Below are 121,896 nucleotides of genomic sequence, written 5' to 3' on the forward strand. Positions count from 1 at the left end.
AAGATAGACAGATGCAACAACTCGTGCAGGTTTTACTATGGGGTCATGACTTCTATCCGATCCAGGGCCTCTCTGCACAATAATAGATCACCCGTCCTCCACAGTTAGGTTGCCTAACTTGTGATAACCAGACTTTGAATACTTACCTGCAAATCAAATGTATTGTTCAGAGATTTCGGTCTCTTTTCAGCTCTACTTTGATAATGACAAGCTTGAAGACCAATCCGTGTTCTGTCATTACTGTCCCTTGGTGATAGAATGCAGTACTGTATGTTCACAATATAAGGTCATCAAACCCTCCTCTGACGCAGTTGTAATCATTACAGTCTGAGTTGTACTCTCTGTACATAGTACACCTCTGATGGTAGAGGTACTAACGTTTGGATGTCAAATGGAAATTACAGAACATAGAACATTACAGCACAGTACAGGCCCTTCAGCCCTCGATGTTGTGCCGACCTGTCATAGTGATCTCAAGCCCATCTAACCTACAATATTCCATGTATGTCCATATGCTTATCCAATGACGACTTAAATGTACCTAAAGTTGGCGAATCTACTACCGTTGGAGGCAAAGCGTTCCATTCCCTTACTACTCTCTGAGTAAAGAAACTACCTCTGACATCTGTCCTATATCTTTCACCCCTCAATTTAAAGCTGTGCCCCCTCGTGCTCACCATCCTAGGAAAAAGGCTCTCCCTATCCACCCTATCTAACCCTCTGATTATTTTATATGTTTCAATTAAGTCGTATAATTAAATTATGTTCATATGTGTCTATCTTTAAGATAGTAAGCAAATATTCATTCATGAAACAGCCAATAATTTGTGCACATCTGATCACTACTTACATCAGATTCCATTAGAAATGTCATAATAACTATTTGGATTATTTTAATGTAAGTTTAATTAAATATAAATGAACACAGTCCAGCATTTACTCTCCAACAAAACAAGCAATGTTACTACAAGCAGGCCCAAGTAAATCTCTCCCAGAGAATTGCCTGATCTGATGCTTCAGATAGTCAAGGACGAATTTGACTGCTGTTTCGAAGATGTTAAGCTGGAAAAGTTTGAAGACTGCCATTCCATGAGAAGATTCAATGATTCTGACTCAAATAGTCATAAAACGCACAGTTGTTCCCCACTGAAGCAGATCTGCCGTTCCAACTTGTCCATGCCGACCAGATATCTGAAACCAATCAAGTCTCATTGTTCAGCATTTGGCCTGGATCCCTCTAAACCCTTCCTATTCATATGCCCATACACATGCGTTTTATACGTTGTAATTTTATCCTCCGCCACCACTTCCTATGGAAGCTGGTTCCGTACATGCACCATCCTTTGAGTGAAAAAGTTGCTCCTTGGGTCACTCGAACAGTGAGCAGGTGCTAAGTAATCACAGACTTCCAGATTCAAACCTTGTTCTTTCCGTTTCAACTGATCTGATCACAGCTGAGAGCCACCACACAATTGGTAGATTTTTGTGTCTACAGTATTCCTGACCACAGCTTCCATTTGTTGGTCTCACTCTGACACAGACAGGATACATTTCTGTCGTCATTGCACTGTAGTCATTAGTTGGACGAGCAATGCAACGGAGCTAAGAATCCGACAGAGACTCTACTGTCTTTTTTGTATCGATATAGTAATGATTTCGAATAGACGTGAAATTAAAGGGCTTCAAAGCAGAGACATTGGAATTGGAAGTCAAATAAGCAAACCATAATGATATGGAGGGGAAGAAAGGGACAGAAAATAAGGCAACTAGGGAAATGCAGATGAGTAACATTGGAACAAAAAAATGTGAAGCACAGAGATAACAAGAACTGCAGGTACGGGAGTTAGAGATAATAAAATATGTAAGTGTAGGAACACAGCAGGCCAGGTAGCATCCGAGGAACAGGAACGCTGACTTTTCCACTCGGGGCCCATCTTCAGAAATGGGGAGGGAGAGAGGAGTTCATAAATAATGAGAGAGAGGAGGGAAGGGGCTGGAAGAGGTAAGTGGGATGGTGATAGGTGAGTGCATATAGGTAGTGGTCAGGATAGGTCAGTGAGGTGGGTGTGGCGGATGAGAAGATGGGCGGGTTATATCAGGTCAAGGAGGCAGAAATGAGAGGGAGAGTTGGTCATGGGATGAGACCTGGCATGGGTTACCCTAAACATCAGCTTTCCTTTTCCTCTGACGCAGCTTGTGCCTGCTGTGTTCCTCTAGCAGCACACTTTGTTGTCCGACATCAAGAATTAATATAGCAGATTAGAGGGGAGAAATACTGCAGGAAGTAACTTAATTCCTTACTTCCTCGTTTAAACATGAGATCCCGGTGTATGAATGTGAAACACAACAGTTAAAGAGCAATTTAAGCCAGCGAACAAAGCTTTTAGGGTCAGTGGGCGTAATTTCATAACTAGCACTACATGATAGCAAAGTAAAGGGGCTGCGTTTGGTCACTTATCTGGAGTCCATCCATTCTCACGTGATTTTCTTCTTTGTTTTCATTTTGCTTCTGCTGTTTTATTTCACTTTATTTTCATTTTCCTTTCTTCCTTCTTTTCTGTGACAGGTTTGTCTGCAATACCTATGTGGCAGCGAGAGAGGGCTGCATGTGGATTGGCAGTGATGGATCTTTGATGTGAACTTCTTCTGTTACTACGTGTTATGCTCTAAATGAAGCTGCACAAACTAACCCGAGTAGTTTGTGTTTATCCCTTGGAGGAACTGAACTGCAGGTTAATCTGCTCAGGCTCAGATCCAGCTGATTACCACTCAAGTTGAGGTTTCAATTTGGATGGACGGGAAAGTTTTCTCCTGTGCGAGGGCCAATGATCTTTCTGGTTAGAGCAGGAGGTTTAGAGGGAATGTGAGGGTAAATATCTCACAAAGGTAGTGGCATGAATCTGGAAATGGCTGTCTGTATACGTTGCAGAAACTGAATCCTAAATATCTGGGTGCTTAAATGTGCATTTGTAATGTCGAGACATACAATACTATATGTTAAACGATGGAAAATGGGATTTGCTTAGTCAGGTGATTGCTTTTGACCAGCTCAAATCCAATGCCTGAAGGTCCTTTCAATTTGCTATGAACCTCTCTGATGCCATAAGCAGCTATGGTTAAGTCAGTTTGATAAGTGATGAGACAATGTTTGCAAAATGCACCCAAACGAGGCCGAAGTCAAAACTACAATCGCTGGACCCATGGTAAGACTCTTAAGCCATTATGGCAATTGTACCATTGATGGTATGGCATCTATCTGAGATCCGACAGAATTGTTGCCAACATGGATATGAACTTGAATGGCAATGCTCGTCATAAGAGCAATCCAAAACAAAATCACTGCCACTGTCTCGGACAAATGGTCCCCATTTCGTAAAGCTGTGAATTTCACTCTTTAAAGTAAACACCCTTCTCCTCGGTTGTTTTCTTCATTACCTCTTCTTTCTTACAGGAATTTTCCATCATTTTATTTACATTAATTCCGTTATTTTATGACTTACTCCGGTGAAATGCACTTCCACGTTTTGAATCATAACCATTTCAAACCTAGACCCTGAACAAATTCAGTGAGAAGTTTTCAGTCATTTCTTGCCAGAGGTCTGGAATTAGACGAGTTGCCTGCATCTTACACACTCTAGCCTGCTTCCCAGAGTTACGGGCGGCACAGTGTCTCAATGACTTGGTGGATGGCACTGCTGCCTCACTGCACTCACGACCTGAGTTTGATTCTCGCCTGGGGCGACTGCCTGTGTGGAATTTGCACATTCGCCCACAGTCCAAAGATGTGCAGGCGAGGTGGATTGGTCTTGCTAAATTGCCCATAGTGCTCAGGGATGTGTAGATTAGGTGGGTTATTGGGGTATGGGTCTGGGTGGAATGCTTGAAGGTCCGTGTGGACTTGTTGGACCGAAGGGCCTGTTTCCACACTGTAGGGATTCTATTATTCCATGAAATAAACGTTAATTGGTGCACTCCTTCGCTGCAGCTCAGATTTAAAAGCAGGCTTCTTTTAGCATCAGCCTGGTGCATATCTATTTGCAGGACATCCGCCGGAAAAAAAAATCAGAATATCACAACTTTGCTTTCTTCACATTGAAATTCAGGGTGACAATATGAACAATTTCAAACAAAATGCAAAGGGCTATGAAGGAGAATGTTACTGATACTATATCTCTGACCGTCCAGGTCCCAGGCCAAAGACATGCTTGATAGAAACACAAGTGGATCGTGAACCCAGTTGTCATCTGGAAAGCAAGCCAGGATGTGTAAGATGCAGGCAAATAGATGGGTTTGTGCACATCTGCTGAAAGAGACACCGGGATCTCATGTTTAAACGAGGAAGTAAGGAATTAAGTTACTTCCTGCAGTATTTCTCCCCTCTAATCTGCTATATTAATTCTTGATGTAGCTGGTGAGTTGTGTTTCTGTTCAATGGCAGATCTTCACATCCACTCTCCTTACACCCCACACCATATATTCATAGAGGAGATTCAGTGATGGTAACACTGGTGATGAGCCTTGGTGGAACCAGACTGATCATTTGTTCCTGTGTTGCTAATCGCAATGTCAGTAAAAGCTTTCATCATTTCCGAACAATCAGATTTAGCCCAATGGGCGGTTGGAGTGTCCCGAGTGTTGTGCACAGACCGATCTTTGCACTAATTGGCATTATCACAGTTAGGCTGAAATGGACTGGCTTGAAGCACGCACACAATGGAGCACAGCTATTCAGTATTCATGCTGAGATGTTGTTTGGGCGCATAGCGTTTGTAGGTTACTCTACTTTCAGCTGTTCCTTCATTCCAAGTGGAGATAACATAATTCGACAAAATGCCTATAAAATCGGAATTGTGGAGAAACTCATCGTTCCTCCCAGCATCTGTAGACACAGAAATAGAGCTTATATTTCAAGTTGAATGTGACTTTTCTTCAGAACTGTAAGGAATTGGAAAATGATTACTTTTAAATGTTGGCAGAAGAAAGGTGGAAGTGGATATGAATTACTTCGGCATTTTACAAAGATCAGGAGTCAACAGTGAGTTCAATCACTTCACACTATGACCTCTCTGCTACTATTTGATTCTGACATAGAGACCACAAATAATCAGGCCTTTTTTTATGTCCAGGTGTAAAATCAAAATAGTAAGGGTGTCCTTCTGAAGAAGAATCATTACGGCCTCGCAACATCCATTCAGTTTTTTTCTCTCCCCAGATGTTACACAACATGCTAAATTTCTCCATAATTCTCTTTTAAAAAAGCTTCAAGAAGTTTCTTCACTTTTTTAAAAAAAGAATGTATTCAATTTATTGCGTCTTTTTGCCTTTACTGTCAGATGAGCTGAAACATTAGGTCCACTTTAAAGCGATCATTGCCATTAAACTTTCATCAAAATTTCCTTTTTCATAACTGTCAGGACTTGATTTCTTTGTTCCCTCTGCGCCCCTTCACAAAGTGTTCCATTGACTTTTCTTTCTCTTGCATTAGCAAAATAGAAAACAACAAGAAAGGAAGGAAGAAATAAAAGATGAAAAAAAGGAAGGGAGAAATGAAAGAAGAAAGAAAGGAATGTAGAAAGGAAGGTAGAAAGATAGAAAAGAAGGAAAGAAGAAAGGAAGAATGACATGAAAGAAGAAATAAAGGAAAAAAGGAAGAAAGAAAGAAGGAAAGAAAGGAAGAAAGAAAGAAGGAAAGAAAGAAAGAAAGAAAGAAAGAAAGAAAGAAAGAAAGAAAGAAAGAAAGAAGAAAATTAATCAAAGCAGCACTTTTCACATCCTCGGGATATCCCAAAAATTTTATGTCCTTTTTCTTTCACTTGTAATGTTGGAAATACAAAATCAAATAAAAAAAACAAGATTCCACTAAAATGGAATTTTGGGAGAACCTAGCAACAAACTGGTTTCAGTCCCAATCTATGACGGACAGATTTTGGTCAAGGACGGCGGAGTTAAAATTCCATGTCCTTTCTGGGATATCAGCAGTGGGATATCAAAATCTCCAACTGACAGGGTAGACACAGACTGCGGTTTAGAATTTCATCCAGGAAAACAGTGCGCCTGCTAACTCAGTGTTCTTTCAGCATCCACAACAGGGAAGTGTCATTGCTGGTCTAGGGGACTAAAGCATCTAAAGTTTGGCTTGATGAATGCATGATGTCTGACTCCAGGGAGTGAGAGGAAGACAGTGCCAATCACTGAGTCACAAAAATACATGAGACTTCTTTTTTCAATTTAATACAACCAATGACCCTGGTGAAGGGAGAACTCAGTACTTTCTGTAGCTGCTTTCTGAACTTGATCTGGGACTCTGTGTATACGAAGCCATTGTTGCAAGAAAAGAGTAACTAGAGCATGCAGGCTTTGTCTTGAAAGATATATTGGAATCATTGATGTCCACGCCAGGGAAGTGACCTTCATCTGTCACCAAGATGTAGAGAAAATGTCCAACATGCATGACTCACAGCCAGATGAATCTTGGAGAGATTTGAAGAGAAGAACAATGGATTTCTTTTCTGTTGGCCATTACAAAGCAGTCTCAAACCACCAACTATTGTCTGAATCAAGCTGTCGGTTAAACTATTCCTATGTGTCCAGTTTCCAAAGTAGTGTTAATTGATTCAAATCCAATGCCGAATAGAACATTTCCCAATACATATATCATTGCAAACATTGATCACCACAACGTCCGCTTCATGATCACTTGGTCAATCCCCAAGGAGTGCTGCAAAAATTCAGTTTTGATGCGGTGTCTCATGGCTGAATATGACAAAATGGACTTTTTTAACCTGACACAGACAATCGAAGGAAAATTAACCTAATAAGCATTTCATATAATTCAAACAATGGCCTTCACTGTAGATCACAAAATGCCTCTGAGTATTAGTAAGATGGGGCCTGAAAACAGACTGTCAAATTCTGATGAGGTATCTCAGATGAAAACCATCTGATTTGAAATGTCCAATTTTATATGAATTGGAACGGGAAAGCTTGACCACCTGAGATGAGCTTTCTTTTTTAAATAAGTATACTTACAAATCAGAGTAGACATATATTTGTACAAAATTAGACGTTTAATCGTATTAGATATTCGGTAAATTTATTAGATTTCTGTAGGCAGTTCACCTCGGTCACAAAGACTGGTTTTGAGAAATATCTTTGCAAATACGTTTTCTTGGTCAGCGGAACAGCTGAAAAGTATAAACAAGATTACCTCTTAACAATTCAAAGAGACAAATAACGCAGCAACGTGGGTGGAGGAGCCATACACAATTGTGAAGCAGAGTCACTCTAGACAGGAAACATAAAACACTACTTCGAACCTAACAGACAGCCTAAAGATCTCAAAAATGACTTGATGGAACTACATTGATGTGATGTGAAAGGTGTGACATGTAATGTATTTTTAAATCATGGCAATAAAATCAATCCTGTTACCACATTTCTGTTTTAAACCATCTCACAACATGCAAAGTAAAAAGTTGTAAAAGACAGCTGCCAGACAGGGAGGCTAGACTTGTTTAATTTCTCCAAATAGGGCATGAGGGAAATGCTGAAAGGCGTTTTGCTGCATTAGAATCCAACATAATGCTAAATAGTAAAAGTGATTATATTCGTGCAATGTCACCCATTATGCTTCATTGTCTAGCAATCGATTTGATTTTATTTATTTCAAATTATATAGCAAAGAGTAAATAATATCTTCTAATGCTCGATTATGCAGGAGCATGTGATGCAACACAATTCACCAGGAAACAGTAAAACAACTTCAAAAAAAAGAAAACTTTCATATGGTTTGAGCGTTGCTAAAAGGTCAGTATTTCTTGCCCATCTCTGAACTGCCCTTGAACTTTCTCGGATGTTTCACATTTATTCCTGTTCTATTGAATGCAGCTACCAACGGCAGATGTTCCGATATCTAAAATCATCTACTTTATATTTTCACTTGTCTGTTGGATTTTAGGTGCCAGATTAGTTCATGTGAAACAAAACGAGAAAATTTGCAGTGGACCTGGACTCTGAAGTAGACAAGACCAGGGAAGGGTAGCGGAGGCATCCTCCCTAAAGATGAACAGAGACCCAGATAGGGTTTTACAGTAAACGATGGCATTTTCATTGTCACTGTTACTGAGACTAGCTTTCAACTTCAGGTCCATTATTAACTGCAAAGGAAGAGAGACTTTTTCCGGATACCTACAAAAACAAAAACTTATTTGGGATGGACTACTCACCAGAGTTACGACTAACAGCGGGAATGGGATAGCAAATGGGAAAATTCGCAGACTCATGCATCTCCCTTCAGAAATGGGAGAAATGACTATAACTGTAGACCTTACCTGCATGGAACGCTGAGATTGTTCCTCTTTTATTCTGTGTCAGACTGTCTGGAGGGATAATTAACTTACAGCAAGTACTTTAGTTACACTTCAGTGAACAAAAAGAAACATGTAGTTTCATGCCTTCAGTTTTTATCAGTGACAAAGCAAACTGTTACTGTATATCTATGATAGAACTGTTGTTGAGGATTCTGAGCTTCCCTCCTTTTCACAACATTTATTCCTGTTCTATTGAATGCAGCTACCAACGGCAGATGTTCCGATATCTAAAAACATCTACTTTATATTTTCACTTATCTGTTGGATTTTAGGTGCCAGATTAGTTCATGTATTCGGTTTATTTCTAAGAATGTTTACGTTAGTTGCATCAAAATTAGCTCAATATTTTAATAGAGTTTTAGCTGATGTACGTGAAATTATTGTTAGCGAAAGTGGGATGGCATCCTGGGCTGTGGCCATCTAAATTTCTGGATGAAGCAGAATATGCAATATGCTTCTTTTCTTGAGTTCAACCATAAATGCAGAAAGTGCCAGAAAATGGTCTATTCTGCTATAATTAAAGGCATTGTCAACTGAAGTAATAGTTGAAATATGATTAAGAAATAAGACGCTAACGGCGACACAGTTAGTGCCACTTGCAAAAATACCTGCTTTGGTGTGCTAAGAACTGAGAAAGTGCTAAGGGTAATGTGAACAGCGACAACGCTATTGTAATATTGACATAATAAAACAATCATTTATTTTGGCAACAATGCAAGATATACTCAGTCACGGACGATTGTTGCATTGAACACTTTGTTTCAAAGACATGGCTTTGTGTGATTTCGAATACTTTTCCTAGTGTGTATTAGTAGCTCAGCAATTAACACTGTTGCCTTATAGCTCCAGCAACTAGATTCGATACTACCCTTGCATGACTGCCCACGTGGAGTTTGCACATCTTCTTCGTCCATCCCTGGGTTTTCTCACAGTCCAAGGATGAAAAACTTGGGTGAATTGGTCATGGGATATGCAAATAGATTGGGTGATAGCATTTGGTGGGTGATGTGACCTCGATGGGCCGAATGGCCTGCTCTCTCATTTCAAGAATTCTATGACTCTCGTGTAAGTCAGAGAAGTAAATGGCCATGGAGACGAATTACTAAATATTTCTTACAACAGTACAGATAAGGAAATGGCCATGGAGCCTAAATATTGCTTTCAGCAGTGCAACTGAGACAGGGCCAAGGTAGTATGGAAAGGCGCATCACGTGTGTGCTAGCACCTGAAGATGACATCATCAGTTGGGGAGCCATTCAAGTGGACGGAGCAACAGGAAATGCATGATGGTAAGGATCAATATATTTCTGATTCTCTTTGAGAGTTACGAAATCCATGACTAATACCTTATTAGTAATCAGCAAGGCCATCATCTCTCGCATTGCAGTACAGAGAGTTCTGACCTGGTGATTGTTATCCAGATGGAGAAATGCACTTCCGAGTTTTCCACAGGAACAACTGAACGCACCCTGATTCCAATAACACAAAGCTTAGAGTATGGGTTTTTATCGCTCCTCAGTAGCACCATCCCTGACCCGGCTGCAGGCAGCTGGCACTCTGGGGAGGTGATGGCCTAGTGATATCATCAATGGAGTATCAACGCAGCGACCCAGGTAACGCTCTGGGGACCTGGGTTCGAATTCCACCATGGCAGATGGTGGAATTTGAATTCAGTAAAATATCTGGCATCAACAATCTAATGATGACCATTGTCAGTTGTTGGGGGGAAACCCACTTAGTTCCCTCACGTCCTTTCAGGAAGGAAACAGCCATCCTTACATGGTCTGGCATTCATTTGACTCCATATCCACAGCAATGTGGTCGACTCTTAACTGCGCTTTTGGTAATTTGGAATGTGCAATAAATGCTGCCTGGCCAGTGACACCCTCATCTCAAGAATGAATAAAAGAAAAAAAAGCCTCACCAATATAAGGGTGTATGATGAAGTCTCATAAAATTTGCTTCGAAAATGCCTACAATGACTGTAGCCACCAATGACCAGTGCCAGTGATCGGGAACAAAGTGTGGGCCTGTTCCTTTCAGAAGAGAAATAGTTTCAAAGCCGATACAGTCAATGATAAAGCTTCGTCAATTGCACAAGTATCCTGGAACCAGTGCATCAAAGAGACTTCGCAATTTTTAAACAAACTGCTGTTTTGGCTGTTTGTAGCTTGTACGAATTCCTTAAAATTGGTAATATTCTCAAATGGACTAATTAAGTAATTGACTATCAGCTAATGATCAGCTCTCAATCTTTGATGAGAGGGAATGCGATGTCTTAGTGTTGGACTGTTAATCCAGAGATTTAGGCAATGTTCTGGGTGCCAGGATTCATAGCCCAACATGGCAGAAAGTGGAATTTGAATTCAATAAAAATTTGGTAATTAGGACTATACCGCTGACTGAGAATCCTTTGTTGATTTCAAAAAAAAAGAACATCCGCCTGCTTGACTATTATCATTTAGTGAAGGAAACTGCTGTTCTCACCTGGTATGACATACACGTGACTCCACCAACCTGGTTGATTCTCAACTGCCCTCTGGACAATTAGAGATTGGCAATCAATGATAGCCGAGCCAGCAATGCTCACACGCCATGAATGAATAAAAAGAATAACGAAGCAGAATGCGTGTTTGCTGGTTGGGATGAGGGCGATTAAGGCAGGAGGCTCGGGTGAAAGTTTTGACGTGAGTACTAACTCTGGGCAGGTTGATTTAAAAAAAAGTAATGATAACATTTCTAACAGTGTGGTGGCAATGCCTGGATCTCTAAGCAAGGAAATCACATCTGCTCTAAAGATGTTAATCCACGCATCTGAACATGGTGTTTCAGAATTACTTTAAAGCAGCATTGCAGCCGACATGAAGGACTTGAATCTGAGAACGGAAAAGAAATTGGCATTACATTCTTTTTGTCAAAAATGGTCCGAGTGAGTCTGCGTGTGTGTTCAAAGCTCTGACCTTCTGTCAGCCGTTTTGCTTGATTATTTCCAACCAAAGCAACAATATTTTAGACAGGGAACATTGCACTGAAAGGTTAAGTTTTAAGTAGGATGATGTGATATTTTAAGTAACTGAATCAGCGTGTATAAAATTCGACGAAATAAGATTCCGTGGCAAATCCCCAATGGAAACTGTAATCGGTTGCAAACTAAATGGCATATTGAAAATGTGGGGGTGAGAAAAGGTGGGAACAGGCGTTTAAAATAGGAGAATTCAGAATAATCTGAAGAAGGGTCCAGACCTAAAACTTCTGTTTCCTTGTTCCTCTGATGCTACTTGGCCTGCTGAGTCCATCCGGCTCTGCACTTCGTTATCTCAGATTGTTCATGATCGGCGGTTTCCACTATCTCAGAATAATCTGAATGACTATTGAGCTCGCTGATGTTTTGTTACTGTCGTCAACTTATGACCCCTTCTGCCTGTACTTTTGCTTCAATTATTCTTTTTGCAGTTAACAGTGAACAGGTGCAGGATATAGGCAGGCTTCTCGAGATTTAGGCATCACTATTTCCGCTCTATCTTTGCAGCTGCAATTGATAGCCATCGCATGCATTCTTCTCCTTGCTGACACTGCAGCTGCCCCGTACGCAATTTGTATTTTCTGCGCACAATCTGTTTTGAAATTATGAACAGAGAGATTGTTGCTGAAGGTATTTTCCTGTCATTGGGAAGATCATCACCGAAATGCCCTTAATGTACCCCGACTGAATTTTTCCTGCGCTAAAAGCTGATAGGCTTAAGAAGTATCACACAGAACCATCGAGTACATTCTTCTCCGCATTAACTCACGACATGAATGGTTGGTATTTCTTCTCTGCAAAACTCCAGTCTCACCATATCTGTGCCAATAGTAATGCTACTTATTGCTGATGGAAAAGATGGTTATAATGATCTAAATTTAGCTAGTTCTGATTGTTGGTGTCATTATTACATCTGGTTACTGGATCTATAGGAAATGGTGAAACATCCATTTTGTTGATATGACCTTTGAAGTAGAAATTGATGACGCAATAAAATAAACTTGAACACAACTGTTCACCCCAGTTCTGATATTGTCTTCATCCTTGGCATACTCCATGATTCTCTCTTTGTCTCATTGGTGAGAATGAGAATTGGAATTTCAGAATTATTAACTGGTTGTTCACCCACGATTAACAGATCAGCAAAACTTATCAAAGTAACTGTCGACACTAGCGTGAACATTGATACTGTTGTCACGAGAAGCATAGAATTCTGCAAAGATCCTGATCAGAACTCCAAAACTAGATTTTCATGCAGTTCACCAGAGAGGCAATTTTACGGTGAAGCAGGTGAAATAGATTGAAGTCCACGCTTTAACTCACGGGGATGTCTTTCTCAAATTAAATATAATGCTCAACTTTGTTTGGTGACTGGTCCCTATGAATATCTTCATTATGAGATCATTATTTAATCCTATATGGTCGCGCAGTGCCGTATCTACTAAGACCTCCTCTTCAGGTGACTCCACAACGGACAATTGTAAGAAATTATCGTGAACATTTTCCATGAACTCCCCATTGAGGCTGCCTTTAACCTTTGAACATTTATAGTATAAATGTAGGTTACACCATCCCATGATTACATGGAACTACTGACAGTGACCATTGCTTCATATTTTATGCTGTACTTACTTTCTGATATGGGGGTGTGGCCACACACCATCCGCATTTCCTGCCTTTATGGTTTCACTCTCTCACCGAAACGGATTTTAATTCCTAGTTTCTCTAAGTTTGTGTTCCACTCTATTATATTTAATGTATATTACACTAACATAGCTAACCTCCACAATTTTCTACTTTCCTATCCTTCTTCAAACCTATATCCTTCCAATATTCAGATACCATTTCGTGTAGTTTTTTTCAGATGCCTCTAAGATATCCGCTAGATTATGCTTATTCACTTTGATTTACACTTTTGGTTTATTTATTTTGTTGAGAGTGTAACGCACATTCAGATACAGAGGCACTTAACACTTTATAGTTTTTTTGTATCCTCTCGTCATTTCTCTGATGTCTCCCTTAGATTTGTACTCTCTGTAACCTTATGTGATGGCCAGTTTTTTGTCACATTTAAACTATATCTTTCTTGGTACGTTTTCCATAATTTCATTTTTTATCCTATACCATTTAGTTTCAAATCTTCCCTACTTTCCTAATTATTCCATTGACATTAACAAAAAGTCCCAGCATCATTCAGCTTAATGTTGTCTCATCAGTGCAATTCCCGATATTCTCCCATTTTAGTGCTAGTACTTGACTTCTTCCACACCAATCTTTCAACGAATCATTTAATCTCTCTAACTCGATTTTTTCTTATTCCACGCGTTTCAGAAATATCCGAAGTTTCAAAATGACCTTTGACATTCTACTTCATATTCTCGTGCCTCATTCCTTGTACAAATTGTACAAAACTTCTTTTGTCTATCCACCTGTGTCATTCGTACATCTGTGACTTACGAATTTGGGATCCTGTCCCCATCGACCCTCTCCATCCCACTTTAAGTTCCTCTCCCGTAGAAGATGTGCCTAAAGCCTAGCACCAGTCGGCGGTTTATATGATTCTGAATGGGATCAATAGTGCAGATACTAAACGGAAGTCTATTCTTGCTCAAGAATCTAGAATGAAGAGGGAAACATTAATGAAAAGTGTAGCTCCATTCAAGGGGAATTTGTGGAGGAAGTTATTTTCCTTCTGGGCCATCATTCTTTGGGATTCTGTTTCCCTGAGGATAAAGCCTTCAAAGTCATAATTGCTAGCTAAAGCAAGAATGAGGCTGAATGTGTTTAAATATGCAATGGAGCAAGATGATGAGCAGGATTGGCAAACAAACGGGGAATAGATTGGAGAGAGTCAATTGCATTTATTGCTCAGCTAACAGTGACTGGGCCACAGTTAATGACAGATCTGAGAAATCAGCCAGTTACAAACACTGCAGTACAGTGCTGAGAGTCTTATTAAGTAAAACCTGCTTTTGGTCTGCGTTCAGTCACTGATATGGAGTTGAAAGAGCAACATTTAAGCTATTGAATTATTTGCTACCGAGCTCAGCATCATGGTATTGTCTACGTGATTAACTGGTACTTATGTCCATGCTGTACCGTTATTCTGATTTAAAGTTGTCATTGTATTCTTTTTAATGCATTCATACATTTCTTACGTTTTAAGTGCTTGTTACAGGACAGACTGGCCAAGATTCAGTTTTCCAAGATCCGCTACAGTTTAACGTTTATAAAGGACAGCCCCCAAACCTGAACTGTAGCTTCACCACACAATTCAGTAACCAACTCTCATCCAGTACATTCAGTGTCCCCCGGAATCGAATCTCTGAGATATCTGCTGAGGAGAGTCAACAAGGGAAAGACAGATAAGTTTCCACGGTTTTTTGACCAGCTTTCTCTAATTTGGACGAAGACAAGCAAACAGTTTCATTAGATATTGCTATGGTTCATGTCTCTGACTCTGCCACGTATTACTGTGCAGTACCAGCAATACTGTTATAGAGCTGTAGCCAACCTACAGGAGACTCTTAGCAGCGTCTTCTTCAAGATTAGGGTCGCTGATCGCCATTGTGAATTGTTAATATAGTCAAAACATAGAAAGACCAGTTTTCCAAAGATATTTTTCTGCATTGCATTCTGTAGAAAAACCTTCTTTACAGCAGTTGCTTGTAATTTTCATGGTACCACTCTTTTAGAACATAGAACATAGAACATTCCAGCACAGTACAGGCCCTTCGGCCCTCTATGTTGTGCCGACCTGTCGTACCGATCTCAAGCCCATCTAACCTACACTATTCCATGCAAGTCCATATGCTTATCCAATGACGACTTGAATGTACCCAAAGTTGGCAAATCTACTACCGTTGCAGGCAAAGCGTTCCATTCCCTTACTACTCCCTGAGTAAAGCAACTACCTGTGACCTCTGTCCTATATCCTTCACCCCTCGTGCTTGCCATTACCATCCTAGGAAAAAGGCTCTCCTTATCCACCCTATCTACCCCTCTGAATATTTTATATGTTTTAATTAAGTCACCTCTCAACCTTCTTCTCTTTAATGAAAACAGCCTCAAGTCCCTCAGCCTTTCCTCGTAAGACCTTCCCTCCATACCAGGCAACATCCTAGTAAATCTCCTCTGCACCCTTTCCAAAGCTTCCACATCCTTCTTATAATGCGGTGACCAGAACTGTACACAATACTCCAAGTGGGGCCGCACCAGAGTTTTGTACAGCTTCACCATAACCTCTTGGTGCTGGAACTTGATCCCTCTATTAATAAAAGCTAAAACACTGTATGCCTTCTTAACAGCTCTGTCAACCTGGGTGGCAACTTTCAAGGATCTGTGTACATGGACACCGAGATCTCTCTGCTCATCTACACTACCAAGAATCTTACCATTAGCCCTCTACTTTGCCTTCTGGTTACTCTTACCAAAGTGCATCACCTCACACTTGTCTGCATTAAACTCCATTTGCCACCTCTCAGCCCAGCTCTGCAGCGTATCTATGAAAGCTATTTGAATGGAAAGAATTCATATGCATGAAAGTCCACATATTGTCCCAAATGTCCTTGATCCATTGGATAGTTGTTGGGATGGGATTGTGTTGTCCATCAGCAGTTAATTTTTTTGGCAATTAATTTTAATGTGAAGCAGTTTAGGTTATAATGTAATTGTATTGTGAACTGCAGTGAGCAGCCCGGGGCCCAGAATATTGCAATGCAAAAGGGACGCAACTTCTGCAAAAAGATCCTTTCGGGCACTAGAGAGCAGCATTGGAGAAAGTGCATTGATTTGTTTGACTTTTGTATTTTCTCCACTGGGTAATGTTCCAACTTCATCAGATATGACCCTTGCCAAAGCCATCAGCAGCTACAGGACACAGTATCACCGAAGCACCATATCACAGCATTTATAGTCATAGAGTTATAGAGTTATAGAGACATACAGCATGGAAACAGACACTTTGGTCCAACTTATTCATGCCGACCAGGTATCCTAGATAAATCTAATCCCACTTGCCAGCATTTGGCCTACATCCCTGAAAACCCTTCCTATATATGTACCCATCCACCTTCCTTTTAGATGTTGTAATTGTACCAGCCTCCACTACTTCTTCTGGCAGTTCATTTCCTACATGCACTTGCCTGTGCGTGAAAAAGTTGCCCCTTTAAAATCTTTCTTCTCTCACCTTAAACCGATGCTGTCTAGTTTTTGACTGCCCCCACCCCAGAGAAAAGAGATTGTACATCTACCCTATCCATATATCTCATGATTTATGAATCTCTATAATGTCAATCCCCAGCCTTCGATGCTCCAGGGAAAAGTAGTGCCAGCCTATTCAGCCTCTTCATAACTTAACCCTCTAATCTTGGCAACATCCTTGTAAATCTTTTCTGAACCCTTTCAAGTTTCACAACATTGTTCCTATTGCAAGGTGACCAGACTTGCACGTAGGTTTCCGAAAGTGGCCTAAACAATGTCCTGTACAGCCACATCATGACCTCCCAATCCCTAAACTCAATGCGCTGACCAATAAAAGCAAGCATACAAAATGTCTTCTTCACTATCCTATCCACCTGCAACTCCACTTTCAAGGAACTATGAACCTGCACTCCAAGGTCTCTTTGTTCAGCAACACTTCCCCAGATCTTACCACTAAGTGTAGAAGTCCTGCCCTGATTTGCCTTTTCAAAAGGCAGCACTTCACATTTATCTAAATTAAACAAAAAGGGTTTGAATTTTAGGTAGATCTGCAAATCTCTTAGTTAGGTGGAGCACTGACTCCTGGTAATAATGCATTGATACCATGTAGCATCTTTAATTGATGTAGTAACAAAGTTTTGATGCGGTACCAAAAATCTGCAAGCAGACTTTGAGGATTTTGAAAGCTTTTGAACTTCTAATTTCAGCTTGAATTAGCTAGTTGAAAAGCATATGGCAGATGAAATTTAGTGCAGTGAAATGTGCAGTCATACGTTTTCATCAAATCAAGTGAAGACATACAAAGATGACCAAAAATAATTAAGGGGGTGGAATAGTACCGGAGACCTGGTAGGTGAGGAATGATGTGGAGATCAGTGTCTTGAATGATTATGATGTTTTGTACAGATCGAACTTCCCAGACTGCAGTTGTGTGGCTAAGCAGGTAATGAGCATTGCTTTGCAAATGACCCACGGTGGTAAGAATGGGTGAACTGACGTTTTAGCTCACACGGTTAGTTTCTGATCTCATACTGATGTCATCCCGAAGAGTGTCTTTCTCCACCTCTGTAACATCTCTTCACTTTGGTCTGTCACTGTTCATCTCCTGCTGAAATCTTTTCACGACAGACAATGATAATCGAAACAATAACACCATTCGCTATTAACCATCACTGCCTGAAAGCAAAGATTGACCCTTCCAATAATCACGGATGGGGTTGATGCTGTCTCGTTGTTTTGTGGTGTCCCAGAGAGCAGCATTTTTTGGGGCGGGGAGTGGTTTGGCTTATTTCAGAAACACGTTGGTAGAGTTTTGATGTTAACTAGAAAGAACTTCAGAGACCATGAAGGACGATGGATATACTGTAGTTCAAAAGTTGTAGTTTGGAAGGGTAGAGCAGAATTAAATAGTTTAATGGCCTCCTGCACCTCCCATTCTGCGCCCATACGACCAGCTCTGTCGTCATTGACTGTGGAACAAAGGGCTTTTCAGCTGATTGGGTTTCTCCTCGTGTTTGTGTCAGATCTGAAACAATCGTCAGCAAGCCCGGATATGACATGTTCCCAACTTTGTGTTGAGACTGTTCAGCTGCTGTTTCTTCTATTCAAACCCACAATTCGTTCTGAGTTGATACAATTCAACTTCAGCTCCCTCTGACTAAACACACCATTGGTACTATTAATATGTCGGTGCTCATTGTTTTCTCATTCTTAACGGCAGCAGTTGTCTTAAGTGGTAAGTTGCTGAGTTGTAAAATATTTTCTTGTGTGCAATATGCGATTAAGCAGACTTCTCTTTGGCCGTGTTTCCCCGCGTTATACTACGTGCCCTTACTTTGGAAACAGCGATGATAACCGTCCTTTAAACGTCGTTTTGTGTTTGAAATTTCTGCAGGTGTTAATTGCGCAGATTCTGTCTCACAGAAGCCAGTTACAGCGATGAAAATCGAAGGAGAATCGTTGACTATTCATTTCCAATATTCGACAGCAACTAGTTCGTATTCGTTACAATTGTATCGTCAAGATCAGGGTAAATCATTGACATTCCTGATCTACATCCCTAGATACGGAAAGATCGTCAGAGCAAATGACGTTGGCGTTCGATTTTCTGCATCTCTGGACGTTTCGAACACAGAGGGGAATTTCACCATTAGTGATCTCCAACTGTCTGACAGCGGGGTATATTACTGTGGACTGAGAGACACAGTGACTGGAAGTAGAGGAAGGTTCGTACATAAACGCTGCTACAAGACAACAAAATGCAAACAGCAGTCGGGAATAACAGTTACTTTCTAAATTTAAACGAAAGCAAGTAACAAGTCGACAGCCATGATGCAGCTTGGGAACGTTTTCCTCTTCTCAGTTTATGTTGAACAACTTTCGCTTAAAACGCGAATATGAGATTAGAGTGTTTAACCCATGTGAAAATTAAAGACTTTGCAGTCGAATGACTATCAAAAATTGTGTTCCAGGCGATAAAGAAGGCGCACACAACAGAATATGAAACAAAAGCTACTGAATGCTGCGGAATGCAGAGTAAACTTACATCAGCTCCTACTACCTTACCTGGTATGTCTAGATTTGCAAAAGCAATTTCATCGAACTTTCAGTTACTTTTTCAACTCTGCATTTGTCCTCGGGCTAATTTCTAATTATTCAGGAACCATTGCTTGAACCTGGAGCTCACTATTCTTATGTTTCAGATTATTTCTGTAGTTAACTTGAATCATTAACTTCGAACTTTACATTGATAACAATCTCGTTGCTCCTGCTAATATTGTAGAGGCTTAGTATTAATACGTGTTAACATCTTTAACATTGAGACACCTGTAATCTAGTTATTGCAATTATTACGACTTTAACCTGGCAGGCTTCAAGCGTCCGCTGAAAAAGTGATATTTTAAATCAAAACTGCCGGTTCTTTTCAGTGAGGTATTTCTCGAACTGCCAGACGAAGACATATCTTCTCCAAACCCACCCGAAGGATATATTTTCTTCATTGCATTTTCGAGTTCACAGAGATCGCAAAGTAAACAGCAGTGATTTCCTCCCTAGCACAGTTAGTGTTTGAATCAGTTTTGATGTGAACAACGTTTAATAATGTTTATGTAGATTATGATACAAATTTGCCAGTCCAGGAATCTCATGAAGTAACGGTGTGCGAGAACCTGCTGTAGCCAGCCCTCACAGGCAGCAGCTGTGACCCAGAAACCTGAAGCAGACATTGGATGAGGCTTCCGCTGTGAAGCTCACTGCACAGTAATAAACAGCAGAGTCAAATAGCAGCATCTCCGAGATTGTCAATCGGTATCACTTCTCGAATTGCTGAACTGTGTCAGAAAATCGTTTCTGAGCAAAATCCGCCTTAAGTTCAGAATCACCGCTCTTATGTCTCCGGGCTGCGAACTCGGGCTCTCTGCCTGGTTGCTGACGGCACCAGAACACGTCATATGCATCACCGGTGTAGTTGCAGTTTAAAGTGACATTTCTCCCCTTTGTAGCTGTGAGCGAATGCTCCCCCTTAGCAGCAGAAACTCCCTCGCTCAGATCTGGAAACCAAGGTTAAAGAAAACGGAAATCATTGATTATAAGTTCCGTTGAAATGTCAAACTGACAGTGAAACAAATTCGCATTCGGTTTGACTTGACATTAAACAAGCATTTTAACGTAAAATAAAAATATTCAAGAAATACTCCTGAGGCTGGAAAGTTCAGTTCTGAAGAAGGTTTGTTGATTCTAAAATTGTTTTATTATTGCTTTCTTTCCAAGATGCTCCCAGACTTACGGATTTTTCCCAGAAATTCCACATTTTGTTTTGAACATAAAGCCTACTTCGGCGTGTTGACAATCTGCACGACAATCCACCTTACCCCTTGCTCTAATTTCATGGTTATGCCATTTTTTAAAAAAATCTCTGCATCATCTGTTTAGCTGACTTCCAGTTCATGACTTCATTGCGCAACTCAACCAATCCTTGGTCCGATGAGTTCCATATTCTGAATCCAAAACAGGAGTCCCTTAAATTTCCTATTGGATCATTTTTTCTTTTCTGACTCTCATAAGTTGGACTCGTTATTTTCGAAACCTTCCCAGCCGAAAAGGTTTCTTCTATGCTGACACCACCAAATACTTCCATAAGTGTAAATATTCTTTTAGACTTATCTTTATGAGCCAAAATAATTATCTCGTGTTGGATTGTAAGTTTCCGAAGCTATTATCCCTTATGGCTAGGATCATCACTGCAATGACACGTTTGTTTTGCGTTTTCTGCCCTTTTCCTCTACTTGCAAGGTACAGAGTAAATTGGCTCACAATAGCTCACGTGTAATACAGTCAGAATTCGATACTTGCTGAAAAGAATACTGATTTGGTTCGCACTTAAAAATACAGGAATTGAACCCTCTTCCTAAGTGTAAAACTTCTTACCTACAATAAATATTACTGAGATCACCAGGAAAACTGATAACTCCATCACGGCTCCTCTGCTTCCTGGAGATTTGTTTATGTTTCTTATATATGCAGAATATCGACGAACAGAAAGAACAAAAAACCCTGAAATCATTGGCTGGCATTCGTGTGATGTCACTTTATTGACAACAAGAAGTTATAATCACTGAATCTAATTGATTATGCGTCTTTTCAGCCCCAAAATTTGGTGTTTCTGACTTTAACCTCACATTCTGCTGATCAGAGAATAAACAGATAAATGTAGAGAACCTGATGCCCAATCAACCTGACAGTCTTCTCTTTAATCTGAACTATTTATCTCAAAGAAGATCCTCGGTGTATTTTATTCACAGTGAATAATCAGACTGAACTTCTTGATGGGTTTGGTTTTGATTAATTTTGCACCAGAGACACACAAGGTGTTTTTATATGTCAGTGACTTGCGCCTGTGGAATGAATAGCAATTGGGACTTTAAGCCTAAATGCAGGCCGAAATCCTGAGGAGAGCAGAGCTAGTAGAAATTCTCCACTGCAATGCATCTGGATTTTTTTTTTCTTGGGAGATGGAAATGATTGTCTTGGATTGTTCCTTCAAGCAGAACAGTTGCCAGAATTGAAGGATTATCCTGAAGTGCAATTGGCATTTAGGGATTTATGACTGCGACATTTTTTTGCAAGATTATAGTCAATCCTTCGAGAAATATGTTCATTATGCATTAACTTCGTATGACGCTGTAGTACACTCCCATCAAAGAAACCTGATGAACAGATTGCAATGCAAGGTTCCAGGAAAATGACATTAGAATGTGGAAATGTTGATCAGTGTCACATACAGATGCAGACATTGCTTCAAAGTATGAAGGAAACTAAATTATTATGATTCAATAAGTGTGGAGTTTGCGCATTCTCCTTGCGTCTGAGTGGCTTTCCTCAAGTTGCTCTGGTTTCCTCCCACAATCGAAACATATGCAGATTAGGTGGACTGGTCATGCTAAATTGCTCAGTAATGTCCAGGCTTGTGCGGGCTAGTTGGATGAGCCATGAAAAATGCAGCATTATAGGAATGGGCGAGTCTTTTCGGATACTCTTTGGGGGAGCAGTCTGGACATGATGGTCCGAATGGTTTTCTTCCCGGTTGTAGCAGTCTATGATTTCTATTAGTAAATCAACTTATAAATGCTGGTTTAAATGCATATAGCCGAGCTGGAATACAATAACATTATCTCAAACGTCACCATTTTTGGTGCATATTGTGGTTTGTTATGCTCTTTAGGGCGACTCAATAACTCAATGATTATCACTGTCGCCTCACAGCCCAAGAAGCTGTGCATGATTCCAGCTTGCGGCGATGGTCTGTGTGGAGTTTATGCATTCACACAGTGAGTTTCCTGTGGGTGCCCCAGTTTCCTTCTACATTGCAACCATGTGCAGGTGAGGTGATTTAGCTATGCTGAATTGCCCATAATGCCCAAATATTCACAACTCCTATTGTTTAGCCTAGGGAAACGCAAGGATAGAGAAAGAGACTGGGTGTGGATGGGATGTTGTTTAGAGGGCTGGTGTAGACTCAATGGACAGAATGTCCTGCTTCCACACTGTTGTGATTCTGTGATTGATTCCTGATGGTTAAAGTGAAGGTTAAATTCTTGCTTCAGTGATAGTGGGAACTGCGGATGCTGGAGAATCCAAGATATTAAAATGTGAGTCTGGATGAACACAGCAGGCCCAGCAGCATCTCAGGAGCACAAAAGCTGACGTTTCGGGCCTGGACCCTTCCTGAGATGCTGCTGGGCCTGCTGTGTTCATCCAGCCTCACATTTTATTACGTTAAATTCTGGCTTCTGTATATTGGTGCGATTGCACCCTCTCCTGGGCAAGACTGGGACTCTCAAGGCATGACTGAACAAATCTCTGCATCAATATCAGCTTCTCAGCACGGAAATACGAGGCGTTGTCGGATGGAGGGCCCCGAGGATACTTAAAGGAACCACTTTGTTATCTTTGTGTAAGTCAACAGAGAACCAGATTGCTAAGTCTAAAGGCTTATCTTCAGCCCTATCCTATACACCATCAGGAAGTATCTCGGAGTTTACTCGGTGTACCACAGCAGAATCCGAGAAAGGACAGCTGTTGAGTCACGACATTCGAGTATTGCACTGTGTACTTCCAGATCCGTTAATTCAGTTAAATCCTGAGATATCGAAACCTGGCCACCAACCCTGTAATACAAACGCAGAGTGATTGAAAACGCAGGGAGGATGTACAATCTTGGGTGAAAAAGTAATTATTTTACCACTATATACTGACCGTTAATATGAGGAAAAGACACGGTGAGCACGTGGCTTCAGGTTTTGTAATTCGCAGAAAAACAAACAAGAAGATTCCGTAAATGATTTTTTAAGAAAATAATTTATACAGAGAGATGGTTTATATGCACCAAAGATGGTTACTGTTGAAATAATATTGCTGTATTCCAGCTCGGCTATATTCATTTAAACTAGCATTTGTAAGTTTATTCACAAATATAAACCATAGAATCCTACAATAGGGAAGAAAGCACTGTATATTGAGATGGTAGTTCTGTATATGTTGACTCTCAAATCGAATATTAAAGTCTAGCTCAGATCAGGGCCTGGCTTCATTATTTGAGAAACTGAGCGGCATATTTCAGAAACAGGATTAATTGCTTTGTCAGAATCAATGACAGTTACACTCCCATCAACGACAGCTGCATAAAATCACTTTCTCCTATTCTTTCTTTTTCTCAATTACTCTTTCAGTCCACTTGATTTTTTATTAGGGTCTGAAATTGCTTGTACGTCTCTCTATCACTCCTTCCACATTGATACCATTGGGCTGCAGGGTTCCCAGGCGGGATATGAGTTGCTGTCCCTGCAACCTTCGGCTGGCATCATTATGGCACTGCAGGAGGCCCAGGATGGACATGTCGACTTCACAAGCTTCAAAATCTCCCCTTTCCCCCACTGCATCCCAAAACCAGCCTAGCTCGTCCCCTCCCTCCACCTCATCCCAAAACCAGCCCAGCTCGTCCCCGCCTCCCCAACCTGTTCTTCCTCTCACCTATCCCCTCCACCCACCTCAAGCCGCACCTCCATTTCCTACCTACTAACCTCATCCTGCCTCCTTGACCTGTCCGTCCTCCCCGGACTGACCTATCCCCTCCCTACCTCCCCACCTATACTCTCCTCTCCACCTATCTTCTCCTCTATCCATCTTCAGTCCGCCTCCCCCTCTCTCCCTATTTATTCCAGAACCCTCTCCCCATCCCCCTCTCTGATGAAGGGTCTAGGCCCGAAACGTTAGCTTTTGTGCTCCTGAGATGCTGCTTGGCCTGTTGTGTTCATCCAGCTTCACACTTTGTTATCTCGGTATCTGGAATTCACTGCCTGTACGTGTGGTAAAAGCAGAATATCTTTGTAACGGTTAGGAAGTATTTAGATGTACACTTATAATGCCAAGATACATGGCTAAGTAATAGGATTAGAATAATTAGTTTTGTTTTTAGGTTTACAATCTTTCTCGGGCCTTCATTCTCTCTTTCACTTTCCTATTCAATTTCTGTGTTTGTTCCTGACTCGTTCCCGAGGTGACACGTCCACCTCGAAAGTGAAGCGAAAAGTCTCGCTGATTCGGGCCGTTCTACATTTTCGATGAGTTAACGTTAAAAAAAAAACGAGGTTACATTTCATGGCAATAAATGCGCAGGAAATGATCATTCCCCGAGCCGGGGCTATTAACGTGCGCTGTGGGGACGAGCACTAGGAAATGGGGAAACTTGTCTGCGGTGGCAGTGAATAAGTGGGGAAAGTGACAGGGTACAGAGCATGCGCGGAGCTGTTACTGGCGGTTGACGGAAGTGCTTTTTGTTGTCGGTCCGAAAACGGTCAGAATGTGGCAGGATGCAGGGAATGATGGATCCAGCGAGAACACGAGGAGGTTGTCTGAAACTCTCGTATAAGCTGCGGTGCTGGAAAAAGTTGTTATCCTTGCCTTGTTTAAACGAAGTGAAGGCGAGTGGTTAACTGGAGGCTTTCGTCTAAAGCTAGGCCCGGCTTAACGTCCGCCATAATTTATTTGGGCAGTGGGTTTCACGGCGCATGCGCGATGTCCATCTTTGTAGGGGGCAATATTTGGAAGGACTGAAAGGCATTTGCTGTCCATTGTTCAGAATGGAGAGAAATTGCGCATCAAGCTGCATTCGCCCTTCACACCCAAAGTCTTATTGATGACCCAGAGCGGCGGCGGAGAAGGTAAGAAGCTCTGTTTGATGTTTTCCGCTACCTCATGGGATGCGCTGGCTAATGTGTGTAAAGACCTAGCGCCTCCATTCAGTCAAATGAAGATATAGGGCGGAAACTCAGGACCCTGAGTAAATGTTATTGTTAAATCAAGTGACTGCCAGAAATAACGAGGAACAGTATGTAGCAGCAAGTATGCACATCCTTTGCTTTGATAGGGAGTTAGGAAAGGGTGTTAATAATAGAAAATTTAAACCAACGTATTGTTTTGTGTTCTTTTTGAAATTGTTATACTGAACTGACAGTGATGGATGCTGTAAACTTCTTTTGCAGATATCATTTGGGGATTTGCTGACAGGAAACCAAAATCCAAATCTCACAAGAAACTCTGACAGAATCACTTGGTTTGCATCACTCGCCTTTGTAAGTAAGTTCTGAATTCCAGATCTTTATCGTATGCTGCACAAAATGTTTCTTCGCATGCTCTCTGTGGCACCTCGCCAAAATCTTCAATCAGTGTTTCTTTTAAAGCCAGCTAAGAATTTTTTTTTCCTTTTCTGCCATCTGTTAATCTTTTACAAACACCTTTATCTCATCCTTACTTGTTCTGCTTCACTCCAAACAGACAATTTCATTTCTCTAGCATAGCAGTGCAACTCAAATACTTGATCCCTTGAACTATTTTGGTAAATCTCCTCTGGCCCCTTCCACCCTTCACAATGTGTGGTGATCTCTGGATTGCACAGACCCAAATGCTCTATGTTGCTGTGTGTGATATCACCACACAGCAATAACTACACAGTGATGTTACCCACCCCTCTTGGATTTTCTCAAATGTGAGATTTTTCTCTGACTCCAGTGTTTCTGATTTCTTTCCAACTGCAGCTTCCAACAGGAGATTTCAAAATGGTGACATTGTTTGAGAATTTACCTCATATAGATCTCTCCCCCAGTTACTTATGCCCTATTATCTAAGAGAGTTTCCATGGCTCTGGGACTGGAGTTGTCCCCTCTACAGCTCTGTTTAATTTCTTCTCTCCCTGATGACTTTTCTGCTGTTGAATGACTTTCTCGGTCTCTAGTATTGGATGCGTTTTATCTGTGTTTAGTATTACTTCTGCCAACAGCATCTCAGTGAGGTTTTCATTGCTGCCCATTCCCCTGACTAGGTATGCAATGATCTAACCAGTTTCATCGTCCCATAGGATCTTTCACAATTGGGAGTTGCTTTTCCTATAACCATTTACTATAACCCATTTCTGTTCCACTTCTGAGCTTGCATTGATCATCAAATTTGCTCCAAGTTAGTTCACTGTGATTCATACTGTACATCCTGAGTTAATTATACAATTAACTCTTTTTATCACTCCATTGATGCTGCCTTTTTTTTGCTGTTTTCGGCTCAATGGGTCTGAGGGCCTTTTTCTATGCTACAGACCATATGAATCTAAGACTATGTCTGTCTTCCAGAGTACCTCCAGCATTTTCTCTCTTTATTTCAGATTTTCAGCAGCTGCAATATTTTGCTACTATTTTATTGCATGCCTTGTTCATGGGTCGGAGTCCAGAAACACAGATGGACTAAGTAAGAGACGATTTGCGTTAGGTTGGCTGGCTTTGTGTTTAGCCCATGGTCTCCATTTCCACTAAGATACTGAATCATTCAGTGACTAAAATACATTGCAACTGGGTTTAATCTCAGCAAGAGAACATCACCTCACCACACTTCCCTATCCTTTCACTAACAAGATTACTATACATTGCCTAATCCCCACTTATGTGGAGGAGTGGATGTTTGAGCATCTCAAATTGCATTCCATGTGATGTAGGTACAGAATGACAGAAGTCTTATTGTACAAATTAAGCCCATGGTCCCTGCACCAGCTCTCCAATGAACATTATGACTGAGTGCTAGCTGCCTGCTTTTTCCCTGTACCTCTGCACATTCTTTATCTTTGAATAATCTCCAGTGCCTTGTTAAATCCCTCAGTTGAACCTGCCTTTACTACATGTGCAGGCAGTAAATTCCAAGCACAAATCACTCATTACATAACGCAGTATTTTCTTGGATAGTAGGAACTGCAGATGCTGGAGAATCTGAGATAACAAGGTGTAGAGCTAGATTAACTCAGCAGGCCAAGCAGCATCAGAGCAGCAGGAAGACTAATGTTTTGGGCCTAGACCCTTCTTCATTTTCTGACGAAGGGTCTAGTCCCGAAACGTCAGCCTTCCTGCTCCTGTGATGCTGCTTGGCCTGCTGTGTTCATCCAGCTCTACACCTTGTTATCGCAGTATTTTCTTGGATCAAATTTGTTCATTTTAAAGTCAATTTAAAACTCTGCCTTCTTGTCGTTGGTCCATTTATTGACTGTTTCTACTTTTTGACTATCCAAACCATTCACAGTTTTGACATTTTTTCTCGAATGTGGTCTGATTTGCTACAACACTGATAAGTAATAGGTTCCAAGTAATTCGCCTAGTGATGATGAAGAAATAGTGAAAAATGTACAAATCAGCAACATTGATTTGAAAATAATACAATGTTTCAAAGCATTTTGCACAAAATGTCAGAAAGCAGTTTTTGACAATGGGCCAAAAACACAGATAATAGAGCAGGCGACTGAATATTTGGCCATGTAATGAGGTATAAAGGAGTCTTAAAAGGAGGAAAGTGAGTTAAAAAGGCAGGGAGGTTTTGAGAGAAAATCCAGAGTTTGTGGCCTTGGCAACTGAGGGGACGACCTACCAATTCATCTTGGGCTGAAATAATGCTTCATAGTTGTGAATAGTCTGGTTCACCCTCAAACATTTGCTGGGGAGAGGGATGGAGTTGGTGGTGATGGAGTGAAGTTTGAAAGAAGAAATAAAAATAATGCCTTCAGTCTTCACAATGTCTAAATGGAGGAGGTATCTGCCTGTCCAGTCCTGGATGCCAGGCAAGTAAGGATGGCGTGTGATTTGGAGTTGAAGTTGTTCACATACAGTACAGCTGCTACCCTGGGCCTTTTGCATGGTCAATATTGACAGATTGGGAATTCCTGTTGAAATTCGAAATGATACCATGTCCCTCTCCTTCACCACCAGCTGGCCTTTCTGTTAATCCCCCATATAGGCTACAGTCTTATGTAGATCTGGACTGGGTGTAGGTGTTCTGCTCAAGTCATAGACCGTATAAAATCCTTCATTCTCAGTCTCTCCCAAATCATTTTCTCTGTCCTTGCCTCCCCCAACCCTGTCACCCCAATAAAATTGAAGTTTTGTGCGCGACCAGAGCAAATGGCAGGCTTCCTTCCTGAAGGATGGTTGTGAATCCGTTGGGTTTTTGTTACAATCCAGCCACTTTCATGATAACTATCTCCCAGTGCCAGCCCCACACAAATTCCCAGCTTCGATCAGCTCCATTTTCTAACTTGCCTTTGTGTTTTAGTGCCTTCTCCCACACTCTCTTTTTTCATGCTTTTAAACAAATTCCACAGGATATCGGAAGGACAGGATTTACATTCGGGCATTTCAAACCACATGTCCCATCAGGATCGGACCAAGCCACCCATATCATTGGATTTTGACCATGGAAGGAAACAGCACCGTTCTCAGTGGGGAGAAACCGTACATGTGTCCTGTGTGTGGAAAAAGCTTTGCTGATTCATCCGACCTGCTGGCACACCAGCGAGTTCACACTGGAGAGAAACCGTTCCACTGCTCCCAGTGTGGGAAGAGATTCAGTCAGTCATCCGACCTGCTGAAACACCAGCGAGTTCACACTGGAGAAAAACCATTCTACTGCTCCATGTGTAGGAAAGGATTTGCTTGGTCATCCAGCCTGCTGAGACATCAACGTAGTCACGCTAAGGGGAAATCATTCACTTGCTGCGATCGTGGCAAAACATTCATTCACTCATCTAAACTTTTGGAACACCAGCAAATTCACATTGGGGAAAAACTATTCACCTGTTCAGAGTGTGGGAAAGGATTCACTAAGTCATCTAACCTGCTGAGACACCAACAAGTTCATACAGGGGAGAGACCGTTCAGTTGCTCCCTCTGTGGGAAGGGATTCACTCAGTCGTCCCACCTGCAGGTACACCAGCGAGTTCACACTGGGGAAAGGCCATTCACCTGCTCTGTGTGTGGGAAAGGATTCACTCAGTCAACACATCTGCTGCAGCATCAGCGAGTTCACACTGGCGAGAGACCATTCGCTTGCTCTGTGTGTGGGAAGAGATTCATTCGATCGACCAAACTGTTAACACACCAGCGTGTTCACACTGGGTAGAAACTGTTCACTTGCTCCACGTGTGGGAAGGGATTCTCATCACATCCATCCTGTTAACACACCAACAAGATCACAATGAACCATAGTTGTGAAAGATTTTGCTTTTACTTAACCAAGGAATGAACCAAGGTCATTGGGTTGTTTGTACTGATGTTATTAAACCCTGCTGTACTGAAGGTGCTGATATTGTGGATGAAACAGCAATGTAATTTTTTAAAATCTGTTGGGTACATTTTGGATATGATCCCAACTTTCTATGCATCATCGTTTTCACAATCATTAGAGACTGTCCATCTGCCCAGTGTCTGAATGGGGATTTTCTGATTCATCAGGGCTGGATGAACACCAGTAGTTCCCAAGTAACTGTAGAGGTTGGATTTTGATGCTATTGGCATTCACTTCCAAACCATATTTGCTGGTGTCTGCTCCTGATGTTTGTAAACACCACAAGTCTGGTTGACTATTTGAGATAAAAATGGTATAGTTTGGCTTTCTGTTAGAACTATAGTGCAGCAAGGCTTTATCATATCTATAAGACAGATTAGTTGAGGGGAAGCCATCTGAACAACTTGATTCAAATTTATTTGAAGAGATGTCAAGGTGTGTCAATTATGCTTTTAATGTAGTCTACTTGGACCCAAGTAAGACTTTTGATAAGGTTCCATATGGAAGACTGATAGCAAAGGTAAGACCCCAGAGGATCCACTGAAATTTGGCAAATTGGATCCACGATTGACTGAATTGCAGAAAAGAGAAAACGATGGTTGAGAGATGATTTTTCCCGGTGTAAATCTATGTCCAGTGGGTTCTCAAAGTAGTTACTGTGGGGGACCTTGCTGGTTTATATCGATGATTTAATCATTATAGGAACATTGATCAGTTACTTTTCAGATAATAAAAAAGGGTCCATGATAAGTCATGAGGATGATAGCCATCGATGACCAGGCGATGATTAGTAGCAATTAGAATTCTGTCTGAATAAATACAACATAGAACTGTCCCCGACAGTAACTACTTTGAGACCCCGTTGGGCATAGATTTTATACTCTTCCCCCCCCCCCCCCCCCCCCCCCACCCCTGCCAATGTATCCAAAACGGTATACCTGTTAGAGAAGGGAATAACCACAGGAGACCCCTGCACTATTAGACTGCTTCCCCTGTCGGTCACCCATCTACCTGACTGAAACTCTAATGTAACCACCTCACTGTAACTAGTGCCTGTCTCTGCCCTCTGAACGTGCCTCAGTATGTCCAACTGTTGCACCAACCAAATAACATTGTCTGTGAGGAGCTGAAGCTGGTCACACCTCCTTCAGACATAGTCATCAGGGACATTAGACTGCTCCCTGATCTCCACATCTGGCAGGGGGAGCACACCACTGCACCAGCTGCCATTTCTGCCCCTTTACACTAAGAAAGATAAAAGACTCTTATCTTGGCTGCCTTTCTCAGTGAAACTCAGTATTTGCCTAACCTTGCACTTATGGGTTCCTTAAATTACAGTGCAATCTTTACAAGCAGACCAAATCTCTCTTGATATGTCTCCTTTTATTTTGGTAGGGGAGGAAAGAAGGTTGGAAATGCTATAATGTAATGTTTGGTGCTTACTATTCCTTGACACTGAGTTCTTCCTCACTCCACTGATTAGTCATGTTGACTGCGCCAACTCCTGCAAGAATGCTCAGCAAAGTCTCTCAGCATCCTGTACTGGATGCCCTTCCTGCTGCTTATCACTGAGGGTGTTCTTCCTCAAAAATGTGAGCTTGGACAGGACAATTAGTCAGCAAGGTCAGTGGTTAACTGCAAGGTTAGTGATTCATAGACCAGACAATGATGGACACCTTGTTGGTTTTTTCATACATCAACGTTCTCCATGACATTATCAATGGAAACTTTGTCTACACGTTAATTCCCCCAGATCTTGCTTGCTGTGTCATCCCATGAGTTGCCAAACAGACAGATTTTTAATGTGTGATGCTGTGATTTATGAAGAAACAAATTGGAATTTTTGCCTTAATTTCTAAGTGTTGGGTGTTAAAAATAGGGAGATCTTGTCATCACTGTACAAGATGTTTGTGATACTGGTGGACTACTTACAGTTCTGGTCCCATAATTTGAGAAGTAGTATTTTGGTATTGAATGCAGTCAGAAAGAGCTTCACTGTGGTGGTTCATACAATAAAGGATTTGACTGATTCAAGAAACAGGTTAGGCCTTCATTCATTAGAGTTTGGAAGAATATGGGGAGCTTTTATTGAAACATGCAAGATTCTGAGGGGCCTTTGCAGGGTAGATGATGGCAAGAATGTTCCACTAATCAGTGAATCTTGTACTGGGGACATAGTTACAGAACAAGGGACAGTAAATTAAAACTGAGATGGAAAGCAATCCCTCTTCTCTCAATAGAAATTAATTTCTGGAATTGTCCACCCCAAGTCATGGAGATTAGATCGCTGAGAGCATTTATACAGGAGGCAGATAAATTTTGAAATGGTGAGTTGTGAGCTTTTGACGGTGTGACATTACAGAGAAGTTGAGGTTTCGGGCACATTCAATCCTGATATTCAAGAATGACAGGCTAGACCTGAAGCAGAAATAGCCCATTTGAACACAATTGTGCTGCTTAACGAATGGGACTTAATGAGGGAAATATGGAAATCGGAATCCATTATACAGACTACATCCAACATAGGGCTTGAACCCACAAGTATGTGTTAGTCAGGCCACCCAAAACAAGCATTCAGATCCTATTTTATAAGGAGACAAATGTGGTATCAACCTGGTACTTCTGTGGGTTCTGAATTCCCAGGATTATGAAGGTAATTGTTTCACAAATTCCCAATGTTTTAGTTCATTCCTCTCAATCTCCAGTAATGTCATTGACATATTCCACTTCTCAGATATAACTTCTTCAGAACATTGTTATCCAATTTCAGTAACTGTTCCAGGATTTAATATTTAATACACATATTTAATGTTGCCATCCTCATCTTTTAAGGACCCTGTATCACCCCCAGTCACTCTTTGAGACAGTGAATAAATGTAACAGTCTGCCGCAATAACCCATTCATCTCTGTTACAGAAAGAACTGCTCCTCTGCTGAGTCACACTCAATGCTTTCATCAGTTTCTTTGTTCTGCGTGTCACCAACTTCTGCCACTCCTCATTTTGTGGAATGGATTCTGAGATTTTGGTTACAAAGAAGCTGATGACAGGAAGGATCTGCTGCAGCCATTGCCAAGTTTACGAAACCCCTTTCATTTGCAAAGAAACATTCATGTGGAAAATCTATCCTCAACTATCAGCTCAGGTTTCCAAATCGAAGCTCAGAGAAAGTGTCGCTCCCTCTATGTAACTTGTAACTTGTACTCGCAGGTTTAATGAGCGTTCCCATTTGCTTGTTTCACTGGTGCATTGTTCTCTTTGCCTGGCATTTTTTTCACATTGCCTGAATCCTGTCTCTGTCAGTTTGACCCCTCATATTTGTTTAATGCCATTCCACTGTTTGCCCCCCCCCACTACATTCCAGAATGATGGGTGAATGGAGTCCTGTTTGGTAACAAGGTATTCTAAAAAGGGAACTGAGTGTCATATCTCGCTTCATACTGTGGCTTTGATGGATGTCAGTATAACTTATTTCTTACCAGTATTATTTGACTATCCCACTTCATTTTGCATTCCATGTCTGTTGGCAGCTGTGCTACCCAGCATTCTGGGAGCTTTGGGAAGTTCCATATTCATGGAACGTGCAATCAGTGCACAGGTGTAGAGTTGATGCAGAAGCGAGCATGCGCAGAATCAGTGATGACAACGCTGGCAGAGATTTCCTTCTCAGCTCTGGAAAAATTACAGGTGAGGCGTGAGGGGAGAGGTGATGTATTGGGCGAGTAGCCAGATAGATCTCGTGATCTTTTTAAGTAAGACGCAAAATTCAGAAAGCAACATTTGGATGGGCCGTTTTGCGAGAAGCGAGGTCGAATTAGAGACTGGAGGCTTTCATGCAAAGACAATGCCTCAGTATAATGGGCACCATCTTTTGTTGGGCACTGGGCAGCAGACTGCAGGGGTTGCTCCCATCTTTGGGGGCAATATTTGAAATGACTGGGAGGAGCTTGCTGCCCATTGTTCAGAATGGAGACAACTTGACCATCAAGCTGCCTTAACCGTTCACACCCAATGTCTTATTAGGCAGAGCGGTGACACAGAAGAAGAGGAAAGGAAGCAAATGCTGTCCAGACTCCTGTACTTCAGGGGACATCCTGCCCCATTGGTCAAAGATCTGTGGCTCTTGTTAAGTCCCATGAAGACCCAAAGCAGGAACTCATGACCCTGTGTAGACTCTCCCTCACATCAAGGCATTTTCCAAGGAGAGACAATGAGCAGCAGGGAATATGTGAGGTCATCCTGGAATAGGAGGGGATAATATTGTGAATTTCTATTCTGAATTGGCAAGGATGGAGTTTTTGTGGTTAGAAAGGGAGGATCTACTCACAGTAAGTCAAACCAAGCAAAATCTTTGTCTCTTCTGAGTGTTTATCCCCGACTGATAGTGATGGATTTTGTAAATGTCCTCGATAGGATTTTCAGTGAGGATGCTGTGACATTACCCATAGTCTTAATATTTTCTCAACAGTGAGACTTTTCTCTGACTCCACTTTTTTGCTGATATCTTTCTAGCTGCTCGATCCAGCATGAGATTTTAAAACTGGAATCTGTCATTGCAGAGGTGAGTATTTTCGATCATTCACCTACAGTTTTGAGCTGTTTCTGCTGTGCAGTGTTATCTTTGAGAGTTTTGATGTGTCTGGTGCTGGTGTGGTTCCTTTAGAAGCTTTTCAGGGCATTTTGTGTGTATGTAATATCAGCAGATATTTAGTTTGTTCAGCTTCAAGAACAGACAAGTTTTTGGTTTGAAATCTGCAAGTTATCACAAACTGAGAGTTTAAACTGTCTATGGTGTGAGCATTCCTTGATGTGCGGAATTTTCTCACTCGAAAGGAACAGGAGAGAATCAATGAGGTAAAACTGAAGGATTTGATATGGTCGTGTAACTTCTGTAAATTAATGGTATTGGAGAGTAGGTTGCAAAAATTGTTTTGCTTTGAGTTTTAAGATTTTCGTCACTTCTTCCAGATGTTCAGATGGCTTGTTTTCTTCCATCTTCAATGAGATAAATTCTGTTCTGTTGTTGTGGGGGGAGGGTGGTAAGAACTGCTGTCTCATGTGAATATGTCTCCATGATAGAACAGTATGTTCTCCAACAAAAGAAAATATCAAACATTTATCAAGTCAGGTTTCATTCAAAATCTGAGTTGTCCAAATATCCCATCAGTTGGAGTCACAGCAGTTAGAATAATTAATTCTACAGTTAACAAAAGAACGGACGAGGGTTTCAGCAACAGGTGAACTGAGATTGGAGTCGAGTGAAGTTGCTGAGGTGGAAAGAGGCAGTCTTAGTGATGATAGGGATACGTGATTAGAAAGTCATCTTGGGGTGAAATACTTTCTGAACAGCCCAGGCTCAGCCTCAGGTAGTTCATAGGCTGTGATGTGGAGTTGGTGACAAGTGGAATTTGTCATTGAGGTATAAAGACAATGGCTTCAGTCTTCCCAATATTTAAATTGATAAAATGACAGCTCATTCAGGATGACACCTTGTGTGATTTGGAGGTGATAGTGTTCACATTACCCTGCTATCCTTGTCCTTCCCGAAGGTGGGGAGTGAAGGTTTGGAAGTCTCTGTCAAAGTTCTGATCAAGTTCTAGAGAATTGAATGAAGTCTCCCATGCTCTTGCTCACAACAAATTGGGTGGCAAATTTTAGAAAGGTGCAGAAATAATAGGGATGTTTTCATGGCTGAGTTCAACTTTTTATATAGACTAGGAAGGATCTCTGACTCATTATGTAGATAGGCTGACCGGAGGGGAGGCCATTTTGGATTTGGTGCTTGATAACGAACCAGGCCAGGTGTCAGATCTCTTGGGAGTGCATTTTGGTGATAGTGATCACAACTGTCTGACCTTTACCATCATCATGGAGAGGGATAGGAGCAGACGGAATGGGGAAGTACTTAATTTGGGGAGGGGGAATTGCAATGCTCTTAGGTAAGAACTGCAGAGCTTAAATTGGGATCAGATGTTCTCAGAAATGCATGACAGAAATGTGGAGGTTTTTTTTACGGAACAGTTGCTACAAGTACTGGATAGGTTTGTCCCGCTGAGGCAAGGAAGGGTTGGTAAGGTGAAGGAACCTTGAATGACAAGACATTTGGAACAGGTATTCAAGAGGAAGAAGGAATCTTACTTAAGTTTGAGGAAACAAGAATCAGACAGGGCTGTAAAGGTCTACAAGGTAGCCAGCAAGGAAGTGAAAAATGGACTTAGGAGAGCTAAAACCAGATATGAGCAAACCTTGGCGGGTAGGATCAAGGAAAACCCAAAGGCCTTCTATGCTTATTTGAGCAACAAGAGAATGGCCAGAGTGAGGGTAGGGCCAGTCAGGGATAGCGGAGGGAACTTGGGTGTGGAGTCAGAGGAGGTCCTTAATGAATACTTTGCTTCAGTATTCATCAGTGAGAGGGACCTTGCCATTTGTGAGGACGGTATGAAACAGATAGATATTATCAAACGGGTTATGTTAGGAAGGAGGATCTGCTAGAAATTTTGAAAGACATGAGGGTAGATAAGTCCCCTTGGCCAGATGGGATATACCCAAGGTTGTTGCGCGAAGCAAGGAAAGAGATTGCTACCCCTTTGGCAATGATCTTTGCATCCTCACTGTCTACTGGAGTAGTACCAGATGATTGGATGGTGACAACTGTCATTTCCGTTTCAAGAAAGAGAATAGAGATAATCCTGGGAATTACAGACCTGTCAGTCTTACATCTGTGGTGGACAAATCATTGGAGAGGATTCTGAGAGATAGTGTTTATGATTATTTGGAAAAGCACAGTTTGATTAGAAATAATCACCGTGGCTTTGTGAAGGGCAGGTCATGCCTCGCAAGCCATATTGAAATCTTTGAGAATGTGACAAAACACATTGATGAAGACAGAGCAGTGATGGCATGTATATGGATTTTAGCAAGGCATTTGATAAGGTTCCCCATGATAGGCTCATTCAGAAAGTAAGGAGGCATCGGATTCAGGGAAATTTGGCTGTCTGGATACCAAACTGGCTGCCCAGTAGAAGACTGAGGGTGGTAGTAGGTGGAAAGCATTCAGCCTCGAGATTGGTGACCAGTGGTGTTCCGCAGGGATCTGTTCTAGGACCTCTGCTGTTTGTGATCTTTATAGGAAGTGGAAAGGTAGGTTTGTAAGTTTGCCAAAGACATATGGTCAGTGGAGTTGTGGACAGTGTGGAGGGCTGCTGTTGCTTGCAACGGGGCATTGACAGGATGCAGAGCTGGACAAAGAAGTGGCAGAAGGAATTTAACCCAGTAAAGTATGAAGTGTGAAGGTTAAATCTGAATGCAGAATACAGGGTTAATGGCAGGATTTTTGGCAGTGTGGAGGAACAGAGGGATCTTTGGGTCCCCGTCCATATATCCCTCAAAGGTGCTACCCAAGTTGATAGGGTTGTAAATAAGGCATCTAGTATGTTGGCTTTCATTGGCAGGGAAGTTGAGTTTAAGAGCTGCGAGGTTATGCTGCAGCTCTGTAAAACACTGGTTATACCACACTTGGAATATTGTGTTCAGTTTGTTCACCTCATTACAGGAAAGATGTGTAAGTTTTGGAGAGGGTGCAGAGAAGATTTACCAGGATGCTACCTGGACTGGCGGGCCTTGTGAAGAAAGGTTGAGGGAGCTAGGGCCTTTTTTCATTGGAGTGAAGAAGGATAGGAGGTGATTTGTTAGAGGTGTACAGGATGATGAGAGGCAGAGATAGAGTGGATAGTCAGAGACTTTTTCCCGGGGGGAAATGACTATTATGAGGGGGCATAATTTTAAGGTGATTCAGGGAAGGTGTAGGGGAGATGTCTGAGGTAGGTTCTTTACACAGAGAGTGGTGGGTGTGTGGAATGCGCTGCCAGCAGTGGTCGTGGAGTCAGACACTTTAGAGACTTTGAAGTGACTCTTGGATAGGAATATGGAGGATAGTAAAATATAGGGTATGTGGGGTAGTTTGATGTTAAAAGGATAATAGGTTGGCACAACATCGTGGGCCAAAGGGCTTGTACTGTTTACTGTTCTATGTTCTATGCTCTCCTTTGACTCCTGCATTTCTTTCCCTTTCTCTCTGCCTTCTTTCACCTCTCCATCCTCCCATAGAGGCCAGAGTTTTGTATAGGTCCGGCTCGACTTGTGGGTCTCCTTTCCCTCATGGTGATACTGAGCCAGTTGGGTTTTTAACCATAATCCAGCAGCATTCGTGATCACTTTCTCCTGGGGCCAGCCCCACAAATTACCAGATTCATTCCCATCTATTTCACAACCTGCCGTGGTGTTTTTGCAGGTTCTCTCTCGTTCCCTTCTTTCTGTTTCACTGCATTTTCACAGGGGGTTGAAAGTGTAGATCTGCTGCTGAGAGCATCACACCAGGATCTGTCAGACTAACCTGGTTTATTGTAACCTGAACATCATTTGATTCTGAAAATGAGAGGAAGAGGAACAATTAGGAGAAATCATGGGAATGTGAAGGTTGTGACAAGAGTTTCAGGTCTTGTACTGCACTGGCAGTGCATCAGCAAATTCACACCAGGGAAGGGCCTCAGTCAGTTATGCCACCTGCTGTTACAATCAGCAAATATACACAGGGGCGAAAATATTCACCTGCTCTGAGTGTGGGAAGGGATTCATTCAATCCTATTGACACACTAGCAAGTCTACACTGGGGAGAAACTGTTTATCTGCTTAGTGTGTGAGAACGGTTTGCTGGTTCAACCAGTTTACTGATGCACAAGTGGATTCACACCGGTGAGGGAACTTTTACTGCCCAAGACTGTGGGAAGAGCTTTCAGGGGGAGACACCATTTTCCTCCTCCAAGTGTGGGAAGGCATTCACAATGTCATCTGCGCTTGTGAAACACCAGTGGGTTCACACTGGGGGGAGGCCTTCACCTGCTCAGAGTGTGGAAAGCAATTCACTCAGTTAACCAACCTGCTGAGATACCAGTGAGTTCACACTAGAGAGAGACATTCACCTGCTCTGACTGTGGAAAGGCATTCACTAATTCCTCCAGTCTGCTGACACACCAGCGAGTTCACACTACAGAGAGACATTCACCTGCAGTGACTGTGGGAGGGAATTCATTCAGTTATTCAACCTGAATAGATACCAGCATCTCCACAAATAACTCCAGTGACTGAATTTTGCTTTTAATTAAATCAATTCTAAATGCCTTCAATAAAGTGTGAGCACCAGATAAATAAATGATGTTTGCTGCTAAATATGAACTAGATTCATTTAACCCTGGGAAATTCTCTCCCCTTGAAGTCTTGAAACAGGCTTTTTTTTAAATAAACTTGTGCTGTTGACATTTCATGATACAAACAGCAGAAAAGAATATGGTGAAGGATGTGAGAACCATTACGGTTTCCCTATGCAGGTTGAAATCCAGCTGCCCACATTTCTGAAAACCAATGAATAAGAAAAGGTTGGTTAAAGGAGGAACAGGACCAATTTGGGAGCTCAGAAGTGAGGAACATTATGTGCTGAATAAATACTTAATATGTGTCTGACAAGGAAGCACACGTTCTGGTCATGGTAACACAGGAGGAAGTCAGTCAGGAGAAGAATTGGGAATTGATGTGAGGGAGGTTCTGGAGAAGGTGTCGGTATTTCAAATTGATGAAGCCCCAGGATCAGATGAGATATATCGAAGGTACCGAAAGAAGTGAGAGTGGACATCGAGGGGACACTGGCCAGAATTGTTCAGTATTCCTTAGACTCTGCACTGGTGTCAGACTATGGGAGAATTACAAATAATAATGCCCTTTTTTTTTAAAATGGATGCGCCAAAAAGTACAGACCAGCCAGTTTAACTGCAGGAAACTTCTCATAACAGGTGTTCAAGATAGAATTAACAGTCACGTTGTCAAACGTTTTCATTTAAGAAAAGCCATTCTTCAATAAAAATCACTTCTAACTGAGTTGCCAGAATTTTTTGATGAGGAGTGCAAGACAGTGGGTGAGGGTAGTGCTGTTGATGTGATGTACATTGACGTCCAAAAGGCATTTGATATGTTGCCTCACAAGAAAAGAGGGAGTGTTAATGTCTTTCAGTTCTGTTGGTGCAAGTAGATCACCCTGGCTATTTCTCTCATGGTTCTTTATTCCATTAAAAATGACTAAATTCCTGTTTGAATCAGCAGTTTAACAAGAATACAATGGCTGTAGACATGATAGTGAGGCATGATGCCTAATGATCTTTCGTTTTCATGCTGGGATACATGTAAGGAAATTTAGAGCCCATAGAATAAATTTAAATACAATATTGGCTGAATAAGTGAAAGCAGAATAATGGTTAATGGGGATCTTGTGGGCTGGAGTAAAGTTTGTCTCAAGAGTTTCCTAGCAATCAATATTGTGAGCCTTCCTTATTCTGCTTTCTATGAATGTTCAAGATCCTGGTGTAGAGTGGGCAGTTTCAAAGTATGGGGACAGAATAAGGCTGAAAAACGTTAGATACTGAGCTGAATAAAGTTAGAATTCAAGTGACACAGACAATGTGGTGGGACTGGGCCAATAGCTGGCAGATGATGTTCAATGGCATGAAATGTGAGGTGACTGCTTCTGGTCGGAAGATCAGCATTCTCTTATCTCCTACAGTACAAATATTGTTCTCCCTTTGCATTGGTATTTCTTGTGAATTGTTTTGATGAGTGCAAGGATGAAAGCTTCAACAAAGTGGAATGGGCAAATTGGTAGCAGACAAACTTAAATATGGAGAATGTGAGGTGATAGACTTTGTTGTAAGGAACATGGAGAGACAGTGTCCAGTAATGAATCCTATTCTAAAGGCTGTGCAGGCCCAGAGACCTGTGTGTTTGTGTATGCGCAATAAGCAATAAAGGTGTTTGGACAGGTGGAGAGAGCTGTTCATAAAGCAGGCTGCATCCCAGGCTTTGTCAATAGGTTCACAAAGGATAAGATTGATAGCATTATGGTAAACTTTTAGACCACAATAGTTAGACCTTGTTACACCTGATCTGGTGCCACACCTCAAGAAGCATGTAAATGAATTGAGAGTGTGCAGAAGAGATTGATGCGAGTTCTCCAGGATGAGAAACTTCAGGTATGAAGTTAGATTACAAAAGTTGGAATGAATTTTCTTGGAGATTTGATGCAATATTTCAAAATCCTGCAAGGTTCTGACAGTCGATGAGAAGACGCTGTTCCTGCTAGGAAAAAGATCAAGAATGAGGTTGAACAGATTAAAAGTGTTTGGTAAAAGAAGCAAATCTGAAGTGAGAAAGTTGTTCTTATTCACACAGCATGTAGTTAGGATCTGGAACAAACTGCCTGGATCAATGGCTGCATTTGTCGGGGTATCGGATCACTGTTTCCATTTCAGTAATACGCAGTGGATTGTCATGCCTTTTCCACAATACGGGATGGTGTGAAAGGAGAAATTTAAGAATCTGTATTCAGTCACAACTTGTGACGGTTTGGTTAAACTTTGCTGTTGAAGTATAAATACTATTGGACTGCTGTCAGTGAATTGCAATGTAGTCCTCTAGTAGGGAGTTCAATTGACACTTACTGTGTATTGATCGGAGTGTAGGAGGTTGGGGGATTGATAATAGAGAAGCTGATAATATCATGGGGGCATATCATGTGGTGAATCACAAAGTCTTTCCCTTAGGGTAGGGGAGTTCAAAACTAGATTTTTAAACTTTAATGGGGACCTGAGGGGCAACTTTCTCATAGGATGGTTTGTATGTGGAATGAACTGTCAGAGGAACTGGTAGATGCAGGCACAGTTGCAACATTTAAAGACTTTTGTTTGCTCGGGTATGTAAATAAAAAAGTTTTAGAGGAATGTGGGCCAATTGCAGACAAATAGGCCTAGTTCAGTTAGGGAAACTTGGTCAGCATGGATATGTTGGATCAAAGGGCCTATTTCTATGCTGTATGACTCATATGTTACTCAGTCATTGTGCTCATACGCGGAGCCAGTGTTGACATGTTGGGCCCGATAGCCTCCTGCTGGATAACAATTATTTCTTAATTTTGTGACTGAACCATCAGTGTTTGGTTCTGCTGATGTTGGTAAACTCCATCCCTGGTCAGCTGAAGAGCACAATTCAGGAGTGTAATGGAATACTGCCAAGCTGCCTAGATTATTGCAGCTCAAAATCACTCACCACAACATGGTCTGCGTTACTGACAAAGTTCCTAATAGCTTCAGTATCCACTTCCTACTCCGCTGAAGTGCAGTATGCACCACCTACAAGGTGCATTACAGTAAGTCATCAAGGTTCTTTCAACAGCACATAATTCTATCACCCTTCCTTCTCAGTAGAAATTATCAGAATACTGCAACTTAGAATTCCCTTCCAATCCGTGCACCATCCCGAGTTGGAAAGTCGTTGCCATTACTGTGGCTTGATCAAAATCCTGGAACTCCCCTCTATACAGGACTGCAGGTGTCCCTACATTACATTGACTGCAGCACTTCAGAAGCTAGCTCACAACCACCTCCAGTTCAAAATGGGCAATAAATCTATGTGGTGAAGACCAAATCCCATGAATGAACAGAAAATGTTAGATTTCTGGTATGTGGAGCGAGACGTTCCGACAATTACCCTTTGGGCAGAGAAGGTGAAGTAGTGATTTAGTTGAGGTACAGATTTGTTTCTAGGAGTTTTTATCTGAATTGAGAGAATTATTTACATTGACAAAATGTTTAGTAATTACAGAATGCAGTTTTCAGATAATTAGAAAATAATGCAAGGTGAAAATGTGGAGATTATTTGATTCAAGTTGTGAGGATCTGGAACAAATTAGTTGCTAGATAGAAACAGATTCTGCAAGCATTTTCAAAAGTAATTTGGAATTTAACGTAATGAGGAAAGAATTAGTGAGCTCTGACCACAAGGCAGTGAAGTTGGGATGTAATTGCAGAATTTTTCAAGAGAGTATGGCCCCAATGAAGGTGAATGGCCACCAGCCCCTGTGCTGTGTGACACTGCACCATTCACTGTCAATGATGAAGCTCATCCCAGGTGAGGGAATCTCTTGAATTGAGGGAAGGGTCACAGATGGAGCTTTTTAAAAGCCACATTTCCAGAATATAGTACAGGCAGTCCCTGGTTTGCAAATGGGTTCCATTCTGCAGACTATTTGCAAGTTGACTTGTACACAAGTCCGAACACGATGCAGGACCATATACAGGAACCATTTGTTAAGAAAGAAAATGTTTGTATGTTGAATCTTTAAAATTACACCCTTGTGTGATTGCATTTGTATGTGCCAGCTTTCATAAGTCGTAAATCAGGGAACCCCTGTCTTCCAACCGGTTAATTGGATTGGCAACATCAGTAAAAACAGAGATTATTATCAGATTATAAATCTGGTATGTGATTAACAGTAGAATCTAACACCCACAGTTACTCCACGATCTTGTTGGTGCTGTCACTGAATGAATCCTTCCCATTACACAGTGCAGTTGAGTGGCCTCTCCCCTGTGAGAGTGTGTTTGTGTAAATGCTGGCTGTCAGACTGAGGGAATCTGCCCCCACACATGGAACAGATGAATGGCCTCTTCTCCAATGTGAATTTTCTGGTGTGCATTCAAGTTGGATGACTACTTAAACCTCTTTCCACAGTCAGTGCATTTGAATGGGCTTTCTTCAGTGTGAACGTGTTAGCGTAAAATGACTCAGGATCGTTTAGTAAACCCCTACCCATGTACGAAGCAGACAAATGGTGTCTCCCCAGTGTGACTGTGTCTCTGAATTTTAAGCTGGGATGGATACAAGAATCCTTTACCTCTCCTCACATTTCAACAATTTTTGCAGAGCACCATATGTGACTGAGCCAATGCATTTCGAGCAATGATAGATAATTAATTACTTTACCACAGGCCTTACATCTCCATGGTTTTACCATTGCGTCAGTGATGACATGCCCCTCCAGTTTGCATAATTTGTTGAAGCCTTATCCACAACTGTACGGTATCCCTCCACTGTGAATGGGATGATTTTTTTCGGGCTGTGTGACTGGATATAGTTATTTCCACAGATTTTTTTCTAGAATACTCTTGGTTTAGACTCAAACACACAACCAATGACGTTTAAAGTCTTTTCCCACTGGCAGAACAAGCAGCTCTTCAGGTTCTAATGAAGCAAGTGATGGTTAGGTCTTAACCAGACATTTGATTTAAGTTTCCTCTGCCCAACATCTTCACTGAATCCAAACATTTACAAAAGTCATCTTTGTTGGTCCAGGATACAAATTCAGAATAAAGTCCAGTCTCTATGGAGGATTTATTCCTTTCTTGTGTCCCTAAAGATGTGGAGATCAGTCCCACACACCTCCCTTTTCCCATCTTCTGGAACACCACAGACTTCCCTGCTAAAGTTGGAGCAGGTGAATTGCCTGGCCCCAGTATGACTTGCACCACTGAGTTTCTAGTTCAGGAGGAACCTGAATCCCTTCCCGCCATCCCTTCATTTCCATGGTTTCTCCTTTCTGTCACTATATTTGTGCTTTGACAGACTGATTGATTGGCTGAAGCCTCATCCACACACAGAACACACATTCTGTTTCTCCCCGCTGTGAATGGTGCTTTTTCCTTCCATGGTCACAACCTGATGATATTTCAAATTGTGATAACTTGCTTAATTCTGTTAAACCCTGCTGTGGTATTTGATTATAGTTTTCCAAATGCAAATCTACTTTATGCCTTGTGAAATTGACTGAAAGCAGAAGAAAGGGAGTCATAGCAAACCCAAGGAACCACAAAGGCAGGTTAAGAAACCAGCTGAATGAAGCTGATAATTTTTAAGGTCAGCACGAGCAAAAAGGACAGTGAAAGATTGTCACAAAAACCCAACTGATTGACTAATATCCTTAGAGGAAAGGAACCTGCCATCCAGTCCAGGCAGTCACAAGATTCTGGGCTACATACAAAGTAAGCGGAAAGACAGATGTGACTGCCTGATTTTACTAACCTGCAACACAAGCAGATTTTGACAAAATTTCAGTGAAAAATGCAACTTCATAGAACATTCCATTTGTTTATGAAATTGTTATGATTTGCAAGGTGCTGTAGCTGTGTGTTTTCCCTATACTTTTGTATGCTGTTTTACAGAGACAGGGAGGTTTGTGAGACTGGAGGAGATTGTAAAGCGAGGAATGATTGTAAAGCGAGGAATGATTGTATGGACTGGAGGCCATTTTAGAGATGGTGAGAGGATTGAGAGATAAGGAGAATTGAGAGGCTGTAGGAGATAACAGAGAAAGGGAGCTTTGTCGGGGCTGAAGAAGTTTAGGGATAAGGACATTTGTGAGGCAGGAGGAAATTACAGTGATAGGGAGGGCTGGAGGGGATTATAGAGACTGAACACTCTGAGACTGGAGGAGATTGCAGAGATAAGGAGGATTGAGAGTTTGGAGGAAATTCTAGAGACGGGGAGAATTTTAAGGCTGAAAAGGATTACAGAGAAAGATGGAGGAATGTAACACTAGGAGATTACAGAGATAGGGAGGATTGTGAGAATGCACAGCATTATTGTCTAAACAGCATTCTGGTGTGCTTACAGCACATGGATTGCAGCAGCTCAAGAAGAAAGGTCCCCTTCACTTTCTCCAGGTCAAATAAAGATGGACAATAGATACTGGTCTGGGCAGCAAAGACAACACCCTATGAATAAATTAAAATTAAGATCAGTTTCTGTTTTGTGGAGAGGTAGAAGATGGTCCGATAATTCCCTTTGGAGCTGAGAACATTTAGCAGTGAATTAGTCGAGGTGTGGATTTGTTCTCAGGATATTTCATTTGCAGAGAGAGAGAGAGAGAGAAATTATTAACATTGTCACAATGTTTAGTAACCTCAGCACAGCCTTCACATAATCGGCAAACAATGCAAGATGAAAATGTGAAAATTATTTTACTTGGCAAGTGTTCTAAGGATATGGAAAAGTCTGAACAGCAGCTGGATGTGGATTCAGCCGTTATCCTCCAAAGACGTTTGGAATTTAACTTTTTAAAAGAAGAATTGGAGGGCTATGAGCAAACAGCGGGGGCGTTAGAATAGATTTGCACCATTTCTGGAGTGCGAGAATACAGTCACAATGGGCTGTTTGGCCACCAACCCCTTTGGTCTGTGATACTGCACCATTCACTGGGAATGATGAAGCTCCCTCCAGGTTGGAGGGAGGGAGGATCCCAGCACTCGTCTCGAAATGGAGCCCAGCTGATTGACGGCTCCTGATGGACCAGTTACAGGACAGTGTGCAGAGCTGACAGCCCACATGGATGTGGCTAGTCTCCATCCAATGGAAGTGAATGTAGGTATGGGGCAAGAAAGCCTCAATGCTGTTGTAACTGGCACCTGAGTGAATGCGGTAGGTGGTGATGGGGAAGCAAGTGATTTTATGAACATCTAGTTTAGGTCTCTAGATCTGAAGATGGCTGCGGGCCTGAGGCAGTCGTAGGCCCCAGGTAACTGCTGCCGTCTTTATTGGGGGTGATGTGCAGCAGTGCCCAAGCGCATATTTCTTGCGGTTGTGGAGTGATTTGAAGAAGAGCATTTACATAGAAAACTGAAACCAAGAGAAATGTTTGTCTTTTCTAGATTTCTATCCTGGACTGCCAGTGATCTTTGTGAATTCATTTTACAGGGTATTAAATTGATAAAATTTTGCAGACCAGGATCTCAAAACAAGTACTGACAGTCAGCAGAGGCACCAGGATCTGAATATGGGAATTTAACTGTGGAAGGAAAAAGGTTTGTCTGTTCTGTCTGTGGGGGAAAAAAATCCCAATCTGTTTTTAAATTAAAAAGAAGCATCATGTTCAAACTCGTGGTCAGATCACCCGGGGTATGTGTTTAGTTCTGGGCCCTGCAGCTGAGAAGGAGATACTAGCCTGAGAGGCACAGCTTTCTCCAAATAATAACTCAACTCTTTGAAAGAACTGTTTCAATCACCCATTTCATGATTTTAGCTTTTATACTCTTCATTCTCAAATTCCTGTAAACTTGCCTTTAAAATTCCTATGGACTCAAATTCCAGTACCCTTTCAGGTGAAACCTTCCAGATCCTGACAACTGTTGGTCCTTAATGTGTTGAAGTCCACTGAGAGTCTAGAGAGTTATAAAGTGCTGAATTGAAAGATGAGCTGATTTGGAACAGTACAAGATGCTGAGGTCAGACATTTGAAATGACAAGCCTGCACTGTCAGTGCTGTTTGGCTCAATGAGAGTGTTTTGGAATTGAGTGCATTGAAGTAAAAAATTAGGTGAAACATGGAGAAGGCAAAGCTGAAAGTTTGAGTGTGATGCTCATACTTAGTTCAGGCTTTTCGGAAAGTGGCATGGTCCCAATGGAAATAGCCAATTAGTAAGCGAACACCTGCAGGGAGTTTTCTGACAGTTTTAAAAATATAATATTCAGCTTAAGTACACGTAGGAGCTTTTGATTATGATAGAAGTGTTTGAAATGAAAGAAAATCACTGACTCAATATCTTAAAGGGAGTAACTGGCTTAACGTAGGGAGAAGTCCTGACAGGAGACCTTGGACGCGTGCTATGATACTCTTGCACGGTGTAGAAAATAAGAGATGCTTCCAGGTGTGTCCATCTGTAGCTATTGATGAACTACTTTTTTGAGCTGGAGTTGTGGGTGACTAACTATGGAGCATGATGTGTGATTCTGTAAATATCATGGACGGCAATTTTAAAATTAAAATAGAATCCCTTCAGTGTGGAAACAGGCTATTCAGCCCAACAAGTCTACATTGATCCTCCAAAGAGCACCCCACCCAGACTCAGCCACTGACACTATCCCTGTAACGCTGTATTTCCCATGGCTAACTCACCCAACCTTCAAATCCCCGAACACTGTGGATAATTTAGCACAGCCAATCCACTTAACCTGCATATCTTTGTAACGAGAGAAGAAATTGGAGCACTCCTTGGAAGCTCATGCAGAAACGGGAAAGTGTGCAAGCTCCACACAAACTCCTCAAGGATGGAATTGTACCAAGATTCCCAGTGCTATGAGGTAACAGTGATAACCACTGAGCCGCAGTGATCACAGCCTTTGTCAAAGTGCTCACATTGCAGGTGAGAGTTACATGTAGTAAGCTGCATAAAAGGGGAGAAAAACAAATGGCAGAGCTACAGTGACATGGGGTTCAGAATAGTAAGGGCTACTGACAGGCATGACTACAGGATGGTACGTTGCCTTCCTGATGCCAGGATGAAGGATGTTATGCAGTGGCTGCATTCTGGAGCTAGAGGGCGAACAGCCAGTGATTGTGGTTCACAGAGGGACTGATTACACAGTTAAACACAGGGATACGTATCTGAAAGTTGAATATAGGAAGAGAAGAGATAGATTAAAATGCAGAACCAAATGTAATAATGTCACGTATACTCCCAGTGCCACATGCTAGCAAGAGCAAGAATAAGAGAATAGATTAAATGAATGTGTGACTGAGCAATTGTATTCCAGATAAGAGTTTAGCTTCTTTAGGCATTGGGACTATTTCTGGGTAAGGTGCTAGCTGTACAAGCCTGACCAGTTGCCCCTGGTCAGAGCTGGGATAAGTCTCCTCATGGGCTCTTTTTGCTAGTTCATTGGGTGAGGTTTTCAACTAGAATGGCAACCGGAGTGTCGGCTTACATAGGTCAGGTTCAGATCAGGAAATATGAGGTACAATATTAGTTATCTAGTCCATGATTCAGAAAGACAAAGAAAGGAGAATTAAATGAGGATCAAGTGGGTCTTCAGACATCAGCCCTGACATCCCAAAAACCAGTCTGATGAGCCTTCTTTACCCTCTTTCAATGGCCAGGGTATCCTTCCTTGGGAAAAGAGAGCAAAGGTGCATACAGTATCTCCTCAAAGTTGCAATGTTCCTGCATCTTTGCCACTTCAGATGCCTCCAGGCCTGTTGGATGTCTCTGAAGTTGTCTGATTTTATGATAACAAAGTGTGAAGCTGGATGAACACAGCAGGCCAAGCAGCATCTCAGGAGCACAAAAGCTGACGTTTCAGGCCTAGACCCTTCATCAGAGAGGGGGATGGGGAGAGGGTTCTGGAATAAATAGGGGGAGGCGGACCGAAGATGGAGAGAAAAGAAGATAGGTGGAGAGGAGAGTATAGGTGGGGAGGTAGGGAGGGGATAGGTCAGTCCAGGGAAGACAGACAGGTCAAGGAGGCAGGATGAGGTTATTAGGTAGGAAATGGAGGTGCAGCTTGAGGTGGGAGGAAGGGACAGGTGAGAGGAAGAACAGGTTAGGGAGGTGGGGACAGGCTGGGCTGGTTTTGGGATGCGGTGGGGGGGAGGGGAGATTTTGAAGCTTGAAAAGTCTACACTGATACCGTTGGGCTGCAGGGTTCCCAAGTGGAATATGAGTTGCTGTTCCTGCAACCTTCGTGGCACTGCAGGAGGCCCATGATGGACATGTCGTCTGAGGAATGGGAGGGGACTTAAACTGGTTTGCGACTGGGAGGTGCAGTTGTTTATTGCGAACCGAGCGGAGGTGTTCTGCAAAGCGGTCCCCAAGCCTCCGCTTGGTTTCCCCAATGTACAGGAAGCCACACTGGGTACAGTGGATACAGTATACCACATTGACAGAGGTGCAGGTGAACATCTGCTTAATATGGAAAGTCATCTTGGGGCCTGGGATGGGGGTGAGGGAGGAGGCATGGGGGCAAGTGTGGCACTTCCTGCGGTTGCAGGGGAAGGTGCTGGATGTGGTGGGGTTGGAGGGGAGTGTGGAGCAGACAAGGGAATCACGGAGAGAGTGGTCTCTCCGGAAGGCAGACAAGGGTGGAGATGGAAAAATGTCTTGGATGGTGGGGTCAGATTGTGGAGCCTCCAATGCTCTGCAGAAAATAGCCCCAGTCGATTCAGCCTCTCCTACAACTCAACTCCACAATCCCAGCAACTTTGTAAATCTTTTCTGAAACCTTTCACATTCCATAACATCTTTGCTACTGCGGTAGTCCAATATTGGCCGAACCAATATTTATACAGCCACATGACCTCCCAACTCATATACACAATCATATAAATGTAAGCGTACCGAATGCCTTCTTCACCACCCTGTCTACCTGCAACTCTACTTTGAATGAGCCCTGCGCTGTTCTTAGCTATTCAGAGGGTATGAAGGTATGGGGAGAAGACAGGAACAGGATTGAGTTGTAGATCTATAAATGTGTCTCCCACTTCTTTCTGTAGTTTTATGCAAACACCAACTGGTTCCCTTCCCTGAAGGAGATTTATGAGCCAGTTCAGTTTTAATTATACATCCAGCAGTTTCCCTCTGTGTCATCTCCAGAAGTCACCAGATTAATTGCTGTCAATTTCACAACCTGTGTGTTCTACTTGTTTCTCCTAATGCGTACTTTCTGTTTGAAAGGTTGGTTTGCAATTAGAGACTTCAAACGAGAGCACGTCCAGATCCTGCGGTTTCTCTGTTTGTCATAACCTAATTATCTCAGGATTTTGAACATTGAAGGAAAGCACCATCTACCCTGGAGAGAAACACATATCGTCTGTTAGTGGAAGAGTCAGTGAAGAGTCATCTGCAATGTCCAAACGCCAACGTAGTCACACTGGAGAGAGACTGTGGAAATGTGGGGATTGTGGGAAGGGATTTCATTACCCATCCCAGCTGGAAAATCACCAACGCAGTCACACTGGGGAGAAGCCATTCATCTGCTCTGATTGTGGGATAGCATTTGCTCTGTCATCCAGCCTGCGGATTCACCAGCGGGTTCACACTGGAGAGAGACCGTTTACCTGCTCTGTGTGTGGGAAAGGATTCATTCGCTCATCTCAACTACTGGAACATCAGCAAGTTCACACTGGGGAGAAACCATTCACCTGCTCCCAATGTGGGAAGGGATTCACTCAGTCATCCAACCTGCGGAGACATCAGCGAGTTCACACTGCGGAGAAACCATTCACCTGCTCTGATTGTGGGAAGCGATTTAACCAATCATCCCACTTGCGGAGACACCAGCAAGTTCACACTGGAGAGAGACCATTCACCTGTTCTGAATGTGGAAAAGGATTCATTCGCTCATCTCAACTACTGGAGCACCAGCGAGTTCACACTGGAGAGAAACCATTCACTTGCTCTGATTGTGGGAAGGGATTTACTCAATCGTTCAACCTGCTGAGACACCAGCGAGCTCATACTGAGAGACGTTCATTCAGTTAATTCACCAGCTGATACAGCAACCTGTTCACTCTCTGGTGTAAATTCAAACTGTTAGCACACCAATGAGATGACACTGCTGTGTTTGTGTAAAAAGCTGTTTGCTAATGCACTAGCAAATTCACAAGAACCACAGGTGAAGGATTTTGCTTTTATTCACAACAAGGAATGAACCTTGGTCATTAGGCCATTTGATGTTATTAAACCCTGCTGTATTAAAGGGGCTGATGTTGCAGATAAAATGTTGATACAATTGTGTATCTGTAGGATAGGTTTTGAAAATGATCACTATGCCAACACATTTACACTAGGTGAAGACTGTCCAGCTGCATATTGTTTGTAAACTGATTTTTGTGGTTCATCAGGATTTGTTAAACTGCATTGAATTTCCTAGCAAGTGTCAGTGTTGCATTTTGATGCTGTTATTATCTATGTTCAAAACCATGCTTTCTGAATCGATTTCTGATGTTTGTAACCATCACAGGTTCAGTTACCTGCTGGAGATAAAAATAATATAAGCCGGCTTTTTGTTAAAACTAAGTTGTCTCAAGTCTTTTTCTAATTCTGAGTGCCTTAGAGGTAAGATAATCAGGACCCTTCACATGAGTAGTTGGGAGAAGGTACATCCAGAGTGAGATATAGCCTGTAATACTAGAAATTCAGTTTCATGTGCTGTTGGGGCTCACATAACTGGGCAAAGAAATGGGGTCCACAGAGAATGTCCAAAAGGCTAAGAAGAAACCAGTTAATCAGGAAGGCATTAACATTACAGGCCAGTTATGACGCAGGGAGTTTGACATAGTTGAATGGCATTAATTTTCGAGGGAGACAGCGATGGAGGCAAAAGAGTAGCAGGTGTCACAGTTGTGCTCAAGGAATTTATTATAACTAGACAGAGGGCTGACATTTTAGAAAACTCCTTCAGTGAACCTATTTAGTTAGAACAAGTCGAGCTGGTAAGGATACAAATTTCAGGGAAGTATGAAAGTAATAGGGGCCTGATAGTGGGGAATTTCAACTTCATCAACATTAATTGTGGTCATCATAGTGTGAAAGGTTTAGAGGAATGTTTAAAATAGATCCAGTATGTCTTTTCAAGCCATTATGTAGAAGTCCCAACAAAGAAGGGGGAGATTCGAGACTGAAAGTTAGGTAAGAAGGGCAGACAAGTGATCGAAGTATCAGTGGGAGAATTTGATTCTTTTTAAAAAATTCAGGATTACTTCAGAAAACAACAAGGATCAACTTCCAATCCAAGGTCTAAATTGATTGATTTTAATAATACCAGATACGATTTGGCCAGAGGGCGCAGGGAGCAGATAACTTCAGATAAATGTGCAAGAGGGAATTTAAATGGAGAGATAGGGAGAGCTGACGGGAACATGAATTGATACAGCCAAGAAAAATGAAGGAAGATGCTCAGTTGTTTTACAGGTACATTAATGGGGAACTAGTAAGGCCCATTAAGTACCACAGTGGTAGTCTGTGTGTGGGATTAGAGGATACAGGCCTGGTTACAAATGAATGCTTTGTGTCAGTGTTCACGAGTGAGGGAGATGAATCGGGGGAGGTCTGTGATAGAATGTAAAGGATTTGGCACACAGAGAGATAGAGGAGATTTTAAGTAATCTTGCAGGCTTAAATGTAGGTAAACCTCCAGAGTCAGGTGTAGCAAATATGTGTGAAGCTGAGAGAGCAAACAATAGCAATACATTTAAGAGAGTCATACCTGAACCAACATTTCCAGAGTATGTTTCTTCCTTGGGTACACTTCCACTCCCTTCAGTTGCTGCAGGTAAGCAGTATTCTTCCACTGTCCCAAGCTGAGAAAAGAAATCGAAAGGAGGAGATATTGCTTTGCTGCCAGATGTGGCACAGACGGGAAAGTTTCACTCTGAAGGTTGAAAGACAACATCTGCATTGTAAGGTCCACAAAGGAGGGGTGAGGCTTGCCTGAAACAGCGAATAGGACTCACTGAGCTCGTCGGTGAAATGCCCAGTACGTAGAAGTCCCAACAAGGAAAGGGAGGTCCTGGAGTTAACTTTGGGCAATAAAGGTGGACAAGTGGTTGAAGTGTCAGTGTGGGATCTTAAATGCTGAATTTGTCTTTTTCTTGGAATATCTTGGGGTTTGTAATGTTAAAATTGTAGTTTAATTGGTTGCCAATGCTGTTTTTATATTCTCTCTTAATATTCTGTTCTGGCTGTCTTTTGCAAAATCCTATACTCCTCTTCCTCGTCCTTTATTTTTGTTTTGCCATTACTTCTTTTCATTTTGTTAATTCGGTTCTTCTGAATACTTTATAACTAATACTGCTGCACAGTCTGCATTCTTAAACATTTTCTTACATAATGCATTGCACCTTAAATATTGAAATGGCAGTGATTCCAATCCTGGTGGGCTGTGGAACAACTAGACAAATATTAAATCCTGAAACCTTTGTAAAAATTCTACTCCATCTACATCTTTATTTCCCTTGTTTGTTAGTTGATTTAGAGGTACATTTAATTTTGAATGATTATTAATTTTTGTGTTGTGCTGTCATTGTTCTGTGTGATTTTTCCCTGTATCTTAGTTGTGCAAATTCCTAACATGGCCATTTGCAAGATGCTTTTATTTTCTCATAATCTGTGTTTTCAATAACCAACAGTATTATGCTATCCCGTGAGCCCAGTTAACGAGATAAGTCTCACAGAAATGAATATTTCCCTCCTGTTCTTGTATCTTTTAGATATATCCCCCTATATCATCAGTATTTATTAGACATTTCAGCTCTTTACTACCTTGACATTTTTGAAATATTACAAGTCTATCATTTCATCCTCAATGCTTTTTTATTGTTTCGGCATATTTAAGCTTTATAATAAAGACTAAATTTGGTTCCTCACACTAAGGGATTGGGGAGGGGAGAACAATTTAGAAAACCACTTCTCTTCATTTTCCTCCAGGTGATGCAGCAGCATAAGGTTTGTAAATTCTCTTTGGAAAGAGGAACCAGACCATGTGTTGAAAGAGTTGATGAAACAGAAGGTGAATACTATCAGTCCTTGACTTGGAAGGATTGAGATTTGTTCTATCTGTGGGCCAAGACCAGCAGCATGTAGAAATAAGGAGGAAAGAGCATGGAGGAGTTTGAAAACAAGGATGAGAATTTTAAAATTGAGGCATTGCTGAATACAGGGCCATAGATTTTTCCATATGCTTATTTATGAAAAGTGGACAGTGCTGCCTTGGTCAGCATTGATTGGCCTGTCTGATGGTTTGGAGAAGGCAGTGCCATGGACCACATCTGTGATGTTTGACAGCTCAATGTGAAGGGGACTGGCCAAGTCAGACGATCTTCTCTTGGAGCTGCGTAGTGACAATTTAGAATGGATGAGTCTCAAGGAAGTGAGGTTACTCTTGCTGCCAACCTCTTTTCTTTGGTCTTGTCTGTACTTGTGTAGCTTGGGAGAGGGAGCATGTTGTGTCCACTAGCACAATTGATATCTTCCATAAAAGTGGGCACTGCAGAGCACAGGCACTGGTGATAACTTTCTTGTTTAATTCAACATGTTCCTGTTACTTTTATCAGGTATTTATTGCAGATTTTGTCTTCTTTGAACTTGATTGAACTACATTTGGAAAATTGGACAGGGAAGAACTTTTCATAGAAACTAGTATGTTCTTTAATATCTATGCTGGACTGATAGTGAGACTGACTCTGGCAGATCCTTCCCCTAGGTTTAGAATGAGATTTTGTTTGGAGGGCGAATATTGTAGATGGGCATCTGAAACCAAACATTAAATCAAGATCTGACAGGGTCAGTAGATTCATTAGAACCTGAATACAATCAGCTTTTGAATATGGAAGGAGAAATGCTTCTCTGTTGTGTCTGTGGCAAAAGATTTCAAACACCAATGTGTGGAAAACTGAGATATGCTTTCCTGAGAAAGAGAATTTTAGTGATATGACTGTGGAAAATGCTTTAATCAGTCACAAAATCACACCGATGACATGTTTTGTCTGGTGAGACTTCAACCAGTCATCAAACCTGGAGAGACACAGGACACATACAGCATGGAGAAATGTAGAAATATGGGAGTTACACAAACCGCTGAGTCTGGAAACACAGTTGGACCAGTGCTGTGAGATGAGGAGTTACAGCTTATTCACCTAGCGATGACAAGGGAACAGCGATACTTGTTCACATCAACAGTGGTATTTATCATAGGCATATCAAATATTGGACTATTACAAGGCAGTTCAGAGGAAAAGCAGCATTTGACACTGGGCCGCATAATGAGATATTAGGTCAGAAACCAAGTGTTAGGTCAAAGGTAGATTTTAACATGCCTCCTAAAGGATGAAAGTGAGGTTGATGGCAGAAAAGTTTAGAGAGCAAATTCCAGAGCTTTTGGCTGTGTCAGCTGAAAGCATGGCCAGCAATGGTGCAGCGACTTTAAGATCTGGACTGTCTGCGAGCCAAAATTAGAGGGGAGCAGAGATGTTTTGAGGTGGAATGGAGTAGGATAGTTGGAAGTTCATCTTCAGGTGAAATATGATGTCCTGGTCATCCAGTCCTGATGCCTGACAATTGAGGGTAGTGTGTCAGGATGGAGGGACCCTGGAGGTGATTATATTCACAATTACCTGCTGCTCCAGTCCTTCCAGGAGATGGAAGGTGAAGATTTTGGAGATTCTCTCAAAGCTCTGGTTGTGTTTTGGAGACATAAAGTCCTTCTCCATTGCTCCCTGCTGCTCCTACCTTCATCCCTCTCTTGTTCTCCCAGAAAAGACAGAGACTTGTGTAGGTTCCTCCCGGAAGGAAATTAGTGAACCTGTTGGGCTTTTACAGTAGTCTAGCAGCTTTCATGGTCACCTTCTCCTCCTGCTGGCCCCACAAATGATTAATTCAGCTCAATTTCATGACTTTCCTTTTGTGTGTTTTCTCTCCTTCTCATTTCTGTTCTTCTCTTTGAAATCAGTTTCTCATGGAACAAAACAGGGAGGCTTTGCAATCAGAAACTCAAACCAAATGCTACATCAGAATCTGAAGGATTCACCCAATTTCTTGCAACCAGAATAACTTTGGATTTTGAACATGGAAGGAGAAATGACCTTTCACAACAAAGAGAAACTGTGCATGCGTTACGTGCATGGACAGGGTTTCAGCTGATCATCTGACCTGTCAGAACATAAATGCAGTCTGAACAGGGAGAAGCTGTGGAACTGTGGTGACTGGGAAGGGTTTCATTGTTCCAGCAAAGCAAGAATATTATTGGTGCCAGGTGTGGGAAGGAATTCAGTCAATATCCCACTGGCTGGGACACTAGCTAGTCCACACTGGTGAGAGACCTTATCAATGCTCTGAGTGTGGGAAGTGCTGTAAATATTTTGGGCAGCTGATGTCCCATCAATGTGTTTGCACCATCTAGAAACCATTACAGTGCTCTCTCTGTGAGACGATTGTCAGATGATCATCAGACCCCTCTGTCCACCAGCAAATTCACAGTGGTCGCAGGGTATTCTAAATGTGGGAAGGGCTTTAATCAGAAACACACCGATCTTAGACACTGGCACACTCACACTGGGGAGAGTTCTCTGAGCATGGGGATACATTGGCATAACTATCCCACATGCTGAGGCACCAGAGTGCTCACCAGCAACGGTAGTGGTGGAAATTTTGCTGTTAGAAATATCTAGGACTTGACTCTGCTCATTGGGTTCTGTGAGTACTGATGTTTATAAACTTCTGTCCAGGCTTGTTTTGCAGCAACAGTGGGGCCTCAAAGGGTAGCCCGTTAGGCCACACAGGGATTTATAGGGATCTTACAGCTGTCAGATGTTAGTCCGAGTTTCACAGCAGCCATTGTTGACTGGGGAGTCACAAACCCAAGAGGCAGAGCCTCATGAGCAGCTTTAATCAGGAGTGAGGGGTGGGGTGGGGCTGGAGATGTTCAGCGAAGGACTTGGGCAGCATGAAATTGGACTGAATGAGAGAGGCTGGTCAGGAACGCATTGGGATTGTCAAGTCAGAAGGCAACACACACATGGGCGAGGATTTCAGCAGCCAATGAGCTGTGGTGAGGTGGCAATGGGCGATGTTCTGGAGAGCGATAGTTTGTACTTATGACCAGAAACTCATCTTGGGGTTCATAGGGAGAGGGAGGGTAATGAGGCAGAGCTGGGAGTTGTCAATGTTTGTTTGAAAGTTTAACACTGTACATCTGGTATGATATCACCTTGGGGCAGTGTGGAGATGAAAAATAAGAGGGGCCAAGGATCAATCTTCAGGCAACGTCTAGTCCAAGAAAATTAGAGATGATAGAGAGGTTGGAGATAAGGTCGGTCATTTGCAAGGATAATAAGTTCAAGGGTATTTTTCTGCTGATGGGTGATGATGATGGAATTAAAGGTTAGAGTGACAAAACCAGAAGACAGGAGTGTTCATTAATAATATCAGTGAACTCAGGGAAGCTGTAGTTCACAGTTCAGTGAGAAAAGGGTTGAAGCAGCAAGAGGGAGGTCTCATGGACAAGATAATCTCTGACAGGGCATGATAGAAAATAGAGAAACTAGAGCAGACCTCAGACAAAAGGAAATTTTGAGTGAGTGTGTCCACTGTGCTGGTGGCAGGGGAGGAAGAAGTAGAAGTAGCTGATTGGATTGTCTCAATCTCAGTGACAATTCATTGAAGCAACAAAGAAAAGGAGCCGTTCAAAGTGAAGTATCAAGAATGTCAAACGTTTAGGCGTACTATATGTTGACCACAAAGCTGATTTATTTTGGCACATCTTAGCACCTGTGGCTGTGTTAAACATCAGCAGAAATTGACCCTGATGAATATAGATGTGGAGATTATATGTTCAGTTGAACCCAGTCCCACCATGAGAGCACTTGAACTGTCTCTCCTCAGTTTAATACTTTGGTGATGTATCAGTTGCCCAGAACTTTTAAAATCCTTCCTACAAAATGAACATTTAAAGGGTCTCTTGTTAGTGTGAACACACAGATGGCAAATCAGTTTGATGAAATGTTTATGGCAGTCCCCACAATGTTGGCATTTGTAAGGGTCAGCATGAATTCGCTGTTGCATCAGCAGCGTGGACAAATGAATGAATCCCTTCCACATATGGATCAGATAAATGGCCATTTTCAGTGTGACCACATTGGTGAATTTCCAGATCAGAAATGTGACTGAATGCGTCCTTGTAGCCCACTTTTCCACAGTTTCTCTCCAACATGAGTCCACTCATGTTTTGATAGGCCAGATGATTATCTGATCCCTTGTCAATACACAGAACACATGCAGTTTCTCACCTCTGTGAATGGCATCTTTTTCTTCCATGTTTAAAATCCAAGGATTTTCCACTTGTGATAAATTGGGCAATTCTATCAAATCCAACTGTGATCCTCTTATGAAGAACAGTCATAATGAACTGAAAATGTTAACTTCTTCTGTATCTGCTGATGCAACCAGACCTGTTCAGTTTCCCCAGTATTTTCCATTTCGATGACAGTTTTGCAAATGTGTCGTATTTAGCTTTTATCCTAATCGACTGTTTGAATTGGTTGGCTAATTTCGTATCATCTCTTTCTGTGAAATGGATTTAAAACAGAAAAAGGGATTAGGAGAGAAGCCACAAAACTATGAAGGCAGACTGTATGAAATTGAGCTGAATGACTTTGAAAATTCTTCGATTCTTTTGTAAGTGTTGAATTTAGCTAACCTCAGGCACTCCAAGCCAGTCTTCCACATTCCAGTTTGCCATACCTTGAGATTTTCAAACATTCTACTGGCTGTGCACTGACAACAAGTCTTAAGTAGCTGCAGCTACTATCAAGAGTGTTAGGATGTCAGCACTCTCAACCTCATAGAATACAAGTTCCTACATTGGAGTTGTTAATCTGATCCAATGAGGGATCTCTGACTGACATATAAAAGGTGAGTAAAAACCAAAAGAACTATGGATGCTGTAAATCAAGAACAAAAATCGGGTTGCTGGAAAAGCTTGGCAGGTAGGGCAGTGTCTGTGAAGAAAAAAAAATCAGAATTAACATTTCAGGTCCGGTGACCCTTCCTCAGAACTTCATATAAAGGTGAGTTTCAGAGATGCTAATACTCTGATGTTTGACCCTGTATGAGTCTATATTCAAGAACTGTTCATGAGTAAATACAGGCTGTCTTGTTGTTGAGAAACCAGCCTCTGTAGAGGCCGTGCTCACTGACCTATAGAGGGTATTTAAATTATTTCCAGAAATTTCCCCATCAATCAAGTAAAACTGACTGACCTGTTGTTGCCGGACTTCTCTTCACAAGCTTTTTTGAACCAGGTTGAATGATTGTAGCTTCTGGCATCTTCCCGAGATCTGAACAAGCTTAAATCCTTACAGCAATGTCTCGACAAATTCCACTCTCACTTCCCTTATTGTCCTTGGATATATCTCATTCAAACCAGATGCTATATCCATGTTTAGTTTAAAATCTTATGAATTTTAAATCCTTTAAGTACCTGAACTATCTCATGTTTAACATGACTTCAGCAAAATCTTCTTTGGGAATGTAGAATTCAAAGTACTTATTAAATAATTCAGCAGTGACTCTGCTTGCATGTGTAAATTGCATTTTTTTCGGTCCCTAATGAGCCTTGTTCTATATTTTACCTTCCTATTACAATTTGAATGCCTAAATAAGACTTTTAGGATTTTCTAACATATTGACTGCCAGTTTCTTGTCACAATCCCTTTTTACTTATTTGAATTCCACCTTCCCTCCGAACCTTCTTCATTGTACCTCGTTCTAAATTTTATTTTGACCTAACATCTGTCATAAACACAATGTCTCTTTTACTTTAATTTATAAGACCATGAGATAAACAAGCAGAATTTGGCCATTCAGCCCTTCAAGTCTGCTCCAGCTTTCAATGAGATCATGACCGATCTGATGCATGCCTTATCTCTTGCATGCCTTTTCCCAGAAACCTTATTCCCTTTACTAATTGAATGTCTGATTACTGTACCCTAAATATCCTCCACTGACACTTGACTCACTTCATTGCCCAAGAACTTGGTTTAGAGAATCTTTCTCTTTGAGATTGGGTATGCATTGCTCATGACAACTTTCCTGAAAACACTCTAGGAACCCTTGCCCTGCATTATGCTTTACACAACCACTATTCCGGTAGAAGAGCAAAATGCTAGAAACGTGGGGCAAACAGTGCTGGGGAGAAAAAGAACTCAGCGGGTCTGAAGCATCTGTGGAAATATACCTATGTTCTGAGTACATATAGTCCAGTATGGTTTGCTTTCTAATTGTATTGATTGCCATCTGCATCACTCCTATCACACCCAAAGAACCAACCTTGGTATCATTACCCAACATCCCTCGCATTGGTAAATGTGCCCTAAGTAGGACGGGCGAGCGGTGCGCAAGCGCAGCCCCGCCTAATCTCTGAAGCATACGCATCAAGTGTGATGACAATGGGCAGAGACACTGTTTCCATTCTGAACTGCAAGTGGTGAGGCTATGGGAGGACTGTGGTTTTAAAACCTTTACTAAATACTTCATGCCTTGATTAACAATCTGCAATTACACGGTTTCTGTTGCCGGGTTCTCCGGATCACTGCCTGCTGAATCACCACATGGATCTACTGTGATGTTGTTGATGCAATGACTTGGAATCAGAAAGGTCTGCAAGTACAGGAAGTTAGAGTCAATAAATGTGGAGCTGGAACAGCACAGCAGGCCAGACATCATCTGAGGAGCAGGGAAGTCAACAATTCGGGCAGAAGCCCTTCATCAGGACTGGGGAGTGGGAAGGAAACCTAGAAACAAATAGAGGGAGGGGTGAGGATAGGTGAGACGGGCATAGGTGGATGCAGTTAGGGGCTTATTGTGATTGGTCAGTAGGACGGGTGGAGTGGATGTGTAAGTAGGAAGATGGAGAGATTTTGTAACTGGTGAAGTCAATATTCAGGTCATTGGGCTGCAAACTCCCACGGTGAAATGTGAGATGTTGTTCCTCCAGTTTATGCTTGGCCTCACTGTGACAGTGAAGGAGGCCTAGGATGGACATATCATCATGGGAGTGGGAGGGGTAGTTAGTGTGGATGGCAACCGGTGTTTGTTGGTGTGTGCAGAGCACGGATGCTCCACGCACCGGTCCCTGAGTCTGTGTTTGGACTGCCTGACCTAGAAGCGACATCAGGTGCAACGGACGCAGTAGATGTGGTGAGATGAAGTGCAGGTGAATCTCTGCTGGATTTGGAAGGATTGTTTGGGCCGTTGGACACAGGTGAGAGAGGAGATGTACAGGCAGGTGTTTCACCTCCTTCATTTGCAGGGAAAGGCACTGGGTGTGGTGGAGGGGTTGGTGGAGAGTATGAAGCTGACAAGGGAGTCATGGAATGAACAGTCCCTATGAAAAGCGGACAGAGTGGGTGGGAATTCTCGTTTTGCAGCTGGGTCTGATACTATGTGGCAGAAATGACAGAGGATGATGCATTGAATTTGGAGGTTGGTGAAGTTGTATGTGAGTATTAAGTGGACTCTAAGGAAGTGGGCATAGTTTCATGGCGAATTTTTTCCAAATCAAGCACTAATGCCTGGGTTGTGAGAGTTCCTGGCCAACAGGTTTATCAGCAGCTTCTCAGAATGCAGATGATGTTTGCATTGGAGAAGAGGCCCTGGGGCATGTACATCCACACTGTGACAGGTTAAAGCCTCTATACAGTTACCTGAAGGAGCAGCTGTTTAAAGTGTGATGACACTTCTTCCCGATGCTGCTGACATTCATCTCTACAGTATGGAGGGCATGTGTACATTTGAGGGCCATCTCACCAGTTAAAACAGTAAATTGTAGGATGTAAATGGACAGTGTTCACGGGGAGGATCACTCTGGCTAAACAGTCGATAAAGGAATTTGGAGTAGATCTGTAGCCCGGGTTCTGGATGTTGAGGTTGGTTGGCTCGCCGAACTGGTTTGTTGTTATGTGGACATTTCGTTACCATGCTTGGTAACATCCTCAGTGCACTCTCATATGAAGCATTGGTGTGTTTTCCCATCTGGCTTTTAAACTCTGGGGTCCTTTGAGATGGATTGCCTCACTTCCAGTTTTCCTTCATAGTGTAATGTTTATGGGGTCGAGTTCAACTTGTATATTAATAGCATGCTTCATGGAGTGCCATGCTTCCAGGAATTCTCATGCTTATCTCTCCCTAGCCTGTCCCAAGATAATGATGTTGACCCATTCGAAGTCATGATTCTTGTCCATGTGGATTGAGATGAGTGAGTATAGGTCGTGTCTTTTTGCAGCCGGTTGGTGTTCATGCCCTCTTGTTGTTAGTTTCCTTCCTGTTGTCCAACGTATTGTTTCTCACAGTTTCTGCAGGGAATTTGGGAGATGACATTGGTCCTGTCCATGGCGGGGAGCGTGTCTTTAATTCAGGAGAGCAGTTGTCGTAGGGTTGACGTGGGCTTGTGTGCCACTCTGATGCCCAGCGGTCATAGGAGTCTTGTGGTGAGTTCTGACGTGTTCCTGATGTAGGGTAGTGTGATGAGTGTGTTGGAGCATGTAGAATCTTTCTGATGCTGTTCATGTAAGCATCTTCTGCCCCAGTTTTTTTGGATATTCATTAGCCTTGAACACTTGGAAGATACATTTGTCTTCTTCTCGGTGTAGTTCAATGTTGCTGCAGTGTGTTGTTGCCCTTTGAAATAGATGCCTCATCGGAGGCTGCACTGAGGATGTTACCAAGCACGGTAACGAAACATCTGCAATACAACAAACCAGCTCGGCAAGCCAACCAATCTCAATGGTTGACAAAGGAGCACGAGTAAGCTATTTGGCCCATCGAGCCTGCTCTGCCTTTCAATAAGATCATGGCTTATCTGATTGTGCCTTAATTTTATTTTCCTACAGAAACCAGCTTCTCTTCCATCATTGTGTCTGTGCCTGGTTGTCTGTGGAGAAAAAGTATGCAGTGTCCAGCACGCAGTTGAAAACCTTCCACAACCAGTGGACACCTCAAGGTACAGAATGTTTCATGGGCGCTGGGGAACTAGCCGCTTTTAGTTTGGAATGTTCCCATGATTTTCTCAAACTATGTTGCTGATTTGCAGTTTTATTAGTTTGATTAGATTACACATGAGCAAGCGAGCAAAGAAGTAGCCCCTCCAGGTAATTTTCCAGAGGCTATAACCTTTCACACTGAATGCATATAAAAAGGCTGTGGATTACTCTTAGCTGCAAGTGTTCCCTTCCCAGAGTGTTATGTCTTCCCATTGAGGTCAGATTCTTGCGGATATCTAGTCGGGGTGTCAAAATTTCTTCTCCGATGGACACAGTGAACCAGTTGTGTTTTCATTTTAATGCCGACCCCACAAACAGCCAGATTCATTCAGCTCAGTTTCACAGCATGCTCTCAAATTTTCTGTTGCTTCTCTTACTCCATTTTCTATTTCAAATCAACTTCAGAGGAGATTAGAAGCAGGTGGCTTGCTGTCAAAAATCTCAAACTAAACATCACATCAGGATCTGATGAAGTCACCCAATTTTTTGTAACTCGATAATTACTGGATTTTGAACATGGAAGGAGACAGCACCATCCACAGTGGAGAGGAACCACTCACATGTTCTTTGTGTGGACGAGGCGTCAGCCAATCATCTGGCCTGTCCAGACACAAATATATTCACAACAGAGAGAAATTGTGGTGACTGTGGGAAATGATTCAATTACCCATCTGACCTCAAAAGGCATCAGCGCAGACACACCGGGGAGAAGCCATTCACCTGCCTCAAGTGTGGGAAAGGATGCACTCAGTTATCAAACCTTCTGACACACCAACGCGTTCACACTGACAAGAGACCTTTTAAATGTGCAGAATGTGCCTTAAAAGCTCGCAGGAACTGATGTACCATGAACGTGTTCACACTGGTGAGAAACTGCCCAGGTGCTCTCGCTGCAGGACTGGGTTCAAACATCATCTGAACTTACTGTACACCTGAGGACTCACACTGGGGAAAGACCGTTCATCTGCACCGAGTGTGGAAGGGGATTCACTCAGTCATCCACTCTGCTGACACACCAGCAAGTTCACTCAGGGGAGAGGCCATTCACCTGCTCAGAGTGTGGGAAGGGATTCACTCAGTCATCCTACCTCCTGGCACACCAGCGAATTCACAAGTAGCCACTGTGATTGGATTTTGCTGTTTGCCAAATCTTGTACTGAATTATGTTCATTCTGGCCTGTTTCTGCTGATGTTAGTAAGATCCAGCCGAGCTGAAGTGTCAACATTCTGCGAAACGTCAAACAACTCCGTTTTGTGTGCAATATGTTGCTATAGTTTTTATCTTGCCCACTAAAAATTGCTGGAGAAATACAACAGATCTGGCAGCATCCGTAATGAGAGAAACAGCTTTAATATTTTAATTTTCATGACCTTTTTTAAGAATTAGATTAGTTAGCTCTTTATTCAAATGTGAGGGGAAAATATCAGGTTTATCAGTCAAATTGGCAAATGCACCAAACTATCTCTCTCTCTCTCTCTCTCTCTCTCTCTCCCTCTCCCCCCTCTCACTCATTTGGTTGGCACATGATGTAGTAAAGGGGTGATGCTAACAGTGCGCCAGGCCCAGCCCAGCTACTAGGTGAGAGCCTAGTCCTGGGCACGGGCTCGAGGTGAGTGTTTGAATGACAAACGCTGTCACTCCACCTGTCTGAGAAACTCATCAGTGAGAATTGACAGTTAACCTGGAGTGACAGCAGTGTGCGTAGCTCAACTAGATGTGAATGGGAAGAAGGGAGACATGGGGTTCGAGAGCCCAAGGCCCTATAATTTATAAATATCTTCCGGCTCTTCTTACTTAGTGTATTGCATTTTACTTTTATCCCAGTGCTCCAACCCACCCGTCACCTCCATTTCTCACTAACACTTTGGCAGAAATTGCAGTTCAAAAATGAAAGATGCACATAGTGATTTAAGTCAACTACCAGCTCAAAAAATTCATGGCAGCTCAAGATTTGGGCAGAAGAGCTCTTGAATGAAAGAGAGATGGGGGACAAACGGAGCCAAAGAGATAATCTGATCTTTAGAACATTGCGCAGAGAGCCCTTGGAGGAAATTAAGGAATAACAGCAGTTGGCCTGAATGCATATTGTGCCTTTAACATAATAACGTGTCCCAAAGGGTTTTATTGAATAAAAATAGGCACTGACTGACATGAGGTATTAAGGAAAGCAATGCTGATTTTTAAGAGTGCCTTGAAGGAAGATGGGGTTGGAGGGAGGTAGAGGTGGGTGATGGTGTTGAGGGAAGTGGGGTTTCGGAAGGGAGACCTTTCAGCATGTTCAAATTTACAGGAGGCTTCAGGCTTTAAGGCCAGTTATTATGTTTGGAAATGTTTAAAGCAAGGATGAGGGTAAGAACTCAAGACATTGAGGTGGGCGTCAGTTCTCAACCTTAACCTTGCATAAAGTACATGAGTATAGATCCTGATTCAGTGGAGAATCTGGAGTTTGGTTCAGGCTTACATGATATATTACCCTGTGCTGAGAAATTCATTAATACAATAGGTAATAAAGGTGTTAATGAAGATATTCATCCATGGAGGGTCAAAGGGAGACAGCCTTGTTTGGAAGAGAGCTGGTTCCCAATGACATGAATGTGGCTGCAATGGGTGGAGTCAGACACTTTCTAGTTTAATAATACCCTTTCTATCGTAGGACAACCAGAACTGCATGCAGTAATGCAAATGTGGCCTCAGCAATGTCATGTACAGCTGCAATGACATGTCCCAATTCCTACACACAATGCTCTGACCGATGAAAAAAGCTAGCATGCCAAAAGCTTTTAGGAATCATGCAAGCATTTGGGTCACCAGGCTGTGTGGTGCAATTGGTCAGAGTGTTTAGCTGTTAACCAAAAGATTGGTGGTTTGAAACCACCTGGAGTGGAGATGTCACTGTTTTCACTCCATTGTAGGAAGGCGTCCGTGTTGGACTGGGGTGGATAAATTGGTTGACTTCACCCAAAGAGGGTTCAGCACTCCGAAAGCTTGTGATTTCAAATAAACCTATTGGACTATAACCTGGTGTCGTGTGACTTCAGACTTTGTTCACTCCATCAGCTTTATTTGCTGCACAGTTATGGGTTCTTAATCGGACCAGGAAAATGTTCCCCAAACAGTAATCGTTATCCAGTGTGTGACCACAAAGGTGTTTCCATATTGTTTAAATGACTACCTTAAAGAACTGTGGATCCTGAAAACCTGAAACAAAAATAGAAATTTCTGCAGAAACTCAGCAGGTCTGGCAGCATCTGTAGAGAGAGAGAACACAGAGTTTTGATCAAGGCACGAACCATCAACTCTGTTACTCTCTCCACAGATGTGGCAAGACCCATTGAATTTCTCCAGCAATTTATGGTTATTTTTTAAATGACTGATCATGTCAAATATCGGAATGAAACAACCAGACCCCATGGACCAACATTTTAATCCATTAGAAATCTATGAAGTGATTGGATTCAAAAAAATCATCAATAATTCACTCTTAAATAAAAACCTGAAAGAACTATAGATGCTGTAAATCAGAAACAAAAATTCAAACTGGCTGGAAAACTTCAGCAGCTTTGACAGCATCTTCTGGAAATAATCAGAGTTAAGGTTTTGGGTGGAGTGACCCATCCTCAGAACTGGATTCAATCATTCTTCACTCCACATGGAAAAAACCCAAGGAAAGCAGGCCAGTGGCATGCTTTTTTTGGCATGCTTTCCTACTTGGGAGTGTGGTTAGGGCGGTAGATTTGAAATCCATTGACGTTTCCCTGCGGAGGTTCAAATCCTGCACACTATGACAAGGGAGCTCCTTCTTTCTCACAGATAGTAACTCTGTTGCAGACAGTTCAGAGGCAATACAAAGAAAAATGCTTTTACCCACAATCAGAAGATGGTAGGAATCTGAAGCTTGCTGCCTGTCAGTGTGGTAGAAACCCTTATTACAATTAAGACATGCTCTTACAATTCCAACTTCTATAAGGCTATGGACCAAGACCAGGAAAATGGGATTAGAATAAGTCAAGAATAAAAACCAAAAGAACTGCTGATGCTGTAAATCAGGAACAAAAACAAAGTTGCTGGAAAAGCTCAGCAGGTCTGGCAGCATCTGTGGAGGAGAAAATAGATTTAACGTTTCAGGCCCGGTGACCCTTCCTCAGAGTTCTGAGGAAATAAACTCCAGGATCAATGAATTCTTGCAGTTCACAAAGTAACAAGAAACAACATTTCCTGACGTGGGCCAAACCTAGGTGACAGGAGTGGGTGCAATGAATAGTGCTAGGTTTTAGTTCAAACACAATAACTGCTTCAAGTGTGTCAGACATAGACATGTAGTGAACAGTGAGGGGGAATAGTGCCACAGGCTGTGGATGGACACCTTCCAATTTTTAACACCTGCCAACATCATAAGAGGAAATAAATAGCAACAGAAGTAGCCATTTGTCCCCAAGAGCCTGCTCTGCTGTTCAATAGGATCTTCACTGATCTGAAATTCCTCACATCCACTTTCCTGTTCTTTCCCCAAGACCTTTGATTCCCTTACTGACCAAGAATTTAACTGTCACAGGCTTAAATATACACAAGGACTCTGCCCCCATAACTGTCTGTGGTAAGAAGTTGCAAAGACTCACAACCCTCTCAGAAAGGAAATCCGTCCTTACCTCAGTCTTAAATTGGCCCCTTTGTTCTGCGACAATGCCATCCCTCAACTTTCCCATGAAGGGAAATATCCTATCAGTATTTTGCCTTAAGAATGCTGCATATTTTAATGAGCCCACCCATTCTGCTGAACTCCAGTGAGCAAAGTCTCAATCTGGGTAGCCTTTACTCATAAGATTGCCGGATGCCAAAAATCATCCTAGTGCTTCTCTGAACCGTCTAAAATGATATTGCTTCCGTAATAAGGGGACCAAAGTGTTCACTGTACTCCAGATGTAATCTCACCGGCACCTTGTATAGTTGCAGTAACACTCCCCTACTCTAAAACTCCAACCCCCTGTCTCTGTTTGATTAAATTACAATGTTTCAAATTGGTGATAATTACTTCCTTAATTGATTCCAATACATTTCCAACTGTAGATGCTAGGATAATCACCCTGTATTAACAAGCTTTTTGCCTCTCTCCCCTTTTGAATATGAGAGTCATGTTGGCCGTTTTCCAATCTTCTAGTAGTTTTTCAAGGATCGTGGCTTTTGGGAAAATAATTCCAGCCAAACTGGAGGTGTCGTATTGGTGATTCTGCCTCGTTACACATCACCAGATCTATGGTTGGATCAACAACATAGCATTTGAAAGGAGTTTAAATAACTGTTTTTAAACAAAGGTGCGTACACTGCGGTGATTTGAACCAACTTACAAGGCAGACACTTTAACCAACTAAGCCGTGGCTCCACCAAATGGATGGCTTCCTGCCCATCCAATGTCTGTTTTCCTAACCACACAATCATAGTAACTTCTTGTTTTTCTGTTTCAATATTGCTCAGTGAGAATTTCGATTACCTTTTGCTTTTGCAAAAAGCAGAGTTCACAGCTGCTCAACATGAAAACACACAGTCAGAGACAATGTCCTTTCACATTGTTTTAAACTAATATTTTCACCTGCTAAACTCATGGGATAAAGGGAATGCCTTCATCCTCTCAGGGCCCATTAACTGCATTACACACGGAGGGAATCTCACAAGAGGACAAATATGTTATCTTTTGCCAGTGAAATTGACTGCTTCTCAAAGTGGGGTCTATTGAAGTGAGGAAGTGATGATGATTTTTTTTGCTGATTGTTCACCTTATGAACGATCCCTTTCCTGTTCATGTCCATGTTTACACCACAACTCTACAGCATGCATGCATTAGACATGGACAGGGCCATTGGCGCAATGAAGATTGTAGGTTTGACCCCTATCTGGCTCCAGCAAAATGCATAAATTCCATACATTTCGTAGCTAGTGTTTCGCATAGTCCTAATACCTCAGTGAGGTTTGATTTATTATTGTCACATGTTCTGAAATACAATGTAAAGTATATTTTTGCATGCTACACTGGCAAATCAAACCACACAAAGTGCATTAGGGTAAGATTTCTTCCAAGTCTCAGATCAGCAAATGTCACCATGAACATCAGAGTAAATGCCCCAGCCACTTAAAGAAGGGGAATGTGCCTTTACTATTCAGTGAATTTCCAATGATAAAGAAAACACATTTGTCCTCAGGTGACTACCTCCAACAATGGTGCATGGTTGTGAATTTGGAAATTGGAAGCCAACGCTACAATCACCAACACATGGAGCAAGCGCGCACACACCTAAGACAGAACTTTGAGCAGGAATTGGGCAGCAGAGTTTTGGGGCATCTCACATTACTGGGTAGTGCTGGGATGAATGTGAGAGACTGGCCAGGAATACATTGGAATCATCAAGTGTAAAGATAATATTGGCATAAATAAGGGCTTCAGCAGCGAATGATCTGTGCTGGGGTGGAGATGGCTGACATTATGGAGATCGAAATATCTGGTATCAGTGACAGTATGGTTTTGTGGTCAGAAATTCAGCTTGAGGTTAAATCTGTCACTGAGATTATGAACAGTCTGGTTCAGTCTAACTATCAGGAAAGAGGGTTGGACTTGGGAGTTCGGGAATGGAATGTGCAATGGGAACTGAATACGATGGATTGGTCTTCCAAATATTTATTTGTAGGCCATTTCTGTGCGTCCAGTTTTTGGTCTGGGATAATTTAATAACGCTGGAGGATTGGAGAGATAAAGCTGATAGTTGTTAGTGTACATGTGAAAACCAACACAGTGCTTCTGAGCAGTGTCATCCAGGGACAGTGTCTAGACGAGAAATAGGAGAGACCAAGGATAACACTTTGGGAAACACCATGTACAAGTCTTTGCAAACAATGTGGAGTCAAGTCAGTTTCGTTTCAAGGATTGTTTCAAGAACTATGAAGGTTTGAAGGACAGTACCAGGAGAGTGAACAGTTAACAATATCAATGTGTATGTTTAGTAACAACAGGGTTCATGGAACAAAGGTAGGTCTCATAGACAGGAAGAGCTTTGTCTTTTGAGAGACTGGAGAAAGCTGTGGGGTCAAGCAAGGAGGAGCTTGACAGGCAATTTGACCCAATAAGCTAGTGTAAGGGAGGGGAGCTGCAGCGGCAACTGATCAGATTTTCTAATCTTCGTGATGACAAAACTGTCTCAACTCCTCATACTTGTTGAAGGATAGAAGGGAGAGGGAGACCCTTCAAAAGGGACTCGCTTGTATTAGAGATATCAAAAAGAATCAACTCACTGCTTTTAACACAAGGCCTATTAATGTGAATTCTATTCAGAATATTTACATGTAAAACTGTTCTGGAATTTATTGACATCAGTAGAAAAAGTGCCAAATCAGAAATGGATGGCTCCAGCATTTGATTAACAGCAAATCTGACTGCTGTAGTCACCAATGAACACGCTGGTGCCTCAGAAGGTGTTATGCCTGAGTGTATCTTCCCACACTCAGAGCAATTGAGCAGCCTCCCCACCGTGTGAGCTCATTGGTGTTTATAGTGAGGGCAGATGATTGCCTGAAGCCAGTCCTGCAGTGAGAGAGCCGGATTGGTTTCAGCTGTGCATGTGAATACATTGTTGGGAAATCAGATCACTGAGATCTCTAGAGCGCTTCTCCCAGCCTGGGCAGAGGCAGCTGATCAGATTGTCTTCATCCTAATGACAATGAAGTTCCTCACACTTCTTGTTAAAGGTGAGGATGGAGGGGAGGGGGGGCAGAATACAAAAGGGAATCCCTTGTGTTAGAGACAATAAGATGATGACAAGCACTGTGTTTTACACAAAGCTGCTCTATTTGGCGTTTATCTACATTAGTATGGGACCAGTAGGTGGTTGCTAACATCAGCAAAAACAGATGGCAATGAACATGGTTCACTCCTAGGTGTGATGAACACTAAAATCCAATGACTAGTTAGTTGTGAACTCTCTGGTGACTCCGCAGATGTGATACATTTGTGAAGCCATTCTCATAACTGGGACAGGTGAATGGCTTCTTCCCAACATGAATGTACTGGTGCTTCAGCAGGTGGGCTGATTGACTGAACCTCTTCACCCAGTCAGAGCAGGAAAATGGCTTCTCCCCAGTGTGAACACGCTGCTGTATCAACAGGTGGGATGACTGAGAGAAGCCCTTCCCACAGTCAGAGCAGGTGAATGACTTCTGCCTAGTGTTAACACAATGATGTACAGTGAGGTAAGATGATCATTTAAACATAGCCCCACAGTCAGAGCGCCTAAACAGTCTGGCATCAGTGTGAACACGATGCAGCATCAGCTCTCAAGAACTTTTACAGCACTTTAGACAAACTGGGCTTCTCCTCAATGTGTCACGAGGTTTGATGAATTGATAAATCTTTTCACAGGGGGACAAGTTTAAAAGAGATGTGCAAGGCAGGTTTTTCACACAAAGGTTTGTGACTACCGGGAGCATACTGCCAGGGGATGTGGTGGAAGCAAACACAATAGTAGTATTCAAAAAGTGCCTGAATGAATACACGAATAAGAAGGGAATAGAGGGAAATGGCTCCTGTAAGTGAAGGACAGTTTTAGAATGGAAGGGAAAAATGTGTCGGCACAGGCATGGAGGGCCTTTGTTGTAGAGCCTGGAGGAAATGAAAGGAAGAGGTTTTCTAAGCAGTTCTCCCCTTCCCAATCCTACAGCTAGAGGGCAGCACAACCACAGCATGGCCCCACTGTGTAGAGCAGGGACAGGGCAGGCCTGCTGTCCGGAGCAGGCAAAGTACTGCTACTGCCAGAGGTCAGGCTCGATTTGTCTTTTTTTGAGGCAACAACTACCAGAGAGAAGGGGAGGGCAGATCCCTGAGTGGCTTCTTGCTTTGGCATGAGCTGGCAGCTGGTTGCCCTAGTGAGGCTGGGGGCGGGGAGGGGTCAGGCTCCCCTTTCCACATGCCTGGCCAATGAGTTTCCCAATTCTTATTGGCTGCTTCAGGTAAGCCCCGTTCCCCCATTGTGAATGTCACAATGAAAAAGTCATCTATTTTGCTTCAGAGTGAAACTCCCTCCTCTGTGCAACATCTGGGAGCAAAGCAATGTCTCTCCCTTTTCATTTGTCATCCTGGGAGGCGGGGAGGGAGGAGAAGAAATGCTGTTCATGTGGAGCAACTGAAAGGATTGAAAGTAAATCCAGGGAAGGAAAATACTCTAGAAATGTTGGAACAAGAACAGAAGTTGCTGGAAAAGCTCAGCAGGTCTGGCAGCATCCATGAAGTAAAATCAGTTTTTTTTTCTCCAGTTGGATATCTGTGTCTAATGGGTGCCCATAGTGGTCAGTGTTGAGCCCTTTTTTTTTCAAAATCGGTTATAATAAATACTTTCTACTTGAATGTAGAATGGTTGATCAGTTAGTTTGAAAATGACATAAAATTCAACCTAGATCAGTGAGAAGCAACATATTTGTACAGGATAACTGGTCATTGCATTTGGCTGTTAACCAAAAGATTAGCAGTTGATAGACCAGCCAGGGAAGGAAGTCTACTTCTTTTTCCCATCAGCATACTCTGTGACATTAGTCCTGGATTGTCAGTGGGGATTTTGGCTGTAAAACAATTTCACCTAAAAGTTGCTAACTACAGTTATACCCTAAGTTCCCAAACAGACAGCTTCTAAATTCAGATAATAAAGTGTGAAGCTGAATGAACACAGCAGGCCAAGCAGCATCTCAGGAGCACAAAAGCTGACGTTTCGGGCCTAGGCCCTTCATCAGAGAGCAAGGGTCTAGGCCCGAAACGTCAGCTTTTGTGCTCCTGAGATGCTGCTTGGCCTGCTGTGTTCATCCAGCTTCACACTTTATTATCTTGGATTCTCCAGCATCTGCAGTTCCCATTATCACAGCTTCTAAATTAATTCTGTTCCTCAGAACTAATTTCAATTGATTCCCCACCACAATGGTGAGACTGACTAGCTTGCAGTTTCTTGATTTATCCCTTGCTCCCTTCTTGAATAAAAGTTCTACTTCAAGCATCCTTCAATCTCTAGCACCTTTCCTGTGGTCAGACAGGAATTGAAAATGTTTGCAAGTTTCCCCCGATATTGTTACATCCCAACACTGCAGGATACATTTCACCTGACTCTGGAGGTCTGTTCACATTTAAGCCAGCCAGATGATCCAAAACCTTCTCTCTCTCTCTGTATGATAATTTTTTTAAGGACCACAGCAGTAGTCTATGTGGAATCAGTGGATGCAGGCCTGGTTCTAAATGAATATTTTGAGTCAGTGTTCAGTGGTGAGAGAGACAAATTAGGGAGAAGTATCTGAATGAATTTGATAAACCTTACTCTTTCCCCTGTTATCCTTTAACCAACTGAACATTTTCCCCTATTTTACCCGGCCGTATCATTTCATGTCGCCCTTACAGCTCTCCTTATCTCCTCATTTAATTTCCCTCTTGCACATTTACCATGAAATATCTGTTCCCTGCACCCTCAGCCCGAACCATATCTGGTCTTATTAAAATCAACCAATTTAGAACTTTGATTTTGAGGCTCATCCTTGTCCTTTTCCGTAACAATCCTGAATCTGGTTAAGAGTCATGATAACTGTCTGCAAAATCCTCCCCCAACAGATACTTCAACCACTTGTCTGCCTTAATTATCTAAGGTTAAGTCCAAGACTTCCCATTTCCTTGTTAGATTAATGCAAACTGGTTTCAAAAGCTGTCCTGGATCTATTTTAAACATTCCTCTAAACCTTTCACACTTTAACAACCAGTTAATGCTGAAGAAATTTAAATCCCAATTAGCACAACCCTATTACTTTTACACTTCCCTGAACTTTGCCTCCTCACCAGCTCTACTTATTCTACCCATTCCAGTTTGTTGAAGGAGTTCTCCAAGATGTCATCTCTCCGTACTGCTGTAATAAATTTCCAAAACATTGAGACATCTCTCTTTTTTGCTACCTTCACCATATCGCATAGAGACCATGTATCCTGGAATATATAGCTTCCAATCCTGCCTCTCTCTCAACCATGTCTCAGTGACAGCAATGTCATCAACCCCCATGTTCTAATTTGTATCCTCAACTCATCTGCCTTGTTTATCAAACTCACAGCATTAGATCAATGCCATTCAACCATGTTAAACTCCCTTGCACTTGAACTGGCCTCTAATGTTGATGTCTTCCTGACTCACTTGTTGATTCTTCTCTTTTCATCTTACTCTTCTGCACATTTTCTCTGGATTCCATCCCCTTGCCAACAGGATGGGATCCAGAGCATCCTGTTGGCAAGGGGATGCCAACAGCATTTCCAGCATTTCAAGATTTTCCTCTCTGGATGTTCCAACTCCCAGCTGCTCGTAATGGGTTCTGATTGTCTCATTCTGAGTGCTTTAGAGATAAGAAATAGACTTGATGCAATTTAGTTTTAACAAAAAGCTGATTTGCATTAATTTTATTCCAAGTAGGTGACTAACCTGTTGACAAACATCAGAAATAGGGCTAGAAAGCCTGATTTGGATATAGATTACAATAGTGTCAAAATCCAACACTGACAGTTACTAGGAAAATTATTGTTTCACCAATCCTGATGCACCACAAAATCACTTTACAAAAAAAAAGCAGGTGGACAATCTTTACCCAGCGTAAATGTGTCGATGCACAACCACATTGTGATTATTTTCAAAACCTATCCTACAGATACACAACTGTATCAACTTTTATCCTCAACAGCAGCACCTTTCATAAGATGATTTAATAACATCAACACAAACAGCCCAATGACCAAGATTTCTTCCTTGGTGAGAGTAAAAGCAAAACCCTTCACCTGTGTTTTTTTGTGAATTTGCTGGTGTGTTAACAAACAGCAAAGCTTTTTAGACAAACAGCAGGTTACTGGGGTCCACCAGTGTCATTTCACTGGCATGTTAAGAGTTTCATATCCCTTCCCACATACAGAACAAGTGAACAGCCTCTCCATAGAGTAAACAGGCTTGCCGATCAGCCAGTGAGTTGACCGAGAGAATTTTTCTCCCCAGCGTGAACTCGCTGGTGTCTCCTCAGGTTGGATGATTGAGTAAATCCCTTCCCACAATCAGAGCAGGTGAATGGTTTCTCTCGCATGTGAATTCGCTGATGTATTAGGAGGATTGTTGACTGAGCAAAAGCTTTTCCACACTCGGAGCAGGTGAATGGTTTCTCCCCAGTGTGAACTCGCTGGTGTCTGAGCAGGTTGGATGATTGGATAAATCCCTTCCCACAATCAGGGCAGGTGAATGGTTTCTCTCCGGTATGCACTCGCTGGTGTATCAGCAGTTTAGACGAGCAATTGAATGCTTTTCCACATTCAGAGCAGGCGAATGGTCTCTCCCCAGTGTGAATTCGCTGGTGTTTCAGCAGATTAGATGACCGATTAAATCCTTTTCCACATTCAGAACAGGTGAATGGTCTTTCCCCAGTGTGAATTCGCTGGTGTATATGCAGGCTGGATGAATGAGTGAATCCCTTCCCACAATCAAAGCAGGTGAATGGTCTCTCCCCAGTGTGAATTCGCTGGTGTATCAGCAGATTAGATGAGCATTTGAATCCTTTCCCACAATCAGAACAGGTGAATGGTCTCTCTCCAGTGTGAACTCGCTGGTGTTCCAGCAATCTACATGAGTGAGTGAATCCTTTGCCGCATTCAGAACAGGTGAATGGTTTCTTCCCTGTGTGAACTCCTTGGTGTTCCAGTAGTTTAGATGAGCGAAGAAATGCTTGTCCACATTCAGAACAGGTGAATGCTCTCTCTTCAGTGTGGACTCGCTGGTGGATCCGCAGGCTGGATGACTGAGTGAATGCTTTCCCACACACTGGGCAGGCAAATGGTCTCTCCCCAGTGTGAACTCGCTGGTGTTCCAACAGTTTGGATGACCGAGTGAATCCCTTCCCACACATGGAGCAGCTAAACGGTTTCTCCCCAGTGTGAACTCGCTGGTGTATCTGCAGGTTGGATGATCGAGTGAATCCTTTCCCACACACTGAGCAGGTGAATGGTCTCTCTCCAGTGTGAACCACCCGGTGTTCCAGCAGTTTAGATGAGTGAGTGAATCCCTTCCCACAATCAGAGCAGGTGAATGGCCTCTCTCCATTGTGAACACGCTGGTGTTCCAGTAGTTTCGAACAGCGAGTGAATCCTTTCCCACATTGAGAACAGGTAAATGGTCTCTCCCCAGTGTGAACTCGCTGGTGTATCAGCAGGCTGGCTGACTGTGCGAATGCTCTCCCACAAACTGAGCAGGTGAAAGGTCTCTCCCCAGTGTGAACCCGCTGGTGTATCCGCAGATTGGATGATCGACTGAATGCCATCCCACAATCAGCACAGGTGAATGGCTTCTCCCCAGTGTGGCTGCGTTGGTGAGTTTTCAGCTCGCATGGGTAAAGAAATCCCTTCCCGCAATCTCCGCATTTCCATAGTCTCTCCCCAGGGTGACTGCGCTGGTGTTTGGACATTTCAGATGAATCTTCACAAACACGTCCACGCACAGACGATGTATGTATCTCCCTGGTGTGAACGGTGCTTCGTCCTTCAATTCTGAGATTATTAGATTATGATAAACAGTGTGACCATCAGATCTGGACGTGTTTCGTTTGAAATCTCTAATTGCAAATCAACCTTTTAAACAGAAAACAAATGTATTAGGAAAAACGAGAAGACTACACAATCTGCGAAACAGACAGCAACTAATCTGGTCAGTTTTGGAGGGAAACTGCTTGATTATCATAAAACTGAAAGGGTTCATAAATCTCTTTCAGAGAAGGGAACCAGTCAGTGCTTGCACAAAACTTTGGAAAGAGAAAGAGGTGGGAGAGGCAGGCACAAAGCAGAGACATTTTATAGATCTACAGCTCAATCTTGTTCCTTTTTTCTCTCCTTACCCTTCAAAGGGTTAAGAACAAGTGCACATTTCCTTGAAATTGCGAACTGCAGATAGACAAGTTGGTGACAAAGGCATTTGGAATGTTTGCGCATATTGGCCTGTGCACTGAGCACAGGAGCTGGGAGATCATGTTGTGGCTGTATTAGACATTGATTTGGCCAATTCTGAAAGACTGTGTTCAGTTCTGGTCTTCCTGTTGTAGGAAAGATGTATTTGAAACAGTTTAGAAAAGATTTAAAGTTGTTGCTGGGATTGGAGAGTAAAACGAAAAGGGAGAGGCTGAGTGGGCTGGGTTTTTTTTTTCTCTGGAGTGTGGGAAGCTGAGGAGTGACGTTATAGAGGTTCATAAAGGGTGAACAGCCAATGTCTTTTTTTCCCCCCCGCCAGGATTGGAGAGTTCAAAACTAGTGCGCATAGGTCTAAGGTAAGAGGCAAAAACTTTAAAATGGACCCAAGTCACAGTCTTTTCACACAGATGGTGTGTGTGTATGAAATCAGCCACCTGAGGAGATAGTGGAGACAGGGAAAATTACAGCATTTTAAATGCATCTGCATACATAAATAGGAAGTGTTTAGAGGGATATGAGGCAAATGGGACTAACTTTATTTAGGGTATCTTGTCAGTATTGACAAATTGGGCCAAAGGGTCTGTTTCCATGCTGTATAACTCTGACACTTAAGCAAAATGGTGATAGTCCGAAATAAAAATCAGAAAATGCTTTAGACATTCAGGTCTGGCAGCATATGAAATAGTGACAGATGCAGAGACCCTTGCAACTTTGAACAAATGTTTAGTTGATCATAGAATATAGTTTACACACTGAGTGCAAGAGAAAGGGATGAGTAAATAGGTGCTTGACGACCAACATGGATTAGATGGGGACATTGTATTCAACATTTTTATGAGAGACTCTGGTCCCATTTTGTTCTGTGGGACTCTTTTAGTCAGCAGACAGGAGTGGCAGGCAGTGAAGAAAGCTAATGACACATTGGCCTTTATTGACAGAGGATTCAAGTACAGGAGCAGGGATATCTTTCTGTCACAATTTTGGTGAACTGACACCTGGTGTATTCTGTGCACCTTTGTTCTCCTTCCTCAAGGAAGGATGCTCTGGCTTTGAAGGTAAAGAAGGTTCAGTAGACTGATTCCTGGGATGTCAGGGCTGATGTATGAAGCTGACGGCATCACTAACTAATATCCTACCTCCCATTTCCTGATCTGAATCTGACCCATGTAAGCCTACACTTTGGTTTCCATTCTCCTGCCATACTAACTTAAAAACTCACTAACAAAACTAGTGCAAGGCCTACAAGGAGATTTGTTCCAGCTCTGCTCAGGGGCAATCAGTCAGGCATGGACAACTCCCACAGAAACAGTCCCAATACCTCAACAATCTAAACTGTTCTCTGGTACACCATTCCTCCAGCCACACATTCATCTAATCTATCCTTTTATTCCTGCTCTCACCTCTAGATGAGTAAGTCTGACATCTGTACATTAAAATATGGGACTTCAAATGTATCTCGTATATACCTACATTCAGCTTTCAGGCTCTCATTCCTTTATTTAGCTATGTCATTGGTACCCATGTGAACCAAGACTACTGGCTGTTCACTCTCCAGCTCCAGAATGTCCTGCAGATACTCCATGACATCCTTCATCCTGGAAACATGGAGGGAATGTACCATCCTGAATTCACATCTGTCTGCAGCCCTCACTGTTTTGAATTCTCTGTCAATATATCCCTGCCATTTGCTTTTGTTGCCTTCTATGCAGCAGGCCATCCATGGTGCCATGAGCTTGGCTCTTGCAGATTTCCTGAGAGGCCACCTTGACCAGCCCCAACAATATCCAAAGCAGTATATCTGTTTGAAGGGGGATGACCACTGGAGGCATCCTGCACTTTCTTCATGACCTTTTTACTTTGTCTGATGGTCACCCATTCCCTTTCTACCTATGCAATTCTCACCTGCGGTGTGACTACCTTGAAAAACAGTGTGACCATGGCTCAGTGGTTAGCACTGTGGCCTCACAGCACTAGGGGTCTGGGTTCGATTCCACACTCGGACAGCTGTCGGCGTGGAGTTTGCATGTCCTCCCCACGTCTACGTGGGTTTTCACCGGGTTGCCCCGGTTTCTTCACACAGCACAAAGATATGCAAGTTAGGTGGAATGGCCAAGCTAAATTATCCATAGTGTTAAGGGAGTTGAAGGTTAGGTGCATTAGCCATGGGAAATACAGTATTACAGGGATAGTGTAGTGGGCTGAGTCTGCATGGAGTGCTCTTCAGAGGGCCAGTGTAGACTTGTTGGGCCAAATGGACTGTTTCCACACTATAGGGCTTCTATTCTAATGCACTTGTGCTGTCCTTGGCACTCTGAATCTCATGGATGCTCCCCAGTGAGTCACCCACAGTTCCAGCTCAAGACATGATTAGTCAGTAGATGCAGATGGACACCACCTGCATGCATGCTGTCAGGGACACTGCAGGAATCCCTCATTTCCCGTGTTGTGCAAAACGAGAACAGCATGGGTGTAACATCTCCTGTCATGACTTCTCTCTACAATAAGCTAGTTACTCTCTTACAAGAGAATTTAATTGAGCTTACTTCATTCCAAACAGGTGTATCATAATTGAAAGTTCCAATCTGTATTTAAGCTGATATATTTTTAAAACAACAAGAACATTCTCAGCAGATATCGCTTACTAATTGGCTGGTTTCATTGGGACCATGTCGTTTTCTGAACTGCCCGAACTGAGTCTGAGCACGACACTCAATCTTTTTGCTTCACTTTCTCCTTGTCTCACTTAACGAGTCAAAGCACTCAACTCCAAAGCACCCTCATTAAGCCAAGCAGCACTCACAACACAGCCTTGTCATTTTAATTGTTTGCTCACACAACAACCTCAACCTCCTGTACTGTTCCAATGCAGCGCGTCTTTCAATTCAGCACATTATAACCCTACAGACTCAATATGGACTTCAGCAGATTCAGGATCAACAGAGAGTTGTCAGGATCTAAAACATTCCACCTGAGAGTGTGCTGGAATCCAAGTACGTAAGGAATTTGAAAGGGAAGTTTGATCGAATTTGAGAATGAGGAATGCGTTGGGTGCTTGGGACTAAATATGACAGATCTTTCATAGAGGATAGGTCTTATTTGGCTAAGTCTATGCCCTTCTCAGGCCAATATCTCAGCTGCAGGACCCAGAACTGAACGCGTACCCCAAGGGGTGATCCGACCACGAATTTGAACATTTTGCTCATTTTTAAGTTTCAAACATTTCAGAGCTATTTTTCCACTGAACGAAGAAACCAACCTTTGTTCTTCCACAGTTAAATACCATTGATCATTCCGCTGTCAAAACTTGTTTTGAGATCCCAGTCTGCAAAATATTCTCAGTTGATTTCCTGTAAAACGTATTCACAAAAGAAAATTCACTGTCAGTCCAGGACAGAAATCTAAAAAAGACAAAACATTCCCCTTGATTTCAGAGATAATGGGAACTGCAGATGCTGGAGAATTCCAAGATAATAAAATGTGAGGCTGGATGAACACAGCAGGCCAAGCAGCATCACAGGAGCACAAAAGCTGACGTTTCGGGCCGAGACCCTTCATCAGAGAGGGGGATGGGGAGAGGGAACTGGAATAAATAGGGAGAGAGGGGGAGGCGGACCGAAGATGGAGAGTAAAGAAGATAGGTGGAGAGAGTACAGGTGGGGAGGTAGGGAGGGGATAGGTCAGTCCAGGGAAGACGGACAGGTCAAGGAGGTGGGATGAGGTTAGTAGGTAGATGGGGGTGCGGTGGGGGGAGGGGACGAACTGGGCTGGTTTAGGGATGCAGTAGGGGAAGGGGAGATTTTGAAACTGGTGAAGTCCTACATAGGCCCCAAACCCCACCTCTTCCTCCGGTACATTGATGACTGTATCGGGGCCGCCTCTTGCTCCCCAGAGGAGCTCGAACAGTTCATCCACTTCACCAACACCTTCCACCCCAACCTTCAGTTCACCTGGGCCATCTCCAGCACATCCCTCACCTTCCTGGACCTCTCAGTCTCCATCTCAGGCAACCAGCTTGTAACTGATGTCCATTTCAAGCCCACCGACTCCCACAGCTACCTAGAATACACCTCCTCCCACCCACCCTCCTGCAAAAATTCCATCCCCTATTCCCAATTCCTCCGGCTCCGCCGCATCTGCTCCCACGATAAGACATTCCACTCCCGCACATCCCAGATGTCCAAGTTCTTTAAGGACCGCAACTTTCCCCCCAGTGATCGAGAACGCCCTTGACCGCGTCTCCCGTATTTCCCGCAACACATGCCTCACACCCCGCCCCCGCCACAACCGCCCTAAGAGGATCCCCCTCGTTCTCACACACCACCCTACCAACTTCCGGATACAACGCATCATCCTCCGACACTTTCGCCATTTACAATCCGACCCCACCACCCAAGACATTTTTCCATCCCCACCCGTCTGCTTTCCGGAGAGACCACTCTCTCCGTGACTCCCTTGTTCGCTCCACACTGCCTTCCAACCCCACCACACCCGGCACCTTCCCCTGCAACCGCAGGAAATGCTACACTTGCCCCCACACCTCCTCCCTCACCCCTATCCCAGGCCCCAAGATGACATTCCACATTAAGCAGAGATTCACCTGCACATCTGCCAATGTGGTATACTGCATCCGTTGTACCCGGTGCGGCTTCCTCTACATTGGGGAAACCAAGCAGAGGCTTGGAAACCGCTTTGCAGAACACCTCCGCTCAGCTCGCAACAAACAACTGCACCTCCCAGTCGCAAACCATTTCCACTCCCCCTCCCATTCTCTAGATGACATGTCCATCATGGGCCTCCTGCACTGCCACAATGATGCCACCCGAAGGTTGCAGGAACAGCAACTCATATTCCGCCTGGGAACCCTGCAGCCTAATGGTATCAATGTGGACTTCACCAGTTTCAAAATCTCCCCTTCCCCTACTGCATCCCTAAACCAGCCCAGTTCGGCCCCTCCCCCCACTGCACCACACAACCAGCCCAGCTCTTCCCCCCGACCTACTGCATCCCAAAACCAGTCCAACCTGTCTCTGCCTCCCTAACCGGTTCTTCCTCTCACCCATCCCTTCCTCCCACCCCAAGCCGCACCCCCAGCTACCTACTAACCTCATCCCACCTCCTTGACCTGTCCGTCTTCCCTGGACTGACCTATCCCCTCCCTACCTCCCCACCTATACTCTCCTCTCCACCTATCTTCTTTACTCTCCATCTTCGGTCCGCCTCCCCCTCTCTCCCTATTTATTCCAGTTCCCTCTCCCCATCCCCCTCTCTGATGAAGGGTCTAGGCCCGAAACGTCAGCTTTTGTGCTCCTGAGATGCCCCTTGATTTCAGTCCGCTGTCGGAACGCTCCTCTTCAAATCGCCAAGCCCCCCACCTCGGAACAGGCAATGGCATGCGCGCTGTTGCACCTTGCCCACAATAAAGATGGCAGCGGCAACTTCCGGCCTATCAGTGTCTGAGGCCTGCAACCGCTTTCCCGTTTGCTGCAAGCGCGGGACAGAGAGTCTTCAATTCCTGTCTGGCGGCCAACAGCAGGTGTTCATAAAACCTTCCAGTCCAGACTGACTCCATTTTTCTCCCGGTATCCGCTAATTTTCCTCCTTTCCGGTCTCGCTCTCCTCCCGGACTCGCTCAGACGCCAATCACGCGAGACTCACCGGCAACGGTTTGGTCACGTGTTGTTCTGCACGCCCCGCCCCAAATCTCATGGAGGACCAGCTTATCCCGCGAGGTCCTCCAACCATGCTTACTGTCCTCCTATTGGTCGGAAGGTAGCTGTCAATCAACCGGACCCCATTCTCCCCTGGGATAAACTTAAACAATTCTCCGTGAATGGCGCAGTTTTACGGAACACGTGACCAGTTAGCAACAGCCACCAGAGAGAGAGGATGAGCCAGCTTTTCGCTCTGGCTCGAGAGGGCACCTGGTTGCCCTGGAAACCAGGGCTGTGGGAGGGAGAGGAGTTCTCCTGACCGCGCGATCGGCCTGCAGACCGGAACGCGGGGACGTCACCGCCGTGTATTGCGTTTCCCATTGGCTGTCTCAGGCCGCCCAACACCAATTCTGGACGTCATAATGCGGAAGTTGTCCAATGAGAATTAGAGTGATACTCCATCCTACGTACAACATTTGAGAGCAAAGCAACCATTTCTCCTCACTTTTCCCATCCTGAGAGGGAGGAAATTGTTCGTTTACGTTAATCGAAGGTACAGGAAGTGAATCCAGGGAGGGAACAGATTCTGCAAAGGTTATTTCAGGTATACATGTCTCTCTTCTAAAACTGTTGTTCGTGTTTGCTCTCTCAGCTTAATACAGTTATTTGCCTGGCGAAAACAGATGGTCAGAGTTTAGGGGACAGTAAATCTGGAACCACTTAGGCCCATCCACTCTCTCAAGGCCCTATGCCTTTGCACGTTTATTTCCTTAAAATGCCCCAGTCAACAAATTTTGAAATAAGGAGCAAAAACAAAGTTGCTGGAAAATCTCAGCAGGTCTGGCAGCATCTGTGGATGAGAAAAAAGAGTTAACGTTTCGGGTCCTCAGGTCTGAGGAAGGCTCACCGGACCCAATTCTTTAACGCTTTTTTTTCTCCTGCACAGATGCTGCCAGACCTGCTGAGATTTTTCAGCAACTTTGTTTTTGCTCCTGATTTACAACATCCGCAGTAATAGATAATAAAATGTGAGGCTGGATGAACACAGCAGCCCCAGCAGCATCTCAGGAGCACAAAAGCTGACGTTTCGGGCCTACACCCTTCATCAGAGAGGGGGATGGGGTGAGGGTTCTGGAATAAATAGGGAGAGAGGGGGAGGCGGACGGAAGATGGAGAGAAAAGAAGATGGGTGGGGAGGATAAGAGAGTTGCAGTGGGAGAGAGATTCCCTGAGGTTGGTCCGGAGGGAGGAGGGTAACTTCTTCAGGTTAGGCATCCCTGGAAGAGGCTTCGCAGTGAGGTTAAAATTGTATCAGTGATAATGGTGACTGCAGATGCTGGAGAATCCAAGATAATAAAATGTGAGGCTGGATGAACACAGCAGGCCCAGCAGCATCTCAGGAGCACAAAAGCTGACATCAGCTGGGCCTGCTGTGTTCATCCAGTCTCACATTTTGTTATCTTGGATTCTCCAGCATCTGCAGTCCCCATTACAACATCCGCAGTTCTTTTGGTCTGTAAATTTTGAAATAATCTGTCGCCTCCACTTCAGGCAATGATTTCGGCAGATATCCATTATAGGGCAGCGTCGGATCTGCAGAATTGCATTTGCAGACGTAACTCTCAAAACAACCTTGTTCTGCAGATCTGACAGTCATTCAACCTATTAGATATGAATATTACTGTACTTTAATTCTGAAAGAAGAAATAATTAACCATTCTATCTGCTTCAGACAGCACCGTGACTAGAAAACAAAGAGCGTCAGACTGAAGCTACCTTCTCTGCGCACTATCTTGGTAGGGAAGGGGGAAACTGTTCACTGACAACAACCAAAGGGAAATAAAGTGAATCCAAGAGAGTGTAAATTTTGGAAAGCTTGGCTCCTACTCCTGGCCTGCCTTACAGACACTGATGTATTTTGCCCTGTCAGTCTGACACATTTTCTTGTCTAACTAAAAGGACAGTCTCCTTTTTAATATTCACAATTAAAGCAATTATTTACTCAGGGGAAAGCTGATATTTAAGCGGACCATAAATTACATCAACCAAGAATATCAAATCCTGCTTTTGAACATAAAATAAGATTTTGATAATGTGACCAAGGAACATTGTAAGGATTGAGTTGTTTGTTTCTAAGGCAAACCAAATGCTTTTTACAGTTGGTTACAAAAACTCATGTTCAAATCTTCTCTGAGCAAAGAAATTCTGAAAGTCTAAGTGCCTGACTGAGAAACTTAAGAGAGATGAAAGCAATGCCAGAGGCCTGTTGCCTAACCTTTGGCTAGTCCCTGAATAGAACAAATGGACGTTCAAGACGTTTTGGAAATGAGGAACTGTTTGGGAACAAAAGTTAAACTGGAGTCAAGGCACACATCAATATATATGGTAATGGTTAGCGACAGAGGCCTTACTCTCTTTATCAATTATATATGGTGAAGCTTGTTGGGAATGCCATGCAGAAATCTTTGAAATGCTTACTGAGTATTCATATATTCCCCTTAAATCTTCACAGCCCTGGAATCATAATGACCTAGCTTGCTGCTCAGGGAGAAAAGTGAGCAGAGTCAGTCAATGAGAATCTCCACAGACAGCAAGGTGGCAGCAGCAACTAATCAGGCTTAGAAAGTGATGACCAAATTTGGACTGAAAAGTAAACCCCAGAGTGAGAACGTTCATGTTGACAATAGCCATTCAGGTGGAGAGAGCAAACACTGATTTGGAAGGTGAACCAACTGGTTTATTTTACAACAATGACTAATATTCCGGTGCACGTCAGTATGATTTCTGTGGATCCCTGCATTTCTGGAGTCTTCGTAAACCAAAGACCGTGGGTTCACACCCCACCTGTGCCTGGCAGCATATTGGTTATTGTTGGAGCCAAAGTGCCTGTCGTTGGCCCTAAGGGCGGCACGGCGGCTCAGTGGTGAGCACTGCTGCCTCACAGCACCAAAAACCCCGGTTCGATTCCACCCCCAGGCAACTGTCTGTGGAGAGTTTGTACATTCTCCCAGTGTCTGTGAGGGTTTCCTCCCATAGACCAAAGATGTGCAAGTTAGGTGGATTGGCTGTGCTAAATTGCCTGGAGTGTTCAGAGACGTGTAGATTAGGCGGGGGATGGGTGCAGCTGGGATGCTCTGAGGGTTGATGTGGACTTGTTGGACCAAAGGGCCTGTTTCCACATTGTAGGGATTCTATGATCTCTTTCTGTTTTCCGATCCTTGTTTTTCTGGATCACTATGCCCTTCAATGTTTGACTGAACTTTCAAACATATACCAATTCCTTTGCAGGTTCAAATTAATTTTTCAGTCTTTCTGAAAAGCTAAACATTCTAATCTACCTGAACTGCTTGATCTGCACACTGTACAGCTGTCATTGCTGTCTTTATCTCTGTCTGCATTTCTATCTCCTGAAGACAGATTCCCAACAGTAACTTTTCATGGTCCCTCTTTTCTTAAGACAGTGAACAATTGTTTTAATTTAGTGCTTATACTGGGTTTTCCCAATCCAATATTAGTCCAGCTATTTTATGCCAAATCCTAAATCATATGTTTGGATTTATTACATACAAATCTAATCTATATCTGTGAATGTTTGACTTCCACAATAACCTGATGATTGACTGAAGGAAAGAGATGATCAGCTTTTTGTACCAACTAACAGCTGAGTATAGTGTGCATCTAAACAGGGTGACCAGGTGCTCTGATCTCTTTCTGACCAGAAATCCAGTTTTATTATTTTTCTTAAAGCTACATTATAATATCTAACACTTAAAACAACATCAGTTTAAGCGCAATATGATATTCTTAAATCTCATTAATTACACCAAGATCCCCATGAGGTTAGGTCTAACAACTGCCACCTCAAAGCTGGGAGAAATTGCCCTCCCCTCTCAAAAACGTCCTGCAGATGTATGGCACTCAGTCTATTTTTGTGTGTGAAAAGTTTCGGATATTGAAGGTTTCACATCATCTGAACAAATATTTCCTATTTTGCAGTTTAAATCTGACATGTATGGAAATAATTGGCAGACAGTGGCCTAGGGGCATTATCACTGGACTGTTAATCCACAGACCGAGGTAATGATTTGGGAACCTGGCTCCAAATCCGGCTAAGACAGATGGTGGAATTTGAATTCATTAAAAACAAAGAAAATGTGAAATCAAGGGTCAAATGATGACCATGAATCCATTGTCAATTGTTGGGAAAAAAGCCATCTAATTCCCTCATGTTCTATAGGAATGAAACTGCCATCATTATTTGTTCTGGCCGACATGTGACTCCAGACCCACAGCAGTGTGATTGACAGTTAACTGCCCTCTGGGCAATTCGGAATTGGCAATTAAAGCTGTCCTAGACAGTGATGTCCACAGCCTATGAACGATTAATTTTTCAGATAAAATGAAAGTCTCTGCTAGGAGCAGAGTGTGTTTATAGTTGTGGAAGTAAGAAGAATTATAAGACAGTCACTGATCAATCGAAAGGAATTTACCAGAGAGTGGGCAGAATGTGGAATTTTTTTCCACAGGGAGTTATTGAGGTGAATAGTGCAGACACAATTTAAGAGATTCTGGAGAAAGAAATGAATAGAAGGGCATGCAGAGTTAGAAAAGGAATCCTGGCAGGAGGTTCCAGTGAAGCATGATCACTGACATGGATTGGATGGGCTGAATAGCCTGTTTCTATGCTGCACCTCCAATGTAATTTAGCTCAGTATTGGCTTTCATTTTGACACAGTCCATTCTAGGTTACAGAAGAAGGTTTCAGTTCAAGGATCGAAGTGAGGAGCCAGGACTTTAATTCAACTCAAACATCTCCTTTGATTTCTTCAAATGTGTCTTTGGGGAACAAATTTGTTTTTGTTTTAAGTGAACTGAAATTTTTTAAGTAAGGGAAAAATAGCAAAGTTGCTGGAAAAGCTCAGCAGTTCTGGCAGCATCTGTGGTGGAGAAAAAAAGAGTTAACGTTTCGGATGCGGTGACCCTTGCTCAGAATTTTTGAGTTCTGAGGAAGGGCCACCGGACCCGAAACGTTAACGCTTTTTTTTCTCCTCCACAGATGCTGCCAGACCTGCTGAGCTTTTCCAGCAACTTTGTTTTTGTTCCTGATTTACAGCATCCGCAGTTCTTTTGGTTCTTGTTGAAATTATTTCGGTGACAGGATCCCAGTTGTTGGCTAAAAGAGTTATTATTTGTCAACCAGTCTCTTTAAAGTTGCAAGATAATAAAATGTGAGGCTGGATGAACACAGCAGGCCCAGCAGCATCTGAGGAGCACAAAAGCTGACGTTTCGGGCCTAGACCCTTCATCAGAGGCAGAGCTGTTTTATCAGTGAGATGTGGCACCATCCGTGGAGAGAAAGACAGGAGTTAATGGTTCTTGTTTAGCACGATTTTTCTTTGCAACCAAAAGGTTCTAGAAAATTGTCTATGCTGTGAACAAAAGTGGAGGAGTAAATGGAATGCAGCCAAAGGTAAAGCTTTGTAGAAGGGGGAGTAGCTAGGGCAGACGATATTCCACTGTATGATTGGCTGGAGGACAACAGCACCCACATTTTGTATTGGCCGACTGTCCAACACATTGGGTCTCTAACCCTGCGTGGGCCAAAGTACCTGCTCCAAATCATTGAAATGATATGCATTGACCAATGGAAAACGGTGGAGTACCAGATGCTCTCTGGACCTGTAGCTAGTCAGAGCTCCCCTATTATTTCAGTGCTGACACAGGGCAATGAGCTTTTGAACAAAGGCCCTAGATCTGAAACATTAACTGTGGTTTCTCTCTATAGATTCTACCGGACCTGCTGAGCATTTCCAGCAATTCCTGATTTCGAGCAGCAGCAATTCTTTCAGTCTTTTGACCTCTGAAGCTGATCATTGCTTCCCAGCAAAACTGCTGCTCTTCCCCTCTCTCCGAATAAAAATTGATCTTCACCCAGACTGAAACTTCCTCTTTTGTTCGATATCTGTGACCATAATACTGCCTTCTATCTTAGTTCCTCAAAATAAACTTGTGTTAAATTATTGATTTGTAGCAACTGAAGGGAAAGAAAAGGAAACCAGGAAGAGAGCAGAGACTGTCCAGGATAGGAAATAATGAACCTGGATCTGTTTATCAGCACCTTCAGGAGAATGGGGAGGTTGTGTATTCGGGTCAGCAGAATGAGAATGGAGGAACAGTGTGTGGGATGGAGGTTTACAGACTTGGGGGAAGAGACAGGGAAAAGGTATTCAGAGAAGCTAGAATTGTCTGTGCTGAATTTCTAATTTGTACTTATTCCTTTCAGAGTTACTTTCACAGAATGCTAGAAGGGGAAGATTTGCAGACTGAAATATCAAAACAAACATCGTGTGAGTACAGCCACTTAATTCATTGGGACTTAAATAACCTGCTGTGAGCGTGGGAAGAAATTCAGTGAATATTTCACCCTGTTGAGAATGCAGTGAACTCACTGGCAAGAGCCCAACTACCTACTTGGACTGTGGAAAGGATTCACTTAGTTATCCAATCTGCAGGTGCACCCGTGAGTTCACACTGTACCTGCTGTGATTGTGGAAAAGAATTCAGTCAGTCATCGAGCATGCTGAGACACCAGTGAATCCACACAGGGCAGAAAGGGATGTAATCTGGCCTACAGGCAATGATTTCATACTGGGGAAAGGCCATTCTTCTGTTCTGAATGTGGGAAATGATTCACTCAGTCATCAAATCTGTGAAAGCATGAGTGAATTCACACATGAAGCAGGCATTAGATCTTAATTAAGAAACAATATTTGTGTTCATCCTTTTAGATTGTAGTGGAACAGGGGCAGCAGTTACACAAAAACTCCACTACCTGCAAACCCCTGTTCATGTTGCACATCATCCTCACTTGGAAGAATGTTGGCTGTTCCTTCACTGTCACTGGGAAGCTGGGGAGGAGATTGCAGAACCTTTGACTTTGATCTTTATGTTGTCATTGTCTACAGGAATAGTGTCAGAAGACCGGAGGATAGCAAATGTTGTCCGCTTATTCAAGGAGGGGAGTAAAGACAACCCTGGTAATTATAGAGCAGTGGGCCTTACTTCAGTTGTAGGTAAAGTGTTGGAAAGGATTATAAGAGATAGGATTTATAATCATCTAGAAAGAAATGTCTTGATGAGGGATAGTCAACACGATTTTGTTAAGGGTAGGTCATGCCTCACAAACCTTATTGAGTTCTTTGAGAAGGTGACCAAACAGGTGGATGAGGCTAAAGCAGTTGACGTGGTGAATATGGATTTCAGTAATGCATTGATAAGGTTCCCCACGGTAGGCTATTGCGGAAAATACAGAGGCATGGGATTGAGTATGATCTGGCGGTTTGGATCAGAAATTGGCTTGCTGGAAGAAGACAGAGTGGTGGTTGATGGGAAATGTTCATCCTGGAGTTCAGTTACTAGTGATGTACCACAAGGATCTGTTTTGGGGCCAGTGCTGTTTGTCATTTTTATAAATGACCTGGATGACAGCGTAGAAGGATGGGTTAGTAAATTTGCGGATGACACTAAAGTTGGTAGAGTTGTGGATAGTGCAGAAGGATGTTGCAGGTTACAGAGGGACATAGATAAGCTCCACAACTGGGCTGAGAGGTGGCAAATGGAGTTTAATGCAGAAAAGTGTGAGGTGATTCACTTTGGAAGGAGTAACAGGAATACAGAGTACTGGGCTAATGGTAAGATTCTTGATAGTGTGGATGAGCAGAGAGATCTCGGTGTCCATGTGCATAGATCCCTGAAAGTTGCCACACAGATTGATAGGGTTGTTCGGAAGCGTACAGTGCGTTAGGCTTTATTGGTTGAGGGATTGAGTTTCGGAGCCATGAGGACATGTTGCAGCTGTACAAAACTCTGGTACAGCTGCACTTGGAGTATTGCGTACAGTTCTGGTCGCTGCATTTATAGGAAGGATGCGGAAGCATTGATCGGCGCAGGCTTGGAGGGCCAAAGCGCCTGTTCCTGTGCTGTAGTTTTCTTTGTTCTTTGTTCATTGGAAAGGCTGCAAGGAGATTTACCAGGATGTTGCGAACCATTTCAACTCCCCCCTCCCATTCTTTAGATGACATGTCCATCATGGGCCTCCTGCAGTGCCGCAATGATGCCACCCGAAGGTTGCAGGAACAGCAACTCATATTCCGCTTGGGAACCCTGCAGCCCAATGGTATCAATGTGGACTGCACCAGTTTCAAAATCTCCCCTTCCCCCACCGCATCCCAAAACCAGCCCAGTTCGTCCCCTCCCCCCTCTGCATCATACGACCAGCCCAGCTTCTCCCCTCCACCCACTGCATCCCAAAGCCAGTCCAACCTGTCTCTGCCTCTCTAACCTGTTCTTCCTCTCACCCATCCCTTCCTCCCACCCCAAGCCGCACCTCCATTTCCTACCTACTAACCTCATCCCACCTCCTTGACCTGTCCGTCTTCCCTGGACTGACCTATCCCCTCCCTACCTCCCCACCTATAGTCTCCCCTCCACCTATCTTCTTTTCTTTCCATCTTCGGTCCGCCTCCCCCTCTCTCCCTATTTATTCCAGAACCCTCACCCCATCCCCCTCGCTGATGAAGGGTCTAGGCCCGAAATGTCAGCTTTTGTGCTCCTGAGATGCTGCTTGGCCAGCTATGTTCATCCACCTTCACACTTTATTATCTTTATCAGGATGTTGCCTGGTATGGAGGGAAGGTCTCATGACGAAAGGCTGAGGGACTTGAGGCTGTTTTCATTAAAGAGAAGAAGGTTAAGAGGTGACTTAATAGAGAGATTTAGGATGATCAGAGGATTAAATAGGGTGGATAGTGAGAGCCTTTTTTCCTCGGATGGTGATGGTTAGCACGAGGGGGCATAGCTTTTAATTGAGGGGTGGTAGATATAGGACAGATGTCAGAGGTGGGTTCTTTACTCAGAGAGTGGTAAGGCTGTGGAATGCCCTGCCTGCAACAGTAGTAGACTTGCCAACTTTAGGGGCATTTAAATGGTCATTGAATAAACATATGGATGATAATGGAATAGTGTAGGTTAGATGGGCTTCAGATTGGTTTCACAGGTCAGCACAGCATTGAGGGCCGAAGGGCCCGTACTGCACTATAATGTTCGATGTTCTAAAATCCTGGAACTTCCCTCTAACAGCATTGTGGGTGACCCAGAAGGGGTCCCAGAAGGCAGCTCACCAGCACCTTCTCAAGAAGGTCCTGTGTTAAGGGATTCAATTATCCATCCCAACCCAAAATCCATTGATGAATTCACACTGGGGAGAAGCCATTTACTTGTACTCTGCGTGGGAAGGGATTCACTCTGGCAAATACACTTGTGTCGCACCAACGAATTCACACTAAGGAGAGACCGTTTATCTGTTCAGAATGTAGGAGGGGATCTACACAGACATCCTGCCTCATGTTACGCCAGCGGATTCACACTGAGGAGAGGCCATTTAGCTGCACTTACTGTGCAAAGAAGTTGATGTCTTCATCTGACCTGAATATACAGCTGTGAGTTCACACTGGGGAGAAGCCATTCACCTGTTCTGTGTGTAGGAAGAAATTCCCCCATTCACCTGTCCTTCGATCACACCAGCGTATTCACACTGAGCAGAACCATTCAGCTGCACATCCTGTGGAAAGAAGTTCAGACATTCATCTGCCCTTGTTGAACACCAGCAAGTTCACTCTGGGGAAAAGCTATTCTCCTGCTCTGTGTGTGGGCAGGGGGTCACTCAGTCATCCAGTCTGCTGAGACACCAGAGAGTTCTCACTGGAGAGAAGCTGTTCAGCTGCAATGCCTGTAGGAAAGGTTTCCAGCAGTCATCCACCCTCATTGCGCACCAGCGAATTCACACAGGGGAGAAACCATTCACTTGCTCCATGTGTGGAATGGGAATTTACTGTATCATCTGCACTGGGGTCTCACCAGCTAATTCACACAGTGGAGAAGCCTTTCAGGTGTACTTCCTGTGGGAAGAGTTTCAGGTTTTCATCCTTTCTCCTTGCTCACCAGCGAGTTCTCACCAGAGAGGGGCTGTTCATCTGCTCCATGTGTGGGAAGGGATTTACTCGGTCTGTCAACCTAGTGACACGTAAGTGAGTTCATAAGTGAACCTTAATAACCAGTATACTGCAGCACTTTAAGGAAGAAACTCAGCAGAGTATTGTGCAGAGCAAATAATTGTGGCCCAGCCAGCAATTTCCTCTGAAAGAATTGGATTCTGCTGTTAGTGTTGTTGTTGATCACTTCCAGGATTGAAAATCTGACAATATTAGATTTGTTTCTCCTGATGTTAATGCACCTATAACTGGTTGGGTTATTTCTGTGTATGTCACTGAATTTTGGAACTTCAGTGTACCTTTTTTAAAAGCAGCAACTGTGATCCTATGATCCTGCATTTGAAACATGTGTTTGGAGGGAGGAGCAATTTTCCTGTGAAAGGGGAACACAAAAATCATCAATTTCCAAACAGAAAGCTGACAAAGGAGATAATCAAAAAAGGCTTTGTCCTACAAATCTCTCAGGCTGTCGATTCTTGCTTTAGAACATAGAACATAGAACAGTACAGCACAGAACAGGCTCTTCAGCCCACAATGTTGTGCCGACCATTGATCCTCATGTATGCACCCTCAAATTTCTGTGACCATATACATGTCCAGCAGTCTCTTAAATGACCCCAATGACCTTGCTTCCACAACTGCTGCTGGCAACGCATTCCATGCTCTCACAGCTCTCTGCGTAAAGAACCTGCCTCTGACATCCCCTCTATACTTTCCACCAACCAGCTTAAAACTATGACCCCTCGTGCTAGCCATTTCTGCCCTGGGAAATAGTCTCTGGCTATCAACTCTATCTATGCCTCTCATTATCTTGTATACCTCAATTAGGTCCCCTCTCCTCCTCCTTTTCTCCAATGAAAAGAGACCGAGCTCAGTCAACCTCTCTTCATAAGATAAGCCCTCCAGTCCAGGCAGCATCCTGGTAAACCTCCTCTGAACCCTCTCCAAAGCATCCACATCTTTCCTATAATAGGGCGCCCAGAACTGGACGCAGTATTCCAAGTGCGGTCTAACCAAAGTTTTATAGAGCTGCAACAAGATCTCACGACTCTTAAACTCAATCCCCCTGTTAATGAAAGCCAAAACACCATATGCTTTCTTAACAACCCTGTCCACTTGGGTGGCCATTTTAAGGGATCTATGTATCTGCACACCAAGATCCCTCTGTTCCTCCACGCTGCCAAGAATCCTATCCTTAATCCTGTACTCAGCTTTCAAATTCAACCTTCCAAAATGCATCACCTCGCATTTATCCAGGTTGAACTCCATCTGCCACCTCTCAGCCCATCTCTGCATCCTGTCAATGTCCCCCTGCAGCCTACAACAGCCCTCTACACTGTCAACGACACCTCCTACCTTGGTGTCGTCTGCAAACTTGCTGACCCATCCTTCAATCCCCTCGTCCAAGTCATTAATAAAAATTACAAACAGTAGAGGCCCAAGGACAGAGCCCTGTGGAACTCCACTCACCACTGACTTCCAGGCAGAATATTTTCCTTCTACAACCACTCGCTGTCTTCTGTTGGCCAGCCAATTCTGTATCCAAGCAGCTAAGTTCCCCTGTATCCCATTCCTCCTGACCTTCTGAATGAGCCTACCATGGGGAACCTTATCAAATGCCTTACTGAAGTCCATATACACCACATCCACAGCTCGACCCTCATCAACTTTTCTAGTCACATCCTCAAAAAACTCGATAAGGTTTGTAAGGCATGACCTACCCCTCACAAAGCCGTGTTGACTGTATTTGATCAAGCCATGCTCTTCCAGATGGTCATAAATCTTATCCCTCAGAATCCTTTCTAACACCTTGCAGACGACAGACGTGAGACTTACCGGTCTATAATTGCCGGGGATTTCCCTATTTCCTTTCTTGAAGAGAGGAATTACATTTGCCTCTCTCCAGTCCTCAGGTACGACTCCAGTGGAGAGCGAGGATGCAAAGATCTTCGCAAGTGGCGAAGCAATTGCATTTCTCGCTTCCCAAAGCAGCCGAGGACAAATCTGATCCGGGCCTGGCGACTTGTCAATCTTAATGTTTGACAAAATTTTCAGCACGTCAGCTTCGTCTATCTCTATCCATTCCAGCATGCATACCTGCTCATCAAAGGTTTCATTCACTACAAAGTTCGTTTCTTTCGTAAAGACAGAAGCAAAAAACTCATTTAGGGCTTCCCCTACCTCCTCAGGCTCCACACACAAGTTCCCTATGTTATCCCTGATCGGCCCTACTCTTTCTTTGACCATTCTCTTATTCCTCACGTAAGTGTAAAATGCCTTTGTGTTTTCCCGGATTCCTTCTGCCAAGCCTTTCTCGTGCCCCCTCCTGGCTTTCCTCAGACCATTTTTGAGCTCCTTCCTTGCCTGCATGTAATCCTCTCTAGCTGAACTTGACCCTAGCTTCCTCCACCTTATGTAAGCTACCTTCTTCCTTTTCACTAGAAGCTCCACCGCTCTCGTCATCCAAGGTTGCCTAATCTTACCCCTTCTTGCCTGTCTCAGAGGGACATATTTACTCATCACTCCCAACAACTGTTCCTTAAACCGTCTCCACATGTCGATAGTTCCCTTACCATGGAACAACTGCTCCCAGTCCATGCTTCCTAACTCATGTCTAATCGCATCATAGTTTCCTCTTCCCCAATTAAATATCCTCCCATTCTGCCTAATCCTCTCCTTCTCCATAGCTATGTAGAATGTGAGGCAGTTATGGTCACTATCACCAAAATGCTCTCCCACCACAAGATCTGATACCTGCCCCGGCTCGTTTCCGAGCACCAAGTCTAGAATGGCCTCTCCCCTCGTCGGCCTGTCAACGTACTGCGTTAGGAAACCCTCCTGAACACACCTTACAAAAACAGCTCCATTCAAATCTTCTGCTCGAAGCAGGTTCCAATCAATATTAGGAAAGTTAAAGTCACCCATTACAACAACCCTACTGCGTGCACACTTTTCCAAAATCTGTCGGCCTATGCTTTCTTCAATCTCCCTGCTGCTATTGGGGGGCCTGTAGTAAACCCCTAACGAGGTGACTACTCCCTTGCTGTTCCTAATTTCCACCCATACTGTCTCAGTAGGCAGATCTTCCTCGGCAAAGGAAGCTTCTGTAGCTGTGATACCCTCTCTGATTAGTAGTGCTACACCCCCTCCTCTTTTTCCCCCCTCCCTATTCTTTTTAAATGTTCTAAACCCTGGAAGATCCAGCAACCATTCCTGCCCATGAGAAACCCATGTCTCTGTTATGGCCACAACATCATAGCACCAGGTACTGATCCATGCTCTAAGTTCATCACTTTTATTCCTGATACTCCTTGCATTAAAGCAAACACACTTTAACCGATCCCTTGGTTCCTTCCCAGGAAAATCCTTCCCACTAGCTGGTCTACCTCTTGCTACTGCCTCACCGCTCACCTCTGGTATACAGCTCAGGTTCCCACCCCCCTGCCATACTAGTTTAAACCCTCTCGAACTACTCGAGCAAACCTTCCACCCAGGACATTGGTCCCCTTCCAGTTCAGATGCAACCCGTCCTTCTTGTACAGGTCCCACCTTCCCCAGAAGGCATCCCAATTATCAACATATCTGAAGCCCTCCCTCCTACACCAGCTGCGTAGCCACGTGTTCAGCTGCGCCCGCTCCCTGTTCCTCACCTCGCTATCTCGTGGCACCGGTAGTAAACCAGAGAACACTACTCTGTTCGTCCTGCTCTGCAGCTTCCATCCTAACTCCCTGAAATCACTTTTTATATCCTCAAACCTATTTCTGGCTATATCATTTGTGCCAATATGTAACACGATTTCTGGCTGTTCGCCCTCCCCTTTTAGAACTTTATACACCCGATCGGAGACGTCCCGGACCCTGGCACCAGGGAGGCAACATACCTTCCGGGAATCCCGATCTTGCCCACAAAATCTCCTTTCGATTCCCCGAACTATCGAGTCCCCTACCACGAGTACTTTTCTATTCTGCCCCCTTCCCTTCTTTGCCACAGTGTCAGGCTCAGTGCCAGAGAACTGACTACTATGGCTTTCCTCTGGTAGGTCATCCCCCCCAGCAGTATCCAAAACGGTATTGCACAAAGTGACAGCATCATATCTGACAGGTTTCGGATGAAGAATGAAGTGAAATCGGTTGATGTCAGGGCCCACACTTAGTATAGCGTTTTCTTCTCCATTCCTTCAACCTTGGAATTCCCCACTGGTACAAAGGAGTTTAACTGTATAACAGGCCAGATGGTGAGCTCTACAATCAATCCAGACTGGAGACTAAAACTTGTCTTTGATCAAAGAATTTCTCTGCCCTCTACTTATGACAATGCACTAGTCCTGCTCTCATTCTGATCTACAAAGGCTCATGGACTGTCTGCCCTGTGTTGCTTGATTTCCCTGGCTACAAGCATCAATACACCCACACCTTGATCAGGCTAAATAACATTGCTTGAAGTGGTTAGCAACTTCTGAGCCTGTGGTGTGATCATATTTCCTTGAAGCAGAGCTGAACACACGTGTACGGAATGGAGCGAGCACCTTTGGCTGTCTCTTGAATCGTACATTGAATAACCTCGAGCTGATTCATTGAAACCAGATGTTGATTTCTGAGGCCTTTTCATGTCAGAACCTTGTTGTTGAGAATTGAAAAACAGATGACTCATAACTATCATGCAAGATCTGTGATTTATATATTTGTATCTGTATATAATTTATTTTAAAGCTTGGATATTGAATTAGCGGCATGTGCTTTGATTTGTTGGTATGAAGGGATTGAATAATCCACTCAATTTTTCTGGTGCCATAATTTGGAACCTGTATATCTCAGAGTGCTGGAGTGATAATATGAATTTGTTTGGATTCAAAGTTTTTTTTTAATGATTGGGGAGAGCCAATTAGCTTACTTTTGGTTTGGAAGATGAATATTTGTTTTAGTCTGGGGGAAAAACCCATCATCAAGTAGCTTTGAACATCAGTGTTCAGTCTAAGAGGAACAAACAGACAGTGATATTCAAGGCTGACCTTGCAGATACACAGTGTTCAGAGCTGCTCACAGCTGGGGAATAGCTAACTTTTTTTAAAGTCTAACTTTTGTTTGTAAATCTACAGTAGTGAGCAGGGTGACTTTTATTTTCATATGTTTCATTGAGATCTGTCTCCAGACTAAACTATTTTAAAAATATAAAACATAGGAGCCATGTTACTGTAGAGCAGTAAGACTGTGCTATTTTCTGGGTCTGTAAATTGTTATGATGCAAAGATGGCCCTTATTAGAGTGATGTGTGCTTCCTGTTAGACATGGGTGATTATGGAGAGCTTCCATGTTACTGATGATTGTGTCTGTAGGAAGTGTGTTTGGTTGTGAATCCAATCGGAGTGCATGGATGCATTGAAACGGCGGGTAGAGGCAGTGGGGAATTTACAGGAGCTGGGGGACTGATGGTTGGCAGTTTCAGGATGGTGGAAAAACTGCAGATGCAGATGGGCAGATGGGCTACCTCTTAGGAGAAGTTAGTAGGTAGTGCAGTAGTCTCTTGTGGCCAACCAGCTGTTTTGGAAAATGTGGGGGTGATGGATTTTCCAGGGGATGTAGCACTGACAGCCAAGTTTTTGGTAAAAAGACTGACTCCGCTGAGATGAAGGGTACGTCGGGTTCCAGGTGATCGATTATGATAGTGGACTGTCATGTAGAGGCACAGATGGCTGTTGCTGTGGCCAGTAATGAGATATCAGAATGGTATGTTGCCTCTTGGATGCCAGGGCCAAGGATGTCTTGGAGAGAGTACAAAATATTCTCAAAGGGGAGAGAGAGCAGCAGGTGGTCACTGTACACACTGGAACTGATGATTATAGGAAGAGAAAAAGATGAGATTTTGAGAAGACAATATAGGGTGTTAGGCAGGAATTTTAAAACCAGTAGGACCTCGAGAGTAGTAATATCTTGATTATTCCTGGTGTCACGTGCCAGTGAGAGTGGGGATAGGAGGATAGAGCAGACGAATGCATGGCTGAGGAGCTGGTGCAGGGGAGAAGGATTCACATATTTGGATCATTGGAATCATTTCTGGAGTGGCAGTGACCTGTATAAGGAGTGAAGTTTGCACCTGATTTAGAAGGGGACTAATATACTGGTGGGGAAATTTGCTGGACCCACTGTGGGAGGAATTAAACCAGTAAGGGAAGGGGGTGGTGGAGGAGGGGAGTGGGGAGGTGGGACCCAAAGAGGTAGTCAGAAAATAGATCAGTCTGAGGCTGGTGCATTTGGAAATAGGACCAAGTCAAATTGTCGAGGCAGGCAGGAGCAAAGCAGAGAATGATGTAGGACTGATAAATTATGCTGCATTTATTTGAATGATTGAGGCCTGCCAGCTAAAGCAGATGAACTCAGGGCATGGTTGGTAACATGGACCTGGGATATCATTGCTATTACAGAGACATGGCTCGGGGATGGAGAGAACTGGCACTTAAAGTTCCGGGGTATAGATGCTTTAGGAAGGATAGAAAGCGGGAGGTAAGAGAGGAGGGGGACTGGCATTTTTAGAGATAACATTATGGCTGTACTTGGGGAGGATATTCCAGAGAGTACGTTCAGTGAAGTTATTTGGGTGGAGCTAAGAAATAAGAAAGGAATGATCATGTTATTGGGATTGTACTAAAGATTGCTGGGAAACTGAGCAGCAAATCTATAAGGCGATCTCAGGTATCTGTAAGAATAATAGGGTGGTAATGTTAGGACATCTTAACTTTCCAAACATAGTTTGGACGTGTTAGAGCTAGGGTGGAAAGGAATTTGTTAACTGCATGCAAGAAAATTTTCTGGAAAAGCTCAGCAGGTCTGGCAGCATCTGTGAAGAAAAAGAATCAAAGTTAACGTTTTGGGTCTGGTGACATTTCCTTCTGAAAAGCTGAACTTTTTCAGCAACTTGTTTTTGTTCCTGATTTACAGCATCTACAGTTCTTCTGGTTTTTAAGAAAAATTTCTGATTCAGTATGTGGCTGTACCAACTAAAGAAGGAGTAAAATCCCACCTTGACCTTCTGTTGGGGAATAAGGGAGGGCAGGTATCAGAGGGGCAGCACTTTGAGACAAGTAATCTTAATTCTATTAGTTTTAAAATGGTGGTGGAAAAGGATAGACTGGATATAAAATTTAAAATTCTAAGTTGGTGGAAGGCAAAATTTGACGGTATTAGGCAAGAACTTTCAAAAGTTGATGGGGCAGGGGATATGCGTGGATATTCATGAGTAAAGAAATGACTGGAAAGTGGGAAGCCTTCAAAAGTGAAATAACAACAATCCGGAGACAGTATGTTCCTGTTTGAGTGAAGGGCAAGGCTGGTAGGTGCAGGGAACGCTGGTTGACTAGAGAAATTGAAATTTTGGTCAAGAGAAAGACGGAATCATATCTTGGATGTAGGCAGCAGCAGTTGAATGAAAATCCAAGAAGAGTATAAAGGCAGCAGGAGTATACTTTAGGAAACCAAGAGGGCAAAAAGGGGACATATGGCTTTGACCAGTAGGTAAGGAGAATGCAAAGAGATTCTACAAATGCATTAAAGGACAAGAGGGTAACCAAGGAGTGAATAGGGCCCCTTATAGATGAGCAAGGCTACCTATGTATGGTCAGGAGATGGGGTGACACAAAACAAGTACTTTGCATCAATGCTTACTGTGGAGTAGGATATGGAAGTTGGAGAACTTGAGGACATAAATAACGACATCTTGAAAAGTGTCCGTACTTCAGAGGAGGAGGTGCTGGGCATCTTAAAATGCATAAAAGTAGATAAATCCCCGGAACCTGATCAGGTGTAGGAAGCCAGGGAAATGATTGCTGGACCCCTTGCTGAGATGTTTGTATCATTGATAGCCTCAGGTGAGGTGCCAGAAAACTGGAAGTCGGCTAATGTGGTGCCACTATTTAAGAAACATGGTATGGAAAAGCCAGGGAACTATATACCAGTGAGTCTGCCATCAGTGGTGGGCACATTACTAGAAGGGTTCCTAAGGGACAGGATTTACATGTGTTTGGAAAGGCAAGAGTGGATTAGGGATAGTCAACAACACTGTGTGCACTGGAAATCGTGTATGACTAACTTTATTGAATTTTTTTGAAGAAGTGACAAAGAGGATTGATCAGAGCACAGCGGTAGAGATAATGTTCCGCATGGTAGACTGTTTAGCAAGGTTACGTCACATGTAATACTGGGAGCGACGAGCAATTTGGATACAAAACTGGCTCAAAGGTAGAAGACACATAGTGATGGTGGAGGATTGCTTTTCAGAATAGAGACCTGTGACCAGTGGTGTGCCACAAGGATCTGTGCTGGGTCTGCTGAAAAATGGTTAGTAAGTTTGTAGATGAGACCAAAATTGGTGGCATATTGGACAGCCAAGAAGGTTACCTCAGAGTACAATTTGGCCTGAATCATATGACTGGTGGGCTGAGGAGGGGCAGTTGGAGTTTAATTTATATAAATGTGAAGTGTTGCATTTTGGAAAGGCAAATCAGGGCAGGACTTAGGCTAAGATTTTGGGCAGTGTTGCTGAACAAAAAACACCATGGAATGTAGGTTAATAGTTTCTTGAAAGTAGAGTCAGAAGTAGACAGGAAAGCATTTGATATGTTTGCTTTTATTGGCCAATGCAAAGAGTATAACAATTGGGAGGCCATGTTGCGGCTGTACATTTCATTGGTTAGGCCACTTTTGGAAAATTGTATTCAATTCTGTTTTCCCTGCTGTGGGAAGGCTGTTGTGAAACTTAAAAGCGTTCAGAAAAGACTCAAGGACGTTGCCAGGGTTGGAGGGTTTGCGATATAGGGAAAGGACGAATAGGCTGGGCTACTTTCCCTGGGACATCAGAGGCTGAGGGGTGATCTTAGTTGAGAAAATCGTGAGGGGCATGGATAGGGTGAATAGCCAAGCTCTTTTCCCCAAGTAGGGGAGACCAAAGCCAGAGGGCATACGTTTAAGTTGAGAGGGGAAAGATTTAAAAGGGATGCAAGGAGCAACATTTTCACACAGAGGCTAGTGTGTGGATGGAATGAGCTGCCAGAGGAAGTGGTAGAGGCTGGTACAATTATAACTTTTAAAAGGCATCTGAATGGGTATATGAAAAGGAAGGGTTGAGTGGGATATTGGCCAAATGCTGGCAAATGGCACCAGATTACTGATCAGTGTGGACAAATTGGACTGAAGGGTCTATTTCCGTGCTGTTTGACTCGGTATCCTAGAGTCACAATCACCCAAATGCAAGTCAGTGCAGTCAAAGTGCTAGCTGATGCTTGACCAACCAGATTAAGAGCAGTGTTGGTGTAAATGCAAGCTGAGGGCCAGAGTGATTGCCTCTTAAAGCAGAATTAGAGAAGAGAGATTCTCAGTTGGAGAAAGAAACCCCAGAATTTGCGTCGGCATGTCAAAGATTCCATGTAGACCTGTTTGGCAATGAGTTACAGTTCGAGATGGACCCTGCAGTTAGAGGGTGTCACAGTTGCCTTCTGGTGGTGATGGCAGATTTTAAAGCGAAGAGTGACAGCACCTGAAGAGACAGAGCTGTTTGTGTCATCAATGCACAAGGTTGGTAATCAGCAGTTTTATGACAACAATGTCAGTGGAGCAAGAGGCGGGGCTTATGGACAGGGTGGGACCTGACGAGGAGTGGGGGGAGGTGGGACGGAAACTGTTGGCGTGGGCAAGTGGAAACATTTGGGGAAGTTTGGCCAGTGCTGAAGGGAAGGGAGGGAAGCAGCAGAAAATTTTACCCTTCCACAAAAGTTCAAGATCTTCCCTCTGCATGTTCTAGTGGGATATTGTCACAGCTTGGTACGCAATCTCTTTAATTGTGGTTAATTGGTCTTAAATTTGGGCACAATCATCCCTGATAATAGAACAATAAGTTGTTATCCTTCCCTTAGTCTGTGTTGGAACACATCTTCATTTAATTTATTGCCGAAGATGATGATTATGTTTACTGAATTTTATTATTTGTGGCATTGTTTGCAAATTCTAACTCTTGACTTCTAACTTCAAAGTTCAGAAGGAGGTTCTAGATTAATATTTGATACAAAACACTTTATAGAAATATATTTTAACAGTAACCTGTGAGAGTTTAAATTTAGTCTTTTATAATGGAACTAACGAATATTGTTATCTTTGAAATATATGTCAAATTGAACTTTGAGTGCAGTGACATTTTATCTGTTTTCCTGACTAGTAACCAATTGTATTGCTTTGGTTACTGGCAGCCTTATCTTTTATCATTAGTACATTGTGGCCTTAATACATAACCTCAAGTGTTAAATTGAAATTAAATCAAGTTTTTACTGTCACGAAATCATGTGTTACTTCTAAGAGGATTTTAATTTTTGTTTAGCGATTTTAGCTTCCGTCAGTCCTCTATCTTAAGTTTACCTCCAACTGTAAAGTCTGTTGCTGTTTGTTTGAATCTTAAATCCTGTGGCTTATTCTCTTTGAAAGTCTCCTGGATCTCTCACTCTGTCAACCTGAAAAATAAAATTTACTGCTCCATAACCAGGTCGTCGTGGAGGTTGTGGCTTAGTGATAATGTCACGGGGTTTGTTGTCCAGAACCAATATTTTGTGGTTTTGAAGATTTGGATTCAAGAACAACTAACTCAGTATTAAAATTTGCACTTGATAACAAACTGTGTATCCAAACCTAAGAAGAATGTAACGTTACACAAGACAACATTACAAAATACGCAGTTTGGACAATTTAGTAACAAATAGCTCAAAACAGGGAATAGGCCAGAATGTCTTTTGGGGACATGGGTTCAATCCCACCTCTGCAGGCAGTGAAGCTTGAATTTGTGAAAATCAAATTTGTTTAATAAACCATCAGGTTCATGAATGTCTCTTAGGGAAGGAAATCCTCTGCCCTTGCCTAGTCTAGCCTGCATGTGACTTCAGACCCACGATAATGTGGTTGACTTTTAACTGCCCCTCTGGGCTACCAGGGATGGGCAGAAAATGCTGGCCTAGCCAACAATGTCCACATCCTAGGAATAGATAAACAAAGCATACATTTGGTATTCTGGTCTGAAAAAACAGTTTGAAGTCGAGGAGTTTACAAAGTCAGATTGTCATAGCACAGTTCAGGTTTGTTTCTGCTTTTCCATTCACTTCCTTTTTCTCCAAGGACCAGGTGATGTTTACACTCCTCCCATCAAAGTGCACTCTGGCCTATTCCCTGTTTTGAGTTATTTGTTATTAAATTGCCCAAAATGCGAGTTTTGTAATGTTGTCTTGTGTCCTGTTACATTCTTCCTAAGTTTAGATACACAGCTTGTTATCAAGTGCAAATGTTGACCCTGAGTTAATTGTTCGTAAATCTATATCTTCAAAACCACAAAATGCTGGAAAGCACTCAGTACATTTGGCAGCTTCTGTGCATAGAGAGAGAAAAACAGAGTCAAAGTTTGAGGCCTGTGAGCTTTAGTTAGATCCGGGGAATGTCAACATTGAATGGGCCTTGTGCAAGGAGTAGATGGAACCACAACAAAAGGAAGGCCTGGTATCGGGTGGAAGACAGGAACAATTGAGTGACAGAAATATTAGTCCCTCGAAAAGAAACAAAAGATTTGCCAGGAGCACATGTGCTGCCAACTGAAAGAAACAAAATGAAACTAGCAAAGGAAAGGAAACGAAAAGGGGGACTGTGTTGAAGCTCTGAAATTGTTGAATTCTGTACTGAGTCCAGGAGGCAATAAAGTGTGGAGGAAGGAAGTTGGGCCAGTCAGAAGCTTGTCATCTGGATCCACTTTTAGTCCTGGTTCAAACAGAAAATTATGGATTATAATGTGTGCGCCTGGAGGTGGAGGTCGTCATTGCCTATCCCTGATCGTATCTGGACATGGGAAACCTTGAAGAGGGAGCTTTCTGCGGATCTTTAGACTGATTTTAGCTTCTTTTAGTTTGATTTGCTGTCATATTTGGGGAAATGAGAGAGAAGAATGTTCCACCAAAAGCTCAAATTGTTAATTTCTGAGCCGTGCTGCTTGTGATCTTGATGCTGCCGTTTCTTTTTGCAGCGATTGGATTGAGATATTGTTCAGATTGCAACAAACATCACATCAAAATTTGACAATAAGTCTTCTGCTGGACCTCAAAATCATGAGCCTTTGACTTCAGAGGGAGAAACATTCTGTCTGTTGAAAATGATTATTTAAAATGTAATTGAACAGACACTGAGACATGCGCGTATGCTGCAGCGAGTGTTCCAGTACACTGTCTGTCCGGACAGCCTAAAAATACACTGCACCACTCACAACAGGGAGAGAACTATTCATGTACTCTGAATGCAAACGTGACTCCTGACAAATCATCCAGCCTGGAGAGACACGAGGACATTGGCACCACTGCAAAACCATGGAAATGTGAGGAGTTTAGGAAGGGATTCAGGCCCCCATCCCAGTTGGAAATCCATCAATGTAGTCACACTGGGCAGAAGCAGTTCACCTGCTTCAGGTGTGGGAAGGGATTCACTCAACCATTCAACCATACTTCACACCAATTCGTTCACTCTGGCAAAAGGCCTTTTAAATGTTCCAACTGTGAGAAAAGCTTTAAATGCAAAGAGAATCTGCTAACGCACCACGAGTTCATGATGGGGAGAGAGTCCATTCGCCTGCTTCGAGTGTGGGAAAGGATTCACCTAGTTGTCCAACCTGACAATACATCAGAGAGTTCACACTGGGGAGAAACCTTTCACCTACTCTGAATGTGGAAAGACATTCACTCAGTTTTCCATCCTTGTTACACACCAATGAGTTCACACTGGAGAGAAACCATTCATCTGCTCCCATTGTGGAAAGGGATTCACTCATTCATCCCCCTTATTGAGGCATCAGCGAGTTCACAAATCACTCCAGGTGTTGGATTCTGCTGTTGTTACAGCTGGTAATCACACCCAGGAGTGAACCAGGTTCACTCTGATAGTTGCAGCTTCTTTCAGTTGATGTTAATAACCTCTGAAGCTAGGTTGGTATTTAATATTATGGGTATAGATTAAATAAATTAGTTTTACATTGAATGCGGTGTTGGAATCTTTGATTTCTCCAAAAATAAAGGGAAGCTGATTGGTATCCTGTTACTGATTGTTTTAGTGGAAGATTTGCATTTTTTATGTTATCTTTCATACTTCAAAATGCGCAATAGTACTTTATAGCCAGTGAGGTTCTTCTGAAGTACAGTGATTGTTTTCATTTAGAAAATGCCTCAATCAAATTGCAACATCCTACAAAGAGAACTGTTATTCTGATGAGGTATTATGTTCAGTTGTGTTTGTTGAGGGACGAACATTGAGTAACTCACCAGGGCGAACTTGCTTGCTCTTCAGAATAGTGTAATGGGAACTCATACTCCTAATTGAGAGGGAAGATGGGGCATAGTTAAATGTTGCATCCAAAGTGAGAGTGCAGAGCGCCCTTAATACTGCATCAGAATAGCAATCTAGTTCTTACGCATCATCTGAACTGGCAACCTCCTGACTCAGTTGAGAATGCAACCACTGAGCCATGACTAACACCCCATTATTACTCCAGATTATTTCAGCTCTCAGATCTTTGGTTCCTCTGTGAGGTAAATATAAGGTATGGGTCTGAGAGACACAGATTACCTAAGAAAGGGGTTCAAGTCATGAGCATTTTGTCCAAATGACACAGGTTGGATATGATACATTAGCAAATCAGACCAAAAAAAAATCCAGCCCATAATAAGGGGAAATTGTTCTATATTTGGGCAAATGAATGGTATGAAATCATGGAATGCTGTTTCTATGTTTGGTGGTGGGTGTTTCCTCAGAATGAAACACAGAATGCTGGAGAAACTCAGAAAGCCTGGCAGCATCTGTGTAGAGAGAAACAGTTAAGATATCAAGTCCTGTATGACATCGCTAGAACTTCTACAGACCTGCTGAACGTCTTCAATACAACCCCTATTTCAGACTTCCAGTATCTGTACCCTGCAATCATTCCGTTCAGATGAAGGAGTTGGGACCTGGACAAAAACCAAAAGAACTGTGAATGCTGTAAATCAGGAACAAAAACAGAAGTTGCTGGAAAAGCTCAGCAAGTCTGGCAGCATCTGTGAAGAAGAAAATCAGAGTTAACGTTTCGGGTCCGATGACCGTTTCTCAGAACTCAGTTAACTCTGTTTTTTTTTTCTTCACAGATGCTACCAGACCTGCTGAGCTTTTCCAGCAACTTCTGTTTTTGTCTGGACCTGGACAAACTGGATGGTTTGTACCTGGGCAGGACCTGGAGTGATGTCCATTGTTGTGGGTTGAGGGTGTGGGTTGGGTACTTGGTAGAATGGTTGAAGAGAGATTAAACAAGTGTGGCAGGGGAATGGGAGCCAGAGGAGTAGGGTAGTAGAAGCAGAAATTGAGTGAGAGGTAAAAATCAAGGCAAACACGACGAAGACCAAGGAGGGTGGTGTTCTAAAATGCATGTGTTTCAGTGCAAGAAGTATAATACGCAAGGTCGATGAACTTGCTTTGGTTCGTACTTGAAATATTGACATTTTTGCGACTAGAGGGTCTTGGCTGAAAGAGGGACAGGACTGGAAGCTGAATGTCCCAGGATTTTGATGTTTCAGGTGTGATAGGCATTTAAAAGGGGTGGGGGAGTGCATTACTGGTAAAGGAGTATCTCACGGCTGTGCGGAGGGAAGATACATCAGATGACTCAAGCAGTGAGGAAATATGGGTAGAACTTGGGAATAGGAAAGGTGAAATCACAATGATGGGGACATAGGAGGCCTCCGAGGGCAGAATATGTAGACAGATTTTGGAAAGGTGTAAAAACAGCAAGATTGTTATGGTGGGTGATTTTAATTTCCCCTCGATTGACATGGACTCATTTCATGGGAGGGACTTTGATGGGGCAGAATTTGTAAGGACCATTCAGGAGGGTTTCTTGACACAGTATGTAAACAGTCCAATCAGGGAAGGGGTTGTACTGGACCTGGTTTTGGGAAATGAGCCCAGCTAGGTGAGTGAAGTTTCAGTGGGGGAGCATTTCAGGAGTAGTGACCATACTACCATCAGTTTTAAGATACTCATAGATAGGGATAACAGCAGTCCTTGGGTGAAGGTGTTAGATTGGGGGAAGATGAACTACAACAATATTAGTCAGGAACTGGAGAATGTTGATTGGAGTTGGCGGTTTGAGGATAAATCCACATTGGACAGGTGCAGAAGTTGATAAGCGTTCAGGAGCAGCACGTTTGTGCAAGAATAAAGAATAGGTATAGCATGTTACTAGAATCTTGGATTATCAGGGATGCTACAACCTCGTTCAAAAAGAAAAAGGAAGCACACATAAGGTCTTGAAGCATATAAGGAAAAATGGGAAAGAACTTAAACAAGGAATTAGGAAGGCTAAAAAGGGATCATGAATAATATTTAGCAAACAGGATCAAGTCGAGGTGGCAGACCTGCTCAGTGTTGGATTTGGTCTGGTTGTAAACGGTTTGTTAGGTAACATCATCAATGCACTTGTTGTTTATACGCCTCAGTTTGTTGGAGTGTTTGGTAGCATTTCCGGCCTGTTTCTCAGTAGGACAGTATGACGCATGACAGTAATCCTCAGTAGAGCCCAATACATTGAGAACACTAATGCATTACTAGCAGATACTGACACCGACCCACAGTTAGTGAACCAGATCACAATGACCCTGAAGAAATTACATAACTCAGGACACATCAGTAAGACAAACTACCAAAAAATGAAGCTGGAGGCATCCAACATACCCTGCTTCGATGGACTCCCTAGGGTACACAAACTGGGGATCCCCCACAGACCCATTGTCTCACTACCAGGTACACTTGCCAAAGAACAAAGAGAAATTGAAATGCTTCGGTGACAATTTTACCCACTCCATCCACTCATCCCAAGAATTTCTCAACACTATCAGGGACAGCAGCGTAGCGAACAAGATGATGATACCCTTCAACATAACAGCATTATTTGCATTCATAAGCATTGATGTAATCAAAGAGATAATTGTCATACGACCAGCAACATCAATAAGGGCACCACCACGAAACTGCTAGATCTGTGCCTCACAATCCACTTCACCTTCAATGATGGCCTATGCAAACAAATCAATGGATCCCCAATATCAGGACTGATGGCAGAAGCAGCAATGCAACGGTTAGAACAGACAGTGCTCCCAAATATACAGCCCAAACTTTGGGTCCGAAATGTAGATGACACCTTCATGATTATCAAAAGGACAAAACTATAAGAAACCCACCAACACGTAAGCAAAATCCTCACTGGGATAAAATTCACAAAAGAAGAAGAAATCAACAACTACCCTTCCTGGACATAATGGTAAAATGCAAAAATAACAGAGAGCTCCAGATTAGTGTATATAGAAAGAGCACACATACGGACCAGATACTCAATTACACTAGCAACCACCATCAGGATGTTTTTTAAATGAGCCACAACACATTGCAGCAACCCAAAACTACACAAAGCAGAACAGGAACGCCAATATGGAGTCTTCAAAAGGAATGAATACCTGAAAAGCACAATCTGCTGTTACCTCCAAGACAGGCCACAACGGTTCAGCACAACACAATCAGACTCGCTAATCACCCTACTGTGCATCAAGCACATTTCAGAGATGGTTACAAAACAACCCAAACTCCAAGGTATCAGAGGAGCCCACAAAGCAACAACCACCCCACCAGTGTAATATACGAAATACAATCAAGGACTGTAAGAAACATTACATAAGCCAAACCAGAAGAAAACTGACAATATGGATCCACCAACACCAACCAGCCACCAAGAGACAAAACCAACTCTCACTTGTTTCACTACACACAGACAATGAGAGACACGAACTTGACTGGGACAATACATCCATAATTGCACAAGTGAAACAGAGACACGCCAGGCACTTCCTGGAAGCCTGATATTCTTTCGGAACTCCAACAAATACATTAAATTAAACCCTTTGTGCAAACCACTGAGAAGCAGAAATGGAAGTGGTTCCAAACACCCTAACAAACTGAGGCATATAAGTAACAAATAGGACAGACCACCAACGCTTCACGGGAGGCACACTGCCAATGTTACCTACAAGGGTGATGAAACATTTGCAAATAAACCCACCAGCTGGGCAAGCATGTCTACAATCTCATCCACAACCTGAGCTACAAATCTTCTAGAAAACTTTAAAGGGTTAAGTAGAATCCTAAGACTTTATACATGCATAAAAAGCAAAAGGCTCACCAGAGAAAGGGTTGGCCCTCTTAAGGAAAACGGAGGGAATTTATCTGTGGAGCCAGAAGAGGTAAATGAGGTCCTAAACTAATACTTTGTGTCGGTATTCATCAATCAGATGGAATTGGTGAAGGATAATCTCAGAGAAGCGAGTGTTGAATTTCTCAACCAAGTTGCTATTAAAAAGAAAGAGGTATTGTGCGTCTTAAAAAGTGTTAAGGTAGATAAGTTGCCAGGTTCTCCAGGGATCTATCCCATAATTTTGAGGGAGACAAGAGAACAAATTGCTGGAGCATTGACAGCCATTTCTGTATCCTCTTTGGTCACAGGTGAGATCCTAGAGTACTGGAAAACAGCCAATGTTGTCCCATTGTTTGAGAAGGGTAACAGGGATAATCCCAGATATTACCAGCCTGTAAGCCTCATGTTGGTGCGAGGGAAATTAATAGGAAAGATTCTCGGGGACAAGATTTGCATGCATTTCGAAGCAAATGGTGGGAGAGGTGATGCCTTATTAATTTGATTGAGTTTTTGAGGAGGTGATGAAGATAATTGATGACAAGATTCCTCATGGCAGACTGCACAAAGGGGGAATAAACATGGTATGAGGGGTGAGCAGCCAAGATGGAGACAGAGGGTAATGGTGGAAGGATGCTGTTTGGAACGATGGGTTGTGACTCGTGGTATTCCACACGGATCAGTGCTGGGACCTCTTAAGTAGTGATTTACTTAAATGATTTAGAGGAAAATATATCTGGTCAAATTAGTAAGTTTGTGGATGGCACAAAGATTGGTAGAGTTGCAGATAGTGAGAAGGATAGTCAGAGAATACAGCAGGATATAGATCAGCTGGAGACATGGGCAGAAATTGGCAAGCGGAGTTTAATCTGGACGAATGTGAGATGATGAATTTTGGAAGGTCATATACAAGTAGAAATTAACCATGAATGGCAGAACCCTTAGAAGTTTTGTTATGCAGGTCCACGGATCACTGAAAGTGGCAATACAGGTACATAAGATAGTAAAAAAGACCTGTGATATGCTTGCCTTCATTGGGAGGGGCACTGAGTATAAGGATAGGCAAGCTATAGTGCAGCTTTATAGAACTGACAGTTCGGCTACAAATGGAATATTGTATACACTTCTGGTCACTACTCTACCAGAAGGATGTGGATGCTTTGGAGAGGGTATAGAAAAGGTTTAACAGGATGTTGCCTGGTATGGTGGATTTTAAGTATAAAGACAGGCTGGATAAGCTGGAGAAGGGTCTGAAGAAGGATCTAGGCCCAAAACATCAGCCTTCCTGCTCCTCTGATGCTGCTTGGCCTGCTGTGTTCATCCATCTCTCCATCCTGTTATCTTTGGATAGGCTGTGTTTATTTTCACTGGAACGTAGAAGGTTGAGGGGTGATCTGATAGATCAAACAAGTTTGCGAATGACGTGGATGGAGTGAAAAGTATGAGGCTGTTTTTTTTCCCAGGGTGGAGGGGTCAATTACTGGGGGACACAGGTTCAAGGTGTGAAAGGGGAAGTTCAAAAGTGACATGTGAGGCAGGTTTTTCACACAAAGGGTGGTGAGTGCCTGGAACGTGTTGCCAGAGGAGGTGGTGTAAGCAGACACAGTAGCAGCATTCAAGAAACACCTGGACAAATAGATGAATAGGAAGCAAATAGAGGGATACAGGTCCCGTAAGTGAAGATAGTTTTTGAATGGAAAAGCAAGGTGTGTCGGTGCAAGCTTGCAGGGCCAAAGGGGCTGTACCTGTGTTGTATTGTTCTTTGTTCTGGATACTTCGCAAATGTGGGAGGATGTACTTAGTTTGAAAGATTACAAGGAAGTTTACATGATCATTGCATTAACATCAGTCAGAAGGTATTTCTATCTTCTATACGCAGGCAGTTCATCTAATCCACTGAGACACTGCTAAGGTTTAGCCGTGATTGCAGGGTTGAATTCTACTCTCACTGCTGCTGTTTGGGTGGCATATTCATCTTCAATAAATTCACATTCTCCTCCTTTTTGGCGGATATGAAAAATTCAAAACTTGTATTTGTGTACAAATTGCTTCATTTATTATTTGTACCTCCTCCCCTAATCTCCGTCCCATAACATCGAAACAGGTCACAAACTACAATTCGTTTAGAAGAATGGCGGAGTCTTTATCCATCATCCCTCGCGGTGATGCACGTCAACTATCTATCTCACAGGCGGGCGCTGCGCGGGCGGAGTGCCTAGAGCATGCGCAGTACAGTAGCTGCATTTGCTGTCCGAGCGGAAGGAGCGATGGAGCCAGCAGCTGGATGGGGCGGCTCCCTTTGGGAATAGGGCGTTTGGCCGCAAAGGCCCGGGGGAAGGAGCTCCCGGTGTCGGGTTTGCCGAGAGCAGGGGCAGTGAGCTGCAGGGAGGAAGCTGGACTGTCACAGATGGATTTTTATAAACTCCTTTTCCAAAAAAGGAGCATCCGCAAATCGCAACCTCGACAAATGTTTGTCTCTTCCCAATCTCTATCCTGCAATGACACAGATCGGGTTTATAAATTTAAAAATAATGCAGCCTTTGGAAAGTTTGAACAGTTTGGGGCCTTGAAGAAGGCTCAGCAGTGACCTGATATAAAGTTTAAAATGATCAATGTTTTGGACGCGGCCAATATGTAGAGAATGTTTCCAAATGAATTTTTTTTCACTTAGAATGATTAAAAATGTGGAATTCGGCAAATAGTTCAGACAAAAAGCAAAGATGTGCTTGAAAGGAAACTAGAACAATCTGAGAGGGAGAAGGGGTTTGGAAAAAATGTCAGAAAACTGAGGTGAGATGAATTAAATGGAAGAGAAAACAGAAACAGCAGAGTAATTGGACTGAATAACCTGTTTGTTTATTTCACAGTTTCATTTTGAACTCTTTTTTGCAGGGTATTCAAAGGTCGTATTTGCATCCTTGAAATTCTGAAAGTCATTCAGTTCAACAGAATCTGAATATGTTCGGCCTCTGAATGCACAGGGAGAAATGCCTGTCTCTGAGAAAAGATTTCAAACATCAGTGTGACTGTAAAAGTACTGAGACACACAGACTCAAGGGATGGTATTCCAGTGAACTGACTGTAGAAACAACATTACCAGCTACTCAGCCTGAAAATTAATTGCACCATCCACAACGGAGAGAGACCATAAATGTGATCTGTCTGTGAATGTCAGTTTCAGTCAATTGTTGAACCTGGAAGCACTCAAGGACACTGACACCATGGAGAAACCATGGAAATGTGGGGAGTGTGGGAAGGGATTCCGTTACCCATCAGGGCTGGAAACTCATCAACGCAGTCACACTGGGGAGAGGCCCTTCAGCTGTTCGGTATGTGGGAAGGGATTCACTCAGTCATCCAGCCTGTACACACACCAGAACGTTCACACTGGGGAGAAGCCATTCTCCTGCTCTGTGTGTGGGCAGGGATTTAATGCTTTATCAACCCTCCGGACTCACGAGCAGGTTCACTCTGATGAGAGACCGTTTAAATGTTCTGACTGTGAGAAGAGTTTTAAGAGCAGAAAGGATATATTGATACATCAACGCAGTCACACTGGGGAGAGACCATTCATCTGCAAAGTGTGTGGGAAAGGATTCACTCAATCATCCCATCTCCTGACACACCAACTTGTTCACACGGATGAGAGACCCTTTAAATGTTCTGACTGTTTGAAGAGCTTTAAAAGTAAAAAGGACTTACTGAACCACCAACGTGCTCTGACTGGGGAGAAACCATTCATCTGCTCTGTGTGTGGGAAGGGATTCACTAGTTCATCTTACCTTCTGACACATCAATTTGTTCACACTGATGAGAGACCTTTTGGCTGTCCTGACTGTGAGAAGAAATTTAAAAGCAAGAAGCATCTTCTTAAACACCAGTACACTCACACAGGAGAGAGGCCATTCCACTGCTCTATCTGTGGGAAAGGATTCACTCGATTATCCCACCTGCTGAGACACCATCGAGTTCACACTGGGGAGAGGCCATTCTCCTGTGCTGACTGCAAGCAAGAATTTGTTGATTTATCTGACCTTGTGATCCATCAGCGAGTTCACAGCGGGGAGAGACCGTACTCCTGCTCCCTGTGTGGCAAGAGATTCACTCAGTCATCCCATCTCACAACACACCAACTTGTTCACACTGATGAGAGACCTTTCCAATGTTCTGACTGCGAAAAGAGGTTTAAAAGTAAACAGAATCTGCTGAAACATCAACAAATTCACACGGGGCAGGGACCGTTCATCTGCAAAGTGTGTGGGAAAGGATTTACGCAGTCACACAATCTCCTGAGACACCAGCAACTACACCTGCAAGATCAGCAAATGGCTCCTACTACTATTGCTTCTGTTAACTGCATCCAGGACTGAGCCTTGCTGGTTGCCCATTTCCAGTGGGGCTCCACAGTTGTGTAGTATATATCAAGGATTTCGACTTCAATGTAAAAGCCATGATGAAAAAAAATTGTAGATAGCTCAGAAGTTGTGGCCGTTGGTGAATAAAGCTGCAGACTGCATGATGTCAATGGACAACTCAAACAGAAGGCATGTGGCCAATGGAGTTCATTGTAGAGATAATGAAGCTAGGAGGCCAGGGGGCCAACAGGACAAAGAAAATGCACAATGATTCATTGGATCCTGAGGAGTGTGGAGGAACTGCAAGACCTTTGACTGATGTCCACAGATTCCTGAAGGTGGCTGGACAGGCAGGGAAGGAGATCAGTGAGGCATTTGGTTAAGCCTAGAATATAAAACCTGGAACTTTAGGAAACACTAGTTCGAGCACAGATGGCGTACTGAGGGTAATTCTGATCATCACACTAATCAACTAGAAAGTAAGACTAGATTCATTATCATAAACTGAAGTCAATTTATTTATGTAATTACAGTGTTGAATGCATCAAGTACAATTGATAAAGCTAAGCTACGAGCAATTGTAACAGTGAAAATCTATGATTTTTTTCAGCAAATTAAAATCTGCTGTTTCGATAACAATAGTTAAGAGAAAAAATTTTTGCTAACTTCCTATTAAATAAGGTGACTTTTGTATAATGGAAAAAATTGATTGATGAATACCTGGTGAATTTTTCTTTGTTTTAATCTGAAATTTATTTTGGTTTAGTTAATAAAGAAACACATGGTAGTCTATCCCAGTTCCACAGAGTGCACACCCAGTTCCATGTGGGAAAACCAGGATAATTAGAGGGATGGCACAGAAAGAGGCCCTTGGGCCCAACTCATTCATGTTGACCTGGTTTACTAAACTGAACTAGTCCCATTTGCCTGTGTTTGGCTCATATCCCTCTATAACTTTCCAATCCACACGCTTGTCCAAATGTCTTTTATATGTTGTAATTGTACCTGCTTCTACCAGTACCTCTGACACCTCGTTCCATATATGCACCACCCTCTTTGTGAACAAGTTACTCCTCAGAACCCTACTAAATCCTTCCCTTCTCACCTCAAACCCACACCCTCTAGTTCTGGACTCCTCTACGCTGGGATAAAGACCTTGGCTATTCACCTTGTCAACGTCCTGCATGATTTTATAAACCACTGTACCGTCACCCTCTCAGCCATCTGAGGAAATAAGTCCCAGGTCATACAGCCTCTCTTTTTCACTCAAAGCTTCCAGTCTCAGTAGCATGTTGGTTAATCTTTTTTTCACTCTTTCCAGTTTAATAGCATCCTTCTTATGACCAGAACTGTATGCAGTATTCCAAATGTAGCTTCCCCAATGTCTTGCACAGCTGTAACATAAAGTCCCAACTCCTGTACTCAGTGCTCTGACCAAAGAAACCAAACTTGCCAAATGGCTTCTTCATCACCCTGTCTACCTGCGGTGCCAGGGACACAATGCCTGTGATTGACGAGAACACACATTTGACAACAACTAAAGTACTACACTCAGTTCTGGTCCCCACAAATCAGGATAGATGTGATCACACCAGAAACGGTACAGAGAAGATTGATGAGGATGTTTCCAGGATTGGAGAATTTTAGCTCAGAGAAAAGATTAGATGAGTTGGGCTTGTTTTCTGTGGAACAGAGGAGACTGAAATGAGATTTAATTGAAATAAGATAATGAGGAGTCTAGAGACAGTGGATAGGAAGGAGTGATTCATTTAGAGGGAGGTCAGTAACTGGAGGTTTTAGATTTTGAGTAATTTACAGAAAGAGGGGGAGGTGAGAAATCATTTCACCCAGAGATGGTAGAGAGCTCGAACTCACTGTCTGATCGGGAGGTAGCGGCAGAAACCCACATCATATTAAAAAGTAAACATGGATTTGCTTGAAATGCAGAACATACAGGGTTATGGACTGATATCAGTAGAATGGGAACAGCCTGGATAGTTCTGTTTCAGCCAATATAAACATGATGGGCCACATGGCTTCAATCTATGCTGTAATTTTCTGACGTTTTTATTCTGACCATTGGAGTTTGTTTCTGATGATGTTAATAACCTCATAAATTGGACTGGAGTTTAATATTCTGAAGAAATGTCAAATAAATCAGCTTTGCTTCAAACACTAGATTGCTGTATTTCTCCCCTGAGTGTTTAATATCACCTAGAGCTCAGAAAGGACAATCTCAGGCGAGGATCATACGGCAGCAACAGAATTTCAGCCTGGACACACAGTTCAGGGTCACACTGAGGGAGACAAATGGCACTTTGGTCTTTCTCATCTCTCTTCACTGACAGCAAAGCCCTGGTGTGGTCAATGCTGTGGTATGTAAGAAATGTGTCCCAGCCACCATCTCCCATGGCTCAAAACTCCTCAACATGCCATAGAATCTCATTTAAAACAAGGTTTACAGTCAGAGGAAGAACAACTGTGAATGCTGTAAATATGCTGCAAATCAGCGATTCGTGCAAAATTGTGATTTGTTCCTGACTGGAAATGAACCTACAAATTTAATTTCCCTCTATATTAGTAAAGACGAAAGAGTTTAGCAACGCAAGCTGAGCTAGAAATCGTACTTCACCAAGAGTGTGACTTGGCAGGAGGAGGTTGCCAAAATTTCAACTTTTTTTTAAAAATAATCACCTACATAACACACATTGCTTGTTTAGGAGGGTGTGTATTAGGGAGGGGTTAGTGGTGGTCCTGGGAATTTTTCATTCTGAAGCAGTCTCACCTGAAACTGTCTCCATTAATTTATCAATTTCTAATGATGTGAGACCTATCCACATGTTATTTTTTCAGTTTTCCAGGATTTAATTTCTTTTTCATTTTTCTTAAATCTCTATTAAATCACGTTATTGTTGTAACACTAAAATTCTGAGGGTTTTAGCTTTGTTAAAGCCATTCCCAATCGAGTACAGGAGAATTCGACTGGCCTTATTTTTACAGTATCAATAAGCAAGGGTCTTGCAAGGTGTAAAACAAAATGCTGGTGAATCTCTGCAGGTCTGGTACAGAGTAGAGAAACAGTTAATGTTTTGATTCCAACTGTGCTTCTTCAGAATGTTCCAGACTTCAGAAATTTCCAGACCTGCCAAATTTCTCCAACAGTTTTAGTTGTTAATTCAGAACACAGGTGTACAGTCTTTACTCAGTGTGAATGTGTGCACGTACAATAATGTTGTGATCATTTACAGAACCATGTCCTTCAGATACACAATTTTATTATCATTTTTAACTGTAAAAGACCATTGTTCATTCCTGGTGTGAATAAGAGAAAATATTCTTCAACTGTGGTTATTTGTGAATTTGCTGGTGTCTCAGCAGGTTGGATGATTGCGTGAATGCTTTCCCCACAATCAGAGCAACTGAATGGTCTCTCTCCAGTGTGAACTCGCTGGTGTGTTACCAGGTTGGATGCCTGACTGAAGCCCTTCCCACACACTGAGCAAGTGAATGGTTTCTCCCCAGTGTGCACTCGGTGGTGTCTCCGCAGGGAGGATGACAGAGTGAAACTCTTCCCACACTGGAAGCAGCTGAACAGTCTCTCGCCAGTGTGAACTTGCTGGTGCATTCGGAGAATGGATGACGACGTGAATCCCTTCCCCCACACAGAGCAAGTGAATGGTCTCTCTCCAGTGTGAACCCACTGGTGTGTGAGCAGGTTGGATGACTGAGTGAATATTTTTCCACAGCTGGAACAAGTGAATGGTCTCTCTCCAGCGTGAACTCGCTGGTGTGTCAGAAGGTCGGATGACTGTGTGAATCTCTTCCCACAATCAGAGCAGGTGAATGGCTTCTCCCCAGTGTGACTGCATTGGTGAGTTTCCAGCTGGGGTGCGTAAAAAATTCCCTTCCCACAAACCCCGCATTCCCACAGTGTCTCTCCTTTGCAACTGCACTGATGTTTAGACATTTCAGATAAATGCTAGCAGACGCTTTCACACACAGAGTAGGTGTATTTCTCCCCATCTTTGAACGTACCTTTTCCTTCCATGTTCAAAATTCTTTGATAATTTAATTCCAATAAACAGAATGCCAGTCAGACCTGGATGTGATTTTGTATGACTCCGCTAATTACCTTTCAAACAGAATACATAAAGTAGTGAGAGAAAAACCAGAAGAATTCACACAGGTTATGAAATTGAGAGAAACTAATCTGATCCTTTGTGGAACCAATACTTGGGGAGAAACATTACCGTTTAAACTCTCGGATTATTATTAAAACCCAACATTAAAGTCAGTCAGTGTCTGCACAAAACTGCAAAAAGAAAGGCACAGCTAGGAGATACAAGACTGTAGGAGGCAACTGTTCCTGTTTTCTCCCCACACCTTTTGATCCTTTTAGTACTAAGAACTAAAAACAAGTGCAGGAACAAAATGCTGGAAATCTTATATAAAACAGAAAATGCTGGAAATACCATTTTCTTTACTCAGAGAGTGGTCAGGGCATGGAATGCATTGCCAGAGAGGGTAGTGGAGTTGGCCTCATTAGAGGCATTTAAGCAGTTATTAGATAGGCATATGGATGAGAGTATAAGGTAGGGGTGGAGGTTAGATAGACTTTAGGATTAGAGTAAAAGTTTGGCACAACATCACGGGCCGAAGGGCCTGTACTGTGCTGTGCTGTTCTATGTTCTACCCAGAAGATCTGACAGCTTCTGAAAGTATGATAGCGGACAACATTATCACAACCTGATTGTCTTTACTTTGTATTTACAGTATCTAAATGTCTTATTCACACATCACCCAGGTACATCTCAGTGTCTTTACATCCCCATCACTATACCCTTTCATTTTACTGTGTGAAACCTTCTGTCAGTTAATTCAGCCCTGACAGGACAGTTAGTTAATGCCGGGTGCTTTGAAAAATGTTAGATATAGTCAGACGAGACAAAATGAGGAGCCACTTGAAGAAATATGGATTGATTTAGGAAAGAATTGTGATGAACTGTCTCTCAAGTTTTTGATGAGGTAAGGAGTGTTGATGATAATCCAATTGACCGGATGAACATGGACTAGGAGAAGTATTTGATAAAAGCTTCATAACAGCCCAGTGAGCAAAACCTATATCTAAATGAATTAAAAAGGACAGTGACAACATTGATCTGAAATTGGCTGAGAAACAGGGAACAGAGTCATCTTTAACAGTTGTCTTTTGAACTGGATGAAGGTTTCTAGTGGAGATATACAAGGTGTAGAGCTGGATGAACACGGCAGGCCAGGCAGCATTTGAGGAGCAGGAAAGCTGACATTTCGGGTCTGGAACCTTCTTCAGGAAAAAAAGAAGGTTCCACAACGTCAGCTTTCCTGCTCCTCTGATGGTGCTTGGCGTGCTGTCTTCATCCAGCTGTATACCTTGTTATCTCAGATTCTCTAGCATTGGCGATTCCTACTATCTCTGAAGGTTACGAGTGTAGTTAGTTTGAAGCTTGAGGTGTACAAGTTAAAGATACATAAAATAAAGAAACACTGTTCTCATTAGCAGTCAATTAAAGGGTTACGAGACACAGATTTAACATTTTCAGCAAGTGATACAGGGAATGGGAGGATAAGTAATATGAACAGTGAACAACACTTACAATCAAAAGCCAATAGTATCCACATCCTGATTAATCAAGTGTCACTGTCAGATTGTGTTGTAGTGTGTTTTTCACAAAACATCCACTTACAATATTGTAAAAATCATCACTGTCAGCCCATGATGGAAAAGCAGAAGAATATTTATCACATTTTGGTTTTGCTTCACATAACCATAATATGGTCAAGACATAAAAGTGGCCACTTGGGCCATTGTGTCTGCGCCAGCTGGGAAAATGGGTTACCGAGCCCAAGCCCATTTTGCACCAACTGGCCTATAACTCTGCCAGTTCAGACACATTACACATGAATTGAATTTTTCTGCTTCTCTTGTTTCTGGCAGTGAGTTCCAGACCTCACCCATCCTCTTGGGGAAAACACTTTTCCTAATCTTCCATTTAATCCTTCTACCAATCATATCAAATCTATGCTCTCCAGTCACTGGATTCACTGCTGCGGTAAGTGGCTCCTCCCCGCTCTATCCAGCAACCCCTACATTTTGAACATATCAATTCAATTTTCCTTTGGCCTACTCTGTTCTAAGGAGAACTCACAGCTAATGTAGTGTTTCCACATAGCTCCATTTACCCTCAGTCCTGGTCAACAACCTCGTCAATCTCCTCTGCATCTTCTCTGGGACAATTCAATACATTCTGTAAAATGAGGTGACCAGAAATACACATACCGCTCCATTTGTGGAATATATACCCCTCTGCCCATTATCCCACATAAAAACGTCAGCCAAGTGCAACTGTTCCCATTGCCCTGCGGAAAGATTCAACTTTAAACCCTGGACCAAATTCCAGTGAAAATCTCCGCAGCTGCAGAATCAGTGTAACCAGGGGACTGTGAGCTTCCCGTTCATGGTCTGAGACCTACTCTGGGAGTTTCAGAGTTGTAAACACAGCCCACCCTATCAGGAAAACCAGCCTTCCTTGCACTGACTCCGTCTACACTTCTCACCACCTCCAGAAAGCAACCAGCATAATCTGAGACCCATCCCATGCTGTTTATACTGTCATCCAGCTTCTTCTGTCGGGCAAGATACAGAAGTTTCAAAACACATTCTGACAGATTCAAGAACAGCTTCTTCCCCGTTGTGTAGAGATACATGAACGAGCTTTCTCATATATTACAGGTGATCTTTCCCTGGACATTATCAGTAGCTGTAACACTATGTTCTCCATTCTGCTCTAATACCCTGATGAATTCATGTAAGGTATGATTTTACTGGCTAGCACGCAAAAACAGTACTTTTCACTGTATAACAAAGTGTGGAGCTTGTTTGAACACAGCAGGCCAAGCAGCATCTTAGGAGCACAAAAGCTGACATTTCAGGCCTAGACTCTTCATCAGAAAAGGGGAATGAAGAGGGGATTCTGAATTAAATAAGGAGAGATGGGGAGGCAGACCGAAGATGGATAGAGGAGAAGATAGGTAGAGAGGAGAGTATAGGTGGGGAGGTAGGGAAGGGATAGGTCAATCTGGGGAAGGCGGACAGGTCAAGGGGGTGGGATGAGGTTAGGAGGTAGGAAATGGAGGTGCGGCCTGAGGTGGGAGGAGGAGATAAGTGAGAGGAAGAACAGGTTAGGAAGGCGGGGACAGTCTGGGCTGGTTTTGGGATGCAGTGGGGGGGAGGGGGAGATTTTGAAGCTTGTGAAGTCCACATTGAGACCACTGGGCTGCAGTGTTCCCAAGCGGAATATGAACATAGAGAACATAGAACATTACAGCACAGTACAGGCCCTTCGGCCCTCGACGTTGTGCCGACCTGTCATACTGATCTCAAGCCCATCTCACCTACACTATTCCATGTACGTCCATATGCTTGTCCAATGACGACTTAAATGTACCTTAAGTTGGCGAATCTACTACCGTTGCAGGCAAAGCATTCCATTCCCTTACTACTCTCTGAGTAAAGAAACTACCTCTGACATCTGTCCTATATCTTTCACCCCTCAACTTAAAGCTATGCCCCCTCGTGCTCGCCATCAC

At 42.9% G+C, this 121,896-nt stretch overlaps 3 protein-coding genes and 1 pseudogene across 9 annotated transcripts; 2 read left to right on the forward strand and 2 right to left on the reverse strand.

The window, feature by feature from the left end:
• The first annotated feature begins 24,896 nt into the window (after positions 1-24,896).
• On the forward strand, positions 24,897-51,457 carry LOC125448930 (zinc finger protein 135-like). The gene is made up of 5 exons (XM_048524471.2): positions 24,897-25,310; positions 25,632-25,725; positions 28,775-29,567; positions 33,266-33,422; positions 50,213-51,457. The coding sequence occupies exons 3-5, from the start codon at positions 28,867-28,869 to the stop codon at positions 50,918-50,920; spliced, it is 1,566 nt and encodes a 521-aa protein (XP_048380428.2). The 5' UTR covers positions 24,897-25,310; positions 25,632-25,725; positions 28,775-28,866; the 3' UTR covers positions 50,921-51,457.
• Positions 51,458-62,856: 11,399 nt separating this feature from the next.
• On the forward strand, positions 62,857-118,352 carry LOC132206790 (gastrula zinc finger protein XlCGF26.1-like). Of its 4 annotated transcripts, none has more exons than XM_059641808.1 (3): positions 62,857-62,933; positions 88,887-88,950; positions 112,808-118,352. In XM_059641808.1, the coding sequence occupies exon 3, from the start codon at positions 113,137-113,139 to the stop codon at positions 114,283-114,285; it is 1,149 nt and encodes a 382-aa protein (XP_059497791.1). In that variant the 5' UTR covers positions 62,857-62,933; positions 88,887-88,950; positions 112,808-113,136; the 3' UTR covers positions 114,286-118,352. The 4 variants fall into 4 exon arrangements, with proteins under 4 accessions (XP_059497791.1, XP_059497789.1, XP_059497790.1 ...); XM_059641806.1 differs by lacking the exon at positions 62,857-62,933 and adding an exon at positions 83,038-83,207; XM_059641807.1 differs by lacking the exons at positions 62,857-62,933; positions 88,887-88,950 and adding an exon at positions 112,152-112,705.
• On the reverse strand, positions 74,409-82,952 carry LOC125449098 (zinc finger protein 271-like). 4 transcript variants are annotated; one of them, XM_048524730.1, is made up of 3 exons: positions 82,359-82,952; positions 80,209-80,299; positions 74,409-76,619 (listed from the first exon to the last, which is right to left on the reverse strand). In XM_048524730.1, exon 3 carries the CDS (start codon positions 76,454-76,456, stop codon positions 74,966-74,968), a length of 1,491 nt encoding a protein of 496 aa, XP_048380687.1. In that variant the 5' UTR covers positions 76,457-76,619; positions 80,209-80,299; positions 82,359-82,952; the 3' UTR covers positions 74,409-74,965. The 4 variants fall into 4 exon arrangements, with proteins under 4 accessions (XP_048380687.1, XP_059497786.1, XP_059497787.1 ...); XM_059641803.1 differs by having other exon boundaries at positions 82,325-82,952; XM_059641804.1 differs by lacking the exon at positions 82,359-82,952 and adding an exon at positions 81,550-81,826.
• On the reverse strand, positions 117,531-119,540 carry LOC125449115 (gastrula zinc finger protein XlCGF49.1-like; annotated as a pseudogene).
• Positions 119,541-121,896: the final 2,356 nt, after the last annotated feature.

This window comes from Stegostoma tigrinum, chromosome 43, assembly GCF_030684315.1.
Source record: "Stegostoma tigrinum isolate sSteTig4 chromosome 43, sSteTig4.hap1, whole genome shotgun sequence".
Classification (NCBI taxonomy): domain Eukaryota; kingdom Metazoa; phylum Chordata; class Chondrichthyes; order Orectolobiformes; family Stegostomatidae; genus Stegostoma; species Stegostoma tigrinum.

Excerpts from the sequence above, each read along its gene's own strand:
- LOC125448930 (XM_048524471.2), top strand. The coding sequence starts at position 28,867 with ATGGAAGGAAACAGCACCGTTCTCAGTGGGGAGAAACCGTACATGTGT. Across the intron at positions 29,568-33,265 it reads CACCAGCGTGTTCACACTGG|CTGTGCTACCCAGCATTCTG; the intron begins GTAGAAACTGTT and ends GTCTGTTGGCAG. Across the intron at positions 33,423-50,212 it reads CAGCTCTGGAAAAATTACAG|GAAAGCACCATCTACCCTGG; the intron begins GTGAGGCGTGAG and ends TGAACATTGAAG.
- LOC125449098 (XM_048524730.1), bottom strand. The coding sequence starts at position 76,456 with ATGTCCAAACACCAGCGCAGTCACCCTGGGGAGAGACTATGGAAATGC.
- LOC132206790 (XM_059641808.1), top strand. The coding sequence starts at position 113,137 with ATGGAGAAACCATGGAAATGTGGGGAGTGTGGGAAGGGATTCCGTTAC.